The 144,179-nt window shown below is 41.8% G+C and overlaps 4 protein-coding genes across 8 annotated transcripts; 2 read left to right on the top strand and 2 right to left on the bottom strand.

Moving 5' to 3' along the window:
• The first annotated feature begins 68,649 nt into the window (after window positions 1–68,649).
• Window positions 68,650–76,373, top strand: rnf32 (ring finger protein 32). 2 transcript variants are annotated; one of them, XM_010885492.3, is made up of 7 exons: window positions 68,650–68,824; window positions 69,490–69,748; window positions 69,957–70,099; window positions 71,442–71,587; window positions 71,773–71,881; window positions 74,332–74,499; window positions 76,014–76,373. In XM_010885492.3, exons 1-7 carry the CDS (start codon window positions 68,816–68,818, stop codon window positions 76,242–76,244), a joined length of 1,065 nt encoding a protein of 354 aa, XP_010883794.3. In that variant the 5' UTR covers window positions 68,650–68,815; the 3' UTR covers window positions 76,245–76,373. The 2 variants fall into 2 exon arrangements, with proteins under 2 accessions (XP_010883794.3, XP_010883793.3); XM_010885491.3 differs by having other exon boundaries at window positions 71,442–71,599.
• A 37-nt stretch (window positions 76,374–76,410) lies between these two features.
• On the bottom strand, window positions 76,411–124,644 carry lmbr1 (limb development membrane protein 1). 3 transcript variants are annotated; one of them, XM_010885488.4, is made up of 17 exons: window positions 124,422–124,644; window positions 121,081–121,153; window positions 116,245–116,284; window positions 114,992–115,131; window positions 113,881–113,984; window positions 101,738–101,864; window positions 101,580–101,648; window positions 101,120–101,184; window positions 100,592–100,664; window positions 96,042–96,113; window positions 94,727–94,803; window positions 93,953–94,030; window positions 87,493–87,566; window positions 87,025–87,115; window positions 85,597–85,663; window positions 80,563–80,724; window positions 76,411–79,638 (listed from the first exon to the last, which is right to left on the bottom strand). In XM_010885488.4, the coding sequence occupies exons 1-17, from the start codon at window positions 124,482–124,484 to the stop codon at window positions 79,553–79,555; spliced, it is 1,461 nt and encodes a 486-aa protein (XP_010883790.1). In that variant the 5' UTR covers window positions 124,485–124,644; the 3' UTR covers window positions 76,411–79,552. The 3 variants fall into 3 exon arrangements, with proteins under 3 accessions (XP_010883790.1, XP_010883791.1, XP_019897485.1); XM_010885489.4 differs by having other exon boundaries at window positions 87,025–87,079; XM_020041926.2 differs by lacking the exons at window positions 76,411–79,638; window positions 80,563–80,724 and adding an exon at window positions 80,733–83,569.
• Window positions 124,645–124,730: 86 nt separating this feature from the next.
• Window positions 124,731–135,963, top strand: nom1 (nucleolar protein with MIF4G domain 1). Its single transcript, XM_010885493.3, has 11 exons — window positions 124,731–125,967; window positions 126,165–126,277; window positions 129,217–129,412; window positions 129,951–130,274; window positions 130,450–130,560; window positions 130,855–131,025; window positions 131,751–131,872; window positions 131,985–132,117; window positions 134,099–134,230; window positions 134,457–134,566; window positions 135,267–135,963. The coding sequence occupies exons 1-11, from the start codon at window positions 125,020–125,022 to the stop codon at window positions 135,442–135,444; spliced, it is 2,538 nt and encodes an 845-aa protein (XP_010883795.2). The 5' UTR covers window positions 124,731–125,019; the 3' UTR covers window positions 135,445–135,963.
• A 4,933-nt stretch (window positions 135,964–140,896) lies between these two features.
• mnx1 (motor neuron and pancreas homeobox 1) lies at window positions 140,897–143,530 on the bottom strand. 2 transcript variants are annotated; one of them, XM_020041736.2, is made up of 3 exons: window positions 142,974–143,530; window positions 141,965–142,125; window positions 140,897–141,752 (listed from the first exon to the last, which is right to left on the bottom strand). In XM_020041736.2, the coding sequence occupies exons 1-3, from the start codon at window positions 143,455–143,457 to the stop codon at window positions 141,465–141,467; spliced, it is 933 nt and encodes a 310-aa protein (XP_019897295.2). In that variant the 5' UTR covers window positions 143,458–143,530; the 3' UTR covers window positions 140,897–141,464. The 2 variants fall into 2 exon arrangements, with proteins under 2 accessions (XP_019897295.2, XP_010883796.2); XM_010885494.3 differs by having other exon boundaries at window positions 142,983–143,530.
• Window positions 143,531–144,179: the final 649 nt, after the last annotated feature.

Below are 144,179 nucleotides of genomic sequence, written 5' to 3'. Positions count from 1 at the left end.
CTATTGACATTACTTGATCAGAAAAGGTTCTGCTGCATAACCCCTTAGTTAGCGTCTCGGTTCCGAATGCCAGAATTTCGCGTAGGTTCAAGTCCTGAAGCAAATATTTCTCACAGGACAAAAACCCAGAGGAATGTACAGGGACTGAACACGTCTGATGGGTCTGTGATCAAGGTTTGAGAATTGCAGCCAGTGTTACTGTCTGGGAGTAAAGTGGAGGTAGCCACGCGTGGAATGAGAACCCTCACTCTCTCGCTGTTCCCCATAATAATCATAAAAGTTGTATTACTCCTGCAAAATTCTGCATCCCTCTCAGACAGAGTGGAGGGACAGAAGGACAGAAAAAAAGATAGTGTTTATTAAACCGATAGATGCTCCATAGAGACGGTTTACAGGGAAAATATATTTTAAAATGTGTTTATGTTGATATGAAAGAATGGTAATGGCTTCAGTTGTAACACTGTAAAAATGTGCAAATGGGATGTTTTCTTTATTCTCCAGTCCACACTTTTTACCATTCAGTAATGCTAGGTGGTGTTTACATAACCAGAAAATTCAGATCTCTGTTTTACAACACAGTCACTTTTTTTAAATCATATCAGCTTTGAAAAACAAGATTAAAAAATACGTTCAGATTTGAGTTGCCTGTGTGAATGCACCGTATAACTACGTTCACAGAGGTAACAGATTACTGGGGTCCAATAGGGGGCACTGGGGGGCTAAACCATGAGTTTGGGGAAGTGGGCTGTTAGCGAGATACAGTCCTTAGACTTTATTGTCATTCTTAACCGAGCATAACAGAACCAAACATGTTTTTCATGTATGTAGGATGTACAACAAGTAACACTGTCCTCATGTTCTGCGCAGCCCAGAGTTAACTGTTCCCAGGATCTATTGAAATTCCTGCAGGTCTTTAACATCCAATCAGAAACTGATTGGCACCCTCAGCGGTGAAGACAGTTACACAATCAGGAGATGAAGAACTGGAGTGAGTGCCCGCAATTTGATACAGTACCGTGTATGGTGCAGGTCCCAAATAGTGCCCTTTTTAAAAAGCATTGCAATTATTAGGTAGTAGGATGTCATTTAGAACATGAAGTGGTTGGCTGATTGATAGGATCAAACCTATCTGCAGACAACAGCTGATCAACAAATCACCTGGAATTATAAATATCAACTAGTTATTATTTGGAGATCAGTCAGTCACAATTTACCCATGATAAATTCTGGTTTTGATCCTTTCAAACACATTCATTGTGTGTGCTCACATTACTCTAAGCCCACCAGACAAGGGGGGTTCTCAGATGATCTTCAACACCTCCTGCCTCCTCTCTCCTCTTTAGTCCTGTCTGGCTTCCTTTTGAAAAAGTTCAAAGGTTATCGAGGATAGGAAGTGAGGGAGACTGTATAAGGAGACAGTCCCTCACTCCACACAGGCGTCATCAACAAATGATGTTCACGGGGTGGATCGCTAAAAAAACTATTAAGTTAGTTGTGCAAGAAGTGTCTGAATGTATTTTAACAGGTGCGTCATTTTGTGGCCTAGGCTGGTCCTCAACCACTGGCTCTGGAGCATACACACTGCTGCAGCATTGGTTCAAATCCAGCCTACGACGCTCTTAAGCATAACTGATATTTCAATGCGCATCAATGCGACTCTTGATAGTCAAAATGCTATGAATTGGCCTTGTACTGTCTATGAAATGAGAAAGTGTGTATCCCAAATTGAGCACTTCACCTAATTTACCATAATGGGAGTAGAATGCAATTTGGGACGCAGGATATTGACCAGACTGAACTGGGACCTGGAAAGTGGAGCTCTCTGTTCCCTCCAGGCCTGTTGGTTACTGATGTTTCCAGCAAGCCTAACATTTACAATCCCTTTAAAGAATCACATTGAAGCCTGCACAGTAACACGCAAAAACAATAAAGGAAAGTCATGACAAATCTCAAATTAAGAGAGATAGAGAGAGATTGACAGAGAAATCGAGAAAGAGCGAGAGAGAGCGAGGGAAAGAAAGAAAGGAAAAGAAAGGAGAAAAGGACTTTCCCAACTCCTACTGCTTCACCTCAGTGCTGACAAAGATTAATTAGGCAAAGAAAGACAGGGGACGCTTCAACAGCATCCGACCCTCCGACACCAATTAGCAGATTGATTACGCGGCTGAGAGGGGCGGACGCTTGTCAGTCAGCGCCATACAAGGCGAGCGACAGGAAGGAGGGACCTGGAATGCCGCAGGAACAAGAGGGATGTCAATGGAGAGCCATAAAGATGCACTGACCCATAGGGACACTGTGCGCTCAGCACTACGGCAACACAACAACAAAAAATAATACCCTTTACCACCACCGAAGCCACGAATGACACTAAACCAATCTCAGAAAGCAATGAAACGTGGTGAAACACACTGTTTCAGGTTCACACAAGCCTCTGGTTCATTGACAAATTGAGCCTGGCTCTACAGTGTTTTCGTAGCATATATGAATGGGATTGTTTCATAGACGTTGGCAGGGAGAGTGTGTGTGTGTGTGATTGTGCATACATATGTGTGTGTGTGGGACCCATGAGTATCTGAGGGGCTGGGGAGTGTGCAACGCATCGCTCTGGATGGTGAAAGGTTTGTTCGCCTTCATTTAGCAAGGACATTCCAGCAAGGGCATCAGGTAAATAAACGCCAGCGCTAAATTTAGTGCAGCCTGACAGATGCAATGCCACAGTCCTCGGGAGGGGAGGAGAGAGTTCATCTCTTTATCTCAGCTCCACTGGATGACTGCTTCTCCTGCTGCTGTAGAGACCCATAGGCAAACACTGATAATGTTAACAGAACTAATACCAGATCGGTCAAAGATTAAAATTGGAGCATTTGTGTAATTACTGCCAGTAGTTGGCAAAATGGGCTCAAGAGCCCAAAACAGGTTAGGGTTTTTGGTGTACTGTGTCATCCAATCCAGTGCCTTGCAGTGCGACAGAGTCACTGCAGCCAGGTGTTTAGCCAGCAGTCTATGAAGTCATTTAAAATGGTCTGCTATCTATCATAATTATCATTACCAATTGTACCCTGTTTTGTCAAGTCCAATTTCTACATAGGAAAGCCAAAGATCAAAACGTGTCCTTCGATGCGTAACTTACCAAGCCAACCTGTTTTGTATCAAACACTTCCCCGAACCAGGAAGTACATCCCTGTACCTATGCGTTTTGGAGGTGAATTCATTCTCTGGCCAACAACCACTATTGATCAACCAGGTGTCTGACCTACCACAAGCAGTTGCTAGACCACAACGAGGCAATGGAAATCAGTCAGACACCAACACGAACATTCCTGACCGGTGCTGAGACAATTCACAGTGAGAAACACAAGGCCCCCCTGGCATTGTCGGTACACAGCACCCAGGGTTTGGCCAGCTGTACTGCCAGGCAGTCATTTGGGAGCCACAAATGGCATACTATTTTCACATTCCAGGTGAAACGTTTAAATTAAAGATAAGCCTACTACTTACATAGTTTTATACTCTAATAAGTATTTTTTACAATTATGCAGCCTTATGGTTTCCAATGCTTCTGATAAGGTGTTATTTAATTGGAGGCGGGAGCAGAGAATCTGTCTGGGATCACATTCACTTGGCACTGAATTAAGAAGAGTTCAGCTAATCTGGTAGGTTATCCTTGTGGGTTTTTTTCTTTTGCGTTGCCAGCTTAGTTTAGCCCACAGGTGATGTAATTTCCCGATTCTAAGAAATCTGGCATATCCTGCTGGTGTGCGTTAACTCTTCCTGACGGTTGCAATTCCCACTTGTATTAACTCCCAAAACATGTAAATAGAAGAGTCATATTCATCATGAGTCATTTGTGGGATACTTGATGAAGTGAACAATGTCGTTGGGAGGAAAAGAGATCATTGCTCTCTGATTCTCTCCATTCTGCTCCCTCCTATCAAAATGTATGGTCCACAATCACTCTTAAAAGGATGAGACTATGACATCACCTCCAAGACCGAATGGGCTTCGGTAAAATGAAAGAGTGGAAAAAGGAACCAGGATCCAATTTGTTAGATTAAACATTTCTCATGCAGGCACATGTTGATTTAGAAGGGTCTAGTGAATGACATTGGGATAAGTTTTACTGTAAGATCAGCCTTCTGTCAATCAACACAACTGACAGGCTGTGATAACAGACTACAGACACAAAAAGGTCAAAGGTGTATTAAAGGTAAGGATAAAAATGCTCTATGCATATAAAAAGCTAACCCCTCAAATTATCTGGGCTTACTGGCCGAAATGATAATAGAAGGGAGTGCAGGAGAAAAATCGAAGGATTTTTTTGCATTTTGCCAAATTCTCAAAACCCAATTGAACACTGCCTGAGAGACAGACAGATGGAAGCATTGACTCAGGCAGGCAGACCCAAACTTTCTCATAGCCATATGATCCTGTGATTACCATGCGGAACCATAGCACACACGTACGAACAGGCGTGTAAACTCACCCCCCCCCTCTACCCACACACAAACACACACACACCGATCTGACCACTGAAAACAAACATCCTATTCAGCGATGCCCTGCTTTTTTACAAAACAAAGGCCGGGTCAGGAAGGATTCCAGATTGTCCATAAACCCCATAAGTAGTGGAGAAAAAAGTTAAGCCGTTTTTCATGTTACTTTCTTTTCATTTTCTCAGACCAATGTGTAACTTCTTTCCCCAAGGGAAAGTAGAAGTATATGCCTGGATTCTCTGCTTCATTCCTACCCACTGTCTCCTATCTGTGGTGGAGGGTTGTCATTCTAAAAAATATCACATTGATTGAACGTTACTCTTGTCTCCCAAAAGTATGATGCTGAAGTGCTCAGCTTTCTTACAGGTCCCTGGGATGTAATGCATCAAAATTAATTGTCCTCCTTTTTCAAGACTTGTTTTAATGTTTCCTGGACTTGTTTTTGACACTTGTCCTTTGCAAGAATAATGGCACTGAGCTCTATCTTATCATATGAAGTGATCATAGACCATTCATCCACATAGAATCATAGGACCCACCATTCCCTTCCAAGAGGCAATGCTGTTAAGCAAACTATAGACACTTAAATGTATTAGTTGCTCTTAACTAAGGATTCCTACGGCAATCTTTACAGCTATTGGAAAAAAACATTTGATGTCTAATCATTTGTGTTTCTATTATCGTTTTCCAGTATAGTTTTTTTCTCCAAAACAGATCTTTACCTTTGTTTTTTAGATTTCTTCCTCATCTTTATCAAGGGTGCCAATACTTTTGGAGGTGACGCCTTTTATTTTTCTCCCTGCCATCTAAACAAAACAAAGGTTGGTAAATTGTTACAAAATGCCATCAGTCTGGATCATTCGATCTCTCCTGTTGACTCCTACTGTGCATTGATGTAACAAATATGGAGAAATAGTTGATTGCTCAAAGCAAACACAGGACATGTTGACAACTGGAGTAGGTCCTGGAAAATGAACATTTAAACGCGGTCTCTCACGTATCTCTGCATGGCTGTCTGAAAGTCTACCCTAGGAGTAGCATGTTTTTGTAAGTCAAAGGCAGCAACACAGTGTCAAGCAGGGTCATCACAATAAACTTTTTTCCCTTCAGCTTCTCGGGAGAGACTGCTTTAGTCATCTCCTTTAAAGAAACCCCCGAAAGATGTGTGGACAGACACCTCAGTGGACCAGCTAAGCTGTTGCTAGCAGACATGCTCTGTTATGAACCGAGGCCATTTCAGTCAACAGGATACATCTGGCTTGAAAAACAAAAGAGATGTTTTAAGACGTTCCTCTTCTTCTTTCCCCCCTCTGTTGCTCTGTCTATTCTCAAGACCACAGGTGTCAAACTCACTCCACGGAGGGTTGCGTGTCTACGGGTTTCCACTCCAACACTGGACCTGGTTCAATATTCATTTCGATAATTCGTTAGGAACTCCCCTCATCTGGTTATCTAGGTCTTAATTGGACACCAGTTAAAAGGAACCATCCCAAACTAGCGGACACTAGGGCTCTTCATGGAATGAGTTTGACACCTCCGCTCCAGACATATACCCTGTGGTCCTGCACCCAACACTATCTGCCCGCCACCAATTCCCTCCCTCACGTCCTTCACCCCTCCCTCATTCTGACATGTCTGGGCATAATTAAACCTAAAAGGTGAAAAGCACTTTTATCAAATGAATGGCTAAAACACAGTAGACCGTTATTATTACCGGTCCAAATTGACTCGGTGGGTTCCTGTGAAGAAGACGGGTGAGCCTCAGAGGAGCATACGTAATCTCTACCTGGATATAATTGCTAGTTGATGGGGAGAGAAATGAAGGAGTTGTGGAGGACTGGGGATTCACATGCAGTGTGTTATCAGGTAAACACGATGTGCTCTTCTCCTCACATGTGGTAAGTCATTCTCAGGTCATCTCGTCTGCATCTGCTCCGCCAAAAAAGGCAACTGCTTGGAAACGGAGTATTAATTATATGCCGTGCGGTTAAACGATGTCTGGGTTATCGTTGTGGCAGCATGTTTTTTAATGTTTGCCCTTCATAATTTCCTTTTTTTGTGGGGGCAAGGGGGACTGTTTGAAGTTTAATACAGGACTGGGCTTGTTTACCTGTCAGTGTATAGAAGACCCTAGGAAGAGTTGGTTCCAAATGACACCCTACTCCTGTGCAGTACACTATGTTTCAACACTATGTTTGATCGGAGCCATGTGAGATCTGGTCAGACGTAGGGCACAAGATGGGGAATAGGATGAGCAGACTGTTACACATCATTTTATTCATGTATTCTGAAACAAAACAATGACCCTTTCTGTGAAACCAAAAATACCCGCTGTCCAAAACCCTAGCTGAAGAAAAGATACTGTGCAGAGATTGTCGTCATCCAGAATCTTCCGCCTTATTGAATGTGTCATTTCCAGTGTGGTAATTATCGGCTATCATTTTACTTTATGACTGATATACTGGAAGAACAATCCAGTATATCATTGCCACACATAATCATCTTTGTAGTTTTGTGTATACTTATCAAATGACTGACAATTGAAATGGCTGAAAATCAAATGTTCTTATGGTTCCTGAGTTTCCAGAGGAATAGCTTCCTCCATCTGGTTTCAAACTTTTATCTGTACATGCCTGACATACAGACAAAGATTTCTGTCCAAAGGTTTCTAACCGGAACACTCTCCAGCGTTAGATTTTGCGGAAATCTTCCTCCGTGTTCACAGGACTACTTTTATAGGACTAGCCGCAGCCCGAACGCGCGGGCACTATCAAGAAGAGTTACAGGACTGCTCCTGCCTGCACTCTATCAGACACACTTTCTTGTGGCTTCCTAAATGGAGTTGGCTGGCGCAAAAGATGAAGGGACTGCTGTGAAGTTATACACTGAAGATCATGTCTCGTTTTTTAATGTGCTCCCGCTCTAACCTTTGAACACAGGATGTGTTTGCTTGGTTGTTTTCGACTCAATTAGCTGAGAGCTTGGCCGTGTTTGTCCTTTAATCTGAGATGAAAACTGCTAAATGTTTTTGTTTGTTAAATTTATAATACAAAATTATGTAAATTAAGTACTGTATTTCGTATACTTTATGGCCTGTTGTGTGACTCAGTAAGTGATTACTCACAGTAGGTCACTGGAGCCAATAGTTTTTACCCAGGCACTCTGAAAACCCCTCTCCAACTGAGTTACAATTCCAGTGCGTCATCTGAGCCCATCTCAGAGGCGAAAAGTGTATTAAGGAATATAAATTACAGGGATATAAAATGACGAAGCATATTTTTTCATCCTAAAATAAAACGATGAATGATCAAGGCGTTTGGTGCCTGGATGGGTTATGCTTTTACTCATTCACATTAATTATTCCAATAATGGTCTGGAAAGTAAAACAAACCAGAGGCATTAAAAAAGCTGAAACCACATTGCTGATTCTCTAACATTGTTTACATATTAACTGTATTATCACACCCTTCTGTAAGGAGCTAGGAGGATTAGTTAAAACCTTTTAATGGAGCTAGAGGATCTTGGCACTACGATACATTTTCTTTGAAACCATTTGCTCCTATTTATTTTTAAGAACGCCTTCCATTTGTGTACCATTTTATCACTGCCTCCTTCACTTCTGTACAAGGACACATTTGAAACAAAACTAGTTTCTATGAGACGTCCTGCACACAGTTTTGTCATAGTGTAAAGACAGAGCTGGCAACTCAGTTTGAATTTGAGTTGGCCCACTACAAATGGAAGGGTGTGAACAGAAAATCTGCTAATCTGACCCGAAGAAAGGCAGATCTTCCTTTGCATATAACATTAACATAAAATACCCTTAATATCAGTGTCTCCTTTGCTTTGTGATCTGATCCGGAGTCAGTATAAAAACAGTTGTGAAGCGGGAGTCGTACTCTGGAGATCTCCATATTCCTCCTCCCCTTTACAAACGGTGGAGTGAGAGCTCCTTGTAGGCCTGCCAGGATGTCACTCAATACATGAGCTGACTAACAGCTTCCTCCGTCCGAAGAGTTCTCTCTCTCCTTATAACTCTGCCTGTCTTTGAAGATGGTGGAGAGGATCCAACTACAGGAGGAGTTGGGGTGTGTTGGTCGGGACACAGGTGAGAGTTTCTCAATCTTGAGAAGCACCCAGCTGTAGCAGCAGGGATCTGGCCTGGTTTTGGTGCCGCTGACAGATCCACGTCCTCACTGGCGCTACGGCACCACTTAAGCCCAGCCTTACCCAGGTCATGGCTCCACTTGCACAGCCTGCCTACCTGCCCCAGGCTTTCTGCTTCTCCATCTCCATTACAGTAGCAGTGTACATCCACTTCCAGTCTGGCTGGCTGGTTATCTTGCTGCTTGGTTGTCTGGCTGGTAGGTTGACTGCCTGGCTGGTTGACTGGCTGGCTGGCTGGCTGGGCAGGCTGACTAGTAGACTGATTGACTGGCTGGCTGGTTGACTGGTTGGCTGATTGACTGGCTGGTTGGCTGATTGACCGGCTGGCTGGCTAGTTGACTGATTGGCTGGTTGACTGGCTGGCTGGTTGACTGGCTGGCTGATTGACTGTCTGACTGGAGCACAACAACACAGGATCTACTTTGCAGTGGAAGGTGTTGAGTCACAGCTATATTCCTCAGTGTCACCTTGAGCTGAGCTGGAAGTTCCAATGATGTAATCCCCACGTACCTCCAATATGATGTTGAGTAAAGATAAGAATCTGCTACATCACATACTAGATGGGGGGAAAGGCAGACGTCTTCTCGTTGGCACCTTTCGTGGCCCCACGCAGACAACAGAGTAAACAACAACAGGCAGGAAGAATGAGCCGTTGATGCTCCTGAAGGCACCATTGTAAACGCTCAATTACTCCTCCAGATCGTTTTTGAATGTGATGTTAATTTGCCGACGGCGGCATCTTCTCTGGCGCAGCGAAGGCTTTGCAGTTCTGTGACGCCGTGTGGGGAAGGAGTGACTCGTGGTGCCGGTGATGAGTGGGAAGAAGGGGAGGAAGCTTTGAATGACGACGGCCCAAATGGCACCACACAGTGCACTATTTTAGACCCAAGTCCATAAGGTTTTGGTCAAAATAGGTGCACTATGCAGGGAACAGACCACCATTTGGAAAGCAGCCAGGCAATTATATCCCATGAATAGTTGTTTGACACTTTTGACATTGCATCATCTATTTTCACTATCTGCCTTTTGCACATCTGTCTAGGGAAAAGGGCCATTAGATGCCTTTAAATCTAGCCTCAATAATTAATGTTATGCCTGGGTAAGTCAATGAATATTGTGAATGAAAATAATGTGACCTAGGGCTAGATACTATCAGATATAAGCTAGACGACACTAAGATAGCAGGTATTTTGGCGGTGTTGAAGGGGGAACTGCATTAGAACTGATCTGATTGAATCCAAGCCTAACTTATTTAGCCCTGTTATTTTTCAGAACGTTCTTGAGGATAAACTGGAATATAATCATGGCTACCCAAAACAAAATCTTGACTGGATTTGGACAGCAACAGGTCAGAATAATTTACTATCCTTAATGTTTTTGGAGTACTGATGAACAACAACTATAGGGATAAATTACTTAAGCTGTGGCCTGTAAATATCTTGGGGAAAAGTATATACATTTCACATATCTTCTGCCATTTATGCATTTATTAAACTTTTTATCCAAAACTGTAGAAAAACAAATCCATGCTTTTGTTACTTCTAGTTTAGATTATTGCAATGCTCTTCGGTCCGGTTATCATGATAAATCAATAAATAAACTTCAATTAGTGCCGTACACGTCTGCTAGAATCTAAACTAGAATAAAAAAATTAGGACACATTACTCCAGTATTAGCCTCTTTATACTAGCTGCCTGTTAAGGCTAGGGCTGATTTGATTTTAAGGTTTAATTGTTAACCTAATAATCAATACATGGACTTACCTCGCTAAAATGATCCAGCCATACATACCTACATGTAACCTAAGATCGCTTGATGCAGGCCTTCTAATTGTACCTAGAATTTCTAAACAAACAGCTGGAGGCAGGGCTTTCTCTCATAGAGCTCCAGTACTGTATAATGATCTGCCAACTGAGGTTAGAAATGCAGACTCAGTGCACATTTTCAAGTGTCCCCTGAAGACTCATCTCTTCAGCATGGTCTACGAGTCTACTTAAGTGTATTCTGGCCCAGGGGTGTGAAGATGAACAGAAAGGCTTGATACTGTCCACCCTTGCTGTCTTGCTAGGTGGTCTCTCATGTCCACTGGGATGCTCTCTCTCCAATGCCGTTCGGGGGTGGAGTCACTGGCTTGCTGTTGTCTCTCTGTTGCGCCCCTCGAGCAATTGGGGTGAACTCTGCTGGCAATACTCGGCCCTCTTTCAGGGTGGTTGTGGTTGGTTGGTGTTCCTTTGGTTGATGCTTGGCAATGTGGGTGGACTGTTGGGCCCTGTCTGGGGCCTCCCCCGGATAGGGACACAGTGTCACTGGACCCCCCCGTCCCGTCCCGTCTCAGCCCGAGGTTTCACACTGCTATTTTATTGTGCCGGGGGAGTAGGTTCAGTTCTCCTTCTCCATTGTAAATCCTTGTAAATCTAAGGAATGTGCTACATGTTCCTTCTCTCCTGCTCCGTTAAAACTTAGGAGGACATGAGGTCTTGGCCCACAACTCCGGAGTACCAATCTCGAAAGACTTGTTGTTCTTCCTGTCCAAAGTCCTCCTGATTGTGTTGCAGATCAAGATGATACCTGACGATTCCAGCTGCCACTCTGCTGGCCATATTTTTTATGAAGCAGATTCCACATGAACAATGCCTTTGGAAGGTATCAGACTGTTTCAATTCCTCCACATTTTGTTGTTTCCTAGATGTATATACACTCACCTAAAGGATTATTAGGAACACCATACTAATACTGTGTTTGACCCCCTTTCGCCTTCAGAACTGCCTTAATTCTACGTGGCATTGATTCAACTAGGTGCTGAAAGCATTCTTTAGAAATGTTGGCCCATATTGATAGGATAGCATCTTGCAGTTGATGGAGATTTGTGGGATGCACATCCAGGGCACGAAGCTCCTGTTCCACCACATCCCAAAGATGCTCTATTGGGTTGAGATCTGGTGACTGTGGGGGCCATTTCAGTACAGTGAACTCATTGTCATGTTCAAGAAACCAATTTGAAACCAGCTTTGTGACATGGTGCATTGTCCAGCTGGAAGTAGCCATCAGAGGATGGGTACATGGTGGTCATAAAGGAATGGACAAGGTCAGAAACAATGTTCAGGTAAGCCGTGGCATTTAAATGATGCCCAATTGGCACTAAGGGGCCTAAAGTGTGCCAAGAAAAACTTCACCCACACCATTACACCACCACCACCAGCCTGCACAGTGGTAACAAGGCATGATGGATCCATGTTCTCATTCTGTTTACGCCAAATTCTGACTCTACCATCTGAATGTCTCAACAGAAATCGAGACTCATCAGACCAGGCAACATTCTTCCAGTCTTCAACTGTCCAATTTTGGTGAGCTTGTGCAAATTGTAGCCTCTTTTTCCTATTTGTGGAGATGAGTGGTACCCGGTGGGGTCTTCTGCTGTTGTAGCCCATCCGCCTCAAGGTTGTGCGTGTTGTGGCTTCACAAATGCTTTGCTGCATACCTCGGTTGTAACGAGTGGTTATTTCAGTCAAAGTTGCTCTTCTATCAGCTTGAATCAGTCGGCCCATTCTCCTCTGACCTCTAGCATCAACAAGGCATTTTCGCCCCCACAGGACTGCCGCATACTGGATGTTTTTCCCTTTTCACACCATTCTTTGTAAACCTTAGAAATGGTTGTGCGTGAAAATCCCAGTAACTGAGCAGATTGTGAAATACTCAGACCGGCCCGCCTGGCACCAACAACCATGCCACGCTCAAAATTGCTTAAATCACCTTTCTTTCCCATTCTGACATTCAGTTTGGAGTTCAGGAGATTGTCTTGACCAGGACCACACCCCTAAATGCATTGAAGCAACTGCCATGTGATTGGTTGATTGGATAATTGCATTAATGAGAAATTGAACAGGTGTTCCTAATAATCCTTTAGGTGAGTGTATCTTTGTTAACTCTAGAGCTTTGTTAGAGTGGCCCTTGGATTCTTGCTCACCTCTTTGAACAAGGCTCTTCATGCCTGGTTACTTCGTTTGTCCGGACAGCCTGCTCTTGGTTGTTCCATACCTCTTCCATTTCACAATGATGGAGACCACTGCTCCTGGGGACTTTCAACCCTCCCCAGATCTATGACTCGAATTCTATCTCTGTGAGGAATTCTTTGGACTTGATGGCTTGGGTTTTGCTCTGACATTCACTGTGAAGTGTGGGACCTTATATAGACAGGTGTTCACCTTTCAAAATCATGTCAAATCAATTGAATTTGCCATAGGTTCACTCTAGTTCTAGAGAAGACGCAGGATGCATTTGAGCTCAATTTGGAGTGTCATGGCAAAGGGTCTGAATACTTATGTACTTAGGATATTCCAGTCGTCATTTAGAATAAATTGGAACACATTTCTTTAAAAAAGTGTTTTTGCTTTGTTATTGTGAGGTATTGTGTATATAACTATATATGAAGTCTGTAACACAACAAAGTTTAAAGAAAGTAAAGGGGTCTGAAAACTTTCTGAAGGCATTGTATATGATTGTATACCTGCCCCGCTGCTTCATCATTAAACATTTTGAAACAAAACTTGTTTTTAGTCACGCACACAATATTCTTCTAATTCCATGAGCTTTACTATCCAAATGTGAATAGCCCTAACTGGCTGGTTTATAGCTCGCCCCCTTTGTCCAGATGAATAGTTCATTCAATTATAATCAGATAAAACACCATGCTTCAGACAGAATACCTTGCAACACAAAGTCATATTATTTTATGCTGGCGACATTATGATAATTTATGACAGTAAATGAGGGCCAACATTTACAGAGTTGGCTCAAGGAAGCTGCATCTCTGTCTATTTACCTTTGATCCAACTTCCTGGCAATAAATACACATGATAAATCAAGTAAATTTGGGCTTTAAACAGGATTGCTACTGGCTGTATTACATTTGATAGGTTTAAGCTTAAGTCTCTGGCATTAAAGTGTCTGTATGCTTTAATCATATACAAATTGGACCCGATTGATAGGCTGAGCATTTTTCTTCTCAAATAGCATGCCACAGGCCACAATCTTTCTCAACCAAACTGGAACATGTTTTTTTGGAAAGGAAGAAATCACAAGTGCATATTGACATGTCTATAGTAATATAAATCACCTTCTTATCTGAATTGTAATCAATTGGCCCATCAAGTATTGTAATCAGTGAGACATTCCTGTGGAATTTGTCAGAGCCTACAGCGTATTTCCATCCAGGGTCACAGCCAGCTAACCTGGGAGAAGGTTTCTGCTACTGATCTTCCGGCTCTGGATTCAGTTCAGGTAATATTAGAATTTCACAGAAGGCAAGGTGTGGTTTTAACTAGTGTAAAGGCTCAAATATGGTACTTTTATAAATATTGTCGTATATCCATGCTCCAGCTATCACTTCTGCTTCAACTTTTCTGTTTCATTGGGATTTAATAGAGATTAATGACTTTGACAATATTTAACAGCTAATGTACAACGATCAACCAAAACATTATGACCACCAACCTAATATTGTGTAGGTCCCCCTTTTGCCACCAAAACGACCCTGACCCATCGAGGCATGAAGGTGTGCCGTGGTATCTGGCACCAAGACGTTAGCAGCAGATCCTTTAAGTCTTGTAAGTTGCGAGGTGGGGCCTCCATGGATCGGACCTGTTTGTCCAGCCCATCCCACAGATGCTCGATTGGATTGAGATCTGGGGAATTTGGAGGCCAAGTCAACACCTTGAACTCGTTGTTGTGTTCCTCAAACCATTCTTGAACCATTTTTGCTTTGTGGCAGGGCACATTATCCTGCTGAAAGAGGCCAAAGCCATCAGTGAATCCCGTTGCCATGAAAGGGTGCACGTGGTCTGCAAGAATGCTTAGGTACGTGGTACAAGTCAAAGTAACATCCACATGAATGGCAGGACCCAAGGTTTCCCAGCAGAACATTGTCCAAAGCATGAAACTGCCTCCGCCGGCTTGCCTTCTTCCCATAGGGCATCCTGGTGCCTTGTGTTCTCCAGGTAAGCGTTGCACACGCACACGGTTCTGATGCGCACATGCCCATTATAAGCGCTTTCGGCAGTGGACAGGGGTCAGCATGGGCACCCTGACTGGTCTGCGGCTATGCAGCCCCATATGCACCAAACTGCGATGCACTGTGTGTTCTGGCACCTTTCTATCAGTACCAGCATGAACTTTTTCAGCAATTTAAGCTACAGTAGCTCATCTGTTAGATTGGACCACACAGGCCAGCCTTCGCTCCCCACATGCATCAGTGAGCCTTGGCCGCCAATGACCCTGTCACCGGTTCACCGCTTGTCCTTCCTTGGACCACTTTTGATAGGTACTGACCACTGCAGACCGGGAACACCCCACAAGGGCTGCAATTTTGGAGGTGCTCTGACCCAGTCGTTTAGCCATCACAATTTGGCCCTTGTCAAAGTCACTCAGATCTTTACGCTTGCCTATTTTTCCTGCCTCTAACACATCAACTTTGAGGACAGAATGTTCACTTGCTGCCTAATATATCCCACCCACTGACAGATGCCATGATGGCGAGATTATCTGTGTTATTCACTTCACCTGTCAGTGGTCATAATGTTATGGCTGATCAGTGTATTTCAACAGTAAAATATGGGTAAGAATGGCTCATATATCTCTATCCCTCTGCGGGCAAGTTGAGGAAAAGCATCTCAAAATTGAAATTGGGCAAGTAAATAGTAGGCAAAAATCTGAACCTCTAATTCAACTTCTATAGGCATAACTCAAAGCTGTGTGCAGTGTCCCTGGTTTTGTTGTAAGGTAATCACTCTATGTCATGGAAAACATATCTATTTGTTGCTGTAAATACCACAAGGCTCGATTAAATAGAAAGTTGTGATATGTTCTATTTAAGAAAAAGTTATATCAAGTTGTATGAAGTAGAAAACTACATTATTGTCTGTTAAACAGAAGGTGCTATTAAAACAAAACTAGGGTATTTTGACACTCCAAGTGCTTTTCTCATGTTGAGGGTGCTGGACTGTAAAATGACTCGTTAAACTGCTTATAGTTTAGCATGGCATTTCCCATGGTAATGATAGATTGAGGCTTATATAACAGTGAAGATACTAGTCATCCCTGGCAATTATCTGTAAGTATCATCACTGTTTAGTTGAATACCCTCTGCTATTATTTCCTTTCACCATGAATTAAGGCCTATGAAAATTACATGTTGGAGGTCTGTCTTACCGTATGATGGCCTGTAAGTGCTGATATTGATGGGAAGGTAATGTTAGTCCTCGGCCCAAAATGTAAATAGTATCTAAGGTGATATTTATTTGCCGTTCACGTGGAGTGTTGTGGAGCTGAGCGCTGTGGTAAAGGCAGGGCTGAGGTTTGGTTGGGTGTTTGGCGGGCCTGGCATTAGCCAAGACACTTATCTGAGGAGTGGCACGTCTAGCTAATAAAGATCTAATATCAGTATTATTGTCGGGTGTTAAGATATAATGCCTAAAGTCCAAAGTTTAATCAAACATCGTCAGTTGCTGTTGAATTTGCGAGCGCTGCAGAGCTACGTCTGTTCCAAAAGTTCTCAGTGGGCTAAAATCTACTTAGACAGGTAGGCTAAGTATTTTTCTCCTGTGAACTCTGTATGTCTTTGTGAACCAGATATGAATGTGTGATTAAGAGATCTGGCAGTCGTCCATAAGCTGTTCAGCTCCACTCCCCTGCTGAGATCTCAGTGCCACTAAAATGCATGCATTAACTGGAGTGTTACTCACTCTGCTACATCTCCAGTCAATCTAACTGCCAGCTCCTCTGTTCATGTTTAAGGAGCTGTTAAATTGTTTTGGTTAATTTAAATTGGGAAGCTCTTGTTACGCAACACCCCACCGAAACAGCTCTCTTGACAGCCACACCGTGGGGTTAAGACATTACATTTTCATCTGTTCGTGGTTCGGCTTCTCTCAGAATGCAAACGTCTCTGAGGGTAGAAAGCAGAATAATAGAATACAGCTGATATCTTTCAATCAGAGCTTTTCTCTATGCAATCACACTGTGATTGTTCGTCTCATGTTGTGTGGAAAGCTCCTTTTGACAGAGCGCAGTGATGAATCACCTGGCCAAGTCTTTTGGAAAAGAGAGCTTCAGATCCCACCGGCAGCCTTTTAGAGTTAGAGTTAGAAAGGGAAAAAACGACATTCAATTCATTTCTCCTGCTCTTTCATGTCTGATGCTTTTCATTGGAACACAGTGTTTTAAAAGTTATTCACGGCAGCAGCCTTTCTCTTTTCTTCTCGCAGAGCTTCGCAAAGCAAATATCTGGAGGGTGAGATCTTAAAGGAAGTGCTTTAACTTGCTGAAGGTGCTGATGGCAGGGCACGCTCTTGTTATGTTCAAGGCTTACAAAAACAAAACTTAACAGGGCTGGACTCGGCCACCAATTAGGTCGCAGAGGATTTCTAATTGTACCACGTTCATCAGGTGGAAAATTATTTGTTTCACTAAGATTAGCAATGGAAAGTAATTGTTTTACTTTTTCATTCTTTTCTTATATCAACTCAAAATGGGTACATATCTAAATTGTAGAAACAGCATTTAAGCACATGATATAGTTAATCTAAATAACATCATAGGGTCACATTCCCTAGACTGAGCAGTGAGGATGATTTCACTTACTTAAATTTACCTGTACACATTCAGTAGGATAATATGGTATTCATTTAAAGCCGGAAAACTGTTTTGTTCTTAGTCCTATTAAAGTAAAATAATTATATTTATTTTTGTTGTCATGCTTAATTTATTTGGACATGCAATACATTTGCTTTAACATTTAGCTACAATGGGTAGGACGTGCCCTGCTTTGCCTAAGCAATGCTATAGAAAACAGCTGGGGATGTGAACATTAGAGGTTTGCAAGGTTAATATGGGTATGGAAAACAGTGAGGCCTTTCGTAATGAGCAGCCAGGAAGAGGATATGGGGTAGATTGAGAATAATGTCAGGTTGTCATTAAGATTATTGCTATGGTTGCTCTATCACTGTGAGATATAATTTACAGATCCAGCCACTGTGTACCTGCCAGCTTCGCAGCCTTTACTCCGCCCATTCATCACCAATGCAGACATAACAAAGTACCTGAGTGACAGGATGCAACCTGGATCGGCCCCTTTACCTCGAGCCACAGGGACTTAACCTTAGCCAGGCTGTTCGAGTATTTCATTACCACACTGAGGTCATATGAAGTGCTCCACCACTGTTTTAGCTGCTTTTCTGTGTCTATATTTATCTATCGAGAAATTCCTTAATGCACACTGCCAGGATGTTGCCAAGCACCTCAGGAAAATGAATCTTTTTTTTAACATACCGGAGCAATTATACACTTTACTCCAGGGGCGTACAATATAATCTTATTGTGCAAGCTGAATGCTGAGCTTGATGATTAATGTTGTTTCGGGAAGAGTATGGCTACCTAGTATTAGCATGTGCAAAGTACACAGACAGCACACAAGTATGGCATCAAATCTGCTGGAGGTTACAGTATCATGTTTATGTAGGGTATTTCAAAGTTAGTTATTTGTTGGACTCTTCGCATCAGGAGCTTGTGTAAACATGAAAAGGAACATCAGTTATTCCAATATTTCTCACTATTTCTGTCACTGGATTTGTAAAGTTCTTGGGCATCTTTGTACTATAAAGATTTCAGATCTATTGAAAAGGGATCTCCGTACAATCAAGGCATTGAAATGTGCAGACGTGCAGTTTGAAGACCTGGACATACCCTTTGCTGTCTCAGAAGGCCTGACACCTGGGCAAACACTGGAGCCCAATGATCTGTCATCAGCTATGGAATCCAGTACAAACCTGGTCTCTTTTTTTTCAACTCACAAAAGAAAAAAACATGAAATTAATTTAGAACTCTGCATTTATCTTCTGTGTAAGCTGAAGACATTGTTGACGCTTGCAAAATCATAAGGGGTCTTCATTAGTGAACATTGTTTGATTTATTAGGTGCACTAAAACCATGTAAAGACGAGACATGCTGTCTCTTATGTCAGGGTTCTGCACCCTGTTAATTCAAACAGTTGCCTGGATATGACCTAAGCATTTATGTCTATACTCCACTTCTCTGATCGTGTTGAGGCTGTCCTAAAAGACACCAGACCTCTTGAGGACATACAAGGTAATTGTCCCTCAGCGTTTCTCTCCCACAGGCAACTTCAAAGAGGGACACTCCAAATTGGAGATTACGTTAAGCGTGGTTGGTGATGACTTGTAGGGCTTTCTCAACGATGACATGTTTCTGTGTTCTTTAGTGACCGTCTTTTTGATGCGTTGTATAGACCCGAAGAACATTCCTCATGCACCCTGCTGGAATGCAAATTATTAATACAGGGATTACATCTCCACACCCTCAGACCAAAGGCCTCATGTCTTCAAGAGCACAAGCACAGACCAAAGCTGAAACTCCTGCTGAACCAAAGATCTAAAGTCTTGATACAGACATCTGGCGTCTGTATCAAGACATTATTTGTTAATTTGATTGTTTACATTCTGTGATAATAATGATATCTTAAATACATAATGCATAGTTCTGTTTTTTTTTTTGGCATTTCCTGAATCTGATGCCAGAACCTGGTATAATGTTAACCAGCAAATGTCTTCTGATATGACTTCAGTAGTTTGCCCAAGAATCTAATACGTACAAAGACGGTGGCCTGAGTGCCATTTCCATGGTAACACCTATTGGCTTGTATGCAATCAGGGTAAGGCTGTTATAGTCAGCCATTCAGACAGTACCAGAGACATTGAAAGTATAGGGAGAAAGATGCTGTGACAAGGCCCTTTGCTTTTCAGCAGTTCATTATATGGCACACTGCTCAGACTTGATCACATACAAAAGGAACTCATTTTAAGCTCTTTAAGCTACCCCATAATCCACCAATGTGTGCAATGTGACATGAATATTTGTGAAGAAAAGAAGACTTGCTATTGCATTCATGTTGCCTAATTCATTGTCAATGTTATGTTACGCACACCGAGGTTCCGCTATCTACATCAACAGGGAGACATCGAAGATGATTTTGATCTGACTGGAGTTAATAACTACAGCCTCGAAACTTGGAACGCATATCATGTATTAGAGAGACCCACAGCCGGATGTACATAAACAGAGATGCCACCGGAACATCAATCTCACATCTCACTTCCCTTTAGGTAATTTATTTTTAAGGTTAGCCACAAGAACAGATCAATCCCCCACTGATCATCCCCTAATACCATCAGTCTCTATAGAGCCCATGTTGGGTTTCGCCTGTTGAATGTGTGGCTTATGGCAGCTAAAGAACTCTCGAAGGGGAATCCTGAGGGGATTACTCTGACGTTTCCCATAAAGTGGGAAATAAAAACAGTCTTGAGGGCTCTGGATAATCATAAACACGCATCATTCCCAAGCCGCCCCCTCCCATCCCCTGCTAAATAGCGAACGCCCACTTTCTCCATTCAGCTTTTTTTTTTACACCCAAAGATAGAGACCTGACAAGGGGCAACTCCACTTGTAGGCGGATTAGCGTAAGTCCGACTAATAATGAAATAAAGGGCTGAGTAGCTGTTGTAGGATTTGATACAAAAGATGGGCAAATTACTTTGTATTTTTTGGAAAATCCTCTATTTTCCTATGGTGAGAACTTTCCGGTAAGTAGACTGGAGAATCCTGCACAGCATAACGGCTCATGGCCCCATCCCTAAGCCCAATAGACTATAGACTCCTCCATCCACTCCACCTGCCTTGGACATATCCCTGTCCACAGCGAAACTATTTATACTGTACTGATCTTTTGACCAGCTGATCATATTGTAATTGAACTAATCTGTGATACAATAATATTTTGATGTGAATTTTACAGTTTATCACTGTTGCTCTCACACCAATAAATAATTATGCTATGTGGATAGCCAAATAAGACTGTGCTGTAGTAGCCTGTGCAGAAAGCACAACACTACACAAGCAGAATCCTTGGGAAAAATGGGTTTTGTTGTGATAAAACACTGCCCTTTTAGTGTGTGGATTAGAGAAAAAGCAGAATGATTCTTCTTTCCCGTGAAAATGTATCATTGGGGGTATTTTGTGAATGTTGGATATTGGAAATAGTATCAGCTTAAGAAACTGCAGAGTGAGTTGTGTTGAATTAATATATAGCTGATCAATCACAGACAGCAGGTATTAAATGCATTAAGAATGGACAGTCAGTCCTTCCAGGATAGTATGTTTTGTGTATTATGTTGTGCTCAGTTTCAATGCGACCCACTGGAGTTGCACTCAGGTGGCACCCAGAGCTGTTGTCCTGCAATACATTTTTATTAAATTCATTAATCCAAAGACTTTTTGGCAGCCATGATGTGTTTTCATTTTAAGCAGCAATGGAACTGTATTGACTCATAAATCTCTTGCCTTTAATAGCGTTGTGTACTTTGGAACCTTTTTATGAAGATTAAAAGATTAATTTTCAAAAGGTTTATTTTGTTCTCTTTGGCAAGTCTTAATGGGCAACAGCATTACTTTCAAGACGAACTGTCAAAAGTGGAACCTTAGAGAACCGGTGGATCCAGGGTCTGACCGGCCATAGGGCAGGATAGGCTTATCCACCTACAGCCCAAGGAATTACATTTTATAGATTAGCAGTTTTCTACAGAATTATCAGTATCTACCTAGCAATGCAGGGAAATCATTAAATGAAGACTGCGAAGTTAGAAATGTTTCTAGTTCTCCAGAATGTCTGGTGATGAATTTTGCGCTCACCAAAAATAGTGCCTAGCACTGGAATTGGGCCTAGCCCTGACAGTACATACAATACGCCTGCATAAGTATTCAACCACCAGTTTACACATATGAAAGCCAATTTCCTAACAAGCACACTGTTACTGTGATACGTCATTACTGTGAACGAGTAAACCTGTGAACCATTTAAGTTGCAGTCATATTATCTGGATATAAACACCTGTGTTAAAAGATTATTGGTCAGGCTCTGAAGTATAATTAAATAACAACAAGTATTTTACAGAAGTTAGAGAAAAAGAAACACAAATGCATAGATTAGGGAAAATGTTTGAATATCGCAGTGAATAGTTGAAATTAAAATTTTGCCATCAAAGTAGTGCAAAAAAAAGGCTCCAATCTGAAATGCGCAAACAAGAAGGAGACTTGTGAAAGAAACCACAGAAAGACAAACAATCACTTTGAAGAAGCTTCAGTGGCTGGGAGTGGAGTAATAGTGAACCAGTCAACCACATAATGTGCTCTGCATAAAGCTGGCATGTACTAGACAGCTGCAAGAAAGAAGTCATTAATCCAACAGTACCAATGCCCACAAGGTAGAAGGCTGGAAGGCCAGCCCGACCCCTGTCCAGGTGTAAACCTTCAGAACCTCATCAAGAGGGATATAAAGGCTCCTGGAGAGCAGGCAGGGAACAGAAGCCTCGGAAGCAGGCCAGGTACTGGTAGAAAATAAAGGAACTGCAGAGGAAGAAGAGGCAACAGAAGGCATAAGGCATAAGGAAGGCAGCTCAGGAGCCGAGGAGGGAGAAAGACAAAAGAGAAAAGAAGGTGGGAGGGGCCACCGAAAAGTCAACCACCAGACCCCATAAGTACCTTCAATACTGTCACTGGGAGGCCGCCACCAAGACAACACCACCACCTTGTCACAGTGGTTTGTATTCTGCTGATGATTTCTCCTTCACCTCCCCTAACCCTTCTCTTTATGTTAATAAAACAACCACCAGGGCCCTGAATAGCTTTCCAGTGTCCTGTGTCCTACCCAGTCACAATATACTGTATATACACTATATGGCCAAATGTATGTGTACACTCCAACTAATTATTGAGTTCAGGTGTTTAAGCCACACCCATTGCTCACAGGTGCATAAAATCCAGCACACAGCAATGAAATCTCCATAGACAAAACATTGGTAATACAATGGGTCATACTGAACAGCTCAGTGACTTTAAATGTGGCACTGTCATAGGATGTCACCCTTACCACAAGTCAGTTCATGAAATTTCTGCCCTACTTGATCTGCTCTGGTCAACTGTTAGTGCTGTAATTATGAAGTGGAAGCATCTAGGAGCAACAACACCCCAGCCACAAAGTGGTAGACCACGCAAACTCACAGAGCGGGACGAGTGTAAAAATCGTCTATCATCTGTTGCATCACTCACCACAGAGTTCCAAATTGCCTCTGGAAGCAATATCAGCACAAGAACTCCATGGCCGAGGGCCTGCACAGAGCCCTGACCTCAACCCCACTGAAGACCTTTGGGATGAATTGGAACAGCAATTGCAAGCCAGGCCAAAATCTTGTGGAAAGCCTTGTGGAAACCCAGGACAGTGGCTGCTATTATAGCAGCAAAGGCGGGTCCAACTCCAATGAAATGCCATGGTTTGGGAATGGGATGTCCAAGAAGCTCATTTAGGTGTGATGGTTGGGTGTCCCCAATCATTTGGCCATATCGTGTATTATACACATTCTGGCACTAAGTGGATTGAAACTGTGGACCAATGTATATGTTTCAGTTCATCAGTTTACAAGCATAAGAACATAATAATATTGGACTGACTTGCCTGTCCACGTGCCGATTACAGATTATACCCAGCTTTTCAGAGGCATCTTTTAATATGTCCTTTTTGAATGACGTGGGAAAACCCTGCCTTAACACACTGTGGCCACACAAGCCCGAAACAGCTGTTAGCTGTGCAAAGAAAGCTTAACATTTGTTTGGCAAACATCATGAGAAATTTGTCAAGGTACCTGCTCTTCTTTGTGGTGGTGAGAATAAAAGAATTGCCTTCAAATGGCAAGCCATAATCCCGCTGAAACTGACCCGCGCCCTGTGCATGGAGAGCCTTCAAGAAATGTAGGTCAAAAGCTAATTACATGGTCTGGCAGTGGAGCTTACACATCAGGATATTTCATAAAGATTATTGAAACCGCCCGCACACGTAAAACATTGGTCATGTGATTTCTTAGTATACTAGGTCTGAAATGTAACACCTGAAACATGTGAATTGAGATGCTAATATATACTGTTTGTATGTAAACCCATAAGCTGTCTATTAACACAATGCTAACAAATGGTACTAGGGATTTTCCATAGGGGCTGCAAGCTAGTAACGGATGCAAATTATGAACTAATTTTAAAGACAGGCATTCTAGTCAAAAAGGGATGGGCTATAATTGTACAACATAACCTATTAAAAGTGCAGTGTGTTCAGATAGGAGAAAAAAGGCTAGTGCCAATTATGAACCACAATATCATCTAATTGTGAGTCTTCCAGGAATGCAGACTTGTGACGCAGACTTGACAGACCAGACCAGAGTTTAAGATTTACGTAAACAATGTCCTTAATCTTTCCTTAATTATTGTTTTCTCTGAAACTACATTCAAAATCCAGATAAGAGGCACTGGTTTGCTACTAAAACTGTCAATACTACAACCATAAGGTCACAAACACAACTTTATGGTCCACCAACTGGCGCAACAGCTGTATCATTGCAAGCCAGGTGTTTGGTTACAGGTGAAGCAGAAAAGAACATGCAGGTCTGCCTCAGACCACTGATTGCAGCCATAAGACATTCTAGTATTGCTGATATCCAGGGTTGAAAGGGAAATTAACACCTGCTCTATCACTGTATCTTTTTATAGATATGCAAATAACATATACTGTAAGCATACAGAGGCATTTCTAATTGTACATTTTACTTTTACCCAATTGTTCTCAACAATTTGGTGATATCCATTTTGTGATTAAGGCATTGATTCATTACAAGAACTCCCATCAGTCTCTGGACAGTCAATGTCATGGTATGTGTCCTACAAAGGTCATCCGATGGCAATCTAGTTCTTTTCACACCACTCGCTCAACCAGCAGGTCTAACCAGAATCCTTACTCGCCTGAAGAAATGCTCTCTCTGGCCTTCTAGCTTTTGGCAAACATCATGAAAGATCAGGCATCCAAACCAACACCAGGGATTGCAAATATCAAACGTGAGAAATGTACAGGTCCAGTTAAAAGTAGACCTGGGGAAATTCATCTGGGCAGTATTTTTTGTTCTAAAAGAAAGTACTATATAACATTAAAATACATACAAATAATATAATATAAATATTAAATATAAAAATACAAATAGTACACCAGGCTACAGTTTATCTACTACAAAACAACAACAGTATTTTAGTTAATATAAATATAGAAAGATAATATTCTATTTAAAATTGATTATGGACATGGAAATTAATATAGGTTGTATAAATATATATATTGTTTAAAAGTGTTTTAAAAGGTTAATTACATAGTTTGTGTTAGAGGAAAAGAGATCTAATTTTAATAAAATAGATCGAGCAGATCGAGCATACCCATTCCATTAGGAACAATAGTGTAATTTCATATTGGTCAAAGCCTTGTCGATCAGGTACGGAGACAGACGTAGGAGGTGGGATTGGGAAAAAGAGGGAAGAATAGAGACGGAGAGGAGCGGAGAGATTTTCGGCGGTTGATAAGATTTTCGACGAGTTTTGAGAGGTTTTGCTTGAATTATTACGTTTTAGTAAGGTATGTGTTACCAGATGTAGCTGTTCTCATTTCTGCTTTGTATTTACTAACCACGCAAAGGGGGTTAGTGGATTACCTTCCGTTGGGCTAAGTATAGAAAGTTAGCCGAGTAGAAGTTAGAACTATTGTTTAGCTAGCTTCAGCCGGCGGTGACGGAGATCTGTGACGAGTACCGACTCCCTGAATCGACAACCAGATAGCGCCCTGTAGGGACCGGGAAAAACCCCCAGGGTTCCTCTGGCGAAGACTTACCGGGACGGAAGTAGCTGTGACAACACCCACGCACCGGAGGCGCGCATCAGGCCTGCAACGTAGGGTTGGGAGAGTCCAGTGGGTGTGTGGGCCCACTGTATTTCCTTTGTAAGTTGTTCAGACTAATGTGCAGACACATGAATTTAAGTTTGGTGAAGTCTGAATATTATACTTCTGCATGAAAGTTATTTTGTTATTCTGTAACATTCTGTATCTTTCCATGTATATAAAATGTATAATTTTGAGTGCAGAGAGTGTTGGGAAGTAATTATACTAGTTTAAGTTGTAGATTTATCAAAACCCCTGTTTGTTGATGTCACAAACTACTAACTTACTCAGGGATCAGCCTGTTTGGAAATAGCAAGTTGAATAATACTATTTTAACGGTGGTATAGGGCTGGAGCGCTACAAGAAATGGAGGCACTGCTGAGATCGGGTTTCTTTTATTACATTTTAGACTACTAATATAATGTTTCTGTTATTACATTTAGAACCATTGCGGTACATTTATCCTAAGAAAAAAGGTTAATTTAATTAGATACTTAACCTCTGGTTATTATTAGTTAAAATAAGCACTGGGATAGATCCAGAATGAAGAATTACCGTGGCTATCTCTGGGGCTAAATTCTCACTGCATGACCTGAGGTCCTGGTGTAGGGGAGAAGGAGTAGATTTACTAGTGGATGATGTCCCAGAAGGCACTGAAGTGGACAGGATAGAGGAAACCCTACATTCTGTCAAGGCTCTTGGAAGGGTGAGGGTGAGCGGAAGAATGTCTCGTTGTACTATGTGAGTGTCGTGAAATAGTGAACCCCAAAAGGATTCCCACAGATGTCCTAGCGGTTGGGGAACGTTTTCCCTGGAGATTAAGATCCGAATTGAGGGAGGAGCATACTGACCTGGATAATCTGACAGAGAGAAGATCAACCTGGAATGAAGAGGACCACGTATGCTCAGGAGACCAATCCAGCTACTTCTCCCAAAGCTATCATTAAAGTGATGGGAGACCTGTTGGCGACCACCAAACCTTCAAACGATGTGTACAAACGATTACGGATATTCTCTGGTACTATCCCTACTCCGGACGGGGGAAGCCAATCTGGAGAATTGGATGGAACACATGATGGTTGAGGAAAGTGATAAATTGAGGATTGGAGAAAGTTTGAGGGGTCCAGCCTTGGAGATCATCCAAGCTGTCAGTTCTGCAAACCCAGATGCCACTCCCCAAGAGTATGTTTGGGACCTCTGAGTCAGAAGAAGAGCTATATTTAGCTTTTATATTTCAGGACTTGACCACTGAAATCAAAGAACTACAGGACAGATTGGGTGAGCTAACTGTCAAGTCACAGTCAACAACTACTAATGTCACCAACCTCAGAGAGTGGTCCAGTCCAAGAGATTTCAGATGAAATCTGTGAAGTGAAAGCACTGAAGAAAGAAGTAGAAAGACTAAGGAAGCAGGTGACTGTGATGACTGCCAAGCACACTACACCATACAAAGAGGAAAATGTCAAAAAAGATTTTGAATCTTATGCCTATCGTCATACCTTCCTCCGCCATTGATGTGAATAAATTCTCAGTGTTGCTACGAAACGAGTCAAAGAAAGAAGCATCCATACCATGTGGAACTGTGATTGCTCATCTGTACTTGACTGATGTGGGTATTACTGTAGCTAGGGAATGTAAACAGGAAGGTAAAGCCCTAATTGATCTCAATCTCTTTGAGTTTGGGGACTCTCCTATCCCAAAACTGTGGAAGGACCCCCTGTCTAAAAAGCTATCAGAAAGGTTAGGGGTCTTTTCCCTAGACGAATGGGATGTTGGATTAACCGAAGAAGTAGAACATCACATACTTCTTACAGACAATAAACCATTAAGAGAAAGATCTCGGTGCCTAGCTCCGGCAGACATTGACGACCTCCGGCGACATCTGCAGCAGCTGCTAGCAATAGGTATTATCAAAGAATCTCGAAGTCCTTACGCTTCCCCTATCGTCCTTGCTAGAAAGAAAAATGGAATCCTGCGGATATGCATTGATTTTTGGACTCTGAACACCAGAACCATCCCAAACCAATACACCGTGCCCAGGATCGATGACGCTTTCGATTGTGTGACAGGCAGTAAATGGTTCTCTGTATTGGACCTGAGGAGCGGATTCTACCAGATCACCATGGCTGAGGAAGATAAAGAAAAAACTGCCTTTATTTGTCCCCTCGGATTCTATCAGTTTGAGAGAAGGCCGCAAGGAATAACTGGAGCTCCTGCGACATTTCAGAGGCTCATAGAGAAAGCTGTGGGTGACATGAATCTTTTAGAGGTCCTGGTGTATCTAGATGATGTCATAGTATTTGGGAAAACATTGGAAGAAAATGAGGAGCGTCTTTTGAAAGTCCTCGACAGACTGGGAGAAAGTGGGCTGAAGAAATCAATTGACAAATGCCAGTTTTGTCAGCCACAAGTCAAGTATGTGGGGCACATAATATCCGAGAAGGGTATTGCTACAGACCCCGCAAAAGTGGAAGCAGTAGCTCAGTGGAAACAACCCACAGACCTGAAGTCACTGAGGTCCTTTCTTGGTTTCTGTGGGTATTATAGAAGATTTATAGACAGTTACTCTTCTACTGTGAGACCACTCACTGAACTCACCAAGGGTTATCCTCCCACTCAGCATGGAAAGAAAGCACTGAAAGTCAAAACCAAGTATTACAAAGAGTCCAAGCCTTTTGGTGAGCGATGGGATCATTCCTGCACAGATGCTTTCCAGAAGACCATCCAATGCCTTACTAGCGCACCTGCGTTAGCCTTTGCCGACCCCGCCAAGCCCTACATTGTAGATGCTAGTCTTCATGGGCTAGGGGCAGTTTTGAACCAAGAATACCAGGAGGGACTGAGACCAGTAGGTTTCGCCAGTCGAATAATTACCCCGTCCACCAGATTGAGTTCCTGGCGCTCAAATGGGCGGTGGTAGACAAGTTTCATGATTACTTGTATGGAGCGAGATTTACTGTGAGGACCGACAACAACCCCCTCACATGTGTTAACCACCGCAAAGCTCAATGAGGCTGGTCACCGGTGGCTTGCTGCTTTGGCCACTTACGATTTCAACACACAGTATCGGCCAAGAAGAAACAACATTGACGCTGACTCTCTGTCTCGCAAATGGAGGATACAAAAGAATGGACAGAGATAACTCCCCACAGCATACAGGCACTTGGCAAGCAAGTGGGAGCACAAACATGTGCAGAGCAGTTGGGAGTATCTCCAGACGCAGTCCCAGAATTTTATGCCTTTCCCACACGCCTGGAGAGTGGTTCTTTGGAGCAGTGGAGTAAGGAAGACCTCCTGAGCGCACAGGATTCTGATCCATCCATTGGAGTTGTGAAACACGCTATCAAACATGGAAAGTTGGCATTTTTGTCAAAAATGAAAATCCTGAAATTGTGTGTTTGAAAAAAGAAAGTTCTAAACTATGGATGAAAGATGGATTGTTGTACAGAGTAACAAAGAAACTCACAAACGGCAACAATTTGTTCTGCCACAGAAGTATCGTTCAATGATTTTACAGTCAATGCACGATGAAGCGGGACATTTGGGAGTCGACAAAACAACAGAGCTCATTAGAGACCATTTTTATTGGCCAAAGATGTCATGCGAAATTGAACAATATATAAAGAACTGCAGGAGATGTCTTGCCCGTAAGACACTTCCTCAGAGAGCAGCACTGTTAAATCAGATTACTAGTAGTGGACTTAGTATGCATTGATTTCTTGTCTCTGGAGCCAGACTCCAGGGGAACCATTAACATATTAGTTGTCACAGATCACTTTACTAGATATGCCCAAGCATTTCCAACCAAAGATCAAACAGCTGTCACCGTTGCTAAAGTGTTATGTGAAAAGTACTTCGTCCACTATGGTCTTCCTGCCCGGATACATTCGGACCAAGGGCGGGATTTTGAGAGCCGTTTGATTAAAGATTTCCTTCAGATGCTGGGAATTCTAAAATCAAGAACTACGCCTTATCATCCTGAAGGGGACCCACAACCGGAAAGATTCAAACGCACCCTGTTATCCATGTTGGGAACACTGAACCAAAAAAAGAAGCATAAATGGTGTCAAAACATTAGTCAGTTAGTACATGCTTACAACTGTACCAGAAATGAGGCAACGGGTTACTCCCCATACTTTCTCATGTTTAGGCAGGAGGCCAGACTCCCGGTAGATCTACAAACCTGATTCCAAGAAAGTTGGGACACTGTACAAATTGTGAGTAAAAAAGGAATGGAATAATTTACAAATCTCATAAACTTATATTTAATTCACAATAGAATATAGAGAACATATCGAATGTTGAAAGTGACACATTTTGTAATGTCATGCCAAATATTGGCTCATTTTGGATTTCATGAGAGCTACACATTCCAAAAAAGTTGGGACAGGTAGCAATAAGAGGCCGGAACATTTTTTAAATGTAAAGATAATTAACAGCTGGAGGACCAATTTGCAACTGGCAAAATGATTGGGTATAAAAAGAGCCTCTCAGAGTGGCAGTGTCTCTCAGAAGTCAAGATGGGCAGAGGATCACCAATTCCCCCAATGCTGTGGCGAAAAATAGTGGAGCAATATCAGAAAGGAGTTTCTCAGAGAAAAATTGGAAAGAGTTTGAAGTTATCATCATCTACAGTGCATAATATCATCTAAAGATTCAGAGAATCTGGAACAATCTCTGTGCGTAAGGGTCAAGGCCGGAAAACCATACTGGATGCCTGTGATCTTCGGGCCCTCAGACAGCACTGCATCACATATAGGAATGATACTGTAATAGAAATCACAACATGGGCTCAGGAATACTTCCAGAAAACATTGCCGGTGAACACAATCCACCGTGCCATTCGCCGTTGAAGGCTAAAATTCAATAGGTCAAAAAAGAAGCCGTATCTAAACAGGATCCAGAGGCGCAGGCGTTTTCTCTGGGCCAAGGATCATTTAAACAACATATGCTCCCATCCAGACGTCGTCTCTTTCAGGGAAGACCTTGCATTTTCCAACATGACAATGCCAGACCACATACTGCATCAATTACAATGTCATGGCTGCATAGAAGAAGGATCCGGATCTTTCACCCATAGAAAACATTTGGCGCATCATAAAGAGGAAGGTGCGACAAAGAAGACCTAAGACAGTTGAGCAACTAGAAGCCTGTATTAGACAAGAATGGGACAACATTCTTATTCATAAACTTGAGCAACTTGTCTCCTCAGTCCCCAGACCTTTGCAGTCTGTTATAAAAAGAAGAGGGGATGCCACACAGTGGTAAACATGGCCTTGTCACAACTTTTTTGAGATGTGTTGATGCCATGAAATTTAATCAAATTTAATCAAATTTTCTCTATGAGCCTCTGAAATGTCGCAGGAGCTCCAGTTATTCCTTGCGGCCTTCTCTCAAACTGATAGAATCCGAGGGGACAAATAAAGGCAGTTTTTTCTTTATCTTCCTCAGCCATGGTGATCTGGTAGAAAAAATCAACTTATTTTTCCCTTAAAGTGATACATTTTCTCAGTTTAAACATTTGATATGTCATCTATGTTGTATTCTGAATAAAATATAGACATTTGAAACTTCCACATAATTGCATTCTGTTTTTATTCACAATTGTACAGTGTCCCAACTTTTTTGGAATCGGGTTTGTATGTTTTGGTGTGTCACCGAATGGTAAAGGAGAAGCAAACTACCAGCAGTACGTTTCAAGGTTGAGATTGGATTTGAAGAAAGCTTATCAGCTTGCATCTGAGGCAGCCTATAAGAATCTCCAGAGGTGACATGACGAGAGTGAAAGACCAGACATTGGAGGAAGGTGATCGAGTGTTAGTTCGTAATCTAGGACTGACTGGAAAACACAAGCTTGAGGATAAATGGAAATCCTTACCATATGTTGTGGTCGGTAAAATGCCCAATCTTCCTGTGTATAGGGTGAAGCCAGAGAGAAGGATTGGAGTTGTGAAGACATGGCATCGAGATCACCTATTGCCCATTGGGTAGTGTGTAAGGATGCCTGATGACAAGGGAAGACCAAATGTGACAATGTAACTAGAGCAGACTCCAAAGAGAAACGAACATCCATTAAACAGAGACAGGACTTCCAAATCAGTCCAGATAAAGAAGATTGTGGAGAAATAACTTCTGATTTGGAGGATGACAACCTAAATCAAGAAATGCTGACTGAAATACTTAAAAGCTGGCCCGGAGCTCTTGGGACTCATGAGCCAGTAAGACTCGCTGAAGGTTCAGTTTCTAACGAAAGTGAACAGAGTAACCTGCTACAAGAAGCTCACAAGCAAGATACAGCAGATTCGCTACAGAGGGATCCTGGAGAACAGGGTGGAAACCCTGAACGTAAGTGGGATGGAACACTGTGTGAGACAGGGTATGCTGGTTTCCTAGTTGATGATGCCCTACCTCAAAGAGCAGATACCGAAATCTCACAACTGTTAGGAGAGGAAGAGGTAGTATCTTTGGACTCAGTGGAAAAAGAAATGATTAGTGGTGAAAGTCGTCCAAGAAGAGCATTAAAACCTGTACTTCGTCTGAGTTATGATGAGTTGGGCTTACCTACTGATCAGCCAGTAGCTATTATACATGGCGGAAGGGCTATGCAGTGTTGTACCTACTCGGAAGAAAAGAGAAGTCATTGTAACACTATGTGGTGCCATCCAAGGGCCAGATGTGTTAAGTGTTCAACCACAACACCTGATGTCTGAAGAATAAGAACTCTCTAGGGGGTGTAAGTTTGATGAGGACACCTTTAAACAGGGGAGGGTGTAGCCTGGGGTACAATCTACTACTTGTCAAACAAAGCAAAAAAAACAAAATAAAATATAGAGTGTTGGGAAGTAATTATACTAGTTTAAGTTGTAGATTTATAGAAAAGCATGTTTGTAAATAGCAAGTTAAATAGTACTATTTTAACAGTAGTATAGGGCTGGAGCGCTACAAAACAATACTACAATAAAATGTTACAAGAATATCTTGTATTGTCTGGAAGGGAATTAAGAAATTGTGAGATGACAAGAAAAATGCTGCATTTTCAATACCTTTTTTATTTGTGATAGTATTCTCTTTTCTTTTGACCAATTACATTGGATGTTTTCACATCAGATCTTTCTCAGTGCAATTAGTGAAAATATATCAGAATTGTGCTACCTGTGTAAATGCAGCCGAAATAATTCCAATTAATGTCTTCAGCTTATATATTTATGAAATGTATATTGAAGTTACTAGCTTGAATATTTCTGTTAAGCTAAACAATGCAGGGATTTGGTGCATCATTTCAACTTTAGATTTTTGGTCAGCAAACTTAAAACAGATGTGAATACAGTAAAATAGTGGATATGGCGACTTGTTTCAAGACTGTTCAGTTGCTCTGGACTGAGGGGAGATTACACAGCAGTATGCAAGAACAGTTATGGACATAAAAAAAAAAGATATTCCTTTGAATAAAAAGAAAGCTAACACAAATGCTACTATTCTACCAAGACAAACGTTTGGTATGGTGATTAGGGGTGCAGTGAGATGTTCGGATACCCTTTCACAGCTTTTCTTTCCCAACATACTGTCCAATAGGGATACATATCTTGAAAGTACCCAACAACACACCATCAAGGGGATTCTTTATCTGTATTGTCTGTGAGGAAATAAATAAATGCTATTCAATTGTGTACTGACTTTGTTCCATCTGTACTTTGAATGATACAGAATATGAGTCATTTTACTGACATTCGGTAAAAAGCTATAGAACACAGGTATAGTTACTCAAAGACTACTCTCATCATCAAAGCATTTCTACCAGGTTATCTACCAGGTTATCTAGTTAGCTAGTTGGCTATAAGGGCAAGTACTGTTATAGCCAAGTCAGCACAAAAACCAAGTCATGAGTTTGAAAGAATTGTCCATAGAGCTCCGATTGTGTTTAGATAAAGATCTGGGAAAGGGTACCAAAAATATCTGCTGCATTGAAGGTCCCCAAGAACACAGTCGCCTTTGTTATTCCTAAATGGAACAACTGGTTGGTTGGAACTACCAACACTCTTCCTAGATCTGTCCATCAAGCCAAGCTCAGCAATGGCGGAAATGGGCATTGTTCAGGGAGGTGGCCAGACAGAAGACAGCCTGCTTGGAGTTTGCCAAAGGCACCTAAAGGATCATGATAAACAAGATTTTCTGGTCTGATTGAACTCTTTGACCTGAATGTCCAGCACCATGTCTAGAGGAAACCAGGCATCGTTTATCACCTGACTAAATACCATCCCTACAAGGAAGCATGATGGTGGCTGCATAATGCTGAGATTATTTTTATCAGAAGGGACTGGGAGACTAGTCTGGATTGAGATGTAAAGTAAATTATAGACATCTCCTTGATGAAAACCTGCTCCAGAGGGCTCAAGACAACAACCATAAACACATAACGCAGGAGTGGCTTCAGGACAAGACTGTTAATGTCCTTGAGTGGCCCAGCAAGGAGCCTGGACTTGAATATCTCTGGAGAGACCTGAAACCCTGGGATATCCCTATTTGGAGCAGTGGGCAGTGCGCCCGACAGGGCAGCTGAAGGTTAAGGTTTCAAGACACTGCCTGCCAGACGCTGCAACACTTTCTGAATTCTTGCTCACTGTGAAACGACGTATTACTTTTTTTGCCCTCCTGGCCTAGCAAGGTTAATATTGGAGATCTTATATTCATTGTTTTCACTGTCTTCTTTGTATTTAAGATGAATATGGCTATGTTATCACACCAATTCCATTCACCCATGTTGTCTTCTGTTTCACCCCCACCAGGTGTCTCCCATCTCACCATTATCCCTTTTGTATTTAACCTGTGTTCTCTATTTCCGATGCCAGTTCGTCTTGGATTTTTTTCCGAGTCATACCCATTTTTCTTGTTTACCTGTTCTCAATTTATTTCTGTTAGATTCCTGTGTACCAAACCTCTGCCTGCACCCAACATGGTCTGCCTCTGGGTTTGCATCAATTCCAGGGCAGATGACTGCTTTATAGGCTCCGCTTTATAGGCTATGCCATGGGGATCCCAAATTGAACCCTCTCTGCTCCCATCAAGTCTAGGGCCTTGGACGGCAGTCCCATTGGCCGGTTGATGCACTTCACTGTCTCGGTCGGCCTACACGTTTCTGGCAACCACAGCGAGGCGATACAGTTCTTGCCCCTCAGCTTCCCAGTGGCTCCCTGACTCCGTGGCCCGGAGAATGTTCCCGGTTGAATAACAGGATCTTTGGGAGATTTTCAGTAATCCGCATTAGCCTTGCAACTGTGCTATTGACTTCCTTACCTGGAACCTGACCTCCACTCCCTGTCTGGTCCAGAGACCAAAGCCATAGAGGCTTATGTTGTGAGTGCTCTCACGGCTGGAATTACTCTGCATCTCATGCCAGGGTAGGATTTGTGGAGAAGGATAAAATCCTTGCAGTGACTACCGGGGTCTGAACAACATCACCATAAAAAAACGCTACCCACTTCCATCTCCTCTGCTTCATGGGGCGACCACATTCTCCAAGCTTGACCTGTGGAACACTTATCACCAGGTTCAGATACAGGAGGGGAATGAGTGGAAGATTGCTTTTAACATCACCTGTGGCCACTACGAAAACTGGGTGAGGCTGTTTGGACTGACCAAAACCCCATGTGTTCCAGGATCTGGTCAATGATGTGCTTTGTGATACCTCATCCATCTCCAGCAGGCCCTCCAGCACCTCCTTGAGAACCAACTATTTGTTAAGGAGGAAATGTGGGTTCCACCACAACCCATGTATCGGCTATAGCTCCAAAGGTTCCTGGCTTTCGCACATTTCATTTGACCAAACTCACCCTGACCGAACTCATCCACACTAAGGTCCGGTTTGTCTGGTCTCTTGAAGCTGTCCTTTTCTTTCTTGGACTTGAAACAGCGCTTCACCCCCACTCCCATCCTCCACCCAGACCCCTCCAGCCAGTTCGTGGTGGAAGTCGACTCCTCGGACGGGGGAGTGGGGGCTGTCCCAACACTCAGACCATGACCAGAACACCACTTTTGGGCCTTCCTCTCTCATCGGCTCAACCCGGTGGAGAGGAATTAAGAAGTTGGGAAAAGGGAGTTGCTTGCCGTCAAGATGGAATTGGAGGAATGGAGGTACTGGTTAGAGGGGTCAGAGCAGTCATTTTTGGTCTGGACCGACCATAGCTGGCCCTACCAGCTGTTTGTTTGTCCCAGATCAGGCCCAGCCCCAAGTTCTGGAGTCGGGCCATGAATGCAGTCAGAAGTCCCCTTTTTCATATCTACAGGCATGGTGTGTGCCCTGAACAAGACCCCGCAGCAAACTCCCTCTGGCCTCCTCTACCCACTACCATTGGCCCCTGCAGTAACACCATGCTAGATCGGTTTTCCAAAGCCAGCCATTTCATCCCTTTGCCCAACTAAATTGCCCAATGTGGTGCAGCACATCTTCATGGCCTCCCCACCAACATGCTGTTGGATTTTTGTCGCCAGTTCACTTCCCAGTTCTGGAAGCCGTTCAGCACACTCATCGGGTTGTCAGCTATCCTCTCCTCTGGGATCCATTCTCAGTCAAATGACCAGTCAGAACGGGCCAACCAGTACTTGGAGACCACCCTGCATTGTCTCATCTCCTCCAACCTCAAATCCTAGCTGGTCGGGGTGGAGTAGACTGCGACATCCTCCCATGTTCCACTACAGGCCACTCTCCCTTCGAGTGCTCCCTGAGATACCAGCCTCCTTATTTCCCAGACCGGAAAATGGAAGTTGGCATACCCTCTACCCAGCTGTTCATCAAGCAGTGTTGTTGTAACTGGAAAAAGGCCCGTTCCTCCCTACTCCGGACGGCATCCAGGTATAAGCAACCAGCGGACTGCCACGATGAGGCTGACCCTCTGGGTGGAGTCCCGGATACTGTCCCCCCAGTTCATCTGCCCCTTTCCCATCTCCAGGGTCATTGGCCCCTCTGCTGTTCATCTCCTCCTCCCCCACAACCTCAGAGTTCGACACACCTTTCATATTTCCTGGGTCAAGCCCGTTTCCCACTGCCCCCTTGCCCCTGCTCCTAGGTCCACTCCTCTACCCTGTCTTATCGACGAGCTCCCTGCTTTCACTGTACAGTGTTTCTTGAGGGTCTGTACTTGTGGCCATGGAGTAATATGTTTGACTCTATTCATATTCACAGTACCCACTGCAATTGTTGGGACAATGAAGCATTTAAGGCTTACCAAAGTCTTAGCCTTACCTAAAGCAGCAGTTTGGAACATAATTCTTTTTTAAATGCACTGGTGAGCTTAGCAATCACAAACAGCCTGGTAGGCCAAGGTTCATTTCTACATTATGGTGAAAATTATGGTGAAATTAACAACTTAAACAGGCTAATTACTCATTGTCTAAATGGCAGTGGTGGTTGGGAATACTCTGACTTTGCCAAAATGGGCAAATATTAAATACATTGTTTTTGTATGTGTTCTTTAATAGAATTCATTATCATGTCATAAACATGATTTGAAAAAACGGCAGTGTTGTCATTAATTAGCAAAGTGAGCAGACTAAAATAGGTAGCGGTACTAACATTACGTGGCTCGGTGCACAACCTTATATCTACTGTTGCTAGTTAGCTAACAATGTACTGCATCTAAAATCTGTTGAAATGAAAATGAGCTACTACTAGCTAATTTGTTTTCTTCTTTAGAGATGGCTTCATGTTTTCAAGCCTTAGTAATGCACTTAACACAAAAGCCATCAGAGTCAAATTCTCAGTAGGGCAACCTTCACACAATGCAATGTGCAAGCAAAAGATAAATGTGCTTGCATGCTTCCGACTGGTTGTGATAAAAGTCTAGTTTACCGAGCATGGCCAAGATTGTGCTCCGTGTTGGCCAAGATTGTGCTCCGTGTTAGCCAAACAGCCCAGGCAGAGCATCACTGGTGAGGATATCAAGTGTCTGGTGGGTTCCTTGGTTGCAGACAGTTGTACACATTGGATCTGCAAACACCTACTAAACATAAATGCTTGAAATGAAAATTATATTAGCCATTCCATTACTTTTGGTGCCCTGAAATATAGGGAATATGTATATTTTGCGAATGTTGTTATTTTTAAACGGTGAAAGCAATATGTAGACAAAAAGCTTGGAAGATGAGTCTATAACTTATGGTAATTGTTTGATTTCAAATCCTATATATCAAACAGAAAACAAATATAAATATATCAGTGCAAAAATAACATTTAAGTGCATATTTTAATCTAAAACAGAGAGACAGGAAAATAATACTTTTGTCAATATTGTGAACAGATGAACTTCTCCTTGGACATGGCATCAATACTAACCTGTCTTTATAAAGTAGTTGGTATATCAGCTGTCCATTCCAAATTTTCCTGAACTTTTTAATTTCTTACTAGACAACCAATGGACCTCCTGCCAAGGACATATAGACATCTGGATATTTCTGTCAACATTTTATCAAAACTAGGACAAACTCTGTATGTAGACTGTTTTATGTTCCTCGGTCAACACCATTCTGCCATCTACTTATGTCCTAAGCAGATTCATACAATCACAAACACAAAAAGACCAATTGATTATTATGAGCTCAGTTAAATGCCATTCCCTCACTAAAAGATTAATATTTAACCAGAACCTTTAATAATGAAACAAAACATCCAAAAATATTGTTGAAGTAGAATATCTGTCCTTGCTTAAGAGAGTATTGTTCTTTGGCTGTTGCTATCACCAAACCCTCTCAGACTCACCTACATGACAAATAAATTTATGGGATTTTAAAATGATTGATGCCTAGGTGTGGGCATCGTACTTTAGAAAAGCAAGTCAATGGAAATGTTTGTCATAGCCACAGTGTAAATGATTAAGCTGTTTTGGTCAAGCTCAATATAAAAACAAATTAACTGCAAAAAGATTCTTTATCATTTTGATTCCTTTACAAGTATTGTCATTGTCAACAAGTTCTGATAGGCATCAGATAAGAAGTTACACCCAGTATAAGTCAAAACATTACACAAAACCATGCAGTTAAAGACTAGTCATTTCCTAGGGTTAACAAACTAATGTATTCTCTGACATTGCTTTATTATCCCTTGAAGTACTCGCTCCAGGGTACAGTTTACCCTAGGTACAGATCTAGAATCACCTTGCTCGCCAAATTCATAATCTTAAAAGAGCAACGTGCAATTGTTACATTTCTTCCAGGACAATGTGGCGTGAACTCCCGTATCAACGTCAGGCCACGCCCCAGAAAGAACCATCTGACCCAGGGCTGAAAAATGGGGTCCTCAAATGCAGCACAGTTTCTGTCTCTGAACGCAGCTCAGCTGCCACCCCTTGAAGAGGCACTACTGTCCCCAATCAGGCCTCATCATGGGGAAATGGCCCCTGGGCTAGCAGTCCCAGAGAGCAGAGAGTGAAGGACGAAAAAACGGGATGCTTGTTCTGCCTGGGTTTTGGTTTTTTTGTTTTAATTTTGTTCCCTTTTTGTGAACAAAATTACCCCGTTACAACTGTTAAATGTTTGATATGAGGAAGAATTAGTTCCTCATGAGCTTACCTCAACTGTCTAACCCACATAGAACCGAAACGTGCTTGCATTTTTTCTTTGTAAATCATTTAATTGTAAATAATATTGTTGCCTCAAAACATTTTAGATATTTTCATTTTTGGGTTCAAAATCAACTCTCGCAGTCCAGAGTTTGAATATTGATCCATACAAAGAGTGACTGGGTCTCTTGTAGAGGGTGGTAAATAATAGGCACAGCGATGTCTGGAGTGGGTGGTAATGACGTCGGACAGTGTTGCCCTACCTCGTTGCCTTACCTACCCACCATCCATTGTGATGGATCAGTGCCTCCAACCTCAATTGTGGTCGTTGGCCAGAGAATTCGCTCTCCAACAAGAGTGGTGGGGTAAGAGCCAAAACAGCTTGGCAGGACATGCTTAGAAATTCCTGATCGATTCTCCCAAGCCCACAAGTAGTTAGTGAGACTCAATTGGGAGTGGAGGATAAAAGGGTTAAAAAATGCATGAAAATGCAATTAAACTAAAACATTACATAGTGGATGATGAGACTTTGCATTCACAGCTGTCTATGAATTTCCGAGTGCTCACATCTCCATTTACTGACACAGAGGCTGGGTTATGCTTTGTTATTGTTTAAACTACAGATTTCCTCATTAACCTTTAAGGGGACAATGAAAAACTGACTCAATATCAGCTCAGCTTCTTGGGCCAACTTCACCCTACACTGAACTCCAACGGCAGAACACCATCAGTTAAAGGAGATTAAATTAGCTCTAACCAGGACAAGGAGGTACACATGCTATACTGATAAAGACAGGCCAGGCTAAATGTGACACTTTTCCCAAGGAATATAATAAATTGATTCATTCCCAGTGTGTGTGTGAAGGAACTCCCACATCTAGAGATTAGAAAACCATTCATAAAGGGATTGCACGGTTCAGACACTATTCCTAAACAGCTATTATGTTAGATGACTGAACACACCCCAGCCCTTTCTGAGCCCAGCAAAGAGCACTCAGCAATCTGAGGTCTAGCCTAGCTAACTAGATTGTGAGAAAGAATTGACACTAAATACCCAATTAAGATATTTCAATTGGAATCATGTTCCCCAAGGGACAATTGGTCATTTAAAATGAAGACTAATGTTAAGAGAAAAACTATTATTGGTAATGCCTCCAGTGGCACAGCAGTACACTACAAGGTGCCACTACACCCCAGGTTTAAACCCAGGGTGTGTCGCAGCTGGACGGGACCGGCGTGGTTCCGATCTACGATGGGGGAATAGGAACCCACAAAGCATTTCTTGTCACATTGCACTCAAGCGACTTTCTTAGGCAGGCCCGGCACCTGCAACCTGAACTTAGGTCATTAATTGGAAGAGCATACATTAAGTGCTGTTTCCGCTAACTTCCACCCGGTTAAGAGAGCGCTGTGTAAATAAGCAAACCAGTGGGGCACGTCTGCATGTGATTTACTGTGATAAGTCAAGGGCATAACTACTCAAGTAGCCAACCTTATATGGACATAGGAAGAGGAAGAAAATGGCAAGTAGCCAACTTTATGTTTTTCGGGGACTATTATAATGTAGTGTATTTCAATGAAATTTAAGTTTTTACTAGTTCATAAGTTCTGGATTTAACAAATTTTGCCTGTCAAACTTTTTTCTAACACTTTCAAGCACCTAAGCTGTCTAAATGAAGACTAAAAAATTAAGGTAACATTCTTTTATCATTAATCAATACAAGACTTGTATTCAGAGTGACTTACAGTGCATACATTTTCATATGTTCATACCGGTTCACATCACATCCAGCCCTTCCTGCTTTTTATCACAATGCACACCCAACTAGGATGTTTGTGCTTAAGAACATATTCCCCGGCTAACAACTGAGATTGATCTCACAGGCTCCCGACCTACCACAAGCAGCCGCTAAAACAACACAAGACAAGGTACCCCTGGGGTGTACGCCAATCTCCCTGTCCACACCCCAATAGTGCTAAACCCATTTTGAATCACCTTTTGCTGGAACACCAGCATATTCGGTTTGCCGCAAATGTGTCTTGAACACCTGGCCACAATGACGCAGCTATACTGCAAGCTTGTAGAATCTATGCTGAATAGAATTCATGCTGCTCTGTAGGAAAAGGGGTTGGAATGGGTACTAGATGGGTGTAAACTGGGCATTGAGTGTTATTCACAATATTTTATATTTTAAGACAAATCATGAGGAATAAAGTTTAGAGTACCTTTATAGAGTACCTGGGTACTGCTTCCAACATTGAAGGTGTTTCTATTTAAAAAGGTAATTCATGAAGCTGGTCTGGAATATAATTGTCAGAAAATAATTTTGAACGTAGTCAACATCTTTTCCGCTGCCTTTCGAGCTGAACTGTTCCATCTCTCCAACTGTCCTCTAATAGCAATAGGAATGTTAGCTCACAAGCAACAAAATCGATAAGGACATTTCTGAGCCACAGCAATAAGATGTGTGAAAGGCAGAAATTCTCCACAAGGTACCATTTTCTTTAATCAGGAGTTCACCAAGGCCCTTGGAAAAAAAAACAGCTATTGCTATAGCAACCGCTGGCTGACGCTTGGCATTGAGATATGAACAATGAGGTAGGGCAAATGGAAAGGCTGGCAGAGGAAGCAGAGGGAGAGATGGGAAACTTCAGCTATAATGAAGATGCATTGGGCTTAGCATATAGACAGATGCTCATGCATTTTTTCCTCCCTGAAAGTTGGGTTCGTCTGTTGATAGCCTAGAGGCATTAGATATAGTGTCAAACCAGAAAGAAACAAGTTAGACCATTTCCTTTGGCACAAGGTAATTTGTTCACTGAATAGTCAATGATTAATGTGGATTGAAGGTTACAAACAGATGAATTAATAAGCAGTCTTCATACAAATTGTGTGACATTTCTTCATTTTGTTATTCACCCTGTTTTACAAGGAGACTATACATGGTGCACTCTGTTATAAGAAGCATTGAAATAAATTAACAGACAATTGGTCTATAAAATAGCCTGCTTTGGCTCAAAAGCTGACCCTGCACGGAGACCATATTCATTCAATACCGTACACTGTACAATACCAGTGTGACCATAATGCATATTTAGAGTGCCAGACTCTGAAATATGATTATTTAATGTGACACCAGACATATGCTGAATATGTCATGGGGTTTCCAGATTTGACATCATTCTCTTAAGGCAACCCCTTACCCTCCTGGTCCAGTGATTCAGGAAAATTCCAGTGTCTCACTGTGGTAGGGCAGAGAACAGAGAGCTGTGGTGTTATACGATAGTGGGTTGGATACTGCATGTGGTTGAGGGAAATGAACCTTTAACCGGACAAAGGGTGGTGGAAATGAACTGGCTGGAACTAGTATTGTTATATATGGAACAAGAATAAAACCAACAGTGAACACCAAAGTAAATGTAATTTAGGAAAAAAGTATTTATCCCTTCATTTGTTTTACTACTATAAACAGAGACGGAAATAGCTCTGAATCAAATTCAGTCAGGCAGAACGAACCATTCTCGTAATGCAACAAAGATGACAGAAAAATCAAAACTCTTATGGTGATGCTACGTATTCAGATATGATATAAGAAAAAGCTAAATAAAGTGTGTGTCTGCAGAACACCTGAAGCTGAACAATCAATAGCACTCAAATTCTAACGTCTCTTCGAAAGACATCTGAGTTAGAAAACCCGGAGGTCAAATACAATCCAAGACCATTTTTTTCCCCTGAGGTGCAAACAGGAGAGATTCACTTTTACTTTTAATCTGACACAGAACACCCTGAGGCAGCGCGTCTCCTCTGCCACAGATAAATAAGACAATCAGTCTGATACAATACGTAAGAACTGGCTGCCAAATGATGCAGAGCTCAGTAACACAACTAGAGGTAACACAGGAGTGACGACAACTTGAAAAATTCTATTAGAACTGAACCTGCTACCCAGAATAGGTGATATCTGTACATCCTCTCAAAATATTATATAGAGAAGAGAAAAAAAACAATAACAGACAACAGTGTACGTAGGAAATAGGAAACAATAAGGCTTGTCAAACGGATCTATCTCTGACGCTATCGGTCTGGGCCTGATTGGATGACAAAGATAAGAAGGGGGCTTTTGAGGGAGAAAAAAAAGAAAGAAAAAAATACCAAACTTTTCCTAATAACTCAGACTAATGTCGTGGCCTCAGCCCAGACCGGTTGTTGCCTGGGGTGCGTGTGAAATGCCGGTGTGGACAAAGTAGACCGCTGCCGGTGCCCATACGCCATTGTCCCCAAAGCCTCCTAAAGAGCTCTCTTCACAGATCCAGCAAACACACTCTCCGGACTCTTGGCATATCTCTGAAGATCCTCCTTTTGTGTGCGGAAACACATTACTCTCTCAAGGAGAAGACCAGGGGAAACAAGGCAACACTGGTGAAAGGGCTTAAGGAGCATTATGCTGCATTGTTTCCCTCCACGTCCATGAAAAACGTAAAGCAGATTAAAATTAAAAAAGGAATGTAAAATATGCCACACTGCAAGGATAAACCGCAGTCCCAAGTATGTATTTGTCGAGGCTTGTTTATCTTACAACTAGCATTGCAAAATTCTGGAACTTTAAATAAATTCCCTAGTTGTTCCTAAATCCTGCTTGAAGGATTCCCGAAAACAGAAGGAAATAAACAGGTACATTCTGACTACTCCAAACGGGATTTCTGAAAAACTTTATATTGTAGATGTGAGCACTGTAGAAATCAAAATAGTGGTTTTAACAAGAATGTGTTGTTACATACTATACATGTAAAACAATTTCTACTGCTTATACTACAGTGAAAAAAAACAGAAGTCCATGATAAAAAAGACCACAATTCAGCATTTCTTTAAACTTCTATAAAACATCTAGAATTTGTTCAAACAGTTGGCACCACTTTATTGAAAAGCCTATATTTATTTTCACAATGTTTCATATATAATGTAAAAGTAAGGAAGGTCAGCTACACTGGCGCAAATGGAAAGTTTAGAAACACACACAGATTAGCTAAATCAAGCAAGACAGATGTCAACCTGAGTGCATTTTACTGTATTTTTCTGATAAAAATATATGTTTTCTAAAAATTGCGGGGTGTTTGGGCCAGGACTATGAGGTAACAGTGGCTCAAAGCACTAAAGGCCCTGGCTATGCAGCTCATGTTGTAAATATAGCATCAGTTAAGCATTGGATGAAGATGCTGGCTAGCTCCAAGGAGCATCACTTTTAGGTCAGACTGTTACTATACAGCAGGAGAACAGACAGTTAATGGAGAAGGACTCACAATGATCATGACATGCACAAAGGCAACTCAAAATGTACACTGGATATAAAAAAATTGGTAGACCGACCTAAAGAACTGTCCCCTCGCAATATGACTAACTTGAACGATTCTGCAAAGAGAGGGGTCATTAATTAACTGTATTTGTTTGATGCTTACGTAAGGTGAATGACAAAATAGTACAAAGGACTCAAGAGGAGGCATATTATGTTAGGAGACTGAGATCAACATTACAAGACCTTTCACAGATTCATTGATTTATGCTTCTGAACTTTATAAGTTTCTCACACCTGAACAACATAACCAGTGATTAAGCTGCCATGAAATGCAATGTATTTTCACAATGTAACATGTATTTAAGACAAGATTAATTTATGCTGAAGTCAGTCATGTAAAGCAGTTTACTTCCATTATATAGGGATTTTGTGACCCTTCTCTGTAGTCCAGAACTAGCAGAATCATACAGTCTGCCTGCATGCAGGGGAGGCTATATGATTAGACTGAAACAAGTTCATTTCTGCACTAACCTATTCTGATATGTTTTTGTCATGCCAAAATGAGGATGATAAAAGTTATTCTGGTCACTAATGGATACGTGAACCTGACTGTCCAAAACAATGCGGACCACTGGGCAAGAGGCACAACTTTTTGGTAGTGAACAAGCAAATAGACAAGATCTATTCATAGGTAGCTCAGTAAAGTTAAATGTGGTCTATTCAATTATGTATTACATAATTCAATTATTTTATCCCTTTAGAATCTCTTTAGGCCTTCATCCATCCTTAATCTCTGGACTGCTGCCATTCCAAGTTTAATCAACATTTTGATTGCTAGTCGCTAATTAACTGAAGTATTTATCCAACAATCATGCCACCAACTGTAATTCAGAATACAACAAAAAGCTCAATCAAAAGTTCAATAATAAAACAATGCGTGTGTAAGGAAAATTGCTTTTACAAATTTGTAATTTTTGTAAACTATTTCAAATGTATCATTTTGTTTTTGTTTAGAAATTATGTATACTTTATTCCAAATTATTCATTTAACTTTAATTAAAAATAAGAGTAAAGTTAAGAATACGTGTGTGATATTAATGAACTGAAAACGATTAACAAAATGTCAATTTGCTTCTAGTGTAATGTATTCATAAAATGCAGCTAGAGAGAAACCGCAACTGCCAAAGCTAACATGATTCCAAAAACTGCATAATTCGCCAACCATGTGATATTTTTACTCATGAATCTAAAGCATGTCTCACCATCACTCTATGTTGAGTTTTGTCGAATTTGCCTCAAGAGACAGACATGTTTGTTGAGATAAGTAACTTCTGGGAAGGGGTGTTATAGTTAGGGGAAACCATTTATGGACTGTGATTCACAAAAGCATAACATAGCCATGAATACGTAAACATTGATGATTGATTAAGCATGACTAATTGATCCTCATGCACAAATTGAGGGTAAGTAATGCTTTTTTGATAAACATATTGTATTGTACTAAAACATAACTTGAACATTAACAAGTGGGTCATCATGCTAGCGTAGAAATGCTTGTCTTCTCAAGTTAAAAAAACTGTTCACGTTCAATAAGACCCATTATTATACTTTAACTTCTGCATGACGCATTTATGTTTTCGAATTTTGTGGTCTGAGGGAATTCCACAGTCATTTAATCCTTACCACAGTTTCAGATGCAGGGATGAAGGTAACCAGAAAATTTGAAGCCAATTGGCAAGCTTTACAGTAACTCATAACAACTTGCTAAATTTGTATTCCTTATAACAGAAATCTTACAATAGGGACAATTTATAACGGAATTCATAACTGAAATTTTTCAACATAGAAAACAGCTCTATATATATATATAAAATCACTCATAACATAAATTATGAGAGAAAAACATAGCTGTTCATTATTAAACAAAACGTGCAGCCTCAGCAACTGTTTAATTCAGATCTAAATCTCAAGGGCCATACAAATTATCACCTCACTCGTTTTGCATCCCTCCTAAAACCCAGAATTGAATCATGCTCATGCATTAAAAAACAAGCCTTTAACTGGAAAGCATAATTGTTTCACAATGAGTCTCCCTATGATTTCTTCTGTCAGTAGTCAAGCAAGGCTAAAAATACACGAAAGTGTGCAGAACTAACAAAGGTGCTCACCTCATAGTCGTAAGGTTACATTAGAAACAGGTTGACGATATGGACAAGAAAGTACAAAACTATAGCTTTAGGCAATCTAAAGCAATAATTTTCTAAATTGCTACTCTTTTCTTTCCCAGTCTTACCATAGAAGTTCAAATCCCTCACTCAGACATGTCTCTTATTATAAGTTACTGAATCGAATTTCAGTAGAAGTGACTTAATAAAGCCACACTAGTTGTTCATTGACTGTGCATCACAACTGTGAGATCTTTAGTGACACCATAATTCTAATGGATGTAGTCTATTAAATCTTTCATGAGTTATGTAATCTTTCACAGGTTTCACCATGTATAACAACTCTGTTATAGTAATATAACAAAAAAAAATACAGATAATCCTAGTTTAATTTGTGTGCTAAGTATCTGACCACGTATGTTGAAAAGCTTCAGTGTTGAAAGCTTCAGTGAAATACATGCACAGTAATTAAAATGACCAAACCATCTGACTGAGAGACATAAAAGATAATCTCTCTGGAATTTGGAGAAACCTTTTTTTGTTTTCAAGGCGAGGTACATCGGACAGTGGGGTTGAGAGGTCAACGGGACCAGTTTGCTGAGGACCAGCTGTCGGCCTGCTCTGTTTACGCACCATCTTGGGAGTGAAAGGCAAGCGCCTCAAGAGCTGTCCTGTTCTCATAACACTACATCACTTCTTAATGGAGGACAGAGTCCTCACAATCTGAACTCAGCAGCTACTGACCGGGAACCAAACTATTTGAACATTTAACACAACTACAACAGGGCTTCATGACTGAAGTTACATAAAAGATTGAAGAAACTACCTACCATATAATTGATTTTAGAGTTTATAGATCATTTCCTTTAATTTATTTGAATATGAATAAGAATGTGTATCATTTTGGTGAAATTTTATTTGAAAAGCCAGTTTGTTGGATAGGTTTTACTACACACATTATAACCAGGAGGCTAGCAGGCCTAAAATAACTAGCCTACTTCCTAAATGTTATTTTGACTCAACAGTGTGTGGTTTCATTCACAAAATCTATGATTACACATTTTAATGACATGATTCCAGGCCATGGGTGTAAGGATAGCTGATGTACCTTTAAAAAAAATACAGAATATTAAAAGGAAATATTTTAAATGAGATAGTTTCTCTATTTGAAATGCTGATACTATATTTAAAGCAAATTGTGCCTGCACAAAATTACAGTGCTCACTATGCATTTAAGTCAAGCTGAATGCAGTAAGAAAGCAATATGAGAATGCCATATGACCACATAAAACAACACTTTAATATTGACTACTTCAAAGGGGCAAAGCCAAAGCACCAGGAGCAGGCACTGACAGCAAAAACAATAATTTAATACATCATTATAAATATTAGGTAAAATTCAAATTTATCTCATCATCTTTAAAGTGGGATATTATTATGTTTACTTGGTGTACAGTAATAATAGGTTATAGGATAATTAAGTTGTCAGTTGAGAGAGACCCATCTTGTGGGATAGATTTCAAGAAATGACTCGTTTTCTACCTGAACCATTAAAGGGGTAATCTGCAGTTGCTACACAAATGATTGGACATATAAATGAATTAAAAACAAAACCTAAGAAGCCTATTGGCTTGTATTTCCTTAAATACTTGTATTTCTCAGTACATTTAATTGAGAAATACTAACCTTTTGGTCAGTAGGTGCCCAATGTTTCAGTAGATGGGGTTGTATTTGAATGGAGTCTTCTTTTGTTTTCTTTTGGCAATGAAGATGACTGCATAATGAGTTACATATAGTTACATTGAACATTTAAAATAGCGCAGTGAATAGCCTAGGAGTTAGAGCAACTGCGCGTTAATAGAAAGGTCTCCTAGATCAGGAGTCCAACATAAGTTGGTGGAGCACAGCGTATATAACAGCAGAGTTGTATATTGAATTCCCGTGGTGGCCACCACAAAAAAGTATGTAAAATGTGTGCACTCACTAATGTAACATTTTCTGGGTGAAAGCGGCAATCTGAATGCAGATTGCAAAGCCGAACCAGCCAGCGGTGAAAGAGGTCATTCTGTCCTTAAGCAAGACAGTAAACCATAATTACTCAAGTCACTATAGAAAATAGGGTCTGCTAAAAGTCACGATTGGCACCCTTGATTTGGCACATAAGGATTCTTATAAATAAAATCTCCAAAAAATTGCCTTTAGTTTTACTAGGGTATACAAATGTGGTAAGAAGCATGTAATATTCACTGTCAGCTATAGACAGGAACAGCTAAAGAACACACGCATAAGAGACTGAGGACCTTCAAAAATCAGGTTAACCTTAAAGCATGCTATCCTGAATCGGAACAGGTGCTATGGTCATAAAACAAAAATAGAGTAATTTAACACATTTCACATCGAAATTAGTATAGGTATGCCGAAAAAAAAGAAATTCCTACTTTATTTTATGGTCTTGAATCTTTAAAGTGATGGTGCTGTTTCCCTTCCACTGTTCTCATGGACCTTGTTAATGTCAACAGCATCATGAACTTTAGCAAGTACCGGAACATTTTAGCCCTACACCTGGTTGTCTCTGCCAGGAGCCGGAAACGTATGGATCTTCAAACTAGACAATGACACAAAACACACATCAAAATCCTGAAAGAAATTGTTAACTGACCACATAATCAATGGCTATCTTTGTCTCTGGATTGGAATCCCATTGAAAACCTGTGGTTTGAATTGGAGAGGGCATACATGCAGACTGAAGGATCTCAAGGATCTGGAAAGATTCTGTATGGAGGACAGGTCCAAGACCTCTTCCAATGAGTTCTGCTAGAAAGAATAAAGGAAAGGGCTCAGTGCCGTTTTCCTTGAAAGGATGATGCTAACAATAATTCTGACACTCAGTGTTTTCAGGAAATCATGAACTGAGTCACTAATGAGGTACAATCAATTCTACATTTTCAAAACAAATTAAGCCTACTAAGTGTGTTTTTCATTTGATGCTGCCTTTTTCGCTAATCGTTATCAAGGGAGGCAATAATTTAGGAAGAGGCTGCGTATATGCTGTCAATTCAGGATATACACATACAATTGTAATAGCAGGACATTGTAAAGTTAAATACTCCATCACCCCATCAGCCAGGTTTGTATTGTAAAAGCAGCAAGGGGGAACTCTGTTTTTTAACTGATGATTGCCACTTTAAAAGCTTTTGAACTCTGTGGTTACATGCATACTAAGCATGTTAATGTTGGAGTTTATCAAACGTTGCTGTGTTATTGTGATGAAACACACCAAATGTTTGTTTAAACAGTTCAGTTATGAATTATTGTTGAGGTTTGGATCACAAAATTGACAATGAGCCATTTTTATTTTGGACGAGACAAAGAGGAAGTGATTAAAAGATAACCCACTGAATTATCTTAATTACTTTAATCAGTCAAGATAAAATAAATTGATGTGCAGGAACAGTATTTTAACATGACAGGGACAGTGACATGTCACTCTTTCAATCAGGAAACAATGAGGCAGAATCTTCAGAGATAACCGCTCTCTGGCTGATATGTGCAAACTAGGGAAATTCCTATTGTTGGCAGATGTACCAGCAAGACTCTTACATCCTTAGGTATTTAATGTGCAAGTCTTGGCTACAGAAGTCTTGCCTGGGGAGCTCAGACAAAATATACTTGGATATGCCTACAAGTGAAAATATAAACTGTCATTCATTTCGGCTCTGAAACGACATACTGGTTGTAGCTGTGACCTCTACTCTTACAACAGATTTTAGGACAGACTGTGAAAAATGTGAACATTGTAAAGGTAATAAAGCAAGGACATCAAATATATTTCTGAACGTTTAGACTAGCTTTGTGTATATTGCAGACAAACTGAGCAAGTCCCGGCTTGTGCTCATGAACTGTTTAATAAATCTTACATTGAAGGAGGAAACCCCTTAACAGACTGATTAACTGCTGACAGTTTTATGGCAAAATTACCATTGTTGCACTTTGAGCACTCATCATTAGTTAAATCAATGATAAGGTACGATCATTTAAACTTTTATCACACTTCTAGTGTCTGTTTGTTCTCTTTGATTTGGTCCCACTCTTTCACCATGACACTGCAGTGCAACATGCATAATTGCCAAATATGGCTGAAACAGTAATATGATATGACACTTACTAGCGTGTTGCCTACTATGGAATCTGCTGTTGAAGATATCTGCAGGTCTCTATCTCAAACAAAGTGGAAATAATAGGACATTCATTACGTATGAAAAAAGAAATCTGAAAAAATGATTTGAACAATCATGTTTCCTTAACGCTCACCTGTTGGCCTTGCTGTAATCTTCATCTCCTATATATCCTTCATGTCCTAAAACAGCATACTTCCCTTGCTGAAAATGCAGCGTAACAACCTATAATAGTTAGCAGTCCTTAATATTATACATGATTTGGACAAAACATTTTGGATACACATATAATTTTTTTTTAAATGTATATAATCGATTTTGGGAGCACCCTCTCTTTGTACATTGTAGTTATTATTTTGACAAGATGACAATAATAAAGTTAGCTAGCTAGCTAATTCTTGGTACTGGTACAAAGCGGAAAACAGAAATTCTTCCATATGAAATTATCTTTCAAGTCTGTCTTTCCTTTTGTTGTGTAGTTGTAATAGTCACAGGCTCCTTTGTTGTACAGTCATTGCAAAAACTACTGGTAGCCTTCCACTGTCTTCAAATAACACACAATTGTCTCTAAAAATACATTGAAATTTACCAAAGAATTTGGTCTATACAATTAGTTATGTCATTGTTAGTATTACAGAAACTAAGTTTTTTAAATTAAATTTAAAAAACAACAGGACAAAATGATTGACATTTTACACTCAACATTTTGTAGCACAGTCTCTCGAGTGCTTGCTGTAGCCGTGGATTAGCTTCTGTACTGGCAGTTCGGCCCAGTCTTCTTCTGCTCCAGTTCTCCCAGATATCAAGAGTCCCTTGCAACTGCTCTTTTCATCTCTCAACATCTCTCAACAGGTTTTTAACAGGATTTATATCTGGAGTCATTACTGGCCATTTCAGAACAGTCCAGTGTTTTGTCTTGAACCATCCCATAATCGAAGAATCTGACACTGGGTTAAATTTTGCAATACAAAGTGCCTAAGTATTCTCTTTGTTTTATGATCCCATGCACACATTCAAGACACTATGTGCCAGAACCAGCAAAGCAACCCTGAAACATCTGGTTTGATTGTGAGGAAGGTGTTCTTTTCTTTGAAGGTTTTATTTTGTTTTCTGTAAACATAGATATATACCATAACCACATAACCCCCTTTCATTGACTTGGTGACGGTGGGTGGAAGTTGAGATGTTCATACCTTGCTGCTGAAGTTCTGCTTGAACCTGTTTGGCAGTTGATCGTGATGCTTTCTCTACCATTCAAACAAGTCCAGGGAATTTGGTTACAGTGGCTTGGGCTAAAAACATCTAGGTAACATTTTGTATGGTGTAAACAGGAACGTCAATGTCTCTGGAGATGGAATTGAAATCATGAGCTTGTCCATGATGGGCTTCAATCTTGCATCTAACCTATTCAGACATTTCTCTACTTTTCTTTTCTCTGTGATCATTGTGGGACACACAGTGACATAAAACCAGGAAATAAGCCATTTTCTGTTTTCCAATTGCTGGAATGAGCAATCGTGAAATTGCAGGCACCTGCAACTTACTACAGGTGAGTTCACTTCCGAAGTTAAGGAGAGTCATCTGCCTGAAATGTAATTATATCTAACGTTGAGAAGGTGCAAATAATACTGTTTGAGTCATTTTAGCTATTGTTATGGATTCCATTTCCATCAACTCAAGAACAACAAGCAAAAGACTGTCTTAGGTTGGAAAATAATATACGTGCATGGGCCATCTTCACATATTAAACATGTTAAAAAAGTAGCAAAATTAGCACTTAGAAATGAATGGTATCAGAATACCACGTCTTGTTCAGATAATCTTTTCTGGACATGCAGATGCAGAGAGGTACTTTGAGGCCAGACCCAAGTTCGCTAGGTGGCAAAACATTTTAATGAGATGATAGTGTGACTGACCAGCCTCCCTCCTTCTCTTTCTCTTTCTCTTTTCCTATTCCACACCTCTCCTGAGCCAGTCTCTCACACACACTGCTTAGTTCTTAAACTGTACAAATAGTTTTAGTGAAATGTGGATATACATGTGCTGGTCATATAATTAGAATATCATAAAAAGTTGATTTATTTCAGTAATTCCACACAGACTTATATATTTCAAGTGTTTATTTCTTTTAATTTTGATGATTATAACTGACAACTAATGAAAACCCCAAATTCAGTACCTCAGAAAATTAGAATATTGTGAAAAGGTTCAATATTGAAGACACCAGGTGCCACACTCTCATCAGCTAATTAACTCAAAACACCTGCAAAGGCCTTTAAATGGTCTCTCAGTCTAGTTCTGTAGGCTACACAATCATAGGGAAGACTGCTGACTTGACAGCTGTCCAAAAGATGACCATTGACACCTTGCACAAGGAGGGCAAGACACAAAAGGTCATTGCAAAAGAGGCTGGCTATTCACAGAGCTCTGTGTCCAAGCACATTAATAGAGAGGCGAAGGGAAGGAAAAGATGTGGTAGAAAAAAGTGTACAAGCAATAGGGATAACCGCACCCTGGAGAGGATTGTGAAACAAAACCCATTCAAAAATGTGGGGGAAATTCACAATGTGTGGACTGCAGCTGGAGTCAGTGCTTCAAGAACCACCACGCACAGACGTATACAAGACATGGGTTTCAGCTGTCGCATTCCTTGTGTCAAGCCACTCTTGAACAAGACACAGCATCAGAAGCGTCTCGCCTGGGAGAGGACTGGACTGCTGCTGAGTGGTCCAAAGTTATGTTCTCTGATGAAAGTAAATTTAGCATTTCCTTTGGAAATCAAGGTCCCAGAGTCTGGAGGAAGAAAGGAGAGGCACAGAATCCCCATTGCTTGAAGTCCAGTGTAAAGTTTCCACAGTCAGTGATGGTTTGGGGTGCCATGTCATCTGCTGGTGTTGGTCCAATTGTGTTTTCTGAGGTCCAAGGTCAACGCAGCCGTATACCAGGAAGTTTTAGAGCACTTCATGCTTCCTGCTGCTGATCAACTTTATGGAGATGCAGATTTCATTTTCCAACAGGACTTGGCACCTGCACACAGTGCCAAAGTTACCAGTACCTGGTTTAAGGACCATGGTATCCCTGTTCTTAATTGGCCAGCAAACTCGCCTGACCTTAACCCTATAGAAAATCTATAGGGTATTGTGAAGAGGAAAATGCGATATGCCAGACCCAACAATGCAGTAGAGCTGAAGGCCACTATCACAGCAACCTGGGCTCTCATAACACCTGAGCAGTGCCACAGACTGATCGACTCCATGCCACGCCACATTGCTGCAGTAATTCAGGCAAAAGGAGCCCCAACTAAGTATTGAGTGCTGTACATGCTCATACTTTTCATGTTCATACTTTTCAGTTGGCCAACATTTCTAAAAATCCTTTTTTTGTATTGGTCTTCAGTAATATTCACATTTTCGGAGATACTGAATTTGGGATTTTCATTAGTTGTCAGTTATAATCATCACAATAAAAGAAATAAACATTTGATATATATCAGTCTGTGTGTACTGAATGAATATAATATACAAGTTTCACTTTTTGAATGGAATTACTGACATAAATCAACTTTTTGATGATATTCAAACTTTGTATATATACAATAATAAACAAGCTCCTTCGCAAAGTTCCCCATACACAACACCACCTCCAAGATTTATAGACAAATAGTCCACTCATCAACATAGAAATACAGCATTTTCAGGTAATAAGCCATGGGGGTTTCGGTATATGGTTAATATTCTATAGTTAAGGGCTGTTCTTAGGCTCAACATTGCAATAAGTGGCTGGAGAAATCCTGTTTCATTGTACTATAGACCATTAACCACAAATGCCACTGCTTCCTTATCGCTATTATAAACCAAATACAAACACAATTATGACAGTTAAAATATATTTTGGATCATGCCCATGGTAATTAAACATTTATTAAGACATTCTTTTGAAATTATTACCTATATTACATCAGACATATATCCTATTTATTCATGCCAATAAAGCATCTTTGTTTTAAATTCATTGGTGGATAGAAAATGGAAAAACACCCAAAACAATATCAAATTGTTTGAGTGAAATGATTAGCCTGGATCACACTTGGTTGGCTAAAGCAGCTTTAAGCCAGGAACATTCATCACCAGCAATGTAATAACACGCTGACTGGAGAGCGGCTTAAAAAATGGCAAAACACTGCAAGAACACAAACAATGGTGTAATGTCCTCATTGTTCTTTTTCCACAGCATGACATCCCCACATTTGTGTTCTCTCATGTTTAAACATCTACAGTATTTTAGAACGAGGATGTTCAAATAGTAAAATATATAAAAAATGTATGTAAACACAAGTCATGCTTTGTATTCATTTAATAATAATAAGTTAGTTCTTCTCTCAATTTTGTTATGTTTACTTCATGATTATGGCCTTGCCTCCTCACAGCAACTCCATAGTAGTTTTGGGAGAGTCAAAGATTGAGACATGTTCTCCGAAGCACATCTTGCCAAGTCGTTCTAATTCTTCTAGCGCTGCTTGCTAACGACGAAACCATTGGCCAACATCCATGATTAAACTTGCAGCTACCTGACCTACCAAAAAAGACTTGCCAGAGCTCAACAAGTGAAGGCGAGCCCGTCCAACATCCATCCCATCAGGCGGCACTGAACCATTTTGGCCAAACTAAATGGGAGCCCCTACACTGTGGCTGGAATTCAAACTCAACCCCAAGATGACACAGCTGTACTGGAAGGCAGTGGCCACTACACCCCCCAGGTTCCTTAAACAAGTAATTTTTCCTGGTGACCTCAACATTTTGCAATGTTGTGCCCGGCGGTTCGTCCAGGTGTTTGTAGTACCATGTCGATCGCTGGCTATTTCCACATTGTTATCTGGGTTGATTATTTACTCCAGGACAGGTGAGAACAGTTTTCAGTAATCAGTGACGAAGTTATCGATAACGAAGCCCATTGTCAAACATCTACAATAGACACCTTCCATGAGGAAGTTCTTATCAGATGACACATTGGACAGTGGGGGACACAGGGGTTCGTGTACATGTATCTACACGAGTGTGTACGTACGCACACATGATACATTCTCGCACATGCGCGAGCGTGTGCGTCCGTGTGAATGCGCAGATGCACCTAACAAGTTCACTCCACACGTAAGCCTTTCAAAGGGCAACCTAATATGACCCCCGCCTCGGGTCACCCGCTTCTTCCTCATGCTGTTTGGGCAAAACCCACCGAGCTGAAGCAGTTAGTAACTCCATCTCTGCGCCGTGTTCTTCCGCGAAAGGTGTGTCTGTTTACAAAACCCAGCAAATTTGACCCTTACAGAGTCGGCGGGAACAAAGCCCCAGTCGAGTGATCTCCGCATTGGGAGCGAAAGATGAAAGCTTAACTGTTGGGGTGACACTCTCGCCGGCCTTCAATTAGACAGGTGGAAGACTCGGCTGTAGAGAGACTGGGGCAGAGAGACCGCTGGGAGGGGGTTAAAACCCAAACCCATGTTGGTCTACATTTAATTTCTTAGGGGGGGGGGTTTCATACACTTTGATATGTACACTCCACATAAGCAGCCCAGACTGTGAGCGGGGCAGAGCGATAAGCAGGGACTTGTTGGATGCTTTATGGGACGCAGCGTTTGTTTATTAATCACTGGGTTCTGTGATGTCTCTCATCACTCCAACAGGTATAATTAAGCTTTAAAGGGCATAGGAGGCTTGATGTGTCTGAGATTCATTTTGTTTTATCTCCATGTCTCTTTTGAAGTCAATGGTGCAGTGTGAGTGTGTTGTGTGTGTGTGTGTGTGTGTGTGTGTATGTGTGTGTATGAGGGCGCGCGCGCGTGTGTATGTGTCAAGACTACTCAGCTGGAGTTGCTCTGTTACATGTTCTTCAAAACCTCTCTCAGCAAGCTGCTTACATGACAGCTTGGTTAGCCTTACATTATGTACTTTGCCTACATTCATAGTTATGTACATTGAAGGGAAAAGATTGACGGGAAAAAATCTATTGCCAGAATGTTGAGTAGTTATTCCTGTGACTCCCTTGATTTCCATCAGCAAGTTTTTTTCCAGGAAGACGTTGTCATTTGAAGCTGCACAGCTCAACTGACACAGCCCAATTGATCCCATCGAAAGGTCAAGCGAATTGGAAGATACATCACAGAAAATGTTTGAATTTTCTGAAGTTCCTAACCACTTCATCTCGTCTAATATTGATTTACGGTGTCAAGCGGGAGATGTTGAGTGGGACATCAGAGAAGAATGTAAACACGCCGCGCGTCACAGCCTTGATCTTCTATTTCACCTCTCCACCTTGAGGACAGGTCCTTTGCCTCATCGTAACACGAGACCAATCTAGCAGAAAATCACAGCTGCTGGGAATGAAGGGTGACATATTACCAACCCCCCCCCCCCGCCCCCGTTTAAATTATTTTAAAGATGTTGTATTTTTTTGGGATATTCACATATATAGGAATATAGAACATTTGTGTTATCCGATGAGAGAGATACAGCAAAAACGTTAGTGTCTAAATAAGAGCTCCAACCTGTTCCTGTGGAGACATAGTGACATCCTTCCCCTATGTGCTTGTACCTTATTATACACAGTAAAAATTAAAATAGATAATGTGCCATATTAAACCAGATCAAGAGCCATAACTGTAAATGTTAGGAAAAGAAAATGGCTTCCTTTTGGTTGTATTCGTCGTGCTCCATCAGGCAGTCATACTGCTGGTGAGGTGTAATGAGATGGGAAGCTCACCTGTTTACTTTGGCAAAAAGAGAGCAGGCAAACAGCCAATGAGCTGTCACCTCCGATTTGATCACACAGTAATGTCTCTTCACATCTGAGTGTTAGTGAATGAGCGAACACGAACCTTACAAAAAATGATATCTGACACTGCATACACATAACAAAAGACTGCAGTAGGCATTGACAGTCTGAATGAATGTTTCAGGAACAGTGTCCAAGGGTGTAAAAGCACATGCATTTATGTCAATGAGGCGAAAGGCTAACTCAATTCAATATTTCGTAAGCCTAGAATGGACTCCAGCCATGTCCTCAAACATAAACATCAGCTTTATTCATTAATACATTTCACCTGTAGCGCAATTGTGCCACAGTGGTATTTTCTCTAATTGCCCAAGACAGGCAGGGATTTTTCTTTAGGGAGGAGGCTTTGTTGAGGCAAATCATAACACATGGCAAGTTATCACAAGGTTACTATACTTCTACTGTATCTGGACAGCACAGCTTCCTTATGGGTCTGACACTAGATGATATGTCCCATTTCTATATGTTTGCATTACTCATTCAAACCAAGAGCTTTGTTTTTGCAATGTTAACAGCCTGCAACAGAGCAAATCAAACCCTCCTGTCTCCTCCCACTTGTCAGGTTGACTTTCAAAGTCTTCACCAGTGAGTTGGTGAACTCACCATGAGAAATGATGCTGTGACAATCAAAGGTCACAACTGCAACATCAAGCGTCACCTCTACAATCTTTCTCGACACCAGCTCTTGAGGGTGGTTTGCACCTAACTCCTATTTAAAGAAACTCAGTACATTTGTTTTGTGATGGCCATCGAATCTGGTTATCCACATTTGATCCAACTAGAAGGAAAAATGACAGACACTTCCGCTAAAGATGAACCATGACAGGGAGGCGCAGTTTGGCCCATGAGATTAAACTGTTTTTATTAACTGGATTCTTACGTGTTTCTTCAGTGTTTATACCTGCATTTGTTTATTACACTTATAGGGATGTTATTTTTTGCCTTAAATAATGAAACATTTTAAATGATCAGAAATATGTATGCACTTTATATGATAAGTCATGTTTTATGTCTCATATTCATAACAGATTTATAAGGGTACAGTGCCATTAACATTCACTTTAAGATTGCTTAATCCAGGCGTATTTTTTCAATGTCATAATTGATCTTGAGGTGTTCTATCTAGGCCTCATTTCACCACAAAGTGAGATTTGGGTTCATAGATAAACATTAATCACATGGTAAAGTGGAAAAATGGTTTGATCAGACAGATAACGGAAACGCAAACACTTGCTGTACCTTTGGCACCTTGAAAAACAGGTAAATATGTGTTGCTACTTTACCTTTCATCGCTGTCTGAAATTACAACAAGAGGCCAAAAGACTGCTTGCATTTGGCACAACCTCAGCATGCTTTGAAGTATCAGAGCTGTGGTGAATGACTTGCCTCCTGAACGGTTTAGCAACATGTGTCATTTAAACAGTGGGGTTTTGATGTTTTTTATGATGGGCTTGGCTTTTGTCAATCCAACCATTTTGTATTTTCGAGTGAGAGGAAAAATGTTTGCGAGAGCTTAATCCTGTATGCTGTACAAAATCGTAACCAATGCTGTGTAAATAAATCAATAGAAATACTGCATATATGGTTGTATTATGCAAGGGTACACCTGCCATAAAAATACAGTTTACCTTAAGATATTATTTTCATAGCTGAGCAAGCACTGTAACAGAAAACCACCAAATGCTAAACTTTTCAAATGAAGTACAGTGATCTGACAGTATAATTGGAAATATAGAAGTAACCACCAAGCTCAAGTACCGTCTTAAAAATATCCCATTGTTTTTGTCGTTATGACCGCTTCATAGGTCCCATGTTCAGTTGTCGAACCTCATGTTATCAGTTGTGATCATCATAACATGGAGGACGAGGGAAGGAGACAGTGGTGTCCTGTACAGCGGAATGTTTCCCATTATATGATCATTCGAGAGAGTGGTTGTGATATTTATTCTTATTGCGCAAAGACCTTGACATTTGCGAGATTCACCACAAAACACATTCCACCATGTACAGTGCAGGCAAACCTGAGTCAAACTCACCCATTAGCTCACCCATTTATTCACTTACACACTCATTGATTTTCTCCCTCCCTCACTCCCACCCAAATGTTGTCATGAGCTTCTTAAAAGACTGACTGTGAAACGTACATCCCTTTTCCAAGAATGCAAAGTAAAAAACTAAAAAACACTACACTGAATATATCAAAAATGATAAACCACTTACATGACCATTACACAATTCAGGGACGTTAGTAAAATAATATACATTTTTGTTCATGTCACAACTCCTTGTACACTTAAAATAATATAACTTTGAAGGGGAAAAACCACAACATGATTATTAATTTTGTTAACACGGAACAGCCGTGTAGTTCTGGGCTGATCCCTCACCTTCACAACACGGAAAAAATTAAGAGACCACTGCACCATTTTCTCCAAAAAAGTTGAAAAGGAGTTTTGAGTGAGGAACAGAAGCATTTATGTGCAGTGGTCTCTTAATTTTAACCCTTCTGTTCCTCACTCAAAACCTTCCTTATGTACCTTTTTGGAAAGGAAAGAAAAAGGTGCAGTGGTCTCTTAATTTATTCCGGAGCTGTGTATATATATATACATACAGTGGCGAGAACAAGCATTTGATACACTGTCAATTTTGCAGGTTTTCCTACTTACAAAGCATGTAGAAGTCTGTAATATTTATCATAGGTACTCTTCAACTGTGAGTGACGGAATCTAAAAGAAAAAATTTATGATTTTTAAGTAATTAAACTGCATTTTATTGCATGACATAAGTATTTGATACAACAGAAAAGCAGAACTTAATATTTAAGGTACAGAAACCTTTGTTTGCAATTACAGAGATCATACGTTTCCTGTACTTCTTGACCAGGTTTGCACACACTGCAGCAGGGATTTTGGCCCACTCCTCCATAAAGACCTTCTCAAGATCCTTCAGGTTTCGGGGCTGTCGCTGGGCAATACGGACTTTCAGCTCCCTCCAAAGATTTTCTAATGGATTCAGGTCTGGAGACTTGCTAGGCCATTGTTTCGGGTAATTGTCATGCTGGAAGACCCAGCAACAACCCATCTTCAATGCTCTTACTGAGAGAAGGAGGTTGTTGGCCAAGATCTTGCGATACATGGCCCCATCCATCCTCCCCTCAATACAGTGCAGTCATCCTGTCCCCTTTGCAGAAAAGCATCCCCAAAGAATGATGTTTCCACCTCCATGCTTCACGGTTGGGATGGTGTTCTTGGGGTTGTACTCATCCTTTTTCTTCCTCCAAACATTTTTAGACCAAAAAGCTCTATTTTTGTCTCATCAGACCACATGACCTTCTCCCATTCCTCCTCTGGATCATCCAGATGGTCATTGGCAAACATCAGACAGGCCTGGACATGCGCTGGCTTGAGCAGGTGGACCTTGCGTGCGCTGCAGGACTTTAATCCATGACGGCGTAGTGTGTTACTAATGGTTTTCTTTGAGACTGTGGTCCCAGCTCTCTTCAGGTCATTGACCAGGTTCTGCCGTGTAGTTCTGAGCTGATCCCTCACCTTCCTCATGATCATTGATGCCCCACGAGCTGAGATCTTGCATGGGACTGAGGGAGATTGACCGTCATCTTGAACTTCTTCCATTTTCTAATAATTGCGCCAACAGTTGTTGCCTTCTCACTAAGCTGCTTGCCTATTGTCCTGTAGCCCATCCCAGCCTTACATCCCAGCAATACTACCTGGAAAAAATGGGACAATGTGGATAGCCTGGCCAACCTTTTCCATAATAAATTGGATGTTTAGTTTGAAAGGCTTGAAGACTGAACAGTGTCAGAGGAGACGATTTATAGGAACCCTTCGCTATCTTTTGTCTGTTGTTTCTAAGAGGCAAAATAGTTTGACTTAGTTCCTATAACTCTGCTGTATTTTCAGCAGTCTTCAGTATACTTGACGTCCCTGAGTAGGTCTGGAAAACCATAGAAATGTAGAAATCATGTCTTTGGTAAAATAAATGACATGATCCTAAAATGTTCAATGACTTTTGCATATGACAGTTTTCATATTGATTACAAATTTCACTTAAATTCCAATTATTATTCAGTTTATTTCAAAAGTTGCTCAGGTAAAATGCTGTTCACTATCCTCACAATGTATTCTACCTATGGACCCGTTGACCTTAGGGCTGAAAAGGTATAATTTGAATCATTTCTATATGCCATGTATATAATCAGCATGCAGTTAAGGATAAGTACGACACCTCTGTATGAAAGTCTCACCGCCTTTCACAGCAGGGTTGATCAGATTTTCTCAGATAATTCCATCCTAAAGCTCAATTTATGGCCATTATGTGAGTCTATTCTCAGCCACAGAGATGAATTCTGCTCAATTATTGTCCATTATGGAGAGAGATGGCCTAACATGCTTGACAAAAATTACTGGTTACGGCTGTGACATCCACAGTGAAATCCACTTTGCTCATTTTGCACAGCAACAAGTATATACTTCTTTGCAATGGCAGAGTAGCTGCCTACATGCTTTCTTCATGGATTCTCATTAAAGACGTCTGTAGTCTATAACTTCATTAGTTAATTCTCCATATAGCCATCATAATTGATGGATGACGAATAAGCATTGATCATTTAAACAAACTTTCCTCTAATAGTCCAGGGAATGTGACAGTATCACAAAAACATGAGAATTGGCACACTTTGTACAGATTGGGGCAAATTTTATGCTATTTGCATAAACTGCGGTGGTGCTTGTCTTATCAAGATTAATACCACAGTAACAGGCAACAGAGGTTGAGTTAGTTCCTATAACTCTTCTGTTCTGGCACTAGTTCACTGCAGTAGATGTCCTCTTGCCAGGGTTCAGCCACAGCAGTCAGCACAAACTGAAGCTAATTGAGAAGGAGAATTGGAAGCCAGTTCTACCGGACAACTCCAAAAGCAACCAAGGCCCCACTGGAGATTAATCAAAATGGTTGATCAATAGCTTCAGAAGTGCTAATAAGCACTGGCACATTTGGTGATATGTGAGCCCGTTCATCATTTCAACCGTGCAGAGATTTATGGGAAATCCATTGTTAGGTCCAAAGTATGAGGTAATGTAGCACTTAGTAAATGAAGTAAAACCAAAAGCCCTCAGTGATTTGTATTTCATTTACAAAGGACACGTCTAATCATTAGGAGCTCCATCTCCTGAACACTCATAGAAAATGCTGGAATGACAGGCATGTTTTCTTATGGCCAACTTAGTCAGCAATGAACCAGTGACGTATGAGGTAAGATTGCGGTATATCGCAGGCTTGCTATAGCCTTTCTATCTTCATTATCTGATTGTTCACTTTTCAGATAACCAGGGGAGGGAGTCCTTTTCGGTATAAGGTGATTAAAGTCAAATTAGGATAGGTTATGGGGGAGTCATAAAATGATTTGATTTCTGTCTTCTCCACTGTCTCCTATCAAAGTGATTGGTCTACTAGGTCATCTGCAGTGGTTGACATAATTGTTAATTAACTATTATGGCTTGCCCTTTTCCTCCACAAACGTAATCTCTGGCCAACTATTCATTTGAAAACAATGCCATATATCACTTGTAATGTATGGATCGAATCCAGACCATTTTTATTACTGCACACTGTAGCCTGAAACCTTAACATATTTATACCTCAGCCTACACATTATGTTAAATATCGATCACAATATGAAAATAAAATCCAAATATGACAAATATTGCAAGTCATTCCCGATATAAAAATTGCAAGTCATTCCCAGTATAAAAATAAACAAGTAGTTAATAACAGTTTAGTCCACCTACAGTTCTCATTAGATATAGCGCTATTTCATTGTTCAATGCCTTCTCCATCCAAGACAATATAAAATATTTATTTTTATTAGAAATATGGACACAGTGGCCTTGCATGATTCATCCCGTTAGGCTGCTAGTGCACAATGGATTTGAATATAGCATACTGCTCTTTCACCAAAAACATTCCTCTATTTTTCACATCTTTCACATTCCTGCAATAAATCATAGAAATGCTTGATCATATATCTTAAAGAAAATATCAATATATACAAAGTGCCTTGAAAAAGTATTCAGATCCCTTCAGTTTTTCCACAACTTGTTAGGTTACAGATTTAGTTTATAATTGATTAAACTATTGTTTGCCATCAACTGACCTCCAATATAGCCGCATTGAGGCGTAGATTTTGGGAATGCTATGAATTTTATTTGCTATAGCAATGAAAGTTCACAGGGGCATTGTGTGCTCCATCAATGTGGAATGGATAAGTTTGACACCACCAAGACTCCTGACTAAGTATCTGGGGAAGAAGAGACCTAGGGAAGTGACCAAGAACCCCATGACCACCTGACCAGAGTTTCTCTGCAAAGATGGAAGCAACTGCTAGGAGGAAAACAATCTCTGCCACACTCAATAAATCAGGTCTTTATCGTAGAGTAGCTAGACAGAAACCACACCAGGGTAAAAGGCATTTGACATGCCTCCAGAAAGATTCAGAGAGAAGGAGTAAAAAGTCTTGGTCTGATGAGGAAAAAATCTAACTATTATGCCTGAATGCCAAACACTGTGTCTTGCTAAAATAAGGCACTGCTCATCATCTAATAACATCACAATAGTTGGTGGTGGGAGCATTATGCAATGGGGATGCTTCTCAGCACAAGGACTGGGAGACTGGTCAGGATTGAGAGAAGTATTAATGAGCAAAATACAGAGGTCCTTACAGAAAACCAGATCCAGGTGTGCAAAGCTGTTTGAAGTTTGAAGTTTCGAAGTTTATTCACAAATACCAAAAGCAATATAATAATACAATCGTTGCAACAAAATCACATCGGTATAATGAATGGGTCCCCCAAAGAAGCTAGAGAAGCTTATGGGTGGAGGCCCGTAATTTTACAAAAGAAATGTGGTACAATAAAGATACATGGTCACCATCAGTTACCAGGCGATGATGACAAAACTCACAAGAAAAAATGCACAAAACATACAGTACATACACATACATTCATGCTCATTACATCCCAGTAGTCCATGAGAAAGCAGTTATATACTAAATATAAGTTGATAAATAATATTTTTTTAGTTGTTTTTTAAAATTGGAGATAGAGGGCAGCACCTTAAGGTCATCATCAATCCCGTTCCAAATCTGAGGCCCCCTACATACAACACTCATACTAGTGCGCAAATATCTGCGATATTTACCAAATATTTGCGATATTTACCAAATATTAGTGATTTAGTTCTCGTTTGGTATGTGTGCTGGGGGCTATAGATAGGAATGAGACTATTTAATCTAGAGTTCAGATTATTTACAATTTGGAAGATAAGGCAAGCATTATGATATTTATTTAGCTCAACTGTTAGAGTTGTACCAATGAAAACTCAAAGATGTGATTGCTGTCAAAGACGTATGCTTCTACAAAGTATTAAATAAAGGGTCTGAATGCTTACTTGAGATATTACAGTTATTTTTTTTCAGTAAATTGACCAAAATTCTGAAAACCAGTTTTCGCTTTGTTACTATGGTGTATTTTGTACAGATTGATGGCAAAATGTTTGTTTTGTCAATTATACATTTGGTCTATAACTCAACTAAATGTGGAGAAAGTGAATTAGTCTGAATATTTTCCAAAGGCACCATATATTTACTATGTGGATCCATACCAGTGAAATGTGTCAAGTTGAAGGTCAAAACATGGAAAAAGGAGATCCATTTTGTCTCAAGTGACAGAAATGATTGACCCCACTAAATGAGTTAGGAATTAATTTAGGATTCATGGGTCACCTAATTATAATCAACAAGAGTCAAAATATTTTTCTGGGATTTAATAATTGGGATATCATATCAACCATGATTCTAAAAAAAATTGTTCCTGGTGTTATTAATCACATCACGTATTCTGTACCCTGCATGTCTTTTTTTTCAACATAGATAAATAGTGGGATTATTTTTTTCCTTTTCAAGCTATCGTTGGCTTACACAGTTTGCAAAGGGGTTAAGCAAAGGGTTCTCTTTCAGAGCTTCACCACTACAGGACCCTTTTTTTCTTTTCCTTAAGTCGTCGGCTCTTTGCACGACAAGGTGAGTTTTTCTTTTCAAAATACCTCAGATCAGGTAAAGAGGTTTAGAGGAGGGGGGAAGTTAAATAAAAAGCTCTTTAAAATGGTATTTATAAAGAAAAAGACAAACAGGTCCCTGTTGAAAATAAAAGCATGTACTGAAATCCATTCTGATGACAGTTGAAAGAATGCAAGGCTTTATGAAGGACTTGAGCCCCATCTTTGCCATATCTTTTAACCATGATTATTTACTTAAAAAAACACAGGCGAGGGCCCTAGTCTGGTATTGTGGACGGCAACTCTTTGATTGGGGCTCTAGGCTTGAATTCTTAACTAATAAATTGCTCCACGCCTTTGTCTAAGGCATTAGCGGCGATGGTCTGCGTTTTTCTTTCTCTAATCTCAAGAATGTGCCAGCCTCTTGAGAAGCGCAGAGCTTCCATCCTCTCTGTGAGCAGGCTCCTCGTTTTGTTTTCTTAGAAGGCTCCTAAGATTGACAGGCCTCATCGTTGGGTCCTCTCCTCAGCCATCTGTTTTCACTGGTTCTGTCCCAGCACATCAAAGTCAATCAAAGCCGCAAAGCATTTTAAAAGACACACACCAACCATGCAGTATGTGAGAAATAAGGCTAACTTTCATCAACCCCACAGAAAAAAATAAAGATTGTTAGGAACTGGTGTGTGTGTTTGTGTTCATGGTGTTCCATGTTTGGTGACCTGAGAGGGATCCGTTAGCTCACAGCATAGGTATGAGCAGCTTACCTTTGTTCAGCTCAGCTCTGACGACAGCTACAGGTGAGTAATTCTACCCCAACATAGATAGACCTTTTTTTGGCCATGTATTCCGACCATTCGGGGACGTTTCTTGAGAATGAAGAAATCACCTGTTGTGTAGACAGAAGTCACAGTTCTTTTTCTGGAAGAACAAAAAAAAATATTGGGGGGCCTTTAATAAGTCTTCACATTTCAAACAAGGTCACTCAATGCTAGTGCAGTCCACCAAACAATAGGTTCCACATATACAACCCCGTTTCCAAAAACAGTTTCGATGTAAAATGTTAATAATAATAACAGAATGCAATGATGTGCAAATCATTTAAACCCTATATTCAATAGAAAATAGTACAAAAACATAGAGACATTTTATTGTTTCTTGAAAAATACATGCCCACTTATATGCCAGCAGCATGTTTCAAAACAGTTGGGACGGAGGCAACAAAAGACAAGAGAAAAGTTGTGTAATGCTAAAAAAACTTAACCTGGTGGAATATCACACAACTAATTAGGTCAATTGGCAACAGGTCAGTAACATGATTGCATATGGGTCTGTCAGAGGTGAGGATGGGGAGAGGTTCACCACTCTGTGAAAGACTGCGTGGGCAAATAGCACAACAATTTAAGAATAAAATGTCTCAACATGAGAAACTTGAATGTCACTTGAGACCAACCTTCATGTTCAAAGTAAATGTTTATCTTGATTGTTTCGAAATTACACACAATGCTGGTGAGCTGTAGAAATAAACAACAAACAGCCTAAAATTATGCTGAATTGTAAAATGTGTAAACATGAATCATTCTTATTACCCAAGATAAGGCAAGCATTATGATATTTATTTAGCTCAACTGTTAGAGTTGTACCAATGAAAACTCAAAGATGTGATTGCTGTCAAAGACGTATGCTTCTACAAAGTATTAAATAAAGGGTCTGAATGCTTACTTGAGATATTACAGTTATTTTTTTTCAGTAAATTGACCAAAATTCTGAAAACCAGTTTTCGCTTTGTTACTATGGTGTATTTTGTACAGATTGATGGCAAAATGTTAGTTTTATCAATTATACATTTGGTCTATAACTCAACTAAATGTGGAGAAAGTGAATTAGTCTGAATATTTTCCAAAGGCACCATATATTTACTATGTGGATCCATACCAGTGAAATGTGTCAAGTTGAAGGTCAAAACATGGAATCATGTTACTGGCAACAGGTCAGTAACATGATTGCATATGGGTCTGTCAGAGGTGAGGATGGGGAGAGGTTCACCACTCTGTGAAAGACTGCGTGGGCAAATAGCACAACAATTTAAGAATAAAATGTCTCAACATGAGAAACTTGAATGTCACTTGAGACCAACCTTCATGTTCAAAGTAAATGTTTATCTTGATTGTTTCGAAATTACACACAATGCTGGTGAGCTGTAGAAATAAACAACAAACAGCCTAAAATTATGCTGAATTGTAAAATGTGTAAACATGAATCATTCTTATTACCCAAGATAAGGCAAGCATTATGATATTTATTTAGCTCAACTGTTAGAGTTGTACCAAACAGCCTAAAATTATGCTGAATTGTAAAATGTGTAAACATGAATCATTCTTATTACCCAACACTTCATTTACACAAGTAATTACGTGCTGTGTTATTTTGTATGTATGTTTTAAACAAATAGGGGGGAGCCTACAAAACCAGAGCTAAAGAGGTCCTAATCTGGATCCCGTACAATTCTGATCGGCAAAATGCTCCCAAATTACGCAACGCTACCCACAAAATGTAGCGGCCCTCATAAATATGTGGAGCAAATCATAAATATGTAAGGCCACTCACAAAAATAATGCAAGTCACAAATCAGTAAAATGCATGTGACAAATGCTGTCACATTCACAAAAATATGATTCAACAGAAAAAAAACGGTCTTACATTTGTTTGCTAATCATCCTTTGTTTTTGTTAACGATTCATTTGTTTTTAGTTTTTGATTTTTACATATGTTTGTGAAACTGTATGCATATATTTCTTGACAGTGATTTTTATTTGATAGTTGCATTACGTATTTCTGACTCTATATGTGTGACTCCGTAGTTTACATTTTGATAGAAACCGCTCCATACATCATAAAATACGTTTGATAAAAGCAGCCCTATTTAATGTATAATTATTTTCATATAACTTAGGTATTGAAATATTTACTTGAAATCATTTAAATAATTTCAAACACTACATTTCTGTCATGACATGAATAATTCATTATATAAGATGTTGTATTGTTCTAGCAGGGTAATAACAACATAAGGCAAAAAAAATTGCTCAGACCATCATGAATTGACTTGACCAAAGAATCAGAGTTGATGGGATAAGGTGGCTAGCGCCAGCAGTGAGGATCGGTAGCCTTGGTTACTAAGCAACCATATAAACACTACCTCTAACAGAATCAGACAGATCACAATGCGGAAGGTTTGGATTTAAATTTCTCGTCTCTCTCTAGATTTCGATTTCGCTACATCGCTTATTAATTCGTTTTTTATACAATTGTCGGAAGAGACCCAGTATTATGCCTAGCTGATTGTTAATTTGCTTGTAAGAACTGTTTAGGCACTATGCTTTTTACATGTAGTAGAGTCCTTGCCGTAAACCTGATGGCTAACTTGCTGAATAATATTAACTTGCTCACAAACCTGTTGACTTGGGCATCAGTCAATTGACTGATTGAATCTGGTTTGCATTTCGTTCTCGATATAATATAGTTAGAACGAGTTAACACATCAAGTAACATTAATAATTCAAGACATCAGAAAAGTTGTGCGTTGTGCATGACAACAATGTTTCAACATAAGACCGTGCATTTGTCATAGACCTCGACAATATATAGATTTAGTAGTCCAACTATAAGAGGTATTAATTTATTATTTAACCGAAACAGATGTATGTATTTGGCTAAATTGTCTTTCACGTATGCACATTTCCACATCCAAGGTGAGATGACCTAGTCCTTATAATCATGCAAATATGAATACAGGTTCTTAAACCACAACTTCATATTGTCTCATTAATTCACTGTTAAAATAGATGCAAATTTCTCTATCCACGCATCTACCTGAAACTTTCCTCTCATTCTAAAGGGCTTGAACTACAAAGCAACAAGTGGCAATTTAGCAATCACTTCAGTAGCTCTTCAAGACCATATCTCACGAAATGTGATGCTTCAGAATTTGTCACAGTATGATCCTGGAAAGACAAGATGTAGAAGAACATCCCCAGAAACACACAGCAAAGTAATTAATGTGAAAGGAACTGTGAAACAGCAAGGTTCTCAGTGGCAGGATGGCCCAGGGGAGAAAGAGTACGTGCTTGACCCAGCATCTCCCCCATTGACATTAGGTGGGCTAACAATCAACTAATTTACCAGATCACATTTTATTAAGCCTCTTTCCATTAGCATTTGGGAAATAGGGAACCTATTAAAAAGTACTTTCGGAACTTGGTCTTGTTGTGAAGCAATATTAACATGTTGGTGCTTAGGATATTACTGCCCTATTATTGATTGATGTGCTATGTGGTGTCATTGTGTGCTGTTGCCTGGCTTCAGCCCAGAAAATGGGTTTGGTGGAGTCCCCGGCAAGGAGACTAACTGCCGATGAATGGACTCAGGTCAAGTTGAGGTCTGTTCACGAGGGAGAATCCAAGCAACCCTGTGCGATCTGCAGGGAGGAGTTTCGCCTACGGTCTCAGGTATTCCTCCGTTCGCAGTACGGATGCTTATTTGCAGTCATAGTCAGAAGCTGTTTTGGAATGTGTTCAGCGTTCGTCAACCCTTCTCGCCTCCCTAGGGCGACCCCCCCCCCCCTCCCCTACCCCAAGCCCCCCCCCCCCCTTCCTCGGGTTCCTGTAGGTTCTAATCTGTGTGGACAACTGTACAAATGTACCCATACTGCCGCGGAACTCAACTGTGACGCGGTGATGTAGCAATCAGTGTGTTACTGTGAGGGTCATTCAGCCTCTTACACCTTTCTGATCCCCTTTTAAGATGCCAATCTCCTCAAGAATGTGGGGTAGAATGGAAGGCCTGACAAAGCAGAGTTGCCATAGATGCATGTGTAAATATTAGTTTTACTGGAGAGAAAAATGTTAATTAGAGCCTGTTTACAAGGGAAAGTGAAAAAGTGAATCTTTGTTGATCTGCGTCTGACAAAAACAGGTGACCTGTGTTTGCTTTGAGACCAATTATCTTATTTCCTGTATTGCAGGATGTTATCAGTATATTTTAGGCCTAAATCATTTCCTTCATTCATAAAACAAATTACTGCTGATTATACTTTTGACTATGTAAAACTATGTATACCAAACACAGTCCATACCATCTCAAAACCTGTGGCTGAACAAACTGCATATACCCTGAGACCGTTTCCCGGTCTCTGATATTCCGCGTTTCTCAGTAAAGCCTGTAGCCCGTGGGGTTAAGCAGCCTTTGCTTGCGAGAGCTGAAACTCGCCGCGGTCTAATGGTTTGTCAGGCTCCTAGATATAGATTGTGCGCTGCAGGGGTCCCTTTCACTGATGATGGAGTATGTTGGTCGGGCCAAAAAACAATGGGAAATCAATATGGCTCCCCTGGCCCTCTAGAGCTCTGAGTACACTGGTGTGTTTGTGTGTACCCGAGCCTCGTAGCTGGGGCTGCTGTCTCCACTCTGTTCTTGTGACAGCAGACGACAGGAGTCTGCGGCAGGTGGAGCAAAGGGAAGGAGACTGGAGCCCCAGGTCCCCTAAACCTGCCAGCAGGAGCCCTGCTGCCCCCTGAGCAAATAAGAAGTGCATGCAACAAGGGGCAAGATACATGAGCACTGTGCCAAAAACACTTAGAGGGAGGTGGAAAACCCATAGATATGCACCATTATCTCCAAGAGGCTCTGCACACCAAAACCGTTTTGAAATGTCAAGGCATTCGGTCAGTGAAATGTCAAGGGTGTTTCCGAAGGATGAGGAACATAACTTTCTGTATGTTTAGAGTCTTATCATTTATATGCGTACGTCATACTGAACATCAGCACTAACACTGATATTTGTGTTGTGTCTAGGTTTTGCTGAGCTGCTCCCATGTTTTTCACAAAGATTGTCTGAAGGCCTTTGAGAGGTTTTCCGGTAGAAAGTGCTGTCCCATGTGCCGGAAAGAGCAGTATGAGACCAGAGTGATCCACGATGGAGCTTACCTCTTTAAAGAGAGGTGTGCCAGCAGGTGAACTGCCCTAGAGAATGAATTGCATGTTTCCAAGATGCAATCCACACTGAGAATGATTTATTCCATGACTAATCTTAGGCTTTATCCGCATCAATGTGTCATTTTCACACTGTGTTTTGCCTTCATCTCACTGTTTAACCCAGCTAAAAAAAATCTCTTGTCAATGGTAGAATTCAGGCATGTTGGCGAGGGTATGTTGTTCGGAAGTGGTACAGACATCTGCGCAAAACAATTCCACCAAAAGACAAACGGCTGCGACAAAGATTTTTTGAAAGAAAGGTAAATATGCTCATATCATATAGGAGCAGATATTTAGGTATAGGAACTGATATTTAAACTCAAATGTTTTCCCAGAAGCATTGGGTTGAATTTCAATTTCTTTCTTGTATTAGGGATTAAACCTAAACCCAATGAGGAGACAGAATGTGTATAACGTGCAGTGATTATAGATAAGGTGAACATACTGCTGAGAACCTTCCAGATCAAGACGTTCCTCTACCCACTATACTGAACAATGCCATGACGGCTCAAAACATGCTCTTAACTGGTGAGTCGGTTCATTGGTGACAGCCAGGTCACATTGCTGAGGCTTTTCCTCGCTCTAACAAGTATGCTTCCCAAACTGCGCCCTATTCCCTATGGGCCTGGATCAACATGAGTGCACTATAAAAGTAATAGGGGACAATTTTGGACGTATCCTAAGTCTCCATTCTTTCTGGAACTCACCCGCCAGACATTCCTCACCTATTTAGCAGCAGTGGACTTTAGGCGGCCGTGATTGACGGACAGACAGCAGATCTGATCCCAGGTCAGCGTGGAGTGGACACCGGCCTCGGTGGAGGGGAAGAATGAGGGTGGGGGTGTTGGGGGACTTGCCTCTCTTAGCAGTGCTGGAGAGGCTTTGATGCCATGTGAATCATACACTGTTTGTAAACTAATTACGGCGTGTGTGTGTTTTGGTCAAACAGTCTGGACATTCCGGGGTCAACACAAAAGCAAAGGCCCGATGCTTGTTTGTTTGGAGGGTGGGTGGTGGGGGGAGGCCAGGGGGGTTGATGGGGATGTTGGGGGGTGCATATCGGGGGCAGGTTCTCTGGTTGTCATTTGCACTAGCTTTCTTCACTGACCCACTTTAAAGAAGGTATTCCATGGGAGCTCGCTTTGATCTGACGACAGAACACAACATTCTGAAGGTTTACATCTTCCAGCGTTGGCCAGCGGTTGGTGGGTCCTGGCAACTGGACGGGGGTCTGGAGATACTACAGCCTCTCTGCCTTCTCTAGCTTGTGGCTCCCTGGAAAAGGGAAGATTGCCACCTAGTGAGACTAAAATCTCCCCCTCATTTGGTTCTTATTTACCTTTAACTGGAGTGGAGGCATTTAGAGATTTCCCCATAAAAGACTGAATGGAAAACACTGATGTTTGCTAGTGAGTTTTTCATTTGTTTCTTTAACTTTACTAGTTCATTATTAATTACCCTTTTCCATCAACTTGGTAATTTGGTACATTTCAGTATTTACTGTGAGTGTAGGTTCATGTACCAAATGCATCATATTTCCTGGGTTTACATGTCTTACATAGAAATCTGTCCAAAAGTAGGACACTACAGTGGATAAAGGGTGCCATTTGGGAAGCCTGCTTAGTAAGAGGTCCATTCCATCAGTAACCTTTCATGTCTTTCTCCAGAGCTTTATGTAATCAGTCAGAGTGCCTCTGTGGGTTCAGAGAGACCCATATCAAGAGTGACACCTTGATTACGGCCCACTTGTAATATGCTCGGAGAGGTCGGAGTGTCCTACCCACAAACCCCTTTTCTCATCCAGTATCATCTATAAACTCTGCCTGAGCATGTCACATAAACACAGTGCAGCCATTTTATTGGTGTAATTCATTCTGTTTGAACACATTAGCCCAGTCCCACGGTCCCATCGCAGTGACAGCGACGGCCAAGTCATTGATGGTGATTGGCGGCTCCTAGAGGATTCTGGGATGGAATAAGATTTTCTTCCATGAGTCAGATGGGATGCGTGCGAAATTTTGCGCAACACTTTTGACCTGTACCCTATGGTTCCTGATGGAAAAGTATTGCGCCACATAGGAAACAGGAAGTGGCATGGGATAGTAAATGTAACGCTGGTCATCATGGTAAAGACATTCAACTAGTTTTCACAATCTTATCAGCTGATTCAGAGGAACGCTGCAGGCGACCAGCTTTCCATTTTTTACTTTTTTTGCAGTCCAACCTTAAGTCAACACATTAAGGATAACCGGTGACATCGAGATGGATCGCAGGGCGATAACACGCTGTGTCCCTTTTCCTGTCCAGTGCGGTGAAACAAGGCAAAGTTCACCAGTTCCCGTGTTGTTTGCCCTCGCTGTGGAAAAGTCGGCCCATAAAACCTAATCTGAATGGTTAACGGTTGTTTAATTAGTGATAAAAGCCCAGCAATAAGGCACTTGTGATGTGACGCTGACAGGAGTGAGCGTGGTGGGGCAGGCTGAGGTATGGCGTGTGTGTGTGCGCAAGTGTGAGACCGTGTTTCCACAACGCCAGCTATCTTTTTAACGGATTCCATTATTCATGTGATTCTGAGACTTGTCGGTATCAATCTTTAACAACTTGACTTTTTCCAGCAGGGTTCAAGCATTACACTATTGCAGCAATAAAATTTGGTATAGGAACAGTTGAACGATACCACTTTGCCTAACTAAATTGGTTTCCGATTAAGTTTCAGGAGTTGAATGACAGCCTTGTCCAATTCTGCCACACGGACGTGGAGGCTTTCCTGAATGATATCGACCGGTCAGCGTCATCAAGCAGAAGAGTGTTCCATCAGTTTGACACCGAGCATGTTTTGGAGCCCCAGGAGGACGAATGGCTGAAAATACAGGAAAAGGTTTGGACCTTGTCAGTGAAATAGGGTTGCAAAACTCCATTCCCCAAACTCCCAAAAGATTTTCTTGACCATTCCAAGAAGAATTTCTGGAAAACTAGGTAATATAAGGAAAGCTATGGGAATTGCGCAAACCCTGCAGTGTAAAAAGTCACCATTGAAATACCATAGTGCTCACTATCAAAGAGCAACTCATAAAGTTCTAATCCTGGTCTAATTCTTCCTGTAACAATGCCATTCATAAACATGCTAACGCTTGTCCAGGAGTGGCTGTGCTGCAGCTGCTACACAAAGTATACCCAGAGATGATCGTTCACTTTTCCAAATGATGGAAGTAATCCTGTGTTTACAAAAAAACCTGTCTAATAATGTACAGCAGCCCTTTTGTCACCCACTCTGAATTGTGGTTCGAATTGAAAAGACATCAAGATTTGCAGTTCCGTAGGTTCTGTTGTAAATACACTACCGTTCAAACGTTTTGGGTCACTTAAAAAGTTCCTTGTTTTTGAAGGAAAAGCATTTTTTTTGTACATTAAAATAACAAAATTTATCAGAAATACAAAATGTAATATTGTAAATGACTATTGTTGCTGGAAATGATACATTTTTTATGGAATATCTACATAGGAATACAAAGGCCCGTTATCAGCTACCATCACTCCTGTGTTCCAATGGCACATAGTGTTTGGTAATCCAAGTTCATCATTTTAAAAGGATAATTGATCATTAGAAAACCCTTTTGCGATTATGTAAGCACCACTGAAAACTGTTCTGCTGAAGATACGCTAGTTCAGTATCTTCAGCAAACAAAGAACTTTCTTCTTTTCTTTGAAAACAAGGACATTTCTAAGCGACCCCAAACTTTTGAACAGTAGTGTAGTCTGCCAGTGGATTTTCCCTACAATCTCACAGGAGTAGGAAAAAGGTATGGTTTCTTTATCTTCCATTAAAAGGTTGTGTGTGGGGCAAAAGGTGTTGCTCAACAGGAAGAATTGCAGGAAGAATTGAACAGATAATTTGCAGTGCAGTTATCGCACACTGCACACCTTCTTGTGAAGGTAAACACTAATAATGTCGCACAGCTCATTATCAAGCATTTAAGCTGTGAGCGTGTAGACTGTTTTCAAATAAAGGAAGCTGTCACAGAGTTAATGATTAGTGGAGCTGCAGCTGATATCTGGTCCCAGTGGTATTTCAGAGACAAATGGACAAACAAACTAGCATGACACTACTGTCCGTGAACTTAAGATACAGAGTATACACAGAGAAGGTAATTACACACGCGTGTTAAAAGGGTTGGGGTCAATTCCATTCAACTTCAGGAAGTAAACACATTTCTGAAGTTTTTTTAGAAGCAACATTGAGGAAAACAGGAATTTTTGTTTCACCCCTAAACTGAAAGGATATCGACTAACAATTTGGTAATGGGGTCAAATATGGTGGTATTATATCCAAATGTCTTGTTTTGGATTACTGGCCCACCCCTTGAGGTAACGGTGAGATCTCTTCTGTCACAGGTCATCCAGAGAGACACATGGGACTGTCCAATATGCCTCAGTGCACTGTGCAGTCCCAGCCTAGGGACAGGAAGGACTCCCCACTGGCCACAGAGCAACAGAAGCACTGTGCTCCTGTCCTGTTCTCACCTCTTTCATCAGCCCTGCCTGGAAGCATTCGAAGCCTTCTGTTTAGAAGGCCAACCAACATGTCCACTGTGTAGGTCACTCTACCACAAAATACTGGTCTGACCTCAATAGTTTGATTTAACAATGAAAGTTCATAAAGTTCATATAAAGGTAAATACCTCCAGAATCTATATTGAAAGACACAGTCTAGAAAAATTTGGATTGAGAATGAATCCTGTGTGTGCCACAAATGCAGGTGAAGTTACACACTGTCCAATAAAAAAGCAACTTATTCTCAGAGTTTTATTTGCAAACAAGCCAACATTGTAAAACAACAAAATACACAGCTATAACTCAGGAAAAAAAGCGAACGACATTCACATACATCCGCTGCAACACTACAGACAAAATTACTAGGTACTCCACCAACGGTACAGGTCAACCTTAACATTTTGAACCGCTCAGTGGGTGGGGAAAAAAATCTGTAGGAAACCAAAACTTTTCTCTTGGGAAATGGAAATGTATGACTACCATGGATGGTGACTGGTGTGCTCCCTTCGACCAGTAATAAATGCAGCAATGCTCCAAATGGAACGCTGTTCCGTAGTGCAACACTTAGGAACAGCATGGCATTTGGTGTGTACACTAAGTCCACAATGGATAATAAGCTAGAACAGAACTGATGGTTAAGGATGAAATGAACATTGAGAAAATCTCAGATTTCACAGGTAAGCCTTTTGACAGACAAGTACGAAACAGCTATTTACCCACAGAATGAATAGGTTTTGGTCATTGATTTTTCATTACTGGCTTATCACAGTATCATTTATCATCAGCACCGCCAAATCAACTTTACAGACAGCTTCAAATTGGATTGCTTACAATCTTGCATTGTATTGAGTGAACAGGCCACAGTAAAGGGATTTGCATAGCAAAATCCCAAATGTAAGGCGAGCCATTCATCATTTAAAAAAGTACACCTTTCCTTCCAAATTTATTCCTATTACCATATAACACAGGGCAACTTGTGGCAGAAAGCAATTTTTTCATTAAAATCCAATCGACGCAACGCGGTCCCTGTGTAAAACACGTCCAAAATTCAACATATGCCCTGTCATTCGCATTGTCATGACACTCAAATCCCATTTAAGAAACACATCACATTTAGTTATTCCAACACCAAACAGTAATGCCATTATTGCGTCCATCCCCATCCATTTTCACAAGTGCTCTGGTTATCTGGTGATTTGCCCACCGGCCATTTGAAGTAACATTACCGACTACATTCACTGCAGCGACAAAGTTCAAACTGGTGTGCAATTGAATTCCAGAGACAAGGATGTGTTCACAGTGAAGTTGTCTTTTCCAACAAACATGCGGTCACACACACACACACACACACACACACACACACACACAAAGACTGGTGAAATCCTCCTCTTGCTGCTAAGGCATAAAAGGTGGTTTTCTAGTGACAAGAAACATCAGTCCAACAGGAGCTTCTGTGGACTTGGAATTAACACTCAGGAGGCCTAATGACAAACTCACTGTTTACATCCAATAATGCAAAAGAGGTATTCAACATATACGAAATGTTCATAGAAATACAACATTTACACCAGGAAGAGGTTTGACAAAGCTTAGTGTCCCATACAATTAGATAACATTTAAAATAGCATATTGGTTATTTGGGGTAATCCTGTTCCAGCTTGCCAATGCAATTTTTTTAAAAACCATCTAACTAAAAAGATCAGACATAGAACACTGCGATTTCTTCTCTTTGGGACAGTAGTTTCTACTTCAGTTTCTAAATCGACAGCATGTAAACGACTGTCTGTAAATCAAGTCAAAATAATTAACTACATATATAAAAGAAAAACACAGAGCATTACTAAAGCTAAACAGAAAGAGCACAATGTGACATTCAAAAATGGCCTGATAAGACCAATAAGATAAGGGTTTGACTAGTCACTTCCATAGAGAATGATAGAGGCCTCAAATGGCAAAAATCCAAAGAAAATGGATATTACTATTAATGGCTTCCACAATTTTAATGTTGCCAACTGTGTTGGCTTTCTAATCTCGGTGGCTGGTCCAGCCTGATGACCATATTGGTGTCATGCCCAAAAATCGTTGTTCAGGACAGATCTGCCAGTTGTGAAGAAGAAAAGTAACCAGTTCAAAATGTAGATTGCCTCAGTGGTGCTAACCATGCATTTGCGTAAGCCAGAATTTTACACTAGAGTGATGCATTTGCTATAATTCTCTATGGTCACTCTTAACTACTCTACGGACACACTGGAGTAGTGGTCCCCAACCTTCTCCCTTCAGAGGTAAAACCACCAAATGACTGTCAAAAGCTTGACAACAACCATTCATGGAGTCCCTGACATTTTTGTTTGTATATATAAAACCTCTTGCAGCTTAAATTTTGTATGAACGTTATAATTGAAAGTAGCAGATAATGGCCTATGACGAACGTAAACAATGTGCATTGTCATAATGCATGTACAATTATTTTTATAATACCCTTACAACTGTGCCGATACACAATGCAAATGGATAATGTGTAAAAAATCTAATAGCAATCAGTAACACTTTACATTACTGGAGAGATCAAAAAATCTTTACACAATTTTGCATATTTTCTTCTGGCATAAACATTCAAATCGGCATCGATGCTTTGACCACTGCCGAGTCCACACACAATACACATCCTATAAAGAGAATGTCCCCATGACCACTGATCCGTGTCCAATATACTCCCTAACATGAATCCTCAGAAGAAATTCTATTTTATGCCGTTTAAACTCCAGCCTTTCCTCACTCTCAGAATAACACACTAAGGTGCCTGTTAAGACAAACATGTATTTTCCATTGGCAAGATGCCGTGCATGGGCTCAGTATCTAATGGAAGTAGTACAGGTTGAAAACAAATGGGTAAACATTGAGATAGGACATCGGTAGAAAAAATTACCACTAGTCTGACCACATCAGTGAAGATCTACTAAACCTGCCGCCACGACAATAGGCAATGGTACAACGGTTACGGGGAGTAATGTCAGATTGGAAATCACGGAAGCACAAAAGAATAGAATTAATTAAGAGGTTGTGGGAAGAGAAGGAAGTAGGTGCAGAGGGAAGAAACGTCCCCCAGACGTTGGCTCAGAGTAGCTGTTCGGGGTGAACATCAAGGTCACTGTTATAATGACACCAGTCTGCTCAAACATATCCCAGTCCCGCGTTCTATCCAAGCAGGAGGAAGAGGATGGAATGTCACAAGGCTAATTTGCTCTTTGCCTCAGTTCGCCACACCCGTCAGACCCTGTCAAAAAGTGTCTTCTACAGACTCGATCCCTTTCACCTACTGCTGTTGAATCCAGCCCAGTCAGAATATCCCATTGGCTGCCATATTGTGTCCGTTATCTCTTTCAAAGAGTCTTCTGATGCCCATTGGCCGAGAGCTTTCCAGACTCCGGGTCCGTGGGGCTGTTTGACAGCTGTAATTTATCCAGACCTGGGCGGGAAGAGATAGGGTCAGAAATGTAATTAAAGGGCATACAGTTAACCTTGAGAAAAGGACAAAAGAAAAAAAAATATTTATTTATTTATTTTTACGTCACATTCTGGGCAACGCCTCATCTTTGCTGTCACAATGGGTTTTGCTGCCTTTTCATCCACTTTGTCAATCAAGGTCTGCATATGACAGGAATCTATATCTCTCTCTCTCTCTACCTATCTGTAGATATAGCTACCTGCAAATCCAATAGTAATTTGCTGTCTAGGTCTAAGATAATACAGACCCAGGCAGTACCTGCAAATTTTGAACAGGTTTTTAGTTGCAGTCTACTTATGTCCATTTGGTTGATAAACGCAAAAACACCTTGGTTAACTTTTTCCATTTCAAATAACTACAGTAAGAAAAATTATACTCTATATTCATACTGCATTCATTTAGTTCGGAAAATCTGAGCATAACACATTAATGTTGTTGGACATCCACGTATTAAGGCTGTCAGAAACACTAACCAATCGATCACTAGCCTTATGATCATCCGGCACTACAAAACGGTTATTTTCAGATAGGTTGGCTGAAGATTGTATTCAAATAGCAATAGGCTCTTTAATAATATCACTATAAACTATAAAGAAGAAAAAAATCGCAATCCTCTGATTTTCCTGATTCTAGCAATCTTAAACATATGGATTCAACTTTTTGTTGTACAACATTCACGTAGATCGCAAAACAATCTTTACAACGACTATGATCAGCAATCAATTGTTGAAAACTGTATCTTTAGTGTGTTCTCTGTCTGTAGTCATCCTTGAAGGGTACTGTTGTATCAATGTGTTCTTTAAGAATGGGGATAATTCAATGAACCAGTAATTATGTAATTTCAGAACTGTTGGACATAAACTTAAATTAATATGAACATTTTACCTAATGCTTTCAATAGTTCCTCCCGGACCGCTGAGGTGAACTTCCGTATCAGGCAGAGAGTGGTTACCACAGCAAAAAGCAAATTGTACGATAAGACAATATAAAAGTTTCCCAGCCAGTTAAATCTCCCGAAATCTCCAAGAAGATCAAACCTGGTGATACCTGTGAAGATATTAATAAAAGACCAGAAGATTTCATTTTGTTATTTAAGTGGGTGGATTTCATTAATGCACAACAATTATCCTTCTATGATTTGGAATAAAATGTCTGGTTGTTTTTTCAGTCTCAAATGTTGAATTGTCTCTCTAAGTAGTGTGATGTAGACATGACAATGTCAATATACGAAGAGTCCCACTGATAGTAACTAGCAGTAATACATGGTCTTAAAATGTGCACTAAAAACCAGGTGGAATCTTGGGACTTGGAGGGAAAAAAGTAAGCTTAATTATTTCTCAGAGACAGACACTAAGTATACATGGTCCTTTTTCCAAACACCTTTGGAAAGACCAGCATTGTGTTTATAAGCACAAAACCTTCCCTTTGCACCACTGCATGGTGCTTCAGCGAATGAACTATTTAAGACCATTCTGTCGGCAGTTGAGACACTCTGAAAAGTCTCTTCAATAGCCCAACTCTTTCAACAGGCAAGAAAGGCCAAATTGAAAGAAGGGCTTACACCCAAAAAACCATTTGATGTACATTGCATACTAAGATACTGAGGCTATGACGGATCCAGGATAGACTAAAACAAAACCAAAACAGCCAAACCCTTTATGTAAATTATTTAGGCAACACCACTTTCTAAGAAGTCATTGTCATGGTCTGACATCAGAAGGATTACATGTATTATTTCTTTCATAGCAAATGGTTTTATTAATGGGACGTTACGAACAATTTGTTAGCGTGCAAAAGCCGAGAAAAAAAAAATAAAAAAATGAAATGAGCCACACCCCAGGCAGCATTGGCTATCAATGGGAGCAGTCACACATACACCTGAGTCAACTGTTCTGAAGTACACACGTCTAATTCAAACAGTAAACAAGCAGAATCTTGCAGGTTTCCGCTGTAGACGCCGAGACAGCTTGTGTAACACACCGGGGCCAACTCGTGGTGGACTGACCCCCCTGCGAGAGGGAATCCTCCGTTCAGGGCAGTAGGAGCCTTTCACTCCACTTCTTGTCTCGGTGTTTGCTCAGTGTGAATCATACACATCATAAGGCAGACCGAACAATGCCCTGAACCTCACACAGAACTGTGCCTCAGAAGCACGCCACAAAGGCTACTTGTCCATACTTCCTAATGGAAATATTACTGGTCGCCATTTTCTTTGGGGCTTCATGCTTCAGACAGCACCGGTGGATTTGCGAGGCGGCCTCCTCTCCTCATCTCCCTCCATCCATCTTTTGCTCCGACTCTGACAGAGATGGAGGAGTGTTGCTAATCCCTCATTTCTCTCGCAGGGCCAGTGCCTTTTAGAGCCACGCTGGGACTCCGCTAGACCTGAGCGTGTTTTCCAATTTCAAAACCATCTGTCATGGCCGATCACACGCTGCCTGCAGAGGCATCAACACCCTATTGTTTTCCTATTTATTTATCCCGGGCTGCTGCTGCTTCTTCTAGAACCTTCCAGAATGTTCCACCAGCCCTGGCCGGGCCAGTACAATAACATCGTCCTCATCCCGAATGGCCCTGTTTTCCCTGTATAGCACACTACTTTTGACTAAAGACCCGCGGGCCCAAGTCAAAACAAAGGAATAGTGGTATAAAGTGCCATTTTGGACCCATACTTGGATTTAAGTAGTGGCAGCCAAGTGTTACAGCGTTTCCTTTTTTCTTCTTTTTACTAAACACCTAAAGTCACCCCAGGATAAAGGGCTCATAGGTGGATAAAAACATATTTGTATATTCTCCGCAGAGGCAGTGATCCTCATTCATTCCTGTGCTTTCGATGCTTTTTTACCTGTGTGAACTAAACGACAGTTGCTTGCAGCCAAACTGAGTGCGTCTTTGCATTTAAATGAAAACACCACAAGCCCACCAAATGTCAATACATCAACCAACCATTAGCTTCATCACAGTCCTAATCAAATTGTGTTATTCCAGTACTGGCATTGCTCACTGTGTGAGGTAATATTTGTGGTTTCTTTTTTTTCCTCTTTAATGCCTGCGAAACCGCGGCGCGACAATTAGATTAGGTGATCGATTTGGTGTCTGGAAAGATGCATTTATAGCCTCTGTAAGCAGTTGGCGAGTGTTGCAGGCCTTTAACCAAATTGCCTTAAAGAGACGGGGAGAGAGGAGGTGGAGAGACCACAGTCGATACACCTTGCCACTCTGGTCAAGCTAAATTCCTTTCTAATCATAAAGGTTTGGATCTCTGTTAGGTATTTGGAGATGAGCTGAGGGGAATGGAAAGGGTTTTTTGGCATTTGGAATGGTGCCGTTAGCAGGAAAGACCCAGGTCAAAAGAAGTCCATTTAGTTTAGAATAGCATGCCATTTCAGTGCCAACGTTGCAAACGTCCTGAGATGACGTAAATGTTCTGGTTAAAAAACCACCTTCCTCTGATTCACTTCAGCCAGTTTCTCATTACCATTTGCAGTATGTAGGTAGCATTATTTCCTGGGTACATGGGCCTATCATGCCTTACCATCCATTCCAAGGAAAATGGGAGTTCAAGAGTACACTTGCTGATTCACTTGGATCACTCATCCACCGTGGTCCTCCAGACAGTGGTTGCGTTTGTTGCTGTTCAGCAAAGGGCCGCCTTTTAACTACAGGAAAAATATTTATAAATGGTGGCTATCTAGATAGCATAAAGGAAGGCTAGACTTTCAGAGAGGGTTTTTCTGTTGGATAGGGTTGTCCCAAATGGCACCCATTCCCTACACAGCGCACTAGCGTTTGACCTTGCTCTAGCCGTAGAGTATTTTCACTGGGAACAGCAGCCGACAGGCGCGACCGGAGTTCTCTCTGCTGCAGCTCTCTTGGATTGCTTTTGGAGACACTGCAGAAAAAAGTTACATCAAACAAACTAAGGAAAACTGCGTCAGGGTGGGAGCGGCTGGGTTGGTGTATATCTGCACCCAAATGGCACACTGTTCCCTATTACTAAGTGCACTGCGATGGCGGAAGAGGCGCTTTCGGTACACACACACACACACACACACACACACACACACACACACACGGCCCACCTGTAAAGCCCAGCCTATTTTAGACGTTAAATTCTCTCCCCAGAAATAAAATGTGGGCGTTATACCCTGGTCTGCACCCTAACTAACCCTGCTGCTGCCGCCTCTGAGCACCAAGCACTCCCATTTCAGTAGCATTACAGATGCTGTGGCCCTCCTTAAAGCACAGCTTGAATAAAACATGTCGGTCCAACACAACTACAGTACCAGCAGTGGTTACCATGGGGCGTCAGCCACAGGTTCCGCTACCTCGCCTCTTTACGTCACAGACATGCCTTGAAATACTTGAAACATCTTTTAAAATATTTCGAGCATTTACTTGAGAGGAACTCTTCTATTGGTTTATTCAGCAAGGCAAGCTACACAAAAATATGCCACTTACACACACAAACACAAATACATACTGAAATAAAATGCCTGAATCGATGTGATTATGATGAAAACAAACTATTAGCAGAATATTTTGCCGTCAAAGTTTACTTTTTTATAGAACTGGCTGATTATCATTAAAAAAACAATAAGAGCAAAATGCATGCAATAACTGATTGTGTGGCCAGTGTCCATATGTCTTTTTTGGTACCAGCTCTTTGACAGCTGAGATCTGCATTGGGGGAAACAGCACCACTGGCCACCCCATCGGTGCTGGTTGTTTGAATTAACTTCTTTGTTTACTTTAACGGACACCAACTTTAATGTCTTCATAAAATGGCAGAATGGAAACACTACAGAGTTTACTTTTCCCATAAGACACACAATACACTCCCTTCCCCAGAGTCATTCTCCGGAGGGCTTTGGTTGTGTGTGTGTGGATGGAGGGGGGGGTCATTTCTCCCAGAGTTGGTTTCATGCATTATTCCTTTTCATCTATTCAGCGGCACAGAGCAGAACCTGTTGGTGTTTTGTAAAGCACCCTCTGACTCACTGTACGCCAACACACACAGACACACACACACAAACACACGTACACACACAGGCGATGATGCTATTTGAACAGCTGTGTCTGCTCTCTGGGTGTTTATTAGTACCATTGTGATGGGACTGCTACCCTGTCATTTTTCCACTCACTTGCTTCATTCTCATCTCAAATCGCCATGGCAAACTATGGAGGAATTTAACTTGTTAACCTTAACAGTCTTAGAGAAAAGAGACTGGGAGGGCAGGAGAGAGCCTTTCTGGTTAAGGATACATTCTGGGGATCTTAAGGACACCAACCATATAATCTGTTACAAATTGGCTTATTATATAATATATTATACTGATACTAAATTTTTTATTTCTAACATTTTGTCCAAAAGGGGTTATGTAAAACACAACAGGATAGTACACAAAAAAACAGACCACTTCCAGCTGAAATTATGCAAAAAAAGCCAATCAAATCTCCCTAAATCAAATCCCTCCAACTTGATTCTGACTAAAACAATTTCAAAACTTTCAAATGAAACGTTTGAAATGTACATTTATGGTTACTCTACTGGTTATATAAACTACACCATTTTCTTTCATATTTAACAGAATGGCCTTCTGAAGTTTTTAAATTAACAGATTTTGAACACCAAATTGTGTGGTTTTCATGAGTAATTGTAATTTTAGAAAGTGAAGAAAAAAAATAAAAAATACAGAAACACAGAAAACAGAATGAGAGGGAAAACAAACCCAACAGAGTTTGTTGCTTGTGACAATAAAAATTTTTTAGAACGTACATCTCCGAAGACTCTTCTGCTATGGAAAAGGACAGCCCTACTTCAGATTAGGCAGGCCTTTACGGCTCTTGTTCAAAGTAATGCGTCACATAGGAAATAGGAAAGAAGACTGATGGATAAAAAGGCAAGAAAAAACTCACCAAGAGTTCGGGACATCACTGGAAGGGCGGAACTCAGCACCAGGATGGACACACAGCAACCAATGATCTACGTGAGGCAGGGGAACAACCAACAGGTACAGAACTCAGATATAAGAATTAACCAAATATATATAAGATGAGGGACAAATTAAAAGGAAAAAGCAACATCAAGTGTCTCAGTAAGATTGTTGGGTCACCAGAAAAGCTTCAATGCACCTTGTCACAGATTCTCTGAGTCTCTGGAAATCTACTGGAGGGATGGAACACCGTTCTTCCAAAAGATATTGCCTCATTTGGTGTTTTGATGATGGTGGTGGAGAGTGCCATCTAACACATTGTTCCAAAATCTTCCATAGGTGTTTAATTGGGTTTAGATCTGGTGACTGCGAAGGCCATGGCATGTGATTCACATTTTCATACCCATAAAATCATTCAGTGACCCCTTGTGCCCTGTGGATGTTGGCGTTGTCATCCTGGAAGAGACATCTCCCATCAAGATAGAAATGTTTCACCACAGGATAAAGGTGATCACTCAGAATCATTTTGTAATGATTTGCAGTGACGCTTCCCTCTAAGGGGACAAGTGCTCACCCCACAAATGTATTCATATTTTTCTATTAATGCGTCACCCGTTCGTATGTCAAAATGAAAATACAGCGTATGCACAGTCTCTAACGCAGGAACGCTTTCAAATACTTTATGTGAATCCGCAAAAATAATGGCGTTATGCTATAAAATCCTATCAGCAATGTATTCCTCTCAATAGTTCCCCCCACCCGCCAGTAACAATATATGTACAAAATCGCTGTATGTTTCATGACGATATTGGTTTATTCACCAGTGTAAAGGGGCTTATCAGCTTTAAACTTGTACCAGCAGTCGCCTCTGCTGCGTCTTTCACAGAGCACCACTCTCAACCACACACACCTCTCTTCAGAGTAAATGGATTCAACTATTGTGCAATTAGTACTTCTGATGATGGCCATTACCAGGTTCTGCTCCTTTGTTGCTTTCAGGTCCTTTCACTGAGTCGTCACAGCTAGTTAACAAGCTTTACACCCCCCCAGCTCATTACCAAGTGAATGGCTGCCACCGTGGACCAAACAGTCACACACACACACACACACACACACACTTCCCCCACACTCTCTGACTGGGAAAGGAAGGGCTTGCATAGCGTCAGTGTTTACGCAACTCACAAACAAATATTAGGCGAGCGTTTGACTGGCCCACTAAGACTGGCTGGTGAGGAAGCCAGCAGATTGGAGGGAGAGACACAGAGAGGGATTGAATGAAAGACAAAGGCTAAATATATTATCTTTGTGTGAGTGTGGTGCGTGCGTGCACTCACACACACACGATCGGTTTGGTCCACGGTGTGTGTGCGCGTGTGTGTGTGTGTGCACACGCATGTAGGTGTGTGCTTACCGTTGTCATGGTCGTGTCATCTTTCCTGGGAGTGAGGCCTTCAAACACTCGCAAGCTGTAGAAGCCGACAACGGAGGACACCATCAGGTAGCGGTTGCTGAGTCAAGGACAATAAATCCTTACGCTTCGGTCCCAATGCACTAACGAGAACATTTTAAGTAGCCAGACTGCACCAATGAAGAAGGTGAAAGGAGGTGTAGAAACGTGACAGAATGTCCCGGAAGGTGTCTGGCTAAGCTATTTCTTAAGTAAACAGCCCTGGTCTTTGGAATGTCACTCGGCTGGCCATGGAGCAAGGAACGTGTGTATCAAGTGTCTCCAAGTAGGACTGCAGATCTAGGATCAGTTTGACCTTTTAGATCACAACGAATGAGATCACAAGGACGGAAGGGGCCTGGGGGATCCGGAATCAGCCCTCTCTGAGAAACGTCATACGCCCCAGAGCAGTGGGGGTCATTTAAAGGATACAACATGAGGATGATCTCGAGGACCGCCTGGACAACTCCGAAAGTCGACAGAGAGGTGTTTCCAAGGCCCTGATCCTGGAATGACAAGAACCAGAGGTTTATTTTTTAATCTTGTTTTTTTATGGGAATAAAAACATCGCTAGGACAGGAAAAAGAAAGAGCAGTGAGAATGTGCTGAAATTGCATTGGGCTGGATTCTAACAACAGAGATAGGAAGAGGACTGTGGTACTAAAGATTTGTTAGCACAGGCAGTGCCATTTAGGTGTTTTAACATTTTAACAAGGCCCACTCAGCAGTCAACAAGGTGGGACTTCCAATGACTTAAAGAGGAGTTTAACCTTTATGAAACCTGTTCTTTATTTTTGAATGCCACTTTCTTGGTAGCAATTGCACTTAAAACATCACAATCCTGATGACAATAGTTGAAATGCCAAAACAGAAGAGAGGGAAAATGGGTTAATATTTTTCTTTTATACAAATTTCCCATAACTGTTTGTGTTACCAGAAGAATACTGAAATAATTTTTACCTCACTATCCCTCACAATGAAATAGGGGAGGGGACTGTGTATCGTCTATGTACGAGTGTGTCAGTCCGATTGCGCAGACACCACAAGTCCAAATTTGACAAAATGGGAATGGTGCATTTTGCCATAGAAACATTTACAAAATTCCATGATGATTAGATGGTGGCGCAATAACAAGCATGGTCAAAACATGGTCAAAACTACATTTGTAGTCAACATACGCAAGAACACTCATAGTAACCACACGGTGGCTCTATAACAAAAATGTGTTCTATATGTTTTGAACTGTTTGCCTCACAGCAATGAAATTTGGCACGCATACTCAGGGAAATAGGTTTAGACAATTCATGTAATATCAAAGACATTGGTAGCATTATTTCAAGTAAACTTGGGTGAATTATAAGTCTTTTCAGTATTTACAAAAACACAGACGTTGGTGAACAGGTGGTGGGGTTAAAAAATGTGTGGGGCACAATATGTTTACTATTGAATTGTATTACAACACAAAAATAATCATGAATAAAATGACTTTCTAAGTCAAAGTGAGGTTCTGTAATCTGTTGGCATGTGGAGGAAAAGTTAACGGCACAAGTCCAAGTTTACCATTCAACAGACAGGACAGACTCAAACCAGTTCAGTAATGGAAGGAAAGAGATGAAAGAGAGAAAATGCACTCTTTTCAAATCACTGTCCATCACACAATGTGTGAACAGGTGTTCTAACAAGCAGAGAGGCACTGAAGGGCTTACGGTAAAAAACTGTGCACAGAGTGAATGCATGCCAATAACATAAAAGCAACAAAACAAATACTTTGGCAAACAGACCAGATCTTCCGCCCTCTCCGTTTGAAGTATAGACATGCATCTATATAAACGTCACTAGCCTCGGCATCTGTGGTAAATATTTGCTTTTGTCAGACTTGGCACCGAAGCGGTCTTACATTAACCACTTTTCAGCTCAATCCAGAGAGGATCAGAGAGCCATTTTCTCGGTGGAGAGACCCACAGCAAAGGGATTGGGATGAAATTTAAAGCCCTGGTCAAAAAGAAGTGCACTAATGGAATAGGGCACCATTTGGAACAAAGACTCTGAAGGAGAAAATGGCGAGAGGTTATTGTTCAAAGTGCTGCTGCTGTTGCTGCAAAAAAAAAAATACATTCCCCAGCATCAACATCTAGGAGGTTGCTCTGGAGGCATTCATACCTAAAAAAACACGCACACACCCACACCGACGCACACAGATGCACGCACACACAAACAGAGGTAGAAAAAAAGTGCAAGGATAAAGCGAAATCTGACAGGTTGTTTCAGGCCTTTTAAAACAGCAGTCGTCTATAGGAACTTTAATGTAGATTGTGGTGCAGAGTTCCTTCTCACCGGGAAATGGCCAACAGTTTCGGATGACATTTAAAAGTACTGGAGTGGGGGGAGCTCTGCAAGGCAGAGTGAGCGCGTTTATTTGTGTGGCAGCACTACGAGGGGAAAAAGTCAACCCTTCAGCATTACACTACTAGCATTTTGTCAAGACATTAACTTGGCCGTGGCAGATCAGTATGAGTCTGTGAGTCGGCATTCACATTCTCGCTACGCCTCCTTTCCATTCCACTGGCAGCTCGAACATATAACGTATCAAGTGGGCACTGGAGTTAGCGCTGGTGTTCGTTGAAGCCTGCCGTTAGCTGGTTTGTTCTGTTGCTTCTGGGATTAGCATCGAGAAGCACCTGTGCTCTAATGAGGTCGGGGGCCGAGCGTGGCGCGCTGTTACGCGCCCACAGCGCCAGTGCCTAGCCTGGCCCTTCAGGTGTCCGGTCCTACCCCACAATGTTTTGATGGGCCTTGCATAGTTTTAAGGACTGATAAAACTGAAGAAAAAGGTTTGCCCGCGAATTAACCTTAGCGTTCTTTTTTTCCACCTTGTTACAGATCTAGGATCAGCTTTCCCTCTGCGAATGCTAATCTTAACCAATAGTGCGGGAAACGCAAAACTGACCCGAGATGAGAAACCTCGGCCCACACCGCTGTATGGTGGTTTTGGAGTCGTTATAGCTCAAGCTCTACTTGAATGGGTCATTTGTGAAATACAGTGTTGAGGGCTGTGATGGCGCCAATTCCCCAAGGGATGAACTGGCAATAACACTTTTATTGGTCCTCTTAGCGCCCGTTCATCAGGCTGTAAAAAGCCTTGTCCTCTGGCTTTCTCTCCTCCCTAACTATCGGAGTCAGAAAGGTGGAGGAGGCTGGAGTAGCAGGAGCCCCTGCAGTACTGAATACGCTAGTGTCGTTTGGGAGGTAGAATAAAGAGTCTAGGGCCATACAAACGTGTTATATATGCTATTGATTTCTGCCATTCTTTGTTCGATTTCCTCTGATTTTTTTCTCAACAAATTGTGCTTAAATTGCTAATTAAACGCAAATAGGTTTCACAGAAGTCCCCAGCAGTTCTTGAACCAGAATGAGAGACCACTTTTACGTCTGGGAATAATCAAGAAAATCAATGTTCTGTAGTTTGGTTTAGTGGTTGACACATGCCCCCTGGCAATGAGGGTTGGAGCCACGGCTCGGGCATTTGTCTGAGCCCTTCCTATCCATCGCCCTCTAGAAAACCGTTTTAGTAGCCTCTCCTTGCTCCTATCCTAACAATCAAAAAAAAATTAAGTGCAAGAGTGTAGGAGAGATCTTTTTGTTAGCAGCATTTCTCTAGTATTCATGTGATTTGCATAGTGTGAGATAATGAATAGGTGTATTTGCATCACATTTTCAATCACAAAAACGACTGTGTTATAATGACCTTTATACCCAGATATTTTCACCTTGTTGGCTTTGGATTTGATCTAGCAACATCTCGGTTCAAAATCGAATAACCCTAAGTCTATCGGAGGTCCTTAACACAGTGCAGGTAGGCTACAAAATAGTTATGGATTAAAAGTGAGATCAGTTAGTATACCAGGAAGATTGCTGACAGTTTTTGCAAAAGACCCTGTAAAACACCACCCTGTGAGGCACCACCCTGTGAGGCACCACCCTGTAAAACACCACCCTGTAAAACACCACCCTGTGAGGCACCACCCTGTGAGGCACCACCCTGTAAAACACCACCCTGTAAAACACCACCCTGTGAGGCACCACCCTGTAAAACACCACCCTGTAAAACACCACCCTGTAAAGCACCACCCTGTGAGGCACCACCCTGTGAGGCACCACCCTGTGAGGCACCACCCTGTGAAGCACCACCCTGTAAGGCACCACCCTGTAAAACACCACCCTGTAAGGCACCACCCTGTAAAACACCACCCTGTAAAACACCACCCTGTAAAACACCACCCTGTGAGGCACCACCCTGTAAAACACCACCCTGTAAAACACCACCCTGTAAGGCACCACCCTGTAAAACACCACCCTGTGAGGCACCACCCTGTGAGGCACCACCCTGTGAGGCACCACCCTGTGAGGCACCACCCTGTAAGGCACCACCCTGTGAGGCACCACCCTGTGAAGCACCACCCTGTAAGGCACCACCCTGTAAAACACCACCCTGTAAGGCACCACCCTGTAAAACACCACCCTGTAAAACACCACCCTGTGAGGCACCACCCTGTAAAACACCACCCTGTAAGGCACCACCCTGTAAGGCACCACCCTGTAAAACACCACCCTGTAAGGCACCACCCTGTAAAACACCACCCTGTAAAACACCACCCTGTGAGGCACCACCCTGTAAAACACCACCCTGTAAAACACCACCCTGTAAAACACCACCCTGTGAGGCACCACCCTGTGAAGTTCATTGTAATTTATTTCATCTGTAAACAATAAGTCGTAATGGGAGGACTTGATCATTATGGTTCTTCTCTCAATATTTGCGCATTAAAAGGGTAATGCACCCAAAACCATACATTTCTATTATACACGTTAAACACAAACTCAAATATGACAAAGCAGTGTGTTGAAACCAGAAAGGGAACCAGAAAATCCTAGATCAGCCCACAATTGAATGTGATGAATGTTATTGCCCGCACTGAATTCAAACCGGGGTCGCCCACATGAGAGGCTGTGCCTTTAACCACTATACCACAGAACTGCACGCATATCAAGTGTATAGCGTCTTGACATTAGGTCATTTTGTCACGCATTAACATCACGCAAAGTTTTAATATTTCGCTAGACACCATTAAGCATTTATTAAACTGACTAACTCCGCTTACACAATCTAGAAAAAATATTTTTCAACTCAAGCTGACTACGAAACCCACTATACATTGCTTTCAAGCTAGTTGGATAGGTTAATAATTACCTCAGAGGCTAGGCAGCAAGAAAACATACACAATCAAAAGTCACTATCAGCATGTCCAGTAGTTATCGATTTGCAAAATCACTTAAACTTCACCATCAATATTAAAGTGGACCATGCTAAACCGGGTAAAGATTGAATTTCTAGCTTAAAGTCGTGTTTATCAGTCTGCTAGCAGGAAGTCAGTGAGGGAAAAATGGTAACTGCTTCGCGTCATGTTACTTGGAAGAATAAATATGAATTTGATGACAATATTTCGACAATATATACTTCAATGGTTCAATAACATCAACTGGCAGATGTGGCGATGTAGAATGCAGGCAATCGTTATAAAATGTAAGTGCACATAACCACTCACATGAATGTGTAAATATGATGCTATATTACAGAATGCTGTCATGTCAAACTGACCACCTAGAAGTCCAATTATTGATTTTCATGAATTGTGTTTCTGTGGGTGGATTACCCCATTAAAGCATTTTACCTGCCACTTCTAAAATCATTTTACAGACATAAACATATCCTACCATGTCAAACAAACAAATTGTAATTGTTATTTCATATTTCTTGCCAGTTTCCATCAAACCTGTGGAGATTTTTATACAACATAACTTCACAATCATAAAAAAATTAGAAATAGTTACTGAAGAATTACGTTCATGTGTTATAATTTACACTTTTAAAACGGTTCAAGGTATATTTGACTTAATACCAAGCTTGCTCGAATATTTAGTGTTGCAGAATTCTATGTTAATGTCTAGGATCTGTGATTCTGTCAGCAACATGGATTTCAGAGGGCCCTGAAGGAGCCAATGATAGGTAACATCCACAGTGTCCCATCATTCTGCTTTGCTCCTGGCCTGACAACTCTATTTGGACTGGGCTTCATTTGACTTGGGGGGGTCGGAGGCAGTACTCAAGCTGCATGACAAGTGTAATTTGGGGGATTTTCTGTGATGCGTATGCCAAAGAAAATATCTCCTCGATAAAATAATTGGAATGCTGAGGAAGGAAGGTAGCCGGTCGCCTGCAATATGAGCTGCGAATGAAGGCAGAAATATGATACATTTTGTAGCCTTTGACAGACGAAAGGAAAACAGACAGAAGCTTGCACACACCTCAGTCACAGCAGATGAAAGGAAATAAAGAGATTAAACACATAGCATGCAGGACCAGATGTAACCGGAAAGAAAGACAGATGGACAGACAGACAGAGAAAATAAGTTCCCCTCGCTGGTTCACAGGGCACCAACCACCTGAACACAATGCAGCTGGGCGATACAGCAATAGTTTTTTCCCGATTCAAGTGGCATACATAAGATGGTGACGTAATGAGATGTTCAGACCGTTGCGGTGCACTTTTTAACCTGCTTGAAATAAATGGGATAAAAATCACTACACGCACTGCAGACTTCAGATAGCCAGTCTAGAGAGAGGAGGCCCTCACAGCTGACAACTTGGTAGCCGGGATGCAGAATGCAAAACGAGCGCTATCGCGATAACACACATTGGTTGTCATGACTCAAGCAAAATAGAATGCAGTTAGTATTCCTAGTTTTATCCACACAGCCCTGTACGGTAGCAGCCTCGTGTCAAGGCGGTGCGCGCGCGGGTCTGTGTGTGTGCAGCAATTGCAACCAGGCCTACCTTAGACCCCTTTGGCATGGCCGTCTCATCCACCAATAGGTAGAGGATGTTCAGCGCCACCAGCAGGACAGAGATGGTCTACAGCGGATGGGGAGATGAAGACAGACAACATGTGATTAGCTCACAGACATGACAGAACTCTCAGCCCGCCAGGTACGACAGTGACTGCTACACGGGCGCGTGTCCAAAAGCCCAGCCGCAGCAGTGGCAAGGCTGATTTAGCCCAGTCTTTTCTGAAATGCGTTAGGGCAAAAGAGGGGGCGCCATGACCTGAGCTGCAGACTATACAGTTCACTACCTAGGGAATAGGGCACCAGACGGTCAAAAGTAGAGCACTAGCTAGGGAATAGGGTGCCAGACGGCCAAAAGTACTGCACTAGCTAGGGAATAGGGTGCCTGAAGGTCAGAAGTAGTGCACTAGCTAGGGAATAGGGTGCCAGACGGTCAAAAGTAGTGCATTAGCTAGGGAATAGGGTGCCAGAAGGTCAAAAGTAGTGCACTAGCTAGGGAATAGGGTGCCTGAAGGTCAGAAGTAGTGCACTAGCTAGGGAATAGGGTGCCAGACGGTCAAAAGTAGTGCATTAGCTAGGGAATAGGGTGCCAGAAGGTCAAAAGTAGTGCACTAGCTAGGGAATAGGGTGCCAGACGGTCAAAAGTAGTGCACTAGCTAGGGAATAGGGTTCCTTTTGAGCTGTGCCGTCTTGGCTTACTATGCTGAGTAGACAGGGGGTGGGTTAGGGGACTGCCTGGAGTAGTAGCACTTTAAATACATACCGTCCCTGCTAGCAGGATTAACACCACAATGGGGTAAAGTAGGTTCTTCTCCCATGCCGAGGCTTTCTTCCTTCTCTCTAGGGGACAGACAGAGACAGAGCCAAACACAGAAAGTGAGTTCGAAAAATTGCCACATTGGCTGAACTAAATACCCGACCCAGCCTTATGTGCAAATAAGACCAATCCCTGAAATATTTCAAGAGTGAAACACTCACGATGTTATTAAAGGCTGGTTGATTAATATATCAAAAACATCCAAGGTGATTAGCAGAGCCGCGTGGCCTCCAGGTGCCTTTATAACGCTGGTACAACATGATCTGGCTAAACATAAGGTGAGTGAGTACCTCTCTCAGCTGGCCCCGGGGGACGCTGCTTTCATAAACTGTAAATCATGGCCTTCCTCTTTAATTAATCAGCCTATCTTCGTTACGGCGACAACAACACCGGACAGATGAAAGGGAAAAGCTGAGATTTTAAATGAATAACTTGATTTATATACGCTTCACCGGATCCACGGTGAGACAGTGCGCTGCTACCTGTCCATCTGCTTGTTGTTACATCAAGATGGAGGCAGGGATTAGGGCTCGGTGAACTAGTTCGTCCTAAAGACTGACACCTTGCCCGATTGTGCAGCCGTAGCGTTCATGCCCTCTCTGCGCTGACTGGGGACTCTACAACAGCATGGGCCGCGGACGGCGAAGGACAAACGACGTGATGTCACATCAGAACATGCTAGTCTACCCTTCCCCACCACCGGCTTATCTTCCTCCATCTCCCCCCCCGCATATCTCTCATCTCTCTCCCTCCCGCCATCTCGTCCTCTCTCGCTCCATCCCTCCGCCCCTTGCTACCTCCCGTCCTCAGTCTCATGTTCTCCCCTTCCGCCGTTCCCCTAGTGCGACCTGTGAAGTTTGCCAAGGCGCACTCTGTATGCCCCATCCTACTAAATTAATGACATCACTAAAAGGCTGGGCACAATATAAAGTTTGCATCTTGTCCAATATCCTAAGTGGCTTTGTGGCCTCCAACCCCACCCCCCCAACCCCCAAATGCTTCGATGCTCACCCACTGTACCTCATTTATAATATCCTAAAAAGGATGGAGGAGAATAATTATCTGGCAGAAATGCTTTGGGACGTATCCAAATTAAGAAATAAGACCGAAGAGGGAGAAGAAAGGCTCGCCGGCTCTCAGCGATATTTGAAAAACCTATTTCTTTGCATACGTTTCAATAGGAAACTCAAAGTCCCCAAAGACGGCATCTGTCCATACACATTATGATTTGACAGAGAATATTGCAGTACCAAGCACTCACCCAGTTTAGCCCTCTGATCTCGGACGTTGTCCAAGTCTTTGTTGAGTCGATGGGAATGAGATGATGTCAACCCTGCAGACCATATAAGAACCACATCAGACAGGGGTGTCAGTTTATCAAGCATTTGACTTTCCGTCATCGTCTTGACACAGTGTTTATTCAAACACCACTTAGTCAGTGGGATTCAACATCCAAATACCAGAAAAGGTACGTTTGTGAAGGCAATTTTATTAGCAATGAAAGATCACGGATCAACATGTTTATAGTCATGGCCAATGATCGCCATTTTAAACGGTAGACAAAGAATTTTCAGTCGCTGCCCATCTATGTAAAACAATGTAAGGTGTACACTAACGCCACAATTAAGGCCGTGTCAACTTCAAAACTGTATTTTCTCCCCTCAATCTTTATGGCAATTCATCTCATTTTATTAAAAAAAAAGCCCATCTCAACGGGTAATCCTGCTTAGTAAATAACAATGTGATCTCTCAAACAAGAAAAAATAATCTCCCGTGTCAGTTCGGTCTTGCGAGCAAACGGGTGCATGCTCCAACTGGTCCCAGGGCTCGGGAGAAAACAGCAAGGGATTCTCCAGGAAAACCACAAGGGCAGCTCATTTAAGGCTAATGTGTCTGTGTGACTCTGTGTTCCCTCCAGTCTTAACGTTCCGGCAGGAGCTCTTAAAGCCAAGTGGAAGAGGATCCATTTGCATCCCCTGGGGTGATTGGCAGATCAAGACCAATTAGTTCAGTGTTACACTGTTAGTAGCGTGCAATAAAAATAAGATCTTTAATCTTTGTTACAGGGGTAAAAAACCAATAGCTTTGATCAACCCCCTCCCCCCACCTATTATGACACATCCTGTCTGGATGGGCTTTGGGATCCAACCACAAAAAAAATGTTGTAGATTGAGGGAATCCTGTCTGTGCACTGTCCCGGGATCGTAGTTGGGGAAAGTTTGAACCCTCAAACCAAATGCAGTCACAGTGCAACAGGAAATGTCCCTAGAAGCTCAAAAGGACGTGACTCGAGGAGTGAGTGGGACCCAACGTCGACCCCTAAGGGCCAGCGTGCTGGTTCAGCCACAGTGTCTCTCATCCATCTGAAAAAGCATACAGAAAAACCCAGCACCTGTCACCTTCTCACAGTATTCCTTTCAATGCCCCTAATCCGAATCAATTTCAGGCTCCCAGCTAACAGAGACTTTTACCGGCCCTTGAAATAATTAGGAACCAAACCAATACATGATAAAAACGAAATCAGAAAAGACAAGAGTGTACAATCACATTTTAAGAGGCGCCTACTGTGTAAGGGTACTAACAGAAAGCAGTTCCTGCGTGGACGGAACGCCGCTACCGCCTTGTGGGCTGAAAATAAGAACTACTCCTCTACAACTCTCAATTTAGTTTGGCCATTACGTCACCTAGCATTATGCTAAGCAGCAGGCTGAGGCGTCATGCAGAAGCATTGGCAAGGTCATTGTGCCGCATAGCATCTGGACCGGAGCACGCTGACTGCTGCCCTTAGAGCACACGGAGCGAACGAACGAAAGAGGCAGGCGAGCGACAGCCAAGACTGACAGAGACACAGCAGCTGAGCTAACGTCAGGCGTGTGCGCCTCTTCTGACTAGAGCCCATGTTCTTGTAGACACTACAGTGGACGAGGAACCCCCACACTAACTCCGGTGTAAAGGTTATTCAAAGCCTAATCGAGATAAATTTACCGCGTTATCGGGGAAAGTGAAGGTGTGAAATATGGAACAAACGAAAATAATTCATATTGGTCACTCTCAACAACAAAGTAAACACTGGCATGAATATATATATATAGATATATGGATATATAGAGATATAGATATGTAGATAGAGATATATAGAAAGAATGAGAATTTGATACGTTAATCGGTTGTATTTGTGCAATTATTTGCCAATTCATTTCCTGAAACAACCAACATTACATTACTCCCAATGCCCCAAACTGCAAAAAAAAAAAAATGGGTGCCTTGGTTTACTAAACCACACATCTAAAAGCGTTCGAATGGCATGGGCTAAAAGGAGCTGCCATATTGGTTGTGGCTGTCCATTCATTCCAAATTAGTTAAAGGGACACACTGGCACACGTCAGGTGGAAGGAGCGGTGACTGGGACGTAGCAAGAATCTTAATTAAATAGGGTATAGTCTAGCAAACAGGGACACCTGGTGGAGAGGGGTCAGGACACACAAGACAACAATGAACATGGTAGGGATAAAATACCTGGGCCAAGTAACATACCGGTGCCAAATTTGATTGCATCATTATGTCAGGCCAGAGTAAACTACGCATGTATCCTGTACGTCAATTCCCTGGACGTGATGACATACACAGATGAATTGTGCGCAACATGCCACGCGGCTGGTTTTCAAAAGGACATGCTCATTTTCCCATGACAAGTGGGGTAGCCAAGACGGCAGCTCAGATGTTGGAATAAGCGTGCCATGGCGTGTTTCCTGGCCTTTCGGCTCTCTCGCGGTCAACGCACGCACATGCGCGCCAAGCCGCTCAGCCAGAAAGGAACCCGCCGCTCCCGCTCACACAGAGCAAACAGCCAGATCCTAAATGAAATTTGGGGTGAAATTGAGTAGAGATGCAAACTCCAAGGCCCGAAGTGTAAACACACATCAACGCGTTCCACTGTTCCCGCTCAGCAATCCATAACGACATACAGCGTAACCAGTAACCAAAGGGTAATGAGCGCTGGCTAATCACCGGGACGGCGGGCGAGGTAAGCAGAGGACACAGGCCGGGCGAGGGAAGAGCACTGGGCTTTGGAGTGTGTTCTGTGAACTATCCCTGAACCCCCCACCCCTCCCCCACCGACGCCACTTCTACCTTTCGAGCGTGTGTGTGTGTGTGTATGTGTGTGTGTGTGTGTATGTGTGTGTGTGTGTGGTGACTGAAATACATTCCTGGGATTCCCGATAAGGCGACAAAGATCTTGCTACTCAATGCCTGAGCGGGAGCTTCTTCTCCCGTCCCTGGTTAGCTCTCTCCGCGGATTGAGTCGGGCTACGCTGCCCAGGTGGAGCGGGAGAAGTCATTGGCGTGGGGGGTTGTTGTTGTACAGCTCACGGTGACTTGCTCACATCAAACCCCTCAACCCCCGGTGATAAGGAACAGATTACACTTATTTTATCAGGTGTTCTTAGCACTGGCGTTTGGCGTAAACCCTGGGAAACCAAATAGCTAAACGGCAGGCCCATTGAGAGGAGCACCGGCGTAGCGTTTGAAAACAGCGCTATCAGATCAGGCCATCTCCAGTACCTCCCTGGTTTGTAAAGACGGTCATCCTCTTTATTTACTTGCATCTGTACACTTGGTTGCGTGCTCGACTTGATATCAAAGTATGTTTGGCAGCCTTTCAAAACGAAATTACCAAAAAAGCGCTTTGTGCGATTCTTTAACTATCTGAGAAGAGTGGCGGTACATAGATGTGAGGGTTGTTCCACGCAATGGTTGCTTTTAGGTAGTATAACAAAACATTTGAATTATTCACCAAATGTTAACATTTTCCAAAAGACCACCTGCTCAACTTCACACGGTTTTCTCCATTTCTAAACCAAAACCTTTCCAAGTGCCTATTATAAAATAAAAAGATGAAAAAAGGACAGACAAATGATTACTCATCACAGGAATTGTATCATCTTTCAGAAATGTCTTTCCTAAACCAACAATGTAACTTCAGCTGTTCAATTACGGTAAAAACTAAAGTAAATATTTCTGTGAAGTAGGTCAAAATCATCCTATTAGTCAAACTGCTGTTATCACTTTAGTTCATCTGAATATAAAAACATAGACTTTTCCAGGTGAACGACATTAAAGGTACTGTGTTCAATATAACAGCCTTCCAAAACATGTGCTGCAGAAGAAAAAGGGTTCAGAAAAAAACAGTCTAGTTAGTAGCAGGCGATCAACATGTTCCAACCATCTTGCTGCTACACCACCATCAGAAAGACATCCTACACCCTACAGTGTTTTTGACTGAGCCCTATAGACAGAGGAACAGTGGGCCAGTTGAGAGGCACCCACTCGCCAAGACTATTTGTATTCCCTCCTAACGAGGGGCCTGTCGTGACCAGGCTGGAGCTGAAGATCAAATGAGAAAATCGCCTGGCCAGTCGTGACAGTGGCAGGCAGTGTGGTGTGTGTGCTCAGACTTCTTAAATTGACTCTAAAACTCTCCACCAGTGTAATTTATGGTCTCCCACCGTGCAGCAAGTCCTTTAGCAAGGGGGGAGAGAGAGAGTGGGAGATAGTGAGAGAGAGAGAGGTGGAGGTGAGTGGGAGGCTGATTTGTCAAAGCAAATTGATTCCAGTGCGGGTGGTGCTCCATCACATGAGGTAGTCATCTCCGTGTAATGTGCCAACACATTTCCTGGTCTGCGTCCCCACTGGTACTCTCCTGTATATAGTGTACTACTTTTAGCCAGGACCAACAGGGCTTGGGTCAAAAGCTGTGCACTAAATAGGAAAAAGGGTGCAATGGGGGAAGCAGGCCTACTTGGGACATACCGTTCAATCTCCTCTGAAGGGCTTCCTCTTGCAAAGTGATGCAGTAAATCTGCTCATCCAGGTCCTCCAGGATCTGAGAAGGGGAGAAAATGGGTTATAATTGGGGAGAGAGATGATAAGAGATGGCAGATGGAAGGAGGGGTTGGTGACCATGTTTGCAGTCAGGGTAAAACTAAAAGTTCAGGTTTCTGTAAATATATGAAGCAGTGCACAGGAGAAAAGAAAACCCAAGCTACAAGAACACTTAGTCTATTAATAATAGTTAATTATTTATCCTCCAAGCCTGAGAAACAAAGACAAGCTAAGCAGCAACAAGGCTTAAGGCAGTTAGGCTAGCAAGTCAGCTTATGAAAAAGGTATCCAGGTAGGGGTTTGGGGGGCATGCTCCCCCAGGAAAATAATATGTCTGTCAAAATCGTATGGACCTCAATTGGTTAAAGTCAAGTAAGTTGGCAGCCATACAATGGTTGGTATTTGGCATTCTTTGCATTTTAAAAACAATTTAATGGAACGGAAAAGTGGACTCACGGTTGGTTTGACTAGTAACTGGCCCATGACAGTGAACATCCTGGACAGGCCCACGGGAGTACACACTGAGGAAAAACAAATACCAAGTTTTTCTGAACATGCAATACACCGTCAAATGACACAGCATTCCATTAACATCATTTAGCAGACGCTCTGATCTAACGCATCTGACCAACAACTGGGGTTAAGTGACTTGATACATTATAACCTTGTCAGGTCAGGGATTTAAATATTACTACCCTAACACCCCAATAACTAAGCTATCTGCCAGCCCACACTACATTGAATATTCACCTATGGTACCCAGTAAGTTGGTAGACCATGACACCTACAGCACAATAGTTCATTTAACTCCCAGGACCAGCCATACATAAAATGTATGCACACATGGTTGCCACTTTGGAAGAAAATAATCTCTCACTAAATGGCATATTTTTTTATTATTAAAATCAATACTCACTCAGGAGCAGCAGTCCCCCCATCAGAGATATACAAGAATACAGGTAGGGTAAATAGAACTCCCAGAGATCTGAAGGAAAAACCACAGGAAAAAAAATCACACGGCTAGAAACTAAGACCGACTGCAGCCCAAATGTCCCCACAAGAACACAACCTTACCGTAGAGCGACTCCATGCTGGCGGCATCATTATCGATGAGCGCAGATGCCACCCAGACTATTCCAAGTATGAGCAGTCCGAGGAGGAAGAGCATCACAAAGGTCTCCAGAACCCGGGACTTAATGCCCTGCAAGGAAACACACAGATGGATAGGAAAGAGACATGAGGAACAGAATGAGCCAGGTCACTGATTTCCATTCATAACAGGCTGCGATTTTGGCAACTTCTCCCGAGGCCAATGACATACAGGAATTGTGTGAGCCAAGAAAAGGGCAACAAAACACAGTCATTCAAAATAATTCATGACAGTTGAATGAATCCCTTGGGCTGAGCTCCAAAATGGCGCACCATCCTTCTCCTGCTAAGAGTCAAGCAGAGACGCATCAGGTTCCACTTTTACTATAACTCAGCTGGGGATTGATCCGATCTTGGGGCAGACCCGGTAATCATTATGCCAGCGGAGCAGGCACGTTTCCTGGTGCAAAGGAGAGCACCATGTTGGGACATCACCTACAAATCACACACACGTATCCAACGAATCAAAGAAACGTTGATGTTACATTTGCTATATGTCGCACTGGTCCCCCATGTGGAAAACAGCTGAATTATAAGAGCACAATACTAAATTCCATAGTCTCCCTCTTCACTCCATATCTGGCATGCAGACCTTTTCGTTTCACTTCCAGCACTTTAAACAGCAGTAGAACCAATTGCTGGTATCAACAATATATTTCACAGCAATTTAAATTTTAACCTGATAACCATTAGCAAATAAACACAAATTGAGCAAACAACTTAGATTTCTAATTCAGGAAATGACAAGAATTTTCATATCGGCCACTTGCTCCAAACACAATATCAAAACAGCATTACAGTTTGACAACAAATAATGGCCATGGGGAGGATTCAATGGCAAAAACAAGAAAGAATGACAAATCTCCTGCTATTACCGCAGATGGATAATAGATAACCAAAAACGAATAATAACCACAAGAGCAGTTCCATCAAGCTCCTATTGTAAGAGAATATTGGTCCTGTAAAAAGGGCCTGACAAGACTGAAAGCCTGGTACCGGCAGGATAGCAGACCCGCTCAAAGCAGGCTGGAAGTTAAATTAAAAAGCATGTTGAGGTGAAGCTACGTTACTGTCTGTAGATTAAGAGCAGGCCTCCCATGGCATCTGGGGACGATTAGAGGGGCCCTTAACATGCCCACGGCCCGGCGGCACCGCGCAGACAGGAGTTGTGGTAATTTGGGTTTTCCGGGTCAGAGACCGCTGAGTGGTTAATAAAGTCCTTTCTACCTGTTCACACAGTCCATTTCCCCCACTGCCCCGCCAGCAGAGGTGGGTAGTCTCCCCTGTGTTCCAAATGGCAACCTCTTCACTACATACTACACTTCTTTTTCCAAGACCCATAGGGTTAGGGCTGAAAGCAGTGTACTTTAAAGGCGATAGGGTGTAATTTGGAATTCAGCCACGGTCTACAGCGCTGTTGAGGAGATATTGTCTGGAACTGTAGGAATAGGCTGCAAAGCAGAACTTTCAAATGGTTTGCGGTTAGCCTCAAATTAGGGGTCCGTGATCAATTTGTTACTAGGTAGCTGATGATGTGCTAACTGGTACATGGAGTATTTATGATCAGGTACTGTACACAGCGCAGTGATCCGGTCTGAAGGCACCCTTTCATGTTATGGAAGTGCTTTGGTTCAAACGGCTTTGATCCCACATCTCACACACTAAACGCTTAGGTTAAACACGATGACCGCACCATAATCAGCGATCTATCTAGCAATCTTGATTACAAATAAACAGCAACCTAGATGGCACCACATTCCCAATATAGCGGACAACCTTTGAGACCGAATCGAACGTGCTGCGACATACAGTGCTGGGGCAGTGCGTCGTTTGGGACATGCACACTGTCACAACCCTGCATAATACGCATCCCTAGATTCTGCAGGCTACATAGAAAGGCCTTGTGTAGATGTTTCTAGCGCAGCAGAGGCCAGCGTAGAGCAGGGTCTAGAGCTCCTCAGTGTGGCCATGCCTGGTACTGCACGGTGTCAGCGGGAAGGCCGACGCTCTCCAAACTGACGGCTTGAACCTAAATTAATGTCTATTGAGTCCCATTGGCCATGGTAGGGCACTAGATAGGCGCATTGCCATATGGCACGCAAGCCATATTCCCTCGTTAAACCAGGTACATCTCTGGAGAAGGATCTCATCTTCAAGATAATGAAAAGGTCACCTGGCCCTTTCTCCTGACCCGGGATCCGGCATCCCGCTCAGCGTTTAGTGAAGCCCTGTGCTGCATCACTACAGGCCCACATCACAGTTGAAGCGGCCAGTGGGCCCACAGACCTTGACGCCACGGAGGAGAAGGAGAGACGGCAGAGTGAGGGGGAGGGAGAGATAGAGAACCGTCCAAATGTCTGAGCGCATCTCGTCCCTAGAGGTGAAAGAGGTGAGAGGAATGCTTTCAGGGACTTCTGTCACGTCCCACACGAGCCCTCTTAAGGAGGCCCTTTAAAGGATAGGACCTGATACAGCCTGCGGCTCCGGTCGGCCGCCTCGTTCCTCCTTAACCAGCAGCCCATGCCACGCTGAAGGTGTATTCCCTTCAGGCCATTCAATCATTTATAACACTCCAATCATTACCCATTCAGATCATTTAGGGCAAAGCAATGCCTGACCACCAATATTATTCTTGGTTTCCGGTGTATTGGAGGGACTAGTGGAAATTAAGACAAAGATTGAATCAGTGTTGGGAGAACGAGGGTCTGAATTACAAGTCTGGAATCACACTTTATAATAGTGGTGCGTGCGCGCATGCACGCACATACACACACGCACGCACGCACGCACATACACACAGGCTTGTATATAAGAAATTACATTCATTACATTATTTTCTTGTCTATTGCACAATGTAGATGGTCACCACATGCATACATGGAAATTGCAGGTAACACCAGTCTTGAAAACGCTGCTTAATCGCACGTAGGCGGTTTCTTGGTATTAGAGGGAGAAAACGTAGAAAGGTCCTGTGCCATGGCATCCGGAGAGCACGGCTCTGCTGAACGTTTCTATTCTTGCCATTCTAAATGTGTACGCCGTCTCTATATATAGCAGCTCTGAAACATTCAGCATCCCCGTTCCCTACACGGCCCTGCCACCAACCTTAAGGATGACTGTTGTAACACGTACCGACTCCAGAATACCAGGGAATCGGCAATTACCAAGAAATAAGTGCATGTGGAACATTGCCCTCTCTGTGTGTGTACATATGTGTGTGACACTGCCCTGTGTGTGTGTACATACAGTGGGGAGAACAAGTATTTGATACACTGCCGATTTTGCAGGTCTTCCTACTTACAAAGCATGTAGAAGTCTGTCATTTTAATCATAGGTACACTTCAACTGTGAGAGACGGAATCTAAAACAAAAATCCAGAAAATCACATTGTATGATTTTTAAAAATAATAAATTTGTATTTTATTGCATGACATAAGTATTTGATCACCTACCAACCAATAAGAATTCCGGCTCTCACAGACCTGTTAGTTTTTCTTTAAGAAGCCCTCCTGTTCTCCACTCATTACCTGCCCCTGTTTGAACTCATTACCTGTATAAAAGACACCTGTCCACACACTCAATCAAACAGACTCCAAACTCTCCACAATGGCCAAGACCAGAGAGCTGTGAAAGGATATTAGGGACCTGCACAAGGCTGCAGGACAATAGGCAAGCAGCTTGGTGAGAAGGCAACAACTGTTGGCGCAATTATTAGAAAATGGAAGAAGTTCAAGATGATGGTCAATCTCCCTCGGTTTAGGGCTCCATGCAAGATCTCACCTCGTGGGGCATCAATGATCATGAGGAAGGTGAGGGATCAGCCCAGAACTACACAGCAGGACCTGGTCAATGACCTGAAGAGAGCTGGGACCACAGTCTCAAAGAAAACCATTAGTAACACACTACGCCGTCATGGATTAAAATCCTGCAGCGCACGCAAGGTCCCACTGCTCAAGCCAGCGCATGTCCAGGCCCGTCTGAAGTTTGCCAATGACCATCTGGATGATCCAGAGGAGGAATGGGAGAAGGTCATGTGGTCTGATGAGACAAAAACAAAGCTTTTTGGTCTTAACTCCACTCGCTGTGTTTGGAGGAAGAAGAAGGATGAGTACAACCCCAAGAACACCATCCCAACCGTGAAGCATGGAGGTGGAAACATCATTCTTTGGGGATGCTTTTCTGCAAAGGGGACAGGACGACTGCACCATATTGAGGGGAGGATGGATGGGGCCATGTATCGCAAGATCTTGGCCAACAACCTGCTTCCATCAGTAAGAGCATTGAAGATGGGTCGTGGCTGTGTCTTCCAGCATGACAACGACCTGAAACACACAGCCAGGGCAACTAAGGAGTGGCTCCGTAAGAAGCATCTCAAGGTCCTGGAGTAGCCTTGCCAGTCTCCAGACCTGAACCCAATAGAAAATCTTTGGAGGGAGCTGAAACTCTGTATGGAGGAGTGGGCCAAAATCCCTGCTGCAGTGTGTGCAAACCTGGTCAAGAACTACAGGAAACGTATGATCTCTGTAATTGCAAACAAAGGTTTCTGTACCAAATATTAAGTTCTGCTTTTCTGATGTATCAAATACTTATGTCATGGAATAAAATGCAAATTAATTACTGAAATCATACAATGTGATTTTCTGGATTTTTGTTTTAGATTCCGTCACTCACAGTTGAAGAGTACCTATGATAAAAATGACAGACTCCTACATGCTTTGTAAGTGGCAAAACCTGCAAAATCGGCAGTGTATCAAATACTTGTTCTTCCCACTGTATGTGTGACACTGCCCTGTGTGTTTGTTGTCCCATAAAATGTTGTTTTTGTAAACTAACCCACTCCCACCGAGGCTATACGCCATTTTGACACCGACCCAGAAGTAACTGAATGCCTTGCTCAAGTGCAGATTGCCTAGGGGATTCAAACCAATAGCTTTCTGTTTACTGGCCTCAAACACTAACCGACAGGCAAGACTACACATCACTGGTTAGCCTAATACCCAAATAGCTCAATGCCACCCCTTCTACAAATCCAGGTACTGCTTTGTACAGCACAAGAAGTATATGCAGCCCCATGGATGTCTCTGGGGACCACTCTATCAGCTATGTGTCACACTACTTCTGACCAGTGCTCCCTAGTGTGTGCCGTACTGCATTAGACTGAGCTAACTCCTAGGAAAAAGATGAAATGTCATTAGGGCCATTGTGAGCTATTCTTCTCTGAGGGAAGAAAAACAAATAGACAGAGAAAGGAAAAACCAGAGCAAGAATAAGCAACACAGAGAAAGGGAAAGAAACACAGAGAATAACAGAGAGAAACAGGAAAAAAAGGTGAGCTATAAAGAGAGTGAGAATGACGGAGAGACCGCGAGCGATGGAGAGCCTGAGAGGAACTGCCGCGCTCCCATCCACCCCAGCTAATCTGCAGCAGGTCGAAGCACTGTGGCAGAGATCAGCCCACTGCCTTTCCCTGACAGGAGCGTGTGGGACAGAGGCATCCTGGGAAGGGAAGCCCACCCCCCTGGCCAGTCCACTTCTCCGCCTCTGTTTGCTAAAGACGCGCCAGATGCCAAGGGCCCTTATTAGTGTGCCCTTCAGGTCTGACCGTGTCAGAGACAGAAAGCAGACGGGGAGTCACTGGACCAATGAGCCTCCCCCTGTTAAGCCGCCGCAAACGTAAACTTCTAAAGACCCGCGGTCCCAGCGACGGCAGCGGGCACATGGGAAACCGTTTGCTACACGTCGTTGCGCCATCTTGCGCTTTCTCACGTACAACGAGAGAGAGAAAAAACAACGCCGTTAAAAATCATACTTCGCACAGCACTCCCCCTTTCCGCTTTTTCATGTAAAGCCTTTGAAAAATCAAGTCGAGACTTTCTATCCCGAACTCCCATGGCCAGTACATTAGACGTGACTCAAAAAACACTGGGATTTACAGGGAGGAAGTGGCTCCAGTCCTTTTGAAGTTTTTCCCAAGTTTATTCCCCCTACAGTGAAGCCATCTTGTCGTCATTACCGAGAGGTGTCAGGCTGATAAGTCTTCAGAGAATATATGACTGTCGCCTGGGTTTTCTCAAGACGAGGAGGACGGTTATGTTGAGGAGTGAAGAGTGGGTCAGGCGAAGGGGCCTCCAAATGAGCAACCTCCATAATGGGATGAATACAAATCACTCTTAAATGGCTCATGAACAAAATTATTTGGTGCCAACGCCCAGGATCAAATGTGCATTAAAAATAAAAAGACTTAAAACACACCTGACTTGATAAACACCAAATCTAGCCTGTATAAGGCACAATAATTGTACTTTAAACCAACACGAAAGGTCTAACGCCCAATATTAGTACACAAGATATAAAATAAAGAACTATTTCAAATCGAAAGTAAACAAATATGCTAGGAGCCTTTTCATTTGGGAGCTGATCCTCACGTTTGAGGGGAAAGCAATCTGAAAAAAAACCAAACAGTGGCGCTTTCCTAAATTCTCGGCTCAAACTAATATGTTGCCATGGCAACGGACAATGTAACCGAGGGGCTTTTCCGCAAGACGTTCTGACCTTAAAGGAAGGTATGTAAACATCACTTTATATTCTCCGGCCACCCCTGCCAGAGTGAAGGCCTGGGAAAAATGTTGACATGTGCGGGGAGATTTGGAAATAAATATCCAGGCTCCATTGTGGAGCGCTAACAAAGACGAGTAGCTTGGTAACAAAAAGCGGTTTGCACAGCTCAGACGTTTCCCCCCCGGCACAATAAACACACACTTTTCTTCATCACAGGGTTTAGCCTTTAGATTGATGAGGGAGCTTCTTTAACCAACTACTGGCCCACGTAGCTAGGTCTTTCTCTGACCAGGGTTGTGTCCTAAGTGACCCCCTACCCCCCGTAGTAGTGCACTCTATTGGGAAGAGCACTACGGGTCCTGGGAATAGGTTGAGCACTACTTCGGAAAAACAATGTGGAACTTATCCCAACTAAAGACAGGACCAACTGATTTACTATATTGGGCTGAAGACACACACAAAAAATAAGCAGCTAACTTAATACCTTACCATAGTTTGGATGTTGCCATGTTTCTATCTTCCTAGTGGATTAAGAAAGAATTAGGCTTACAATTAGAAGTGTTTTTAGGGAAAGCCTTTGAAATGCGGTTGGACCGGTATGGTCTTTGCAAGGCCGTGGCAGAGGAGGGACACTAAGGTGCAGGCCACTCAGTGGCCCCTACAGTACTGACCACTGTCATTGTGACAATGCCATCTACTGGTGGTGCATGCAAAACAGGACTTCTCTCTTCATACCAGAAGGGTTTTGTTCTTGATGACAAATCCAAAAGAAAAACATAATATAAGGTAATAACAGATTAGCTAATATCCAAGAAACACTGCTGAAATGTGCTGGTGGGAAAAAACATTCTAGCCTTAATAATAAAAGGCAGTGCGTTGCGTGTATCAGTCCAAGCATAAGCTTTGACCATGAGCTAACACATTGAATAACAAGATGACAATTCCCAATCTGCCACAATTTGGACAATTTGAAAGACCATTAATCACCTGGGGTAGCAGAACCTCTGAAGAGTGAGCTAATAAAAATGCATCGAAATTTCATTCTCGATTCGACTTGGAGAACTTTACTACCCCCCATCAAAGGTAAACAAAGCCACATGAAAAGCCTGGCTTGCTCCGTCACCAGTTAAATTCATCATTCACTTCATTTCCGCAGTCAAAAGGAGTTTTCAGTGGCGTAACATTATGACCACATAAACCCTAAGATCCAATACTTAGTCTCTAAGGCTGTATTTTCACAGGCAGCCCTTTTCTGATATTTTCCCCCGCTAATTGGACATTTAACCGATCACATCAGATTTTCAGAGAGAGCTGATCAAATTTTACATGATAATCAAAAAGTGGGGGAATACCTCTTCCAAATTGCACTGTGACTCAGGAGGGTGCATGATTTGGCTCAAGACAGAGACAGACAGACGCACGCACAGAGAGACGCGCGCACGCACGCACGCACAGAGAGACGCGCGCACGCACGCACGCACAGAGAGACGCGCACGCACACACGCACAGAGAGACGCGCACGCACACACGCACAGAGAGACGCGCACGCACACACGCACAGAGAGACGCGCACGCACGCACAGAGAGACGCGCACGCACGCACAGAGAGACGCGCGCGCACGCACAGAGAGACGCGCGCGCACGCACAGAGACGCGCGCGCACGCACAGAGAGACGCGCGCGCACGCACAGAGAGACGCGCGCACGCACAGAGAGACGCGCGCACGCAAAGAGAGACGCGCGCACGCAAAGAGAGACGCACGCACGCAAAGAGAGACGCACGCACGCAAAGAGAGACGCACGCACGCACGCAAAGAGAGACGCACGCACACACAGAGAGACGCGCATGCACAGTAAGAAGTAGTAAGAAGCAGTCGTAAGGTTCAAAAAGCAAGACTACAAAAGCATAAAGTGACGGTGAGCACACCTCCTAGCCATCCTGGACCTTATTACAAAAATCCAAACGCAATTAATTAGAAGCCCCCACACCCCCAAAAGACGAAGAAACAGGGCTGTAAACTACAGTAACAGACAAATTTTTATGTACGTTTGCCAGGAGGAACATTAACCAGAGGGGTTTCAAACTGTGACACAGGATAGAGGTGTATTAAAGGTAAATCTTTCCCCCCTCTTTTTCACCTCCATTGTACTGTCATGTTGTTCCGTCTTTATGGACTGGCAGAACACGGGTCCTGGCCTATTTTCAGGGTAATTAATTAAACGAGGAAGTTCGCTGAGCTTTACAACTCGATTATTAGGCTGCCCTTTTGAAGTTTTATTTTAGGGCAGCGGAGGGGGGCCGAATCAGGCCCTAAATCACAGCGGCCGATGCCGTGGTGCTGAAGCGTTTGTGGCGTCTGGCTTATTGGAACTGCTTGTCAGGATGTGGCGGCCGCCGAAGACCAGATTGTCGCTGTTTCATGGTTAATGAGGTTTTTGCGGTTGCAGTTACAGTCAACTTATGAGAGTCAGAGAGAGGGCAAGGACCAGACACCTGCTGCCACTAGACATCCAGTCGCACACACACACTCTCCCACACACACACACACACACACACAGGGGTAACAAACACTTCCACGGGGCTGCCAGGAACATTTCTCACAATCATAATTTGCACAAACATTCTTCTACACTTCATACAATAATAATTTCTTCCTGCCTGTCTGGTTTCAATTTCTGTTATTCTTAGCAAGCAGGACAGGGTAAAAAAAAAATAATAATAAATTCTACAAATGTAGGTCTTTCAGCATTTCTACAAACTTTAGATTTGTTTTCATTTAATAATCTGGCCGGATCTGGGACATGTATCAAACTGCCATACGACAACAGAGATTGCACACAGACAGACAAAAGACTAATTGGAACATCTTGGTACAGAACGACTGATAGATCAGTTTGCCGATATATCAGGTCAATATGGTCTTTCCTATTCAATCTGCTATCAGCTCTCTTCCATCGGCCTCTCAATTTCTCCCTCAAAACATTAAATCAAAGTGCATCCTCTGTTGACTAAAAACTGTTACTGCTTTGCTGCCAACAGTGACAGCCAGTAGGAAGACGTGTCAAGCTCTAAAACTCAGCAGCAGGCAGTCAGCATGCTAGCTCATCCTTTAACCTCTAACAGTCAGGTACAATTATAATAAGAAACAGGAGAGTTGCAACAGTGACAAAAAACTAACTCATATTGCAAATATGTTTTATCGCAATAACTAATAAAGCTTGGCGATGTGCCTGGGCATACATGCAATATGCAAGCTAGCTCGCCAATTAGTTAGCTACGTAACCTTCCAGCAAAGATGAGCAACCATGACTAACCCTCTTTAATCTGTGTTCTTAACTAGCTAGTTAGATGGTTTAATTAAAATGGAATGCTTAACTGTATTGAATGCCTTACAAAAGGTAAGTGAACAGAGCTAAACAATTTGACTGTTCATCCAGTGCTTTCACAATTTCATTCATATCAAATATAGTAGCAGTAATAGTACTGCTCCCACACTTTTGGAATAACACGGGAAACTAAAGTTACATAAAAAACATGCATGAGACCTCCAGAATTTAGTAGAGCAACACTAGCCAGAAGACCTGGATCACGTTGGTCAGCCCATGTTGTGTTCTTGGAGTCGATAGCTTACAAAGCATTTAGGACTTCTTTGAGTAAACCAGTGGTTGGATCTGTTCTTCAACCTAACTTTTGTTTAAGGAGTGTGCCAATCCTCAATTTAAGTGAAAACCATGTGAAATTCATGTGAAATTCCCAAGCTCTAACTTAGCTTATGAGATAGCTGAAATGCATTTAAGCATACTTTGGTGGAGAAAGAAAGTCTACATGAATGGCAGGACCCAAGGTTTTCCAGCAGAACATTGTTCAAAGCATCACACTGCCTCCGCCGGCTTGCCTTCTTCCCACAGTGCATCCTGGTGCCATGTGTTCTACAGGTAAGCGAAGCACACGCACCCGGCCATCCATGTGATGTAATAGAAAACATGATTCATCAGACCAGGCCACCTTCTCTCATTGCTCCATGGTCCAGTTCTGATACTCACATGCCCATTGTAGGCGCTTTCAGCAGTGGACAGGGGTGGCTACGTAACCCTACACGCATCAAACTGCAATGCATTGTGTTCTGACAACTTTCTATTTGTACCAGCATTCACGTTTTCAGCAATTTCAGCTACAGTAGCTCGTGTGTTGATCGGACCACACAGGTCAACCTTCACTCATCACTTGCACCCATGACCCGGTCGCTGGTTCAGCGCTTTTCCTTCCTTGGACCACTTTCGATAGGTACTGACCACTGCAAACCAGGAACACCGAGAACACACCACAAGGGCTGCAGTTTTGGTGATGCTCTGACCCAGTCATCTAGCCATCACAATTTGGCCTTTGTCAAAGTCGCTCAGATCCTTGGGCTTGCCCATTTCTGTTGCTTCTAACACATCAACTTTGAGCACAGAATGTTCACTTGCTGCCTAATATATCCCACCCACTGACAGATGCCATGATAATGAGAATATCAGTGTTATTCACTTCACCTGTCAGTGGTCATAATGTTATGGCTGATCGGTGTACACTCCTGTTCAAAAGTTTGGGGTCACTTAGAAATGTCCCATTTTGTTCAATTAAAATAACAGCATATTAGAAATACAGTACAGACACTGCTAACGTTGTAAATGACTATTGTAGCTGGAAACGGCTGATTATCAATGGAATGTCTACACAGGCGTAAAGAGGCCCATTATCAGCAAACATCACTCCTGTGTTCCAATGACACTTTTTGTTTGCTAATCCAAATTTATAATTTTAAAAGTATAATTCATCTTTGCGGTTGTTTTAGCACCGCTGAAAACTGTTGTGCTGATTAAAGAAGCAATAAATCCGTCCTTCTTTAAACTAGTTCAGTATCTTCAGCATCAGTGTTTGTGGATTCGATTACAGGCTCTAAATGGTCAGAAACAAAGAATTTTCTTCTGAAACATGTCAGTTCATTCTTGCTCTGAGAAATGAAGGCTATTCATTGAGAGAAACTGAAGCTCTCATGCAGCGATGTGCAGTACTCCCTTCACAGAACAACACAAACTGTCTCTAACCAGAATAGATTAGATTCAACTTTATTTTCAACTGAATGGTACAAGTTCAGTACAAGAATAGAAAAAGGAGTGGGAGGCCCCAGTCTACAAATGACAAATACACTAGAGTGTGTAGTATGATAAAGACGCCTCACAGGTCCTCAATTGGCAGCATCATTAAATAGTACCTGCAGAACACCAGGCTCAACATCAACAGTGAAGAGGCGACTCCAGGATGCTAGCCTTCTATAACAAGCCAATATTACTAGCAACAGAAAATTAAATAGCAACAGAAAATTATTGCTTGCAGTAATGTCTTTGTTATTGGATTTCAGATAATTTCCAACAAATTGAAAAAGAGAAGTAAATCAACAGGACAAGCGCTCATGAATACTTAGTAGAAACTAGTTTTAATAAAGTAGTTAGAAACCATGCATTGTGTACCTTTTTAGATCCAGCAAATCCCTCGGATTCCAGGAAGAAATAGGCAAAGGGCATCAGGACAAAGAGGCAGAGATTGGAGAACAGCGACACCAAATTCCACAGACCTGCAAGGACAATTTAAATATGCATTTAATTAACCAATCAATTTCATGATAAAAATAATTTCATAAATTTTTCAAGATTGCAACCAAGCAGAAAAACTATAAAACCCTCCTTGCATTTATTTTCCTACACTAATTGCCCTTTGACCAATCAAATTAGCTGTGCAAAAGCTGCAAAAAGAAAATATCTGAATTGGGCTGCCTGTTTAAACGCAGCCTATGCAGGGCACTGTGTATGGAATAGCCTGCAATATTAGTCATGAAAGCGTGAAGATCTTGGGTAGACTGACAGCACGGTTCTGTCCATTGGCCATCTCCTATGACTGTAGTCATCTGCTAAAACATGGACTCTGATGCCCCCATGTGGCTTAAAATTAAAAGACATTTTGATACCCTCGGGGCACTCTTTCACTTAGCTGATGTGATTAAATATTTAAAGATAAAAAGGCCAAATCATTGACTTTGTATAGGCCCTCCTGTTCTAGTCATTCAGTATCTATGGATTTAATACATTTCTCATCCCAGTCCCAAAATGGGAGCCTATTACGTTTAAGCGGAACGTCTATAGACATTGGGGTCCATTGGGCTCTGGTCAAAATTAGTGCCATTTCTCTAGACATTGATGAATTTCAAACGTGCTCTTTGGGGGCATGATTCAGTTGTGAGCGAAGGTATCGCTCGCATCAGTGTTTTTGGTGAAAGCATTATGACAAAAGTACTGGTTTATAGGCGTGTAATATGAGAAGGTGAGGGCATGCGATACTTGCGATAAAGCCATGAGGAACACAGTGTCTCACTAGTGGGCAGGAAAGGCAAACGGGTGATTCCATAAAGCCACACGTGGTTACTTGAAAAGCAACTGGGCTAACTGACTTGAAGCTAAAACTAAAGATTTTCAGCCCTCAAAACATAAAATGTCTAATCCGCATCAAGTCCTAAGTCCAAAGCAGCTGTTCAGGGGAGAGGACACAGTCAAACAAATGGGACGAAATATGAATGGCAGCACTGACCGTGGATGAGGGAGCCGTTGAGCCACTGAATGTAGTAATTTTGGGGGAAGGAGAGCAGGATCTCATTGCTAATGATGGAAAACGGCAGGAGCAGGACTGCCCCACCTGACATGGCCAGGGTGAAGGTGCACAGGTACATTCTGTTGGGGGGGGAGATGGGGGGGGCAGAAAGATAGGGAGAAAAAGAAGGGGAGAGAGAGAAAAGGAGGACGTACATAAGACAACCGTCTTTAGTTTACTCTGGAGGCATACAGCTTTGTAAATAAATTGAGAAATGACATGTGGAGGAGCATCAGGGTCATTGCTTTACACATCAGAGGTCAGACCCAGCTGAGGGAACACATCCCGTGTCCACGCTCACGCAGGCCGTGAATCATTTGACTACATTTGATTAGTCAACTATAACTGCATCTGGAACAGCAGTCATTAGGAGACTACGGTTAGATTATACGTAACGATAATACACCATCACATACACAGATGTGTGACAGGACTAAGACCAGGGCAGACGGTTAGTCTGACAGGCTGCATCCCAGACAACACCAAGTTCCCCTAGAAACGGCACAGCTTTGAAACAAAATCCTATGGGTGCAGTACAGTGCGCTCTATAGGGAATGGCGTCCTGCTTTGGCCGCGCCACAGTCGACAACTTTCCTTCAATGCTAGTGGCACAGACGGACAGAGTAGTGTGTGTGAGAGGAACCCATCCAGCCTGGCATCCCGGCAGAGCAGGGGCCTTGGCCCGAGCATACACATGGGCAAAGCCTGATTCTGCTGCCATCTGCTCTGGTCCCCCGGGGAACGCGGACAAGGTTGTCACTTTGACATACGTTATGAGGAATCCAATTATTTGCGAAAGGCGACAGTTTCTCTTGGCTCAGCCATTTCACTTCGCAAATACCACCGCTGGCTGGACCAGAGGGGACAAATCAGGAAGCGGGCTGCAAATGTACGGCCGTGTCAAAGCTGCTGTCTTAGCCGTAGCGTTGGGGTACGGTGGTGAGCGTGAGGTGAACAAAAAGGCAGCACCAGTGCATCCCAAACCACTGCCTGTGACCCCTTAACCATGAGACATTGTTGATCTACTCAAACAGAAAACACACTGGACCCATCTAATCAAGACTTGCCGATAAGATGGCTAGTTGAACAGGGTGTGCTAGTGTTATGTGGAAGCAACCAAACACGACCAAGGTCCATAGGAGAGGTTATGGAAACAGTAGCACGGTAATTTATTAGTAAATAGTGCTACTCACGATACTCGGTTGACGACGGCATCTTCGTCCTCCTGGTCGTCTGAGGAAGAGGAAGCCATTTCAGTCAAAATGGGTACAGAAAGTCAATCCTATAGGGCTAAAATTAAAACAGGACTAACCCAATCAACACATCAATACACAGTGCATTAGGATAGTATTCAGACCCCTTTACGTATTGCACTTTTTGTTACGTTACTGCCTTATTCAACAATTGACGAAGTACAACAATTTCCTCCTCTATCTACACATAATACACCACAACGACCAAGCAAACACAGGTTTTTTTTCTTTTTGAAATGTTAGCAAATTCATTAAAAAAAGGGAAGATTCAGACCCCTTTGCTCAGTACTTTGTTGAATCACGTATCCAGCGATTACAGCCTTGAGTCTTGTATATGATGCTAAAACACAGCGTACCTGTATGATTCTTTTCAGCAGATGTTTTTTAATGCACAGCCCCTTTCAGGTCTCACCAAAGATGTTTGATTGGATTTATTCAAGTCCAGGCTCTGGACAACTCAAGGAAATTGACAAACTTATCCTGATGCCACTCTTGTATTGTTTTTGCTGTGTCCTGTACTGTTGGAAAGAGAACCTCCCCAGTTTAAGTTACAACAGGTGGAATCCAATCAAGTTGTAGAAAAAACTCAAGGGCAACCAATGGAAAGAGGTCAAGGGTTATAGTGAAGGTTCTGAATACTTAAGTCAAGGTTATATTTATGTTGTTTATTTTTAATACTTGCAATACTTGTTTAATACTTGTTTAAAACTTGTAGATTGAAAAAAAGGATTTAACCAGATATAAGGCTGTAATGAAACAAAATCCGGGAAATGTGAAGGGGTCTGAATACTTTTTGAATGCACTATACGGTAAAGGAATTCTCTTGATCACTTTCTGCTTGTCCTGAGTGAGACATACTGATGTATATTATTTGTACAGTGGATATAAAAAGTCTACACATCCCCAGGTTTCTGTGATGTAAAATAATGAGACAAAGATAAATCATGTCAGAACGTTTACCACTTTTAATGTGACCTGTAATGTGAACAATTCAATTGAAAAACAAACCGAAATCTTGTATGAAAAAAATAAATACAATAAAAATAAAATTACAATAACCTGGTTGCATAAGTGTGCACACCCTCTAATGACTGGGGATGTGGCTGTGTTCTGAATTAACTGATCACGTTCAAACTCATGTTAAATAAAAGTCATTACACACCTGCCATCATTTAAAGTGACTCTGATTAATCACAAATAAAGTTCAGCTGTTCTAGTAGGATTTTCCTGACATTTTCTTAGTTGCATCTCAGAGCAAAAGCCATGGTCCGCAGAGAGCTTCCAAATCATGAGAGATCTCATTGTTGAAAAATATCAGTCAGGAGAAGGGTAAAAAATAATTTCCAAAGAATTAGATATACTATGGAACACAGTGAAGACCGTCATCATCAAGTGGAGAAAATATGGCACAACAGAGACATTACCAAGAACTGGATGTCCGTCCAAAATGTATGAAAAGACAAGAAGAAAACTGGTCAGGGAGACTTCCAAGAGGCCTCCAGCAACATTAAAGGAACTGCAGGAATTTCTGGCAAATACTCTGTGTGTGCTACATGTGACAACAATCTCCCGTATTCTTCATATGAATGGGCTATGGGTTAGGGAGGCAAGACAGAAGCCTTTTCTTACAAAGAAAAACATCAAAACCTGGCTGAAGTTTGCAAAAACAAACATCAAGTCACCCAAAAGCACGTGGGAAAATGTGTTATGGTCTGATGAAACCAAGGTTGAACTTTTTGGCCATAATTCCAAAAGGTATGTTTGCCGCAAAAACACAGCACATCACCCAAAGAACACCATACTCACAGTAAAGCATGGTGGTGGCAGCATCATGCTTTGGGGCTGTTTTTCTTCAGTGGGAACCGGGGCCTTAGTCAGGGTGGAGGGTATTATCAACAGTTCCAAATACCAGGCAATTTTAGCACAAAACCTTCAGGCGTCCTTTAGAAAGCTGAAGATGAAGTTCACCTTTCAGCACGACAATGACCCAAAGCACACATTCAAATCCAAAAAAGCATGGCTTCACCAGAAGAAGATTAATGTTTTGGAATGGCCCAGCCAGAGCCCAGACCTGAATCCAGTTGAACATCTGTGGGGTGATCTGAAGAGGGCTGTGCACAGGAGATGTCCACGCAATCTGGCAGATTTGGAGCGCTTTTTCAAAGAAGAGTGGGAAAATATTGCCACGTCAAGATGTGCCATGCTAATAGACTCCTACCCAAAAAGACTATGTGCTGTAATAAAATGTAAAAGTGCTTCAACAAAGTATTAGTTTAAGGGTGTGCACACTTATGCAACCAGGTTATTTTTTCTTTTTCCCGCTCAAAGATTTCAGTTTGTTTTTCAATTGAATTGTTCATGTTATAGTTCACATTAAAGATGGAAAATGTTCTGACATGATTTATCTTTGTCTCATTCTTTTACATCACAAGAACCTGGCATTTTAACAGGGGTGTGTAGACTTTTTATATCCACTATATGGATTGCAGTATGAAAGAGGAGGAAGTATGGCTAGTGGAAGGTTTTTGGTGGGTAACAGCCAGTTCCTCTTAAAAGCAAGAGAACGGAGCTTGTAACCATACCAAAACCAGTTGGCTAGTCATTTATGGTCTCAAAAAGCTATACATAGCAATCAATACTTTACAAAAGTGAAGAATATTACCTTATTTTGTTTCTATACCACAAATAATTACTATGAGATAACAGTACAGATTCTTAGCCTTTATTTACCGTAAGTGATGTAAAACATTGTTTCACCAGGAAACAACGAAAAATTTTACACATTTCCTTCCCCAAAATGTTGGGACAATTGACTTGCCAAGTGTTTCTGGTTAGTAAGGTTTTATTTCAAATGAACATTTGAAGTATAAAGCTAAAAGACAAATAAAATGCTTATTGTCCCAATAATCAGAAAGGTTACTAAGAATGGGGGCAGTAAGTAAGCCTAGCACTCTCCACCGAATGAGAGCCTGGAACGATAGTCTGGCAAAATATTGCTAATTTTCTAAGTACCACTACATTTGTCCAATTTTTATGTCCTGTGTAGGGAACATTTTCTGTGCACAATCATTCAGATAGGATCTTTGATGTGGAGTGATCTAGTTATTAAAAGAAGCTTTCAGAAACCAGGGTGACCTGAAGGGTCTATATTTATCCAAGAACAACGGGTGCAGAACAGAGCAAGAATCCTAGATTTTGTGATTCTTCTTATTTAATTCTACACAAACAGTACTCATACGTTAGCATACCCTGGCAGAAATTGTGAAATCTTTGCATTGATTTTGAAAATATGATTGATTGTGCACAAAAATGTATTTTATTTAAGGATAGTGATCATATGAAGCCATTTATTATCACATAGATGTTTGGCTCCTCTTTAAAATCATAGGGATAACAGAAATCAAGGTTTACATACCCTTGAATGTTTGGCCTTGTTACAGACACACAAGGAGACACACACAGGTGAAAATGGCAATTAAAGGTGAATTTCCCACCCCTGAGGCTTTTTAAATTGCAATTAGTGTCTGTGTATAAATAGTCAATTAGTTTGTTAGCATGGATGCACTGAGCAGGCTAGATGGGGAGCAGAAAAGAACTGTCAAAAGATCTGCGTAACAAGGTAATGGAACTTTATAAAGATGGAAAAAGATATAAAAAGATACCCAAAGCCTTGCAAATGCCAGTCAGTACTGTTCAATCACTTATTAAGAAGTGGAAAATTCAGAGATCTCTTGATACCAAGCCAAGGTCCGGTAGAAAAACCATCCCCACTGTGAAGCATGGTGGTGGCTCATGGTGGGGGGGGGGGTGAACTCTAAAGGCACAGGGAACTTTGTGAAAATGTATGGCAAGATGAATGCAGCATGTTATCAGAAAAAACTGGCAGACAATTGGAATTCTTCAGCACGAAAGCTGCCCATGGGACGCTTTGGACATTACAGCACGACAATGACCCTAAACACGAGGACAAGTTGACCCTCCAGTGGTTACAGCAGAAAAAGGTGAAGGTTCTGGAGTGGCCATCACAGTCTCCTGACCTTAATATTATCGAGACACTCTGGGGAGATCGCAAACGTGCGGTTCATGCAAGATGACCAAAGACTCTCCATGACCTGGAGGCATTTTGCCAAGACGAATGGGCAGCTATACCACCTGCATGAATTCGGAGCCTCATATACAACTATTACAAAAGACTGCACACTGTCATTGATGCTAAAGGGGGCAACACACAGTAGTAAGAACTAAGGGAATGCAGACTTTTGAACAGGGGTCATTCTTTTCTTTGTTGCCATGTTTTGTTTTTTGATTGTGCCATTCTATTACAATCTACAGTTGAATGTGAATCCCATAAGCAATAAATGACATGTGTTTTGCCTGCTCACTCATGTTTTCTTTACAAATGGCACATATATTACCAATTCTCCATGGGTATGCAAACTTTTGAGCACAACTGTACTTGCAGTTAGGTTAACTGTAGGTCCACTCGTATCTTTGATCACAGACCATCTGTTTGTACTATCAACTCAGTTCATGTGGGTGTGGGGTCATATTTTCAACAAACGGAACATTCATGGAAAGTCCTATTGACAACTTGAGAGAATCCTTTATCACTGAATTTATATCGAGAGTTTCCAGTAAGGTTTCCAGTATTATTGTCAAATTAATCTTAAAAGTTAACTTTTCGCAAGTCAGGGGAGCAAAATAAATAAAAAAGGTTTCTATATCAGTCCAATAGCAACTACATATTCAATAAACAAACACAACATGATTACTTACCACTTTTCCTTTTGTACCTGCTGATGATGCAATAGGACACAATGTAGAGCACTGCAAACAGTAGGAAACAAATCTGGAAAAATAAAAATAAATATATATTACACACTAAATTTGAAAACAAATATATTACACACTCAAAAAATGTGACAGTGTCAGTGTCAACATTTAAAAAAGCGTTTTAAACATTTAATTACAATTTGGTTGTGGCTTCACGTGTTGTCATGAAAATGAGAAAGCCACAATAGGCATCAAAAACCCATTAACTCTTCTGGCCTCTCAAAGACAGAAAAAACAAGCAACCATTATACCAGTAGACTGTCCAGAAACCCCTAGACCCTAACCTCCAGAAAACCTCGTCAGATTCTAAGTGGGACTGTTGGGTGGCCAAACTGCAAGGTCTCCACCTTACCCTCTGATAAAGTTGGTTCACTTTTGGCAGCATTGCTGACACTGTACTCCAACTGTCTAGTGGTTAAGGGCTTGGGGTTGTTTCTAGCCAGCCAAGGTACTCCAACCCTTTGGTTTTGTGTTGGACCTTCAGTAGGTCATTTGAAGCTTAGGTTGGACAGTTCACTCCATTGCTGGACACACACCAATTTGCACAGGTGTTAGCCTGACACACAACACCGGGCTGATGGGGCAATAATGTGTAGCTGAAGACCTGTACAGCATATTCAGATTTGTCAATTGAACACGGCCGAAGTATAATGTGGCGCCTTTGAAGAGTTTCCAAGAGTAACACCAGAAAGGGTTGAAGTAACAAGTTTCAAAATGTTGCCATGTCAGTGTACGTTTCACTTTTTTTATTTTAAGTTGTTTAGTAGAAGCTGTTACCCAGAAGCCATATTTTCATGCCGTTTGATACTGTCCCGTCATAAGAATCGACCCATAACCCTGGCATTGTAAGTGCATTTGCTCCACTAACTGAGATAAGTGGGACCACATTGTGTTTCATTTCCTAAAACCAGTGGTGTAGATCAGGAATACTCAAAAGCAACTTGACAAGGTGAGAAAGGTACAGATGAATACTGTTATTCATTGCATTGAAACAAGCCCCACCTAGCAACCCATTGGAACCCAAACTATTTACACTAGTAACAAACCTCTTGTTGCCAGCTAAGCATTCCACATTTAACTCGACCTAAATTTGAACACAAAAATATTATGTTGTTTTGTACGTTGTGTATGCAAAAAAATTTTTTTTTAATGTTTGTCCCCTAAAAAAGTAAAGTTCCACACTCCTCAAACTTTGTTACATTTTGATTAGGAAAACAACAATCAAACCATAAATTAAAATGTTTTAGGTAGTGTTGTCCATAGAAAAGTACTGTACAGAAATCATAGGCCACTTAAGATAATTGTATAAAGCTATTTATCTGGGCAGTAAGAGTATATTTGCTCATAAAAAATATACTATGACCAAATGACATAAAATAAATGTGTAATAATGTTGCCTAAGAATGACTGACTGTATTTTCATATCATTGCTACTCCCAAACCCAGGGCCTGAGCCACAGTATACAGACTAAAACAAGGCGTAATGTTAGAATCATCCACCTCGGCAGCAACGCCAGTACTCAGCACCATCTCCAGTATCCATATTACCCAACACATGAAGAGACATGAGTCAGCTGAAGTAACAGGCCAGCAGGATACATTTTAGCTGACTACTTTGTAGACATCACAGAACCTGTCCACTGTTGGACCCAGGACCCAGCTTTCGTTTAAATAAGCCCATCTGGATTTTGCCTATCGATTAGAACTAAACGCATAGAAATGCAATGATTAGAACTAAAGTAATTTAAGCCATGGATTTGTCTGCCTTATGTCATCCCATCTCAGAGGCAAAATACAGATACATAGAAAACAGGGGCCACGAGGGACAGGACAGACAATCCACATACACAGGTTGATATCTGCAGATGACAGGATGATAAAAACATTGTAAAAGTATCAAGCACAGATATTACATATGATAATGGCATTCACTACATCCCAGGAAAACAAATGTGACATATGGTCTGCTTCCATGGCGGTTTATAGGACCACTTATTCAAGGGCGCAAAATCAGATGATTCACGTTGTTGGTTCGAGTATTTGATCCATCAAAACTTCAGTTACTGGCAATATGTTCTAACCACTACAGTATCTACTGTCCCTATTTGTTTGACAATAATTGAAATGCTCTGTGCAGCTTGGTAGAGCATGTTACTTGCAATGTCAGGATTCGTGGGTTTGATTGGAGAGCAGTACAAAAAGTATTAAAATGCAAGAAAAATATGATGGAATTAGATGGGTTTGAATTTCATGCCATTCTGGGACATTAGTGGACTATGACATAACCACTGTAACTTAGTTGACTGCACCACTACCACACGTCTCTCCACCAATTAATGTCTAGTCTAAGAATGCAAAGTAATGCCCTGGACCTGAGCTATGATCATACAATCCAGTTTCAAGGTACATAATGATGCTACACACTTTATAAATAGAATCACTAATGTTGATAAAATGTAACAACTTCAGTGACTGCAACGAAATATGCACTCCCCATGGTTGTCCCATTTTATAGTAGAAAAACGTGTGCTAGAAAGAATGCGAAATACCGTCCTGCACCTCATTACATTATTTTACACATCAAAAACCATACCAGGCTTGTTTGGTACAGGAAACGCCATCACTCTAGATGTGGCTATAAATACACACGCCTGAACGTAAGACACAAATGACAGCCAAAGATGTGGTGCCGCTGCCAACCTAAGAGGAGAGCTATGTCAAACAGTTCCATGTTTGCATTGATTGCAGTTTACTAGCTTGACTATGAGACTCAGTGAAAGATGAGAACTTTAATTGAACAGTAAATTGTTAGAGTTAGCTACAGACAGGTTGTCCTGTCAAGGTAGCTAATGACAAGGTAGCTGGCTATTTAACTTAGAGATATATGGGATAACCATAGTCTTTCTAGCTACAGTACCTAGTTAACTGTGTGTTAGGCAACTTGGCTAAGGGAAACTGGTAGCTTTGTAGTGGAGATGTGGTTGTTTTATTGTAAGTCGCTCTGGATACGAACGTCTGCAAAATGACTAAAATATAATGTAAATGCAAGCTCAAATAAACTATCCACTGTAAGTAACAAGGTAACTGATGTTAGTAAAGAATAGATTAAAATAAGGGTCACCTAACAGTATACTGTTAACAAGTGTATCTAGTTTGCTACTAAGCAAGCTAATGTTAGCCTAACTATGTTGGTGACAAATTAGACAGCAGCATCGCCACGACATATCACGTTAGCTAGCAGACTAGCTCCAGCAGCTGGTTTCAACCTAACGACATTAACTTACAATGTACTCTCGAACTTGACTGTGGAAATTTTGCTCTCTGATAGTCACATCGTCTTCTTCCATTCTTCATATTGCAAATGCAAGTCAATTGCCCTACTACATATTACTAGCTAGTCCTATGACTGTGGTCCATTATTCCGCTCTGCGGGCGACACGCAAAAAAACAGCTCTTGCTTCAACCAAAACCCAACGCACCCGTTCTCTCGTTTCCGACCCGTTCCTACCGCCCAAAAAAACGCCCCAAAATAAAATACATCATCATTCCTCGACAAAAAAATACGCCCCGGATAACGTTAAACTAGTGTTTCCTGGGTCGTACAACAGCAATGGTTGCCCTCACGAAGCTACATGTGTCTTGGTAATTTGACGTTTTCTTAAACTGATTCAGGTTTTCCAAAGTTATGACTGGTAGTGGTTATATAAATTCACAGAGGATTAGCTTTTTGCTTCATTGACAGGTGTGGCTGCTTCATAAAGCTTACTTGATTCTTGGCAAATTAGAAACTCTTTCAGACACATTGACAGGAGTTGTTTTAGTTGTTTGTCAGGTAACACAATTATAGGTAAGTAGTAAACGATATTCATATATTTTGCAAAGATGAAAGGCAAGGGGAAACCAAGTAGGAAAGGAAAGAAAGACACCGGTAAACTGCAAAAGTATATGATGACAGTTAATGACTTTGTAAAAAGTAAGATAGGCTGTGATGAAACTGAAGAAAAGGAAGATGACAGTAGCTTGAGATTTGTTAAGAAAAAAAGTAGAAAAGAGATGCGCAAGGAGAAAAGAAAGATGAAAAAGGCTAAAATAAAGAATCACTATGAAGGCTACAAAGCTCTCAAAGCATCTACTTGTGACAGTGAGACAGTTACAACCACAACTGATAAACAACAAACAAAGAAGGTGACCGGGAAAGTGAAGAAACATGAGCCAGCGTCTCAACAACCCAAGTCAACTCCCATTGGGACTGTAGGAATAGTAGAGGCTGTGAAAACAGGACCTAAAAAACCTTCCAAGAAAGCAAAGCGAAAAAACAAACTTGAGGAATCTAGGAAAAAAGCACTTTTAGAAGCAAATATTGCTGAAGACAGAGAAATCAAGAGGTTAGAGCGATCTCTTGGGTATAACAAGAGGAAAAACAAAAAGACTCTTCCACAGTCGTTTGCTGATGATGGACTCGATTACATTTTGGGAGTATTGGATGCGGGGTCAGCAGCTTCGGGTATGATGTATGACAGTGATGATGAGAAGGACAATGCCAAAGAGAAATTAAAGAAATTGGAAGACAGTGAATCTGAAATATCCGGCGAAGAGGAGGAAGGACAAGGAGAAGAGGGCAGCGAACCAGACAGTAATGGAGATCTGGATGACATTGAGGATGAGGAGGAAGATGAGATGGAGGAGGAGGGGGAGGAGGAAGATGAGATGGATGAGGAAGAAGATGAAATCGAGGAGGATGAAGGTGAAATGGATGAGGATGGTGGAGCAGGTACAGAAGAAAATGAAGACGTTGACAGCGGAAACTCAACGCTTGCAATTGTGAAAACGGTATGTCTCCCGAGTTTTAGCAACGTTAATAATTTGTATATCAAACAACATTTTTCCAACCCAAGTGGTGAACCAAAAACAAGAAGAGTTGAGAATCTCCACTGGAATGTACATTTAAGGCCAGCATTTAGCTTACTCTCTGTCCAGGATACCCTATATGTAAAGATTGAGAATTAAACACCACTCTCTATGTACAGGCTACCTTGTCAGCAGGGAAATATGTGCCTCCTCACCTACGAGACATGGGGGATGATAAGCGCAAAGCTGAGCTGGAAAGACTGAAGAGACAAGTCAAAGGGCTTGTGAACAGGTAATGGTTTTGACCCTGACTTTTTTGCTATTTCTATTCAGTGTTTCATGCACCGTCTTTACATCATTGCATCAAATTTGCCACCTTTGATTAACCTTTTTTTATTTTAATTTCTTTTGTTGATTAAGGCTGTGGTAAAGTTACTGCATTGATTAATTGATTTATCGTATCTATGTAGAAAAAAATATATAAATATTCCAGGATTAATTAATCATTGTTTTATTTAATTTTTGTAAGTTTGTGTTTGTTTGTTTGACTGGGGATGCATTTTTCTGAAATGCTGCTGAGCCCTGTCCAAACCCTGTGGTCGTGGCTCCAATGTGCTCTCTTTAGTTGGGCATGCTTTTGTGCTCCCGTGACACTCAAGGTTAGCTTTGCCAGTGTGAACAGTCTTTTTAAGTCTTTATTGTGAAGTCCCGAATAATTCAGTTGTGCTTGTATTTCCACTGGTTTAGCCACACAAAAATCCAACTATTTGATAAAGAAATTAGTCACCAACTATTCCTCAGTTTGTCGATTAGTTGTGGCCACCCTAGATCAGGTGTAAAATCGCCAGTTCATGTTTTGGTGCTACGGAATGCTCTGGGTTGGAGTCAAGCACCTCAGAATGAAAGTGCTGATCTAGGATCAGGCGCCCCGTGTCCATGTCATCCCAATATCGAACCTCCCGTTCCTCTCAAAAATCTTAGAAAAATGTGTTTCCCAACAACTGAATGCCTTTCTGAAGACAAATAACATTTATGAAATACTCCAGTCCGGTTTCAGATCCCATCATAGTACTGAGACTGCACTTGTGAAGGTAACAAATTACCTTCTAATGGCCTCAGACCAAGGTTCCGCATCCGTCCGGTTGCTTCTTGGTCTTAGTGCTGCTTTTGATAGTATTGATCACTCCCTTCTCTTAGAGAGACTGGAAACCCATATTGGGCTACGTGGACATGTTCTAGCCTGGTTTAAATCTTATCTGAAAGATATCAGTTTGTAAGTGTGGATGGCATATCCTCTGACAAGTCAAAGGTATGCTTTGGTGTTCATCAAGGCTCGGTTCTGGGCCCATTATTGTTCTCACTTTATATGTTCCCTCTGGGCGATGTAATCTGAAATCACAGTGTACATTTTCACTGTTACGCTGATGACACACAGTTATATATTTCAATGGAGCATGGAGAAGCCCCAAAATTAGCTACTTTGGAAGCATGCATTTCAGATATTAGGAAGTGGATGACAGAGAATTTCTTGCTCTTAAACTCAAGGAAAATAGAAATGCTCATTTTAGGACCCAAGAAACAAAGAGCTTTGTTAGCAGATCTCACTGTGAACCTCGACATGGTCGTATCCCTAAAAACTTGGCGTTACCCTTGACCTCTCCTTTGAAGAACTCCTTATTTTCATCTTAGAAACATTGCAAAAATGTTAAACTTTCTATCAAAAACTGATGCAGAAAAATTAATACGTTTCGTTACTTCTAGACTAGATTACTGGAAGGCTCTCTGGTTATCCAGACAAATTAATAAATAAACTTCTATTAGTGCTGCACACGGCTGCTACAATCCTAACTAGAACAAAAAAAATTAAACACTACTCCTGTCCTGGGGTCCTTACACTGGCTGCTTGTTAGGGTTAGGGCTGATTTTAAGGTTTTACTGTTAACTAATAAATCAATACATGGACCTGCTCCTACTTACCTTGCTGAAATGATCCAGCCATACATACCTACACGTAACCTACGATCGCAAGCTGCAGGCCTTTTAATTGTACCTAGAATTTCTAAACAAACAGTCGGAGGCAGGGCCTTTTCTCATAGAGCTCCATTACTGTGGAATGATTTGCCAATTAAGGTTAGAAATGCAAACTCAGTGCAAACTGAGTGTTTACTAAAAACTCATCTTTACAGCACGTTTTATGATTAGGTGTAGCCTGGCCCGGGGGCGTGAATGTGACCCAAAGGCTTGATAATGTCCACCCTTGCTGTCTTGCCAGGTGGGCTCTCGTCGCCACTGGGATGCCCTCCCTCCAATGCCTTTCGGGGGAAGAGTCACTGGCTTGTTGTTGTCTCTCTGTTGCACACTTGTGCAATTGGGCTGTACGCTGCTGGCAATACTCGACCCTCATTCATGGGGGTTGCGGTTGGTGGGTGTCCCTTTGGTTGATGCTTGGCAATGTGGGTGGATTGATTTCCTGCCTGTTGGGCCCTGTCCGGGGCCTCCCCCGGGTAGGGCCACAATATCGCCGGACCCCCCGTCTCAGTTCCAAGGTGTTACGCTGCTATATTATTGTGCTGGGGGATATGAGGAATGCACTTTCTAACTTTTCTCAGTCTCCTCCAGTTTTAAACTTTAGGAGGACATGAGGTCCTGGTCCACAACTGCGGAGTACCTGGTTTGGGTGGCCTGTTGCTGTCCCTGTCCTTGTCCACCTGGTCATACTTTTGACCTAGTCTAAAATCAAATAGACTCTGGATTTAGCCCAGAGAAATGTATTAATTATTCCAATTGGACTCTTAATATCTCACCCGGCACAACCAGAAGAGGACTGGTCACCCCTCTGAGCCTGGGTCCTCTCTAGGTTTCTTCCTAAAATTCTGCCTTCTTAGGGAGTTTTTCCTAGCCACAGAAATTCAACACTACTACTGTTTGCTCCTTGGGGTTTAAGGCCGGGTGTTTCTGTAAAGCACTTTGTGACAACTGCTGTTGGAAAAAGGGCTTTATAAATACATTTGATTGATTGATTGATCTCTGTGATTGTGAAGGCAGAAAAGATCCTTCCTTTACTTTACATCCACGCTCCTACAATGAGAGGCTTGATATATTCGGCCCATAGTCTTATCTCTGGCATTCATCTTTTGTTCGAACGTGGTTGTCCTGTGCTGGATCGGTCTCATCTTTGGCATCCATTTTGGTTCAAACGTGGTCATTCTGTGCTTCGCTCTCCTCCCATAGGCTTAGTCAGGACAACATGGCATCCATCAGCGGGCAGCTGGAGGAGCTGTACATGAGCTCCAGCCGGAAGGACATGAACGACACCCTGTCTGAGATCCTGCTGGCGGCCTGCGTCACCCCGGCCCTGATGCCTGACCGGCTGCTCATGGAGCACGTCCTGCTCGTCAGCATTCTGCACCACAGCGTTGGGCTCGAGGTGGGTTTGTCAGTTTAACGGACGCGCCCCTGAACAAGCCTGCAGGACGCAGAGATTGCTTATATGATGGGAGTGGGGGGTATAATCAACTAATATCTACATTTTCACCGTAAAGGATTTAGTAGTACTTTGCCTAGAACTCACTTCTCTCTCTGTGGCCTTTAGTTGACCTTTAGTTCACCCCCGTATGCACTTTTGATAAGAGCACAGAAAGAAGAAATGTCTTTTGTAACGGCCCGTTGTGTGAGAAAATAATTAACCATTAACCTGTGAATGGTCATTAGCAGGTGGTGTGTTTGATGTACGTGCTCGGTGGGAATCCAGTCCCTTTCTAAGCTAACCCGCCCCCCTCTTTGATTAATGGGAAAGTGGCCATTGACACTGTGGCTTCCTATTAGCGTTGTTATCTCTTTCAGGGACGTTTGCTCCCCACCTGTCTGTGAATGACCACACACACACTTTCACATACTCACCAGCGTTCTAGGTTTCCCAGTTACTTCCATGTTCTGGCTTTTGACAACTTGTACCAATTTCGTAGGTGGGGGCTAATTTCCTGGAGACCGTGGTACGGAGGTTCAGCGAGACGTACAAGAACCCTGGTGAAGGCAAGGAGTGTGACAACTTGGTGGCCATGGTGGCGCACCTCTACAACTTCCAGGTGGTGCACGCCCTCCTCATCTTTGACATCCTGAAGATGATGGTGAGGGCCTTCACCGAGAAAGACATTGAGCTGGCCCTGTTTGTGCTGAAGAACGTAGGCTTCAGCCTGCGGAAGGACGACCCCCTGGCGCTGAAAGAGCTCATCTCTGAGGCCCAGCACAAGGCCAGTGCAGCGGGCACTAAGTTCCAGGATGAAAACAGGGTACAGTTTATCAGAGCTGCCTTCATTATCCCCCTCGCTTTCAACTAGCCCTCTGGTTTTGCTTGAAATGTGCCATATTGGTGGAAACACATTTAAATGTGTTCATTTGACATTTTACGCGTGTGTGTGTGTGTATAAAATATATATATATTGTATATACCTTCTTTATTTTTAGGTGCGTTTCATGTTGGAGACTATGTTGGCTCTGAAGAACAACGATATGAGGAAGATCCCAGGCTATGACCCAGAACCGGTCGAGAGACTCAGAAAGCTGCAGAGAACTCTGGTGGGTTTTGGCGGGATCTGATTAAGTTTTACTTACAATTGCCCTACAGCTGTTATATCATGACCTCAAAACCATTTTTGCTCAGCCAAGACCTTTTAAGCACAATAAGTGTTTTAGCTAAAACCAACAGGGGGCACTGTAATGTAATTTGTGATGTGATATGTGGTTTTAGCCCTGAGATGAGTAAAGGAGCAAATTGAGGTTGTCCCTAAACCGATCCTGGATCTGTATTTGGGGGATATTTTATCTCCGGAGCGTTAATGTGAATCATGAACCGATAACCATTGCGTCCAGGTCCACCAGAGCTCAGGGAGGAGCGATGTGAAACTGAGGGTGTCTTTGGAGAATCTCCTGGCTGCAGAGCAGGTGGGTCGCTGGTGGATCGTGGGCTCATCATGGAGCGGAGCCCCGATGATAGGTGCCCAGGGCAAGAAGACGTCACAACAGACCACTGCTGAAGGAAAGGTAATATAACCACGGAAGGTCTGAGGCCGCTTGCACCGAGGGTCAAAGGTCAAAGTATTTTATTTCAAATCATGCATTATCAAATGCACCAAACATCTATGCAGTAAGCATTATGAAATATATACAGCAAAAATATACATAACAATGTGAACTAGCAGCAATTCCAAAGAGTGTAGGGTGGGGTATATGGAGAGTATGGATAGAAATACTAAATAGTATAAATATGTGTAATATGCCTATGAATGGTACATTAAAATATGCTAATGTACATTGAATGTAAATAGAAAGTCATCAGAACATTTGAAATGTTCATGTGATCAATATCATCAAAGATCAGTGTTGCTGGTTGAGAAGCCGTATGGCCTAGGGGGAAAAACGGTTTGGGAGTCTGGAAGTGCAGGCAATGATGCTATGGTAGTATCTACCAGACGGCAGTAGTGTAAACAGACCATAGCTTGGGTGGCTGTAGTCTTTTATGATTTTCTGTGGTTTCCTAAGGCTTTGTGTGTGGCAGATGCCTTGCACGGAGGGGAGATTGCAGTCTCAGTTTGTTTTATTTAGGACCATAATTACAGTATCTGACTATTAGATACTGTACATACATACACCTCTGATGTTTCACCAAATCTCTACCACAGCTCTTTAACCTTTGTTGTTTTTTGGAACCACATTTCCAATATGTTTCACTGATCACTATGGTGTTTGTTCTTCATCTGTCTTCTCAGTTCAGCTCTAAGGTCTTGGACCTGGCCCGGAAACAGAGAATGAACACAGACGTTCGGAGAAACATCTTCTGCGTGATCATGACCAGCGAAGATTATCTGGATGCTTTCGAGAAGCTGATACGGTCTGTGTTGCATCCCGCCTTTTCTGTTGCACCGAAATCCCCTCACTTACCGAGCTAGTCCCCGGCACGCATACGTCTCAATATGTGTCCCTGGATTCTTTTCCTCGTGCAGACTGGGGCTGAAGGACCAACAGGAGAGAGAGATCGTCCACGTGCTAATGGATTGTTGCCTTCAGGAGAAGAGCTTCAATACCTTTTACGCTGTGTTGGGAGAGAAGTTCTGTGAGCACAACAGGCGGTTCCAGGTAAGAGAAAGGGGGCCCATAATTCCAAAGCCTCCCAGAGTATTGATTTAGAATAAGTGTTTCCCATTGTAGGTGCTAATGAATAACATAACATGGGCACGGAGGAACTGATCCTTGAGCACCCCAGTTAAAGACGCTTTGTGAAGACCCAGGTTCAGACTTTAGAGGGGTCGTTCACTGTTGTTTGGATTGGGACATTGGCATTGTAGCCACCCAGCCATGACCCTCAGTTCAACTCAGCAGATTGAGAAAACAATGGGAGCGTTTCCACTCTCTCACACCTCTCGGACGTTATTTGTTCACTGTGAAACGAAACAATGCCCACGAAACTTCCCTTCCTCTTCTAATCTGACCGCTCGGGAATGTTTGGTTTTCACGAGCAGACTAGACCGGGATTATGCAATTTGAGATACGGTCCGTTAAAAAGTAAGTACACCCCCTGGAAAGTTGTCTCTTATTTAAAAAAAAAAAAAAAGCTGAAGCTGCACAGAACATGGATCAGAGCACTTTAGCAATGTTACTACATAATGGCTCAAAAACAAGAAATGGAGGCTTATTGAATGACAAGTCAATGCCCATATCTGAATCCTTCTGAAGCGGGCCATGCATGCAAGAAAACCCTTGGACATGATAGTGTCGAAGTTGTACTGTAAAGACTTCCTCATTTACCCCAGCAAGTCACATACTGGGCAGAAATTCCTCCCAGTCTTTTTAAAGGCTGATAGACAGTCATAAGAAATCGCTATGTGAAGATATTTAAGCCAATGGTGGCAACACCAGCTATTGAAGCTAGGCATGTGCTTTTTTTTCTGCACTATGAACATTTTTGATGAATGAATAAATTATGGCAAATTGTGATGATACATTTTTTTTGTTAGGTTAACCATCTGTCTCATAGTGTTGCCATGAAGATTACATTCTTATGTCCAAATATGTAAAGACAGCTTTCCATTGGGTGTACTTTTTCACATGACTGCATGACATGGCTTGTGGATTATAATACCAAGTCTATGTTAAAAAAATTTGTTACAGGTTTACTGATCCAGGATATCCTTTCTCTTTTAGGGGGGTGGGGTCTGATCGTAGCTCAGCACTGATATCCTAAGCATCTTGGTACCCACAGCCCCAGGCTTAACTTGATTAACCCCTGCAGTTTCAGCCTCTGTTGTATGTTTCCCCAGACGACCTTTTAGTTTTAGCCTCTGTTGTATGTTTCCCCAGACGACCATTTAGTTACAGCCTCTGTTGTATGTTTCCCCAGATGACCATTTAGTTACAGCCTCTGTTGTATGTTTCCCCAGATGACCTTTTAGTTACAGCCTCTGTTGTATGTTTCCCCAGACGACCTTTTAGTTACAGCCTCTGTTGTATGTTTCCCCAGACGACCTTTTAGTTACAGCCTCTGTTGTATGTTTCCCCAGACGACCTTTTAGTTACAGCATCTGTTGTATGTTTCCCCAGATTACCTTTTAGTTACAGCCTCTGTTGTATGTTTCCCCAGATTACCTTTTAGTTACAGCCTCTGTTGTATGTTTCCCCAGATTACCTTTTAGTTACAGCCTCTGTTGTATGTTTCCCCAGATTACCTTTTAGTTGCAGCCTCTGTTGTATGTTTCCCCAGATGACCTTTTAGTTACAGCCTCTGTTGTATGTTTCCCCAGATGACCTTTTAGTTACAGCCTCTGTTGTATGTTTCCCCAGACGACCTTTTAGTTACAGCCTCTGTTGTATGTTTCCCCAGATGACCTTTTAGTTACAGCCTCTGTTGTATGTTTCCCCAGACGACCTTTTAGTTACAGCCTCTGTTGTATGTTTCCCCAGATGACCTTTTAGTTGCAGCCTCTGTTGTATGTTTCCCCAGATGACCTTTTAGTTACAGTCTCTGTTGTATGTTTCCCCAGATGACCTTTTAGTTACAGCCTCTGTTGTATGTTTCCCCAGATGACCTTTTAGTTACAGTCTCTGTTGTATGTTTCCCCAGATGACCTTTCAGTTTAGCCTGTGGGACAAATTAAAGGACCTCTCCACCCAGTCAGCCCATACCTTCAGCAACTTGGTCCAGCTGGTCACACACTTCCTCCAGCGAAAGAGCCTCTCCATCTCCATACTGAAGGTCTGATACACCATATTTCACAGCTGTTAATAAAAGTTTTGTTGTAGTGAAGCAACAGGGGAGCGCCGTGTGTTACCACTTACATTCAATGTTTCCTCGCCTTTAAAGAAATCTACAGGCAAGCGATTTGGGTTTCTTTGAAAAGCCCCTCCAAAATGTCAGCTTGCTAACTTCCCTTTGTGATTCATCTCCGTGCTACTTTCTCTTTGTGTCTGTGTCTTTGTAGGTGATAGAGTTCGGAGAGCTGGACAAACCTAAAGTCAAGTTCCTACGTCAGGTGTTGACTAAGCTGTTGAAAGACACAGAGCCCGAGGATCTTGCCAACATTTTTGGAAGGTGAGCAACATAACATGTCAAATCTAGTTTCAAAGATTGTCATATGAACAGGATACACAAGGTATGGGCAATTCAACTAAACTTTGTGTTTCCGTCATTACAATGTAACAACAACAGAAATAATAGTTCAAATATATTAGGACACCACCAAAAAAAGGATAGTACTGTGAAATAAGGGTGCAAACAGGGAATCAAATATTTAACTACTGTACAGTATTTACATGTGTAAGAACTGAAGATTGCACAATAGTAATAATAACTGAGTCTGAACATTAATGTAGAGTAAGAATGAGTCTGGTAGCAGCAGTAATGAAGTGTGCATGTAACAACTATGTATGTGTGTGTTCAGTCAGTCTAGTTCAGGTGAGCAGTCTAATGGCTTGCAAATGGAAGCTGAATCTGAGCCTGTTGTAATGGATTCTCATTGAGTTTAGACTGAGTACATTGAGTATTTCAGTTCCATTGATTTCACAAATAGGCCTGGGTTTAGAAAGGACAAACCAGTGCCTTTAGCCTGTTGAGATGTGTGGGGTCATTCTATTATTGGTTTTGAAGAAGCAATATCAGGACCAGATTGATCTTCCCACCTAGTTGTGAAAACATCCCCTGGTCCTTTGGTTCTCTTGTAAAACTGACGCTGCTGGCGTTTGACCGTGTGAAATCCGGGATCAATGTCTGTCATTGTGTTCTGTCTTGTCAGGATTTCGGGAATTCCCAAGCTAGGAATGCTGCGAGAGGGCTTGAAGCTGTTCATCAGTCACTTCCTACTGAGAAATGGCAAGTCACAGGGACCAGCTGAGCAAGCAGACCTTCTGTCGGAAAGAGCCGAGGTAGCAACCAAGGCCATGGAGGCCAAAGAGACTAAACTAAAACTGTAAAGCACACAGACACAACAGGAATAAATGTTAGAAGAACACAGGCCCTGTTGGGACAAATAGGTATTTATTAGAAATATGGAGGAAACGTATTTCCTACACTGAAGCTATTCATGTTTGTTTGTGTTTTTACAGTGTTGCATTTACATGTAATTTTTGTGCGATTTTGACAGTTGCCTAAAAGCCTTTGGAATGGAAATGAGTCCACTGGGAGTTCTTAGTCATCTAGTTCTGAAACAACCGGAGACGGTTTTCTTTGACATTGTTAACATCCTTACAGGAAAGGGGCATATAACGTAGCGATGGTTATGACATTGTTGACAATTGTACTTCCAGTACAGTTTTACTCATTGTAATAATTTTCTGTATATATGTACTGAACACCATGTAATTCAGTTTTTACCATGTATCACTGGAATGCAGTGTACTCAAATGTATGTGAAAAATGAATAGCAGATAAATAATTCTTCATACATTTGGCATATGTTTCCGATGGGCAACAATAAACAAACACTGTTTTAATGGGTCTTTCTGTAAGTGACGGTGTTTCCTGTATGTTCTCCGTATGGAATTTATGAGAGGGCATTTTGTTATGTCAGTACAGTGAAGTCGCTTTCAAGGCAGACCAAATGGTGGAAATAATAAAATAATCCTCTGGGGGGCAGTGTGAAACAATGTCTGCAAGTTCATGCATAATTTAGAAGACTCCTCATTACAGTGTTTGTGTAGGCACAGGTGTTCGTTCATTGTTTTATAATGCATTGTGGTATTTGGCCAAAATAACTAGGCAAGCGTTGTCCTCATGCACAACTCAATGCTGTGGTATACTGGCCACATTCCACCTACATGAATGCTATTGCTATCAAAACTTCAACAGCTAGATTTATTTAAAAATAAAAAAGCTTTGGTTTATGCTTGTATAAACAGGGTGGTTTGGATCCTGTATGCTGATTGGCTGATAGCCATTGTATTTCTAAGAAATATGGAATGATGGGGTGTGGTATATGGCCAATGATGTTGCACTCCTGGAATAAGATCTCATATACCATGGTTATCAGACAGGATGTTCATTCAGGATGCAATCCACTCAGCTTACAACAGACTGTTTACCAATGCGTATGACACCACATCTCTTTTTACTGCTCTAATTGCATTGGTTTATAACTGGTTTATAAACACAATAGGGCATGTTGGAGGTTTGTGATATATTGCCTGCGCTGTACATCATGCCTAAGAACAGCTCTTAGCTGTGGTATATTGGCCATATACCACACCCCCCCCCCATGCCTTATTGCTTAAATATACCAAGATTTTCTGCCAATCAGTATTCAGGGCTTAAAATACCCAGTTTTAATCAACTATAAATTCTGTTTTTTAATTTTCCTTTGTGTACAACCTTAACCATAAATTGTGTGTGATGAGGAGGTTATTGCGGGGAAATGGATGGCTTTATGTATGCTATTGGCATCTGCTTGTCCATTGCCAACTTTATAGGTCACTTTCTAATCTGCCATTAGCATCGCAGTGCGAAATTGACCTCTTCTGATCCTCAAGCTTCCATGTTTACGACCTTGTATCAGATGCTGAAATTGAATCACTATTCAGCCTTTAGAAGCCTTTTACCCTTGAATCTATCAACATTTTGTAAAAGACTAATGGCTACGTCTAATCTCATGTTCAATTACGTTTTATGTAGACAGCATATCAGAATGAAATTACACTGGGTTTTTATTTAAAGTCTCTGACAACATTGGCTGCATGCATTGCATATTGGAGTCATTGCGTTACATTTGATGCCTGCTACTAGTAATTAGCTCCATTAACAAAGCTTGCACTACTCTGAGGGTGAGACAGGGCGTATGAGGTCAGGCGAAGAAAACTCCACCAGATCTTACAACGGCTTCGGTGGAACAAGTTCCTTCACCCTCAAAGTATCTGTGACGTCTATTTATATTCATTTTAATAAAGGTGAATATGTGAATGTAGCCTATGCCTGTGCTGCACACAAACAGAGACAGACTTAATGGCATATTATAGAATATTTGGTGTAAAGACCAATGTAGAGAAACAAGGCCTAGGTTGAGCCTAAAAGCTCAAATTTTCTAATGGTAAATCTAGAGAATTTACCATTATTTTTCTGTGTGTTGATAGCTACTTTTAACGGTTCACAATGTGTGTGTGTGTTCCAATTCAGATTGACTCCTGCATCCAAACGTCACCTTATTCCCTATATAATGCACTACTGTTGACGAGAGCCTTGTGGGAAAAGGGTAAACACTTGGATGCATGCCAAACCTACTGTTCCCAGGCTTCCATAAGCTTTTCCCTCAGTCCTGCGCTCCCGGAGTGTTCCCATCCTATGTGTTCCCAGGTTTCCACAAGCTTTTCCCAGAGTCCTGCTCTCCCGAAGAGTGTTCCCATCCTATCTCTTCCCAGGTTTCCACAAGCTTCTCCCTCAGTCCTGCTCTCCCCGAGAGTGTTCCCATCATATCTGTTCCCAGGTATCCACAAGCTTCTCCCTCAGTCCTGCTCTCCCCGAGAGTGTTCCCATCATATCTGTTCCCAGGTTTCCACAAGCTTTTTCCTCAGTCCTGCTCTCCCGGAGAGTGTTCCCATCATATCTGTTCCCATCCTAGGTGTTGATGAGTTAAACCATCTCTCTGTGCCTCTTTCTATCTCTCCCACTTTGTCTATGTCTCTCTCTCTGTCCATCTCTGCTTTCTCTCTCTGTATCCTCGCCAGCTGGGAAAACTATCCGTTTGCTATATTAGTCTTCAATCAATAAGCAGGACCAACACAGCTACACGGGAAACTGAAAACTTATGGCGCATGTTATGAAAAATGTCTCAGCAAAAGAATTATCACACATTCAAAAGTGAAGAATTTACATAATTATTTACTTAATGAAGAATTTAAGTAGTTAATGAAACCATAATCACTACACCACAGGGAGTACAAGTATCCCCATGAACACATTGAACTATTGTCTGTAGGTTATGCCAGGCTCTAGGCTCTATATACATAAAGTGACCTCAATCTCATACTTACCTTATTAGCAATTACACCTAAGGGATATCTGCCCTGAATGGGTAAAGAAGTGACAGCCTGAGTTGACTGGTAAAAATATATCAGTTTATTAACATATCTCTGTATTTTCAAAACAAAAACTCAGTGCTTGTTAGCATGATCTGTCAAATAGTGTGTGTTTTTAGGAGAGTCAGAGGAAAACTGGCTGAGTAGTAATGGCAAAACAATAAAGGTCACATCTGAATTGGGTAGCAATTTATTTGGATTGATGATGTACCGAGATGGTCATGATATCAACAAACTATCATCTGATAAACCGCTGCTTGTCACGTTTTCGCTTTTGGGTTAGATTTATATATGTATAGGCCTGTGTCAGCCTAATCTGAATTCAAACCATTGGTAGCTATAAAGCATAGCGTGTTTGTCTTATGAATGGACCTGAATTTGCCACACATACCATTTCAATTACCTATAGCTCTGCCTTCTAAGTGGTCTTTTTTTCAGTTGTCAGATGAACTCTCCAATAAGGCCTTGTTGAAGATGATTAGCTAAAATGTTTAAAGGGATGCTATGTTGAACATAACGTTTTCACAGACTCATCTCTACAGCATGGTCTATCATTAAGTGTAGTCTGGCACAGGGGCATGAAGGTGCCCAGAAAGGCTTGATACTGTCCACCAATGCTGTCTTGCCGGGTGGGCTGTCATCACCACTAGAATGCCCTCCCTCCAATGCCATTCAGGGTCAGAGTCACTGGCTTGTTGTTGTCTCTCTGTTGCGCACCTGTGCAATTGGGCTGTTCTCTGCTGACAATACGCGGCCCTCATTCAGGGTGGTTGCGGTTGGTGGGTGTCCCTTTGGTTGATGCTTGGCAATGTGGGTGGATTGATTTCCTGCCTGTTGGGCCCTGTCCGGGGCCTCGCCCAGATAGGGCCACAGTGTCACCGGACCCCCCTGTCTCAGCCCCATGGTCTTATGCTGCTATATTATTGTGCTGGGGGAGTAGGGTCAGTTCTCCTTCTCCACTAAAAATCCTTGTAGATCTAAGGAATGCATTTTCAACTAAATGCAATTTCAATCTCCTGCCATTTTAAACTAAGGAGGACATGGGGTCCTGGCCCACACCTGAGGAGTACCTGGCTTGAAAGACCCATTGCTGTCCCTGTCCAAAGTCTTCCTGGTTGTGTTGCATATCAAGACAATACCTGACGATTTCCGCTGCCACTGTGCTGACAGCTCCCCCTCCCCGGTGTTGTCCCTTTCCTTGTCCATCTGGTCATGCTTCCGACCTGGACTAGATTTAAACAGACTCAGCCCACATACATTTATTAATTATTACAATTTCTCCTCTTAATATGTTCAACCGGCACAGCCGGAAGAGGACTGGTCACCACTCTGAGCCTGGGTCCTCTTCTAGGTTTCTTCCTAAATTTCGGCCATCTTAGGGAGTTTTTCCTAGCCACTGAAATTCAACACTCCTTGGGGTTTAAGGCCGGGTGTTTTGTAAAAGCACTTTGTGACAACTGCTGATGTAAAAAGGGCTTTATAATAATAAATGTGATTGTAGCCTTCACATGTAAGTTGGCTATTACACTTCTTTAGTCTATTGAAGATTCTGTGGTTCTCAAGATCTGTCAGGTCGGGTCATGGGAATCGCCGTTTATAGCGCTGTATAGTCTCAGCGCAGTCCAGAGTCAGGCTGTGAAAAATGTCACACCAGACCAGCAATGTGCTCGTATTAATAATAATTTGAAACCTCTAGTTAATAATGACTGAAGGCGGATACAAACCAAGCTCAGTACATTATGTCATCCCTTGAATTAAAATAACCTTTTTCGCCTGCAATAAAATATTCAAGGACACGCACTACCACGATTTGAATTACCGCACGACTATACTATGGTTGATTACACATTTGCTGATGTTGTTGATACAAATTTGTCTACTAAAATAATAAATGAAATTATAGCTTACACCCTTATTGAAAAAATAAATATATAGTTTTCCAAAAGTGTTTTTCGGTTGGCCCGATAGAATAAAATGTTTCAAGTGAAACCCTTTTTCTTGCCAGATAGAACCATTTTGAGTTCCATAAACCCCTGTGGAACTGGAACCAAATATTGTTCTACCTGTAACGAAGAGAGATTTATCTGGAGCTTTAAGAATTTTACCACCAACCAAAGGGGTTCCACTTGGAACTGAAATGGTTCTACTTGGAACCACGTTCCTTACAGAGACAAATAACACCTCTGGGACCTTTTTTCAAAACGTTTTGTCTATTTGTAGGGTTATGATCTCAAAAGGAAACCAGAATTGGCTCCAAAATGGGACAGTTTCTGGCTATTGAACTGTATAAATTCACATGCCTTAGCATTAAAAACAACGCTTTATAAAACATATTTATTTAATGTCGTCTGTACCATGGGAGACGGTTAACAATAAATTAGCATGCAATGGTATAGCCATTTTATAAATAGAGTATACAAAAATAAACACATGTTTCTGCTATTTCTCTGCTATTTAACACAACATAACAGAAGTGTAACACCACACAAAGTTCGAAAACGTTAGATAACAGAAAATACAAGAATTAATGATTTTCAACTGTCTGAATTTTCAACTTTTCACCATATCAAAATGGCGAAACCCCTAGTAAAGAACCCATTGTAGACCAGCCTACTGGACATCAGGATCCCAAACCAAATGAGTGAAAACATGACACTGGCACATAACACCATGCAAAGTTACAAATAGCAGATTGTATCTTAATACTGCATTCTTAAACGTATATCTAACCTCGCATCCTAGGACCATTCTGAGCTCACTGGATCTCAGTCAGGCCTTTAGCATTTCCCAAATGATCTAATTCATTTACGATTTTCCAGGTGATTGAAGATTGATATTATTGTACATGCTGCTGTAGTTTGGGGGAAATTCCAGTCACATTTATGCGTGTAGGCCTAACTATTCAAAAAGACACGTTTCTTGCCCTTTGTTCAAGGTTGAGGACTTAAATCACTAGTGTGGTTTCTCTCGTCGTCTGATGAGCAGTCCGAAGAGTTGTACAGGAAGTTTTCACCTTCATCCTCGTCACTGTCCCTGAAGTCTCTTATTCTGTTACTTTTGGCAGAATCAGTCTTTTGATAATCCGTTTGTTCCTGTCCATCGGGTTTCTCCTGGCCGTTTTTGTTGGTTTTCTGTTTCTCAGCTTCCTGCGCAGCTTGCTCTTTGGCCTTCTTGCTCCGTTTCCACTTCATTCGCCTGTTCTGGAACCAAATTTTCACCTGAAAATGCACATTAAAAATATTGCGAGATAATGTGAGACAAAGCCCTTTTTTGGATACGCGTAAGCGCCTTGCGTAATGGAGACATAGCAACACATGCCCGTAGAACACACAATTCACATTATGTTCATATTAAAATGTTTGTGTTGCCTAATATTGGTATTTTCGCTTTGACTAGCAAATCAAATATTTGTTAGAAAGGTCGCTCTTACCTGCGTTTCCGTCAGCATCAAGGATGTAGCTACCTCAAAGCGCTTTGGTCTCGAAAGATACTTATTTAGTTTGAATTGATGCTCCAGCTCCAGTAGCTGTTGACTTGTGAATGCAGTCCTTGGTCTCCTGCACTTTCCAAGTAGGTTTGACTGGGCCTGAGCTAGAAAACAACATGTTAAATACATTTAGTTTACTCATGATATCAAAAAAAGCATGGCACCATGCTTTAAATATAAACACGTAGAAATATGGCCTAGCCTACACGAAGGCGTACACGTAGGAGTAGACCTAGACAACGATAAAAAAATAATATATATATATTCAAACAGTTTTGCTGCAAATAAAATGTAATAATTCGTCCAAATTGAGAATGTATACATACAATAACATTTAATTTGAAATAGATTTAAAATGAATCAGATCAATAATTTGATCTGATTCGAACAATGGGGACTTTGAGGCCGAGTCTTTAATGTATGTAAGCTTCAATTGAAACGGATGTAAATTTGACATAACCTTCATGAAACTTAACATGACATCCATTTTCAAATTGCCATAATATTGTTAGCCAACATCTAACATTACCATATAATATCCATTCAGCGAAAAGCTAAGCTATTTCCAACATCATTTTGACAAATTCGTTAAAGCGAACGGGAACAAAAAGGCAGTATCTGTTGAGCAAACAGTGTGTCTGCTGTGGGTTTCACACTCCTCCGTGACTTTCCTACTGTCGATTATCTGTCCATTTTATTTCCTCTCTGAAAACCTTTCACCCTCTCTTCACTCGCTCTGCCTTTTCACTCGCCATGCTAGACATTACATGGGAACATTTCTTCAAGATTTTAAAGGCACCAATTCCGCTATTATGTAGGCTAAAACGATTTTATTTGCCAAATGGGTAAACCAAACAAAGAAAATGTGCAATTCTTGATAAGCATTTCAAAATACTGTAATCTAAACGCAGATGAAAGAAAAAACTAGAAAAAGATAAGCAGGTATACTCACAATACTCACAATTAAAATCTGGCATCTTCGGTAGCATCATTCCTGCAGTGGAGACTCGCAGCCAGTGGTCGAGCTGAAATGTCCCGGCAGAGAGTTTGAGAGAGTCGCTTGGATGGTGGTGATGCGACCCATGCGGATATGAGTAGGATAGGGCAGGGTGCTGCCCTAAGGAGTAAGTATACATAGGGTGGCCATATAGAGCCTGAGGAGGTAGCCCTGCACTGCTCTGTGGATTTAATCCAACCATACTGTGGGGACTGTTCAAGAAGCCGGGTTTAGGAATTAAGCCACAGGAGGAAATCCTCGGTGGAGACGGCGTCTCAGTCCGTAAAGAGTCGGCATTCATTTCTGAAGTTGGTACACTTCCTGACGACGAAATGGAAGAGGAGGATAAAGAAGTCACAAGCGCCAGTGGAGATGTCTGCACCTTCGGTGGATCAACAGCCAGAAGCGCATCGATGCGGAAATTTTTAGATTTCTCCATTTCAACCGGTGTTTCCACGTCGTTTGCAGACGTTGAACAGGTGTAGGCTGTCTAACCGATGTTGAAGCGTCTGTCGTTCCACCTTTCCAAGTTATGATCTAAAGTGTGAGCGGTGATTCTTTACATAACACTTAATACCTATTCGATAGGGGATTGGTTCCACCCGTTTGAGATTCGTCTGTCCCATTGGTCAATGCAAGTCGTGTTTACAGTGTGTTGTGTTGGCACATTGCATACCTCTCCAAGAAATTACCCATCCCACTTTGCTATAATGGGGAACTCATGAAAAGGTCAAATTAAAAAAAATGTATTGAATGGGTTGAGTGTATATTCAATCAACAAAAAACATTCCCTATATAGCCTACACACACATATAATTTTCGGGAGGGTTTTTAACACACCGGTACTTTGTGCAGGCGTGTTCCATTAAAATCCAAGTTATTAACTTTTTATGGCTTGTAATAATAACAATCATGGGAAATTGCTTTTCCCATGTAAATACACTATTTTCCACGACAAATGAAAAGGTATACATGTACATGCATTTTGGGCTTTTTGCCTATAGCTAAATTTTGGGTCCGTGGATTTCATACTTCAGGTCCAAGCGTGTCATTTAAAATATTAGTTGGGGGAACTATTTAGCCTCACAATTGAACATGTTAAGTTAGATCAAAACACGCACAAACACACGCACACACACACAATTAAGATTGGATGTGTAC

The sequence above is a fragment of the Esox lucius genome, chromosome 21 (assembly GCF_011004845.1).
Source record: "Esox lucius isolate fEsoLuc1 chromosome 21, fEsoLuc1.pri, whole genome shotgun sequence".
In the NCBI taxonomy this organism is placed as follows: Eukaryota; Metazoa; Chordata; class Actinopteri; order Esociformes; family Esocidae; genus Esox; species Esox lucius.
The sequence above is the reverse complement of the archived record's forward strand: the minus strand, read 5'-3'. Positions and strand labels throughout refer to the sequence as shown.

What these genes read in the sequence shown, in the direction of transcription:
- rnf32 (XM_010885491.3), top strand. An exon ending in AGTTTCGCCTACGGTCTCAG is followed by an intron (nt 70,100 to 71,441) that starts GTATTCCTCCGT and finishes TGTTGTGTCTAG; the next exon opens with GTTTTGCTGAGCTGCTCCCA. An exon ending in GGCTGAAAATACAGGAAAAG is followed by an intron (nt 74,500 to 76,013) that starts GTTTGGACCTTG and finishes CTTCTGTCACAG; the next exon opens with GTCATCCAGAGAGACACATG.
- lmbr1 (XM_010885488.4), bottom strand. Translation starts at nt 124,484, where the DNA reads ATGGAAGAAGACGATGTGACTATCAGAGAGCAAAATTTCCACAGTCAA. An exon ending in GCCGTCGTCAACCGAGTATC is followed by an intron (nt 115,132 to 116,244) that starts GTGAGTAGCACT and finishes CCCCCCCAACAG; the next exon opens with AATGTACCTGTGCACCTTCA. An exon ending in CCATGCCAAAGGGGTCTAAG is followed by an intron (nt 87,567 to 93,952) that starts GTAGGCCTGGTT and finishes TTGTCATTCCAG; the next exon opens with GATCAGGGCCTTGGAAACAC.
- nom1 (XM_010885493.3), top strand. Translation starts at nt 125,020, where the DNA reads ATGAAAGGCAAGGGGAAACCAAGTAGGAAAGGAAAGAAAGACACCGGT. An exon ending in GCTTTCGAGAAGCTGATACG is followed by an intron (nt 131,873 to 131,984) that starts GTCTGTGTTGCA and finishes TTCCTCGTGCAG; the next exon opens with ACTGGGGCTGAAGGACCAAC. An exon ending in TCTCCATCTCCATACTGAAG is followed by an intron (nt 134,231 to 134,456) that starts GTCTGATACACC and finishes GTGTCTTTGTAG; the next exon opens with GTGATAGAGTTCGGAGAGCT.
- mnx1 (XM_020041736.2), bottom strand. Translation starts at nt 143,457, where the DNA reads ATGGAGAAATCTAAAAATTTCCGCATCGATGCGCTTCTGGCTGTTGAT. An exon ending in AGATTTTAATTGTGAGTATT is followed by an intron (nt 142,126 to 142,973) that starts GTGAGTATACCT and finishes GTTGTTTTCTAG; the next exon opens with CTCAGGCCCAGTCAAACCTA. An exon ending in TGATGCTGACGGAAACGCAG is followed by an intron (nt 141,753 to 141,964) that starts GTAAGAGCGACC and finishes GTGCATTTTCAG; the next exon opens with GTGAAAATTTGGTTCCAGAA.